The sequence below is a fragment of the Rosa chinensis genome, chromosome 3 (assembly GCF_002994745.2).
Source record: "Rosa chinensis cultivar Old Blush chromosome 3, RchiOBHm-V2, whole genome shotgun sequence".
NCBI classification, from domain to species: Eukaryota; Viridiplantae; Streptophyta; class Magnoliopsida; order Rosales; family Rosaceae; genus Rosa; species Rosa chinensis.
The window spans coordinates 24,958,004-25,099,563 of record NC_037090.1 but is presented as its reverse complement, the minus strand read 5'-3'; the positions used below and the strand labels follow the sequence as shown (position 1 = coordinate 25,099,563).

Below are 141,560 nucleotides of genomic sequence, written 5' to 3'. Positions count from 1 at the left end.
TGTGTTTTCCCAAAGCAGCTTCTCAAAGCTACAAATTGTAGCTTCCCAAATTCAGCTTTACAGAGAAGCCATTTCAACCAAAAGCAGCTTTCAGATATTTTACCAAATGCCATGCTCTTGGTCCAAAAGCAGAAGCAGCCCCAAAAGCACCCTAGAAAGCAATGCCAAACTAAGCCGTAGTCTTTTTGAAACTGAAATGGCCACCACATGCATGATCATAACAAAAGGATAGATTATATTGGTTTGGTCACTATCGGGAACACATCCAAATTATTTGATCGGGACAATATTTAAACAAGTAAGGATCATCCCAAGAGAAGTATATCACCAAGGCTAAGAACTTTGACTTATCATGTTTGCTCTAATGAGACGACAACTCACTAGTTACAAGATAATTCATGATATCGGCATACTATGGCAAATGAGAAACATGCATAAGTTGTTCATCAGGGAAAGCCTCAGAGATTGGGAAAGAATCCTCACTAGACTCAACAATTAATCTAGACACCGCTACAACATTCTCAGAACCTTTTTTATCTTTGATCTCAAAGTCAAACTCTTGTAGCAACAGAACCCAACGGATAAGACGAGGTTTAACATCTTTTTTAGACAAAAGATACTTCAATGCAGCATGATCCGAAAAAACAATGACCTTAGATCCTAAGAGATAAGACTTAAACTTGTCTAATGCAAAAACAACCGCCAATAACTTCTTTTCAGTGCTGGAGTAATTGAGTTGTGCATCAGTGAGAGTCTTGCAAGAGTAGTAAATGACATGGGGAAGTCTATCAATCCACTGTTCTAAGACAACACCTATGGCATAATCAGATGCATACACACATGATTTCAAAAGGGACACTCCAATCAAGAGGTTGAATGATGGGTGCTGAAGTCAAAAGCGACTTAAGATTTTCAAAAGCATGTAAGCATGCATCATTGAAACAAATGGAGCATCTTTGGCAAGTAAACTGCATAAAGGACGTGACATTTTACTGAAGTCTTTGATGAACCTATGGTAAAATCTAGCATGGCCTAGGAATGACCGAATCTCCTCAATTAACAGTTCTTGGGGGATGGAAGATTGGAAATCAAATCGACTTTGGCCTTATCAACCTCTATATTGTTGGAAGAAATCACATGCCCTAAGATGATTTCTTTTTTGACCATAAAATGACATTTCTCCCAATTCCGAATAAGATTCTTCTTCTTACAACGAACTAAGACAAGGGAAAGATGGTGTAAACACTCATCAAATGAAGATCCAGACACTGAGAAATCATCTATGAATATTTCAAGGAAGTGCTCTGTCACGCCCCGATTTTTAAACATAAATAAAAATCGATATATAATTCCATAATTATACATGTGTGATGGTCCAGCCATCAATACAAAATACCTGAAAATTTTTTTCCTTTTTAAACCAAGTACATATTGATGCCCTGAACCTACTATGTCAATACAGACTCGCTCCGCATAGTCAAATAGGGTAAATTCCTCCTATGGTACCTGAGGTATTGCTACTTGGACAGTTTAACACCCGATGTATTAAAGGGGACAGTTTGGTACCTGAAGTTAGACTCTGTTTGACACTTTGGTACTTCTGTTAATTTTTCTGTTAAATATAGGGATAATATTGACATTTAGAATATATATATATAAAAACATAATAAAAAAAACATGAGTTTGTGGGTTGATTGCCGTTCTTCATAATTTTATAGGTATGAATTAATGTTTATGAGTTATGTTGAAGGTGAAATATTCAAATTTTATGTTAAAGAAATATAATAATCAGATATTTTTTTTGTACTATTCTCTATGAATCCACTGATTTTTCCTCCAAAACTTGGATTTTTCCTCCTCTTCATAAACAAAATGCGATGATATTATTTGGTATTATTTTAGGTCTTCATCATTTTTTGGGTCATTTAGGAGAAAATGAAAATGAATTAATACTTTTGGGTTATGTTAAAGTTGACATAATTGAATTTTATGTTTAAAAAAAGGGTGAGGCTATTGCCACCCTACAATTTTCTTTGTTCACCCTACTTGCTCATTACACCCTACAATTTAATTACAATTATTAGATTTACTTATCCAACCCATTTCTCTTTCTAAGAATACCCTCCATCATATAAAAAAAATTTTGTTTAACGAAAATTTCTCATTTAATTTATATCAATTAAAAAGACGTCCTAAAATATATTAAAATTTCCTTATAAAATCATAATTTGATTTACTTCTATTTTTTTATTTTTTCCATTCAGTTTCAATGTTCGTTTATTTCAATCCATATTAAAAAATTAGTAAGTGCTACTATGAGCAATGAAAAAAATATTGATTTTTTTTCGTGTTTTAAATTTTTTACTTTCGGTGTTTCTAAAAGTATTATAAAGATTTTGATGAAGTTAATACTAATGGTTTTGTGAATTGAATAACAAATTAACGATGAGGACGCAACAAAAAGATAAAAAAGAAAATTGTAATAAATTGAAATTTGGATGGAGAAGGTGAAGATTAACGTTATCAGAATTTTGTATTTAATTAGTTATGTATTTAGTTTTCCTTAAAGATTTAAATTTTAGAAAATTAGTGTACTTATTAGTCATTTTGCATTTGGGTAATATAGTCTTTCAATAATTCAAATATTTGTAGGGTGAACAAAGAAAATGGTAGGGTGGCAATAGCCGCACCCTTAAAAAAATTTAGTTGTACGCGACTAGTTTCAATGGAGTACTCTCATGGGTGTTCACTATATGATTACTATATTTCTTAAACATAAAATTCGAATATTTCACGTTCAACATAACTCATAAGCATTAATTCATACCTATAAAATTATGAAGAAAATCAAGTTAATCAACCCACAAACTCATGTTTTTTTATTATATTTTTATACATATATTCTAAATGTCAATTTTATCCTTACATTTAACAGAAAAATTAACAGAAGTACCAAAGTGTCAAACGGAGTCTAACTTCAAGTACCAAACTGTCCCCTTTAATACATCAGGTATCAAACTGTCCAAGTAGCAATACCTCAGGTACCATAGAAGGAATTTACCCTAGTCAAATATTACACAAATTTACAAATTAAATTGTCACAATAAAATAATAAGTAAATGCTTATCAGATCTTACTACAAGCGGAAGTCTTAATAATGGTGAAGTCACACAAAACTAGCTTCCTACAGTAAAGATGCTAGCACGCTACCTCAGTTTTAGCCACGATTACCCTGACCTGCAGAATTAACCCCTACACCATTGAATAGTGCACCGGATTGCCACACAACAAACCCAGTAAGCTTATCAAAGCTTGTATAAGTAACTCAAACACACATGCACAACTCACCCAACGAGGAAAACCCATCAGCTCGTGAAAAATGAACTCATACCCTGTTTTCCCAAAACAACCCATTCTTTTCCCAAAAGAAAACAACACAAATCACCCCGTGATAAAAAAAATCATATTAATTGAAACTCTGACAATTCAAATATGCTTTTCCCCCAAAGAACACAACAAAAATCACACCGTGACAAAATCATATAAATTGAACTCTGACAATATAAATATGATACACAAGTCCACCCCGGACATTTAAGAGAAAGAATCCCCAAAATTCCCATTTTAAAACACGTTCTCAAATCAACAAAAGTCACCCCGTGACAAAATCATAATAATTAAAACTCTGATAATTAAATATGATACACAAGTCCTCCTTGAACATTTAAAAGAAAGAATCCCCTACACTCATTTTTAAAACACGTACTCATGAGCATCAAATAGCTCTCCACTACCCCCCATGATGTACAATGGCAACAGACTACAGCTCTAACTAATTGTATCCACTCACCCGGCCAAAGGCGTGAAGTCCCGACATATATGCCTGAGGTCACTCCCAGCAACCCCGAATCCTCAGACCTCCCCGGCCATCAGATTAAAACATTTCAAAGTGGTCACTCAAGACCAAAAGTTACTCGACTCTCAAAAGGAGATGTCACCCTTGTGACCTTCGATCGTCAGATCAAAACATTAAGCAAGTCGCTCTGGGCCCAAAATGTTAAACCAAATCAAAAGGAGAAATCACTACTTGTGACTCTCAGATCTTCCGACCCCCAGTCGTTAGATCAAAACATTCAAATCTCATTAAAGCAACTCACACCAAATCTTGACACTTTTCAACTAATAGAAATTCCCAATTCCTAAAACAATGTTTCCCGAAAAGTCAAGCCTCAAAACAATAGAATGAAACCCATTAATACCTATTGCTTAAATCACCCATCAACCCATAATAATATACATATTTCACGTAAATGTATATATATATATATAGACACACACACACACATGGTCATTCACTCAGGAATGCCACTAATACCAACTATAATTTGCAATTAACTAAATAACTCTCAAAACAATAAAGGTAACTCCATTCGTAAATGAACATTGTGAGATTACTCACCTCAGAATCTTGCTGCGTCTTTTATACAGAACCGAACTATACTCTCACCAACAACTCGTCCAAATCACCTTGAGAAACACTTAATCACCAAGCGATTAAAGTTCGAATCCTCTACTCGAACAACAATCCTGAAAGTAATGCCAATCGAGACGAAACCTCATCCGAGACCACCCAAAGTCTTCAGAATGCTACTACGATCGATATGCCAAAACCACAAGTCGATCGAACGCTCGAATCCTCACGGATCGAATAATCGAACGGTTCGAAAATGTAACAATCATAACATATTCATTCGATCACCAAAAATTATGTATTATATATCAAAATGCTCGTATCGACGAGTAGATGATATATAAAACCAGAAACTGTCCCTTACATGGCCAGAACGCCGCCACAAGCGGTGGTGCACCGCCGCCGAACCAAACTCAAAATCACAACAATCAAGCCATCCAAAAATGTTTATCATAAAGAGTAGAGAAACTTTCATACCTGGAGCTAAGCCTAGATCGTCCTAGATCACGCTTACAAGATCGATCAATCTTTGCCGTATGATCAAGCTCCAGATTCGTTGTGTACCGTTGATTTTCAAACCTTGATCTTTCACTCGCATGAAAAATCATCCTTCAAAGCGGGTATGAGGATGATCAAGAGGAGGAGGAGATTCCAAAACCGAGAAGGATCGGCCGAGACGTCGCCGGAAACTGGGAAAATCTGGCCTGATCCGATTTCTGTGATTGTAGCTGCTCTGATCTCCACTTTTCGGTGGTTGCCGTCGCCTTCGAGCACCAGAGGGAGGACGGCGAGGTGGCGGCTAAACGTTCTGCGTTGGTCTCGTCGCCAGCGGACGTCGGGAACGGCCGGAAAACTCAGGTTGGGTCACCGGGTTTGGGTATGGTCGCGCGGGGGCTAAGGAGATAGAACAGAGAGAAATCTGGGGAGGAAATTGAGAAAAAGGAAATTTTTGGGATTTTATGAAAAATCCAGAATTTTCTCATATTTATAGAAAATTTCCCAAATTTCAATCGCTCATAACTTTATCATACGAACTCCGATTTCCACGTTCCATATGTCCACGAACTCGTATCGATGCGCTCTACGACTTTTGTGAAGGAACTTTATGGAGAAACCCAACGTATAAAAAGTCAACATTTGTACCCCTCCTAAAACCATACTTTTCGAATAACAATTCGTTCGAAACACTTCCGCTTCTTCCACCAACCACGAAACTGTACGATAATACTACATTAAATTTTGGAAAATCCTCGGAAAATAAATTCAAATTTCCAGAGCATCACATGCTCTATCATATCAGAAAAGATAGAGACCATACACCTCTGAAAAGTAGCAGGTGCATTGCATAACCCAAAAGGCATGCGACGATAGACAAAGGTTCCAAATGGACAAGTAAAAGTGGTTTTCTCTTGATTCTCAGGTGTAATGGGGATTTGGTTATAACCATCTAAGAACAGTAGTACGCATGACCGGCTAACCTTTCCAACATTTGATCAATGAAAGGAAGAGGAAAATGATCTTTCCTCGTGACGACATTTAACTTACTGTAGTCACACGCCAACCAGATTGGATTCTTGTAGGAATTAACTGATTGTCATCGTTCTTAACTACTGTGATGCCAGACTTCATTGGGACAACCTAAAGAGGACTACCCATTGACTATCAGAAATTGGGTAAATGATACCAACATCCAAAAGCTTCAACACTTCAGCTCTAACTACTTTGTTCATGGCAGGATTCAGACGTCTTTGTGCTTCATGCAAAGTCTTAGCATTGTCTTCAAGGTGAATCATATGCATGACTACAGAAGGAGAAATATCTTTAATATGCATTGTCTTCAAGGTGAATCATATGCATGACTACAGAAGGAGAAATATCTTTAATATGTGCTATCGACCATCCTGTGGCTTCCTTATGCTCCCTAAGAATCTTCAACAATTTTTCTTCTTGAGTAATACTCAAATCAGAAGCAATGATGATAGGCAATGACTCAGATGGACCTAAAAAAACATACTTGAGAGTATCAGGTAGTTGTTTCAAGTCCAACTTTGGAGGCTGAATTGGAGGGGATGAAGACAAAGGAAGTGGTTCTACCTTCAATTTCCAAGTGGCAATATGTATAAGAGGGACATAATCTAACAAATCATTGACCTCTTGAATAGATTTTTCAAAATCAAAATCAATACCATAGTGAGCGAGACATACCTCTAAGGGGTCCTTAATTCTAGACTAGTGCAAAGTGTTTGTCACTAAGTTGTCAATCAAATTGACCTCACCAACTCTGTCATTCTCTAGTGGCTGCTTGCTTATACTGAAAATGTTGAGATCTAGAGTCATGTTTCCAAATGAAATTGTCATCATACCACCCCGACAACTAATGTTGGCGTCACAAGTAACTAATTTTTTGGATGACAAGTAAGTACTTTTTTACATGCTTGGTGTGATTGGAGCTGTTGATGGGTAAAGCAAGTTTTGGTGGAATTTCATAGTTAAGTTGATGACAAGCTTTGTACCAAGAGGTTAAGAAAATTAAAACTTGGTTGAAGTGAAAAGTAAAATGGAGTTGGGTGCCCTTAATTATTTTCGGGGTGCACCTAATGAGAAAGTGTAATTGTGTTGAATTTGGGAATCGTCTTGTTAGTCGAAAATGTTATATGTGATTGATAAATTTCGACCAATGAAATCGACCGTACCTAAAGTGTATTGTGTCGAAAGAAAAGGTTGTTAGTCATGGTTGGTCAAATCCTAGTCAAAGTAGGGAAACTGGTCAGACAACTATATCGACGAGATTTGCGTCTTTATTTTCTAAAGGAAAGTTATTAATATTACTTGTGTCGGAATCTAGGACTCCAGTTACCTGAGGAACGGAAGGTTCATGAATTCCGGACAACGTGAAGTGAACCACTTTGAAATCCAGGCAGGGGATTCGGGATTCTCCTCGATTAGTGGTTTTCTTATATTATGTTGTTATTCAAATGATGCATGTTAAGTTGTATGGCTTGGTTAATGTTAAAATGCAATTTGTACTAACCAAACTGTGGGAGATGTTGATGGCTTGAGAGCGAAGGGTGACACTAACTTCCTTGGGTTCGATCCCCTTAACCTCCGGAGGGTTAGCTACACTAGTCGGACGGTGCATGATCGGAATGACGACCCAATTCCGTGTGTGTAGCTAGGTAGTGGACGTTCTCACTACGCTGAAGTAAATCTCATTTATTTTGCAAAATAACAAAACCAAAGTCTTCCTCTGCTCCTCTCGTTTGCCTATCTTCAAAACCCCCTCATGCCTCAACAATTCAATCAGAATCAATTGAACCAATTAATTCCATCAAATCCACTCTGATGTTTTTCGTCTCAAGTAACCCTGAACGTCAAAATCAATCCTTTGTCACTTGCTTCGTCATTGATGGGCGAATTCAAGATCTATAATAAGAATTTAGAACCCATGGCGGCAATGTCGTTGTCACTGCCGAACATGTTCTCGTGGCTTTAAAACTTCTAACATCAAATTTGTTCTCATCTCCCATTCTAGGCACAAATCTGGTTCTCTCCCATTTTAGAAAACATGAAAGCACAGATCTGCTCTAGTTTCATGGCTAATGTTCCTGCGGCATTTACCCATTTAATTAGCAAAGATACGACTTCGAATTTGAGTTTGAATTCAAGTGGGTTGAAGTTGAAATTGGGTCTTGATGAGGATGATGATACTCGAGTTATACCCAAAAACTTAGAGAGGTGCTTGGAGAGTTATATGATGAAATTGGGAGAGGTGCTTGGAGAAGGAAGAAGAAGCGGCCATGGGAGATGGCTCCCAAGTCCCAACTAACACTTGAGGTCTCCAGGGTTAATTTGATAATTTCCTCGTCAAGTGGGGCCCACTAGAGCTGAGAAATTTCACAGACACATGACAATGACCAATTAGATGAGAAATTATAATTCAAGCGGTTTTTTTTTTATGAAATTGGAAGTCTAAAGACTGAATTGATTTTGAATCAAAACCACAGAATAGTAACCAGTATTTAGCCTTACTAAAAATATAAAAAAAATTATCCTTGCATATGAACGAGATTAGTTGATTGTAACCAAAAATAAGGAAAAATGAGAATCATAGTGGGCTGCAGTGGTGGAGTCAAAAAGCTCACCATGTAAGCCCAATAACCTCCCCAGAAGACTGAAAAATCACAGGGAGTGTGGCCGCCTATGTTTGTACTGTTCTCGTCCACTACAACACTTCGCTTGTGGATAAGCTTTCGAGACCATTGCTCCCCATTTGCAAGGATGAAGACAAAAAACCCTCGAGAAAGCAACTCCAACCCCAAAAGCTCAAGTAGCCAACCACATATACATACACCACCATTTTTGGGCACCAACAATGGTTCTTATACAAAACCCATCAGACCCATCATCCTAAAAATTTTAGTTCCTCTAAATTAAAGGCCATCGTAGCATTCTTATTCTTTCTTGCAGAGAGAGCAATAGGAGGATGTCTGTTCTGGCAGCAAATTCTCACATTTTGTGTAGAGAAGTTCATCGCAGGGAGCATCAACAACAGTTTTGGAGCGCTGCAGGGGGCAGTTGTGTTTTGCCGAAATCTTCTGGGTTTGGTTTCTTCCATCGAAACAGAGACAGCAAGAAGATATTGAGAAGAGACTTGAAAGTAGAGGCCTTTTGGCCAGAGTCCAGACCCACTTTTGTAGAGATGGAACCTATAAACGACTCTGATCACCTTGATCATATATTAAGCCATGCTCAACAGCTCTCCCAGCCCATCGTTATTGATTGGTCTCTTTCATACTCTCACACTCTCTCCTACTACTTTTTTTTTTTTGTTTATCTAAATTTTATGGGATTGTTTTCCTGTTTCGATTTTGTTAGGATGGCAGCTTGGTGCCGCAAATGCATCTATTTGAAGCCCAAATTGGAGAAATTGGCTGCTGAATATGAAACCAAGTAATCCTCCCTATTCAAATTGTCACATTGGTTATCCTTGTCATAAATCTAGGGATATTACATTTGCATATAAAAAACTCCTTTACATGTTGTGATCATTGACCAAAATGAAAATTACATGTACTGATCAACTAATTACTAATCACTGCAGTTAATTGTGCACAAAACAGGGCCAAATTCTATTATGTAGATGTCAACAAGGTGCCTCAAACTCTAGTGAAACGCGGAAATATCTCTGTATGCCTGGAATTTCACCCCTGCATTATTTACATTTTACTTGCTTAGTAAGTTTTGTTTGCTATCTACACACAGTTGTACTGATACATTCCTCTGTTTCTTTGTTGTCAGAAAATGCCAACCATTCAGGTGAGAATGGCAGGGTTCCTTTTGTGCAGCACAATTGAGTTTTGTTCATTATAGTAGATTAGTAGTCCCATGGAAAATTTTAATTTTCTGAATGGTTTCTTATTAAATAAAATGCAGTTGTGGAAAGATGGAGAGTTCAAGGAAGAAGTTGTTGGAGGTCATAAAGCATGGCTTGTGATTGATGAAGTGCGAGAAATGATCCAAAAATTTGTATGATTTTTGTTGTTCTGATCTCTCTCCCCCCTTCTGGTCTTGTTATCTGTTTTTCATTTTTCCTTTTTGGGCCACTCCTCTATTCTTGTACTCTTTTTCCAAGATAATATATAGTGAAAGAACAACATGTACAGCCAAATTTCTTCACATCCTTTTTTTTTTTCCTTCTTTTTTTGGGTACAGTACATCTTGTTTCGTATCTGTAAGGAGGAACTAAAGTTGCGTGCTCAAAAATTGGCCTGTTTCTGTTTCTTGGCAGATAAAGCAATATTGCCTGCTAAGCTTTTTTAACTCCAACATTCAATTTCTAATGAGCTTATTTTGTTGGCCAATTGTGCTATCTAAGTATAATGACTTTGTTTTGTGCTAGCCTTATCTTACTAATGGAATGTTGGGTTGGATCCCTCAGTTCATGTAGTAATAACAGTAGCAAAAGTTGAGGAGATTTTATTGAATTCGATAAACCAACTACACCTATAGGGATTGGCTACTGAAACTGGATCAGCGTTACCATATCTGCTTGGGAGTACTCGAGCATCATAACATCTTGTATTGCAGTTTTAGCAATAGAAAATGTAGTCTTCTTCCTATGAACTAAACCTCTTACCCAACTGTATCTCAATTTTACATATTAGATCAAGTCAAACTCAATGCTGAAGGGTTATTATCTTCACCAGTTTCCAACTATCCAGCTGAAACCCCTCTAACAAGGAATGAAACACCGAAATTTGAAAACCAAATGACGATGTGTTCAAGGAAAACAACTAGAAAATAGAGTAGGGATGACGAGCAATGAAAGCTAGTGTGCTTGAAAGCAGTACCATAAAGATTCATCCCAAGATTTTGTCAATACAACGGAATTAAAGCATCCAGATTTGTGTGGCAAGACTGTCATAGACACCAAATTCATTCCAGTAAAACAAAACAAGAACGGTTATTCTATATTCAGTCGTACTCAATTAATAGACATTTTAAAGAAATTGTGAGGGATAAGTAGATCTCAGTCTCATTATTAAATACAAAAACTAAAGTTGTAACTTCAAACTGAACATTTATTCGCAGTCATATTCTTCTGGTGAGGAGGATTCCTATGAAATCCCAGAGTAACAGTGTAACATCAACTCAAATGCCTTTTACTGGAAAAATAAGAAAAGGCCATTTTAACTTGTCAAGGGAATTCATGGCACCATTAGGAAATACCCCCACCTTCACTCATCTGTTTATAATGTATACCAAAACAAGTTCTGAAACACTGAAAATTTTGCCACAGAAAACCTCACATCACATGCCCCTAATAATAACCTGGTGCTCAAATCCCTGTCAATCATTTCTTTCACTACTAGTCACTAATTCACCTCAAATGATTTAACACTTCAACACTTAAATGTCCACTACTTGATTGCATTCTCCCCTTCACAACACCCACTCGTCTGACTCACAACCTTAGACACATATACAACCTGCTACTGAACACTTCTATATTCCTTCATTTGGAAAGTTCACTACAAAATATTGAAAATTGGCACCAAGCCATCAACCCTGCAACAACATTTACATTCGCATCAAATACTTGTCACCGAACACCTATCCTTGTAATCTCACCAATTACTTCAAAAGCCCTCTGACTTGGGCCATATGAACTTGTGTAACTCCTATATCTGAGTAAATCCCTTACTCTCAATTCCTAATCTACCAATCATCTCTTTAAATCATATAGCTGATTTCATCTGCCATGTCTGCGCCTATGTTCATGACACTCCATATCCTTTTTGCTGGCAGTGTTTACATGTGTAACTACCATTGTCATACAGCCCACCTAAAAGAAAATACAAACTCCATAGCCAAGAGGAGAATATGTGCAACATTCAGCTAGAGCCAAGCCTCCGTATGTTATACATTTCCAAAACCTATCAAGAGCCTAAAATTAACAGAACTTTGATACTACCATTTACATTACTGCCACTACAAGGTTCTTCAGGCTCTCAAGCAATTGTTCGAAACTGATGTTCACAAGTCTGAAAGTACTATTCTACTTGTAATTGGAAAAAATATTGTTCATACTCAACTGCCCACAATCGCCAAGCATTGTGTTCTAACATACTGTTTATGCATAATAAGCATACAGATAAGAGGTATTATCAATTCAAATAGTAGACTAGGGTTTATCATTGAGAGTTCTTTTTTATTCCTCTACCATAATAAGCATAATCGACAACTGATGAGCACACCCCAACTAAAAATTGCAAAATACCGCCGAAAAGGTGGGATCTATAGCTCCTACCCAAGCATGTAAAAACAAACTCAGGCATCTAGCTGTGCTGAAAGCAGTGTTGATAATTGTAAGGAAAAGAAGGGGAAATAAATGTACGAACAATGATAAAATGCCAAATATTTTTCATTTCTTATAAAAACCCAGGATGATTTGTAGTTCTTGAAAATTTGAGAGGAATGACAATTCATTTAAATGACAATCCAGCAACACTGACCCCAGCTTATCAATGACAGCACACACATTAGACCAGCATTAGGCACAGTGAATTCTAAACTCAACACTGAATTCATGCTTCCAAAAACAACCAAATTCTAGAATTGAAAAGAAGAGACTAGTCATAAATCTCAAATTCCAAAACCAAAAACTGCCCTTATCCTCTGAAAGATAAGATCCCGCCATCCTCTCTCAGTATTCTCTACCACAGTGGCATTCCCGTATCTGCATAAAAACACATTAACCGGTAAGCTTCTCAATCAAAAACCATCTCAATCATCATACAATTAAATTAAGCCAAGAATACCGAAAACCACTAATCAAAAGCTGAGAACTAACCTGTCTTCCTCAGGAACATCCACATGGGTTAGTTTGACAACTGTTAGACCAGGTTCAGGCTCATCAAATGTAAGTGTCACCTGCAAAACCAAACAAATCAAATTCAATCCACAGATTACAGCACCAACCAATATCATATCTAAAACAATTCAAGAACAATATAACTCTACCTTCGACTCAATCCCATCAGGCCAGCTCCCAAATCTCCAATTCTGCACAATCAACTTGCCATTCTGCAGCTCCAAATTCCTACCCGTCACCGACCCATCAAAAATACTAAACTCTCCTCCAACCTCTTTACTTATCTTAGCATTGCTCTGAGTAAACCCCTTCCATCTATTCTCATCCATCAAAATCTCATACAAATTACTCGCCCTGCAGCTAAACTTCTCAGTCATACTAATCGTCTTAAACCCTTTCTTGCTCTCCTTCTTCTTCACCTCCTTCTTCTCCACCACCACCTCCTTCTTCACCGCCGCCCCGGAACTCGTCGAATTATTATTAGTCTTCGGCGCAATCTTCTTGGCCTCGGCCTCATCCTTGGCCGGCCCACCCTGCGCCATACTCTGCACATAAACCCTAACCTTGTCCAAAATCACAGGCTTCCCCTTCGCCACCATAGCCTCCTTAATCCTCCTCCCAATGGGGCCCTCGTCCTTCACCGAGACCCTAACCTCGGGGTCCTCGTCGGCATTCTCGTCGGCGATGTAGGGAATCTCGACGGCGCCGTCGACCTTGAGCAGCGATTTGCCGTCGGAGTCTCTGGCCTCGCCCTCCCATGAGAGACTGAGGCTGATTTCGTAGCCGGGGATGATCTTGCCCTTGCGAATGTTGACGTAGGCGTCGCCTTCGACCTTGTCGACCTTGTTGGTCTTGATGAAGAGGTCGCCTTCGCCGTCGAGGATGGTGAGGTTGGAGAGGAGCTTGGTGAGGAGGTCACGTGACCAGCCCAGGCAATCGGTCTCCGCCCAGTGCCAGTTGTGGACGTTCGCTCCGTCGGGTCTGTCTTCCACGATCCACCGCTTGTCGCCCTCGCCGTACTTCGCCATTGATTTGAATTGAATTGAGAGAGAGAGAGATGTGGGGTTGAGGGTTTGGATTGGGAATGGGGATGTGAGAGGGAGTTGGGGGAAGAGAGAGAGAGAAAGAAATAGGAGTGAGAGAGGAAATCTGGAGAATTCTTGAGAGAGAGGAAGGGTCTGGAACTCTAGAATTAGGGGAGGGGGGGGGCTGAGGCCCAATAAAGCTGGGGGAAAATCTTTCTAGGTTTGGAGTAGAAGGATCTGGAAACACTGGCACTATAGCTAACTTGTTTAACTAATGGCGTTGACCTGACTGGGAAACCCTAGTCAATGTTAATTTCGTTTTATTTTTAAAATTTTTAGAGCAAGTTTACCCGTTAGGTTACCGGGTCACCTACTATTCACTGCTTTTTAGTATATATTTTCATTCTCTGGGTCACGAAATACACTGTGTTCATGACCCAGATGGTGAAATTAACATTAAAAAGTAGTGAATAGTGGGTGACATGATGATCCAACTGGTGAACTTGCTCTTATGTCAATTATTTTCTTTTATAAAAACTAAGAGAGAGGTCTCAGAATGAGACCAGCTCTAAAATCACTGTTTTCAAGAAACAGTATGATAGAATGGAGGGTGAATGCCTTCCTACGGCAAAATTGGGTAACATGAGTTGGATGTAAGATTATAATGTCATCTTCATTTCTAAATTTATACTTTTTCAATTATGACACGAGAAGTTACTTGTAAGTTGCAACAATATGAGAATATGAAAAAATATCACAAATACAGGACTTCCCTTCCATCACCAACACAAACATACAAACAAGCAGGGTATGTGGTGAGGTGGTGAGGAAGGTTGAGAATTCAGTTAGGATTATGTTAGGTTAGGGATTCGATTTCTCCTCAGATGTAACTATAAATTAATGGAGCTCTCCACAATAGCGTATATTCTGACCAAAGAAAAAAGAAAAAAGCATTAACTTGGGAGAGATTCCTACATATAGACAGCTGTATAGGGCTGACAACGTTTGCTTCAGACACTACACGACTCGACGCCCCAAGTTCAAAGTTCAATTCTGCATCTAACGGATTGCCTGAACTTACATAATATCTTTTAAGTTCAATCCCAAAGTGACTACAATAGGTTCCAAATAGCTATGTGCAAGATAATGTACACACAGAAACAAGAAAAAGGCTTGGAGCAGACATAATTACATGGAACCTTTTCTTTCCCTCCAAAAGTACCTTTACGGAATCCATGCTGCCCATAATTTAAGATGACGGTGGCCGGAGAGTGTTCTTCGGAGCACTTATCCAAGGGGTACCTGCAATTGCAAATCTCCACAACGCATTGACGTGCTCAGGCAAAGCATAGTTGATGCCTACACGCGGACCAATCAACATGTTTTCAGGTGGGGGACCATCTAAGATTTCCAGACCACCTGGCCAGACAGTCATCTATTTCAGATTTACATAGATTTGTTAAACTTATAGATGAACAGCCATGATTACTTAGCATACCAGGAGTGTAGAGGGGGTGGTTAGACCATTCTGTAGAAAGTCCCAGGGCTTGACCGATCTGAACATACATATCTTGACTTTAGCAATTCATAAACAGTTAACACAAAGAAAAAGCACATGGAAATGGACAAATAATCTATTCAAACACTCGATCTGTTTCTCCAAGAAGAGATCTATACATGTTTATAACTATTCTCAAGATTAAGTTTTGATACAATAATAGTGCAGATAAAACTTATTTTGAGGGAAAAGAAAAATAGTTAGAGATCTTATAAACATAGGTTTCTACTGTAATAGAATCAACATCCTTGCACTAAAACATCCAAATGGAAATAATTACCATCAAGGCACAAGCACTAAAAACAGAAGCTGTATTCTCAAAAAGAACAAAGACTGCACCAACAGAAGAATGCTATAGAAATGTAAATAAAAGGATGCTCACCTTTCCTGGTCCACTAAGGAGAACAGGCTTACTAGTCTTCTGCCCTCGACGTTGCTGTATGGTCTCCAATCCTACAGTGATGCATGTAATTAATAACACTAGAGAGAAAAGTTGAGAGCAGACAAGGAGAGGAAAACTTGTTTTAGGTAGTTAAATGTGTAGGGGGAAAAAATAATAAGAGAAGTCGAGAGACTTTAGAGCTTTGCTCTTTCTAGGCCTACTTTCTTTCTTTTTCTGTTTTTCTTTTTTGCTACAAATCAAGAATGGTCCCTGTGGTAGGCAGTTATTCTCAATCTCATCTTGTTAACTTTTCGGTAGATTCTGGCAACAAGTAATCAGCTAGGTTTCAGGACAAGATCTAAAGCTACACTAGCTTTGGATCCTAATTATAAATTTTGCCTTCCAACTTCCAAGTACAGTTCTTTCAACTAAGCATGAGTCAATCTATTTTTTACTTGGTAATGCTATCAGCAAAGAAGTCTAACAAATGAACTGCATTACAGGTGCTTCTATACTACTCTCAAATGCGAACCTCACTCACCAACTCCCTACCCCAGTTATTTATTCTTAACAATATGATATTGCTAAGAGCCTTAGATCACCCCCAATAATCCCAAGATTTTCCTGTACTTACACTCTAACTCTTAAAATGTATCTACATCTTGGATAAGGAAAATAAAAATTCAAAAGAATCTCGTAACAAGTGTCCATATGGTTGTAACGATGGTTGGTTAAGCTCTGTGTGTGTATAAAATATATAGATTTCTGATCCTTTCTTGGTGTGAGCATGATAAGACAAGGACCTTTGCTTTCCACTCACACAAAATTCTAGAAGCATAGAATTATTAGCAACTGGAAACAGAAAGGGGAACTCTAGTTATAGATAGTAAGGTAATATGACAATGTCTGCAGAAAATTACCACTAATTGGAGCGCAAGCACGTATTAGAACAGCCGCCCCGACTCCCTCCTTGTCAGCAACAACATTCAGCATCGAATGAAGACCATAGCAAAGATAAACATAAGCACGCCCTCCTGGTCCAAACTGTGTCCAAAAACCAATTCATGACTAATACATTTACCAATATATCAATACGAGTTCAGAAATTTTGACGAGTCTAAAATTTCAGATCATAAACTTAAATAGGAAAACAACTAAGGGCAGCATCTCACAACAGGGGCTGTTCTTGGTGTTATGCCAAATCGACCGTGACAAGCCGAATCATTTGGTCTGTAAGCTTCAACCTGAGAGAAAGCATAACAGAAACAAGTAAGCAATCCGTAAATGAAACATTTTGACTAGTTTGCATTTCGACATTATGGAAAACAAAAGGGCAACAATCTAGACTTTGACGCTTTTTGGCACAGAAATGCAGTCCAGATTATCTCAAAATTGTCAGAATTACCAACTGAAAATCAAGCGAATAAAATACCCAAGCACTTAGAAACTGCAAATTCTTCTAGTTTCCCTAAATTTCTCCTAGAACAAACAGAAGAGGGAAAATTTCGAAGAAAAAAAGAGGAGTGAAATTAGTACCTCGGTAATCTGAAGAACAACGTCGTCTCTCCTAAGGAACTTGCCGAGCAAACGCGGGGCGAGGTCTAGGGCGTCAATCTGGAAGAATGTGTAGGGCAAGATGGTCATTTTATCCGCAGGAATCTCTGGGATTGGAGTTGAGTCGGGTTCGGGTTGACTCGGCGGAGTTTGGTCGTCGTCGTCGTCGTCATCGCTGGGTCGGTTTGAGAGTGTTGGCCGCTTGGGGGTTTTAGCGGCGACTCGTTTGAATCGCGGAGCTCTCTTCATTTCGTCTCTCGCACTCCGTGATATGTACCTGCGTCGTGATTTGTCCCCTTGGGTTTTTTTTTTTTTTTTTTTTGGCGGTGTTGTCCCCTTGGGTTTTGGCGGGTATTTGTTTACGCCTTCCTTTTTTTTTAACAAAAATTGTGGCAAAATTTACTACCATTACGAGCCGGGACTTGATTTTTGGATAAATTTTTCTTTAGGAGATGGATTTCACAAGCAGATGATCGAACGCTGAACCTCTTTGAGTTTTCAGCTCACATTCACCTACCTTGCGGGCCTAGCCAGATTTCTGCTATTTGAAATCTTACTTAAACAAAATTTAATCTCATAGCATTTTATGCACAAGTACAAGAATATCACACTGCCGTAAAATACTAGTTGGATCTTATGAAAACGAGCAGGGCAAGAACCGAGGCCCAGACTTAATCTCCGGTGTAAACTTGAGAACACGGGACAACAAATTGAGCCACAGAACGGACAATCATGGACTCATAGGACCATACTTGAAATATATAGACTAGTAGCTCCACTGAAAGCAAAATAAAAAACAAAAAAACAGAAGTTCTTTCTTCAGGAAGCCGAAGCACACCCTCTCTGCTTCATGAAGGGGCAAATATGCACCAATATCTTCATAAAACCATTAGGAGAAGGAGTGTGAATAAACTCCAAATGCATATGCAGCATCAACATTAATCTTCATGAAACCATTAGAAGGGGGGAGAATGCTGAATAGCTTCAATACACTCAGCACACAGTTGGCCAGACCTCTCCAAAATAGTCACGGGAGGCCGAAAAGTTTATAGTGCACTAAATGATATGTTTCATGACAATTCCTTGATAAGATAACATAAAAGAAACTAAATTGGAATTCATCCAAATTCACTACTGCAGCACATCAGCAATAACCCATTGCTCCCGCATTTCCATAACAGCTCATGTAAGCGTGCTTTGTGGACCTCAGAACCCTGGTTTCAGCATTTCCATAACATGGACAGACATTATGAACTGGGATTTTGCAAGAACAGAGATAAGTCATGGATACAAAAATCTGATTGAAAAAAAAAAAAAAAAAAAAACTACTCAATCTCCTCTGGCACATTCAGTGACCAAATAGAATGCCAAAAGTAGCACTATCAGAACATCTGAACACGCACATCCATTTTGTTACCCATAAGTTGTCCACCACAATGCAAGGGGTAAAATCCTAATTCATTTCTTCACACACCCTCTCACTTGGGCTTAGAAGAAATTGTACTTGTATCAGATTTACAACTGCAAATTACCTTTAATGTCACATTAACAAGTCAAAGTGAAAGGTAACACTCTTAGTTCTGAGATTAATAGGATTTTGACTATAACCAAAAGAAGGCATATGCTCATAGCTAGCAAACCCAAAATAATGCCCAAAGATTAAAAAAGGAAAAGAAAACTAAGGGAAAGCCCACCTAACATCAAGAGGATTAAAAATGGAAACTCATTCTACATAAAAGACTTGGAGTATAACCTTAAGACCAACTTCCAGTGATCTTAACAAAGATAAGCACTACAGATAGCAAAGTAACTGTTCTGGATACATTTGAAAGTACAACATATGAAACAACAAACAAATACAAATTGTATCATCTTTGTAATGCAAGTACTCACCTTCGAAAAGTTTTGGATATCGACCATAATAACCTTCTGGTATCCACACAATAATATAATATGCACTTGTGCAGCTATCATAAAGTTCTCCAACAAAGAGAGAAGAGCAAGTACATATGTAACTCTACTAGGGTTTAGATTATCACAAGGAATCATAATGTCTAAACGGTGGAATCACAAGGAACAGCAAAAATAGTGGACAAAAACATGAAATGCTTGGAAGACTCAAATAGTTAAGTATCACGGTTACCAGAGAGAATAAAAAAGAGTTAAATAGCAATGCTATCACTCATTATCTATCATTCATCTAATTCAGAACTATGATACAGATATACAAACTATGAGTGAAGGACAGCTCACAAAGCTGAAAGAACTCACCAAAAAAATCCCTAAAATATCAGCTGATACGTGTACACTATCACATCTCACACCCTGATCTACTGATGAAATACATCTTCAAGTCAAACCATAAACTTCCACACATGCCCATAAGAATGAAGCAAACACCATCTGAAAACATTAAGAAAAAGATATTAGAAGTTAGTCCTGCAAACCACGTTGTATGAAATAAACAGTAAATATCAAGGAGATGAAGCTTTCCGACTACCTAACACTCAAGCAATATAAGGTAAATCGGTTGGTCCTGTCAGCCAGCTACAGCATGATTGTTCAACCATATGAGCCGGGAAAACTAATGAACTGAAAATGGTTTGATCGTGCCATGAATTGCAGAAACATTTGCCTCAACCTTTACATTTTCTACGTACTAGGACGCAACTGGCTGTAAAATTCGGTGAAGTCAAGCCGAAACAGGAGGAACTTTAAATCAACATGTTGCTGCATGGGCAACTTAGAAATAAAATCCTCAAGCAATGACGAATATTCTTTTGCTACTGCATCTAGATCCTGTCCCATATTCCGAAGAAATTCACCAGCACGTTGTGTGAGGGCCTTCCTGCCATCACTAATCCAGGACCCAGGCTCTGAGGATCTATCATTTAATCGCTTTTTCGTTTTACTCTTGACTCGAGAGGGTGCAGAGGATTCCATGGTTCTGCAGCAAAACCGACCGACAAATATGAATTTACAACTTTAAAAAGAAAAACAAAGGAAAGTAGGTACCAATATCATTTGGTCACAAAATCACTGATGAGAAAGGATAATATTACCTTGCTTGCAACTCATTGATCCCTTCAGACAATCTATCAGCATGGCTTCGAAATTTCAATATAAGATCAAACAAGGCAAAGAGTGAGCTGTAAAGGGTTTGGGAACGTTCTCCAAGGAGGGATTTCTCCACAATCGAATGGAGGTACTTTTCATGTGCAGCAAGTAGATCATCAAGGTCCTTGGCCACCTCCATTTCGTTCAAAAAGTCAGACCATGACACCTCCAAGACTTCAAACATAATATAATACTGCAAGTTTGAAACAAAATGATTCATCTCATCCCAAAGAACCTGGCATCGTCTCAGAGTTGAAAGCAACGGCAACTTAACTGCATTCTGCAGCTTCATGAAGGAACGGGCAGTGATACAATTTGGTTTCATAGTCTTCCAAGCACCAATAAGAGCATGCTCTACTCGTCGAAGCTTCCACAAGAAATTAAATATTCTTAAATACTTTGTCATCACGGATTCCGTAAAAACAGTATCTAAAGGAACCCTTGCATCATATTCCAATGAAAATACATCCCAACCTCTATCTCCAGTTTCATGTGGCATCATCTTTACCTTCAATCTATCCAATATGTCGCGATCATCATATTGTGCATTAGAAGATCGGATTGCAGTTTCCAGTAACCCAGCTAGCTGGAAAGAGCTTATAGTGTTAGCAGGCTCAGAAAGCTCTGGCCCAACAATATCCATTAGGTACTGAACAAAGTCACCCTGTCCAAGCAGTAAATACCGCTTTATTGCAAGACAGTGCTCCTTGAACTTATAGTGGTTGTATATAACATCCAACAAATGCTTATCAACTCTCTTTGCTGCTCCATCGACCAAAGACTCAAGAGCATCAGTTTCACCATATCCAAGACCCCATCTTCTTGTCGTGGTGCCAGCAGCAGCTGCAGCTTCTAGTGCAGCATCTGCCCAACCACGATCGTCACAACAGACGCGAAGGAAATTAATCGACTTTCCAGTCCTCAGAATGCGTTGAGCAAGAGATTGTGAAATAAAAGAAGGAAGCATCCCAGCATGGAGCATGTAACCTTCCCTCCAAAGAGATTCAGCTTTCACCGGCTGACCCACAATAAAGAATTCAGCAAAAACATCTTCTAACTCCCCTTCCAAAACCCAACTCCTGACCATCTCAAACAGTGGGGAGCACACCCGACGGAGTAACCGCCCCATGAACTCATGCACTAGTGGGTTCCCATGCTGAGCATGCATATGAATAGCCCCAGCCATTGCCCCACCCCTTAAAACCCTACATTTATCAACCAAAACAGCCATCAACCTCATTTTCACCATTGGCTCTGCAAACCAAACAGACAACCTCCTCATAGAAAGATAATTCCCCGAGCTCACCGTCTCTGAAACCAAGGGAATCGGATTCATCGCCTGTGCTTCAAGCACCGCCAATAACTTATAATAATCGGAGAGCTCATCTTGCAATGCAGCACAAAAAGCCTGCCCAATGGTTCCAACATCTTCAGATGGAAACCCATCCATACTCTCCGAGATATACCCCTTAACCTTCCTAAACAACCACCCCAATTCACAAAGCTTCCGAACCATAATCCTGGTAGCTCTCGGAACCTTGATCAAATCGGACAAGACATAGCCGTCCGCATTACTGTCGAACTTCACATACTTCCCATCAATTCCCTGACAAGCATACAACACATCTCTCACCAAAGCCTCTTCGGAGACTTCATTCTCTTCCTTAACCAAATTCACAAACTCCCTAAACGCAATTTCCCGGAGATTCTCCGGGTCCTTGGAAACTAACAAAACCCCATTGCTCCAACCCTTTTCCCCACTTCCCCTTCCCCCCAAAACCCTCGACTCGTCGCCCGATCCGGCGTCGTTTAAACCCAAATTGGGCAACAAAACCGAAGAATCCAACTGGGAATTCACACTCTTTCGATCCTCCGATATAATCTTAAGCAAATAGATAACCGCCCACTTGTTATTTACACTTCCGGGCCCGGTTTTGGATGCGAACTTGGTATAAAGGTCGGCGAAAGTTAGGGCTTGCGAGGACTTACCTTGAGTGGCGAGTCGGCGTTTGGTGGACTCGGCGATTGCGGCGGCGTCCGGGGCGACGGAGGGAGTCAATCGGCTGGAGAGTAAGCGAATCGCGTAGCGAAGTGAGGTTTGGAGATGAGGGGAGTTGGGATTTGGTGGGTGAGATTCGGATGTGGAGTTTTGGGCGACCAAGCGAATGACGAGCTCCTTGACCAGATCTGCGACTTTTTGCTGGTCTTCTTCTTCCATTTTTAGGGTTTTGAAGGATCTGAGAGTCTGGGCGAGAGTGTGGGAGTGTGACTGCAGCGAGCGAGGGTTTTTGATTTTTTTTTTCAAGGGCGCGGAAATGAGAGCTTCAATTCTCTTATTACATTTTCCAGTTTTTATTTATTTTTCACAAATTTAAAGAAAAAATTTCAAATCTTCCTATCCTTATTATTATTATTATTATTATTTTGTAATTAATTCCAACCTGGCCGCGGCCATATTATAATTTTTCTATCCATTTATTAGACAAATTTATTTTAGAGAAACTAGTCTGTAATCACATGCACAGCATGTGTAAGAAAAATTTAATTGTAAAAAAATAAAAAAAATAAAAAAAGTTATCTCTAGAAGAAATAGATTCAGTGGGTAGAGAGAAAATAGTGAGAGAGAAAAGTGGGGGTTGTGGAATAATTTCTTTTTAATTTTCTGAATAAAAATATATTTTATAATTGTCCTATTTACCCTTGTGATTTAATTTATTCTCAAAGTTTTTTAATATTTTATGGTTAAATCTGTCAAAAATTTCAGTTTTGGCTAACAAAACCTCTTCTCTTAATAATAGTATAGATTCTTACACAGAGCACTTGTTGCTGAAAACGAAACAGTCTTGGTTTTCGCCTCACACTGAAGTCGAAATCATTTATGACAACCATAGACGAGGCTTTACTTCCCCTGCTATGATAACCTAATCGACTCGCAAATGGAGAGGGTTGGTTGAATGAGTTGAATCTTTTAAATGGAGTATGGTTTACGTGCAATATAACTAAATAAATCATAGTTAATTACTAATATATTGAAGAACATTTTAGATATAGGACGTGCTATGTTTTCTAATTTGTTAGAATGACACATATTGAATTTCAATTTTTGATTGAATGGCATATTTCTCTCCATAGTAGATTAGTACAATCCAAACAACATCCATATTATACACAAACACTACTAAAAACCCAATCAGTTGGATACTGAGGGTACCCTGTCCCTTTTGGTGTGTATGGGCACAGAAATTAGAATGTGTTCTTGCTTAACAAGTAATGGGTTTTAATGTTATGTTCAAGAAGGAGACATTCTATTCACTTGCTTACTAGTAGTGATGTATGTGCTATGCTGAGGATATATTATTCATGCGGTTACAAACATATTAACTAAAGAGCATTCTTTTATACATTTATATGTGTATTTGCACTTTTCAAAATAAGAGATGCTAACCAACTACTTTAGTGAAAAATTGTTACATTTATGTAACCAAAAAAAAAACTGTTAGAGTTAGCCTTTGCATTTTGAAAATGGATTCAAACCCATAAGATTATATGTGTTTATGTGAAATGGGTTCGGCCAAACCAACTACTATACATTAATTCCCCAGATGCTTCCTTAGTTGATTCCATCATGTTAGTTGCATCCATGGCTGTGGGAAATAGCTCGTTTGAGGGGATGTTGCTAGATGTCAGAAATAATGATATCAGTATGGAAGTGGAGTAAATGTTCAAATGCATGTGGAAAGGGCTTAACTGAAATGCGAGGTTCACATATAAGCATGAGTGTAGTTTAAGGTTTTATGAGCTAAAAATGTATTATGGAAAACATTCTGTACATAAAATGTTTTAATTTGTAAAAGTAAAAATGGATTGGAATGGTCTACTCATTTCATTCATAACCCCTTTATATAGGGATAGGATTACAACGGAAATATCAATTACATTGATGATACTAAATGCTGATTGAGCTGTGATTTATAATTACTTGATTCCCTCTTCGTCTATTTCTTTGACGAAGGCACATAATGTGCTTTTCCTTTAACATAATTAGTTTTTTGCTTGGTCATACTGTCAATAACTCCACAATGAAGAATGTAACAAATATTATAGACAATAGATACATATTGATATTTATATTAATCTAGTTACATATTCAAACTAATGGAAAAGTTAACTGCAGTTTGATGAAGGTAATTTCATAATGTAAGTCAACTTTTTTGAGTTAGGCGTCGGGTTATCTAAGCTTGCTGCATTTCATGGTCTGGACAGATTAGGAGTTCACTTTGTGGCTTTGCCTCATTTGCTTCCAACATGAGGGACATGTCAGATAATACCACCCATCTTCAAAGACAAACCTAGTCAATGCAGCTCTGCAAATTACTAATGTGTCCTGAAATTTAAAGCAGGGTAAATTTAGTATTGAATTTATTTATTTTTTGAAACAAAAGTTTATTAAATTAGATGACCAGCTAAAAAGCCAGAGTTTAACATATACTTAAAGACAGAAAAATGGCGGGGTAATGACCACGCTCTTATTTAAGTAACATAAACTCATTACAAGTCAATTTTGAGCCCGCTTTGTAAGCGAACCCATAAACAAAGAACAACTCCGTGTCTTCTAGGGCAAAATCATTGACTAGCATCCCTATTAACTAGGAGCACAATTGCGATACTAATAGAGAGCCACTTCCTAGAAACAAATAGGAGCAATTCCTTATCCATAAGCTGCTTGAAAAAAATGCCAATCTTATTCCAGATAATTACCAACTCCCGTAGCAGCTGTGATCCGAAATGATTGGTCATGGACCATATGCTGGCCCAAATGCCCAAGAATATCCACCTCTTAGGCTAGGGCCACTCTGATCACTAAGTAATCAATGAGGGTAGCAAGACACCCTCCCTACTGGCCCAAAACCTAGAGCCCATCAACCTAAGATTGAGCCCAGGCCCAAAAGCTCAAGCTCAACCTTGAGCAAAGTGAGCAGAAACCTTTCCCTTCTGCCATCCCATCTTCCTCGCTGCCATGGAATCCTGTGGCCTTCTCTTCCACCCCATCAACTGTCGCTCTGCCAACGTTGATCAGCTAACGCTTGGCAAAAAACCGACGACCTTGATTTGCACCGGTAATCATAGTACCACCAACCGACTTGACCCCAATGTCGATCTGTTATGCCCTACGGCTCGACCTCAATCTCTGCCAAACCCTAACTCGCAATCCTGTAAGCCAAGATCCAAACCCAGGAAAACGTCAACCCAATGAGGCAACACGTCGTCGACACTCCATCTTAATTGGGCTTTGTGCACAAGTGGATACATATGATCACGAATTGTTTTGCTTCTGTTCAATATTCCATCTTAATTCAAGGGTACCTACTCACCAGATTATTCCTTCTAGAGGCATCAGACAAGGTGACCTTTTGTCACCTTACTTATTTATTTAATGTGCGGATGGCCTATCTGCTTTGATCTCTAAAGCAATTGACACCGGTGTAATTACTGGCCTTACTATGTGTCCAAAAGCACCTACTCTCCATCATTTGTTTCTTTACAAATGATAGTATCTTGTTTGGCACTGCCAATGAGGAGGAATGTTTACGATATAGAAGAGTCCTGAATGTTTATGAAAAACTTTGAGATAGAAAGTAAATTTTCAGAAGAGCAGTGTTGTTTTTAGTAACACTGTCCCCCATGATCAGCGACTAAGATTAGCCTCTATTTTGGAAGTAAAGTGTATGAAGGAACACAATAAATAACTTGGACTACCTGTATGAATGGGAAAGTCTAAGGAGGCAAATTTTGTGTAAATTATTGAAAGGTTAACAAAGAAGTTAATCAATTGGAAAGCTAAAATTCCCAACTCTGTAGGTAAAGAGACTCTCATCAAAGTAGTAGCACAGACTATGCCCTTATATGCCATGAACTGCTATCTTCTACCAAAAGACTTATGTGATGACATTCATCAATTATGTGCCTCTTTCTTTTGGGGTGATACTGAGGAAAAGAAGAAGATTCACTGGAGAAGCTTGGAAAGATTTTGCCTCACAAAGCAAGAAGGAGGTATGGGTTTCAAGAACATTTTTGCTTACAACTTAGCTAATGTTAGCAAAATAAGGATGGTGACTGCTTGCCAATCCCAACACTCTTATATAGCAAAATTGTATAAGGCTAAATACTATCCCAATTGTTCTTTTTGGGGTGCTGAATTGGGGGAGGTCCCTTATTTTTCTTGGAGAATAATTTGCAAGGAAGACCATTCTTGAAAGCAGGTATTCAATAGAGAATTGGTAATGGGAACCTTGTGAATATTTGGAATGACAAATGGATTCCCAATTGCCAACAATTCTTGATCCAAAAATCTTCTGACACGATTTTGAACAGGTTGCTGACCTTATCGATGCAAAGGAAAGGAGATGGATTCCTAAAGCAGTTCGATGCATTTTTTCACATGATATTGCTGATGCAATTCTATGTATTTTCTCAAGTAGAAGACTTATGGCAAATAAGTTCTTTTGGAGTCCCGAAAAGAAAGGATTCTATTCTATCAAGATACTAAAATAGCTTGATGGATTGCAAGAGAGCGTGTTCTTGAAAATGTTCTTACTTCTACCTCTACTGGTAACCCATTAAAAGAATTATGGAAGAGAATTTGGAAGGCCGGAGTACCTAGTAAGGTCCAAATCAGCATGTGGTGGGCTTGTAATGAGTTACTCCTTACAAAAGTCCAGCTTCTTACGAAGGGCTACACATGTGACACTAACTGTGTACTATATACTCACAAAGGTGAAAATGATGCTCACATGTTTTGTAAATGCCCCATAGCTCATACCATTCTATCTACACCGCCTTTTGATTTGCATAAAAGCCTACTGCCCAACATCTATTTCAAGGAATGGATACTTGAGCAAGCCATGCATCTCAAGGAAGATATCTTTGAAAAGTTACTCATGGTACTCTGGGCCTTATGGAAGAACAGAAACAATAAATTATGGAATGGTACCTCTCAAACTTCCAGTGATACTATTTTCAGTTCTCTATCTTGGCTTGATGAGTTCAGAAAGGCAAGGCAACCAAGTCACAAACTGAAGGCAAGTAGAAAACAAAGATGGCAGCCTGCTAGTGATGGAAAATGGAAGTTGAATGTGGATGGCAATTTTTTGTCAAATCAAACTCATGATGGCTTGGGAAGGGTGCTACGTGATGATAAAGGTTAGTTTAGAGCAGTGTTTGCTGCCTTGTTCAACATGTTGCATTAGCGAAGCAGGTCGAGTTTCTAGCCACGAAGGAGGGTTTGCAACTGCTTCAAACTTTGTGTCTTCAATAAGTAGTTATCGAAATTGACTACATTGAGGCTACTACTGACATTGCTAACCAAAACCATGACTTGTTGGTTAATGCTGGTCATTGATGATATCAAGGTTGCCATGAGTACTATTTCAGGATTGCAGGTTAATTTTGCTCCTAGAACTTGTAACACAGTAGTACATCGTCTAGCTAGTTTAGCTTTTGAGGATAGGCACATATAAGTTTGGTCTGACCAAGCTCCAGAATGCATTCTGGATGTCCTTCAATCAAATTGTAATCAACTGCATTAAGCTTATGCAATAAAGATAATTCTTTGATTAAAAAAAATTCTGTTGTTTCTGTTTAAGGAAAACTGAATTGGGAGATAATTGAGTCGTGCTTTCATTGATAATATGGGCCTCTTTATATAGAGAATTACAAGACATAGAATCAGAGTTGTACAAGGAAAGATAATCATACAATTAATCGGATATCTATGAATATCTCCGAGAATATCTCTAATTCAAAACCCCATTAGAACTAGGTCAAGTAACCTAGAGTTTGCGCCAGACACATATTCTAGATTTACTTGAACACTCCCCCTTGTGTCGCCCAAACGTGATGCTCCTCTCATTACCTCATTAAAAGCCTTGTCAAGTAACAAAAACCTAGTGGGACAAAAATAACCTCGATTGAAGGGGAAAAAGAACACAACACACCCTTCACGTTTCGAGACCATACATGTAGACACCTCCCCCTGATGTCTGCATCTCTCCCTGATGACAACGGTCATGGGAGTTCGGATAATTTCTACAAACGATGATACTAACACATTTCTCAAAAGTGGAATTTAGGTAATGACTTAGTAAGCAAGTCTGCTACACTGTCCTCAGATCAAACCTAGTTCACTTTGATCTTGAGGAGAGTTTGTTGTTCTGATTCTACTTGGTGTGGTCGCTTTTGATGTAGCCTTGCTTCATTTATTCAAAACAAGCAGCATTATCTTAAATTCTCGTAGGCTTATCTGTGGTAGACTTCAAACCACAATTATTCGAAGGTGCATAATTATGGATCTAATCTATATACATTGATGAACCACTTCGTGAAGACCAATAATCTCTGCATTGTTCAAAGATATAGTGATTATGATATATTCTATAGACCTCCAAGATATCATGGTCTTTACCCATGGTGAACACTTAACCAGTTTGGAAATGACCTTTGTGTGAGTCAGAGAGATACCCAATATCAGCAAAACCTTCCAAAACACATGTTGTTTTAGGATGAGGATAGTGGACGCAAGCCAGTATTGGCGGCATTCCAGGTGTGTGATGAGTCTGAATCCATCATCTCTCTGTAGGGATAGAATAAGCCCATATCAATCGTACATCTCAAGTATCGAAAGATATTTCTTACACCAATTCAATGGAGTCGTGTTGGCGCAAAGATATATCTAGCTAACAAGTTCATGGCAAATGAGGTGTCCTGTCTTGTGCATTGACTAAGTACAATAATGCTCCTATTGTACTTAAGTAAGACACTTCTGCCTCTAGCACATCTTCGTCATCATCCTTTAGACGAAGATGATCTTTTTCAAGATCAAGACTACGGACGATCATGGGGGTGCTTGAAGGTTTGACCTTGTCAAAATGCCTAAGCATCTATCAACATGATGCTCAAGTTCCAAACCGAGACATAATCGTGTTCTCCCAAAATCCTTCATCCCAAACTCGGATTTCAAGTGTTCAGCGGTTTCTCTTAACTCTTTAAGGACTTCCAATAAAGATCATGTCCAACATAAACAGCGATAGAATCCGAAACTTGTTATGGAAATGGGCGGGCATATCCCTTCCCAATCATATAGTCACTTTAGTGAGCATTTCAACCTTATTGTAAATGCGATCCGTGGTCTAGAGCCACTTGACTTGGGTAAATGAAGTTCACCATGAACCTTCATGTATATGCCATATCTAGATCCCTATATAGATACGTAGTGACCACATTTATAAGCTGCATGTTCAGTTATTTGGAAACTACCAAACTGATAGGGTAGTGGAGTGCAATGACATCCATTACGAGAGAATATGTCTCATCGTAGTTGATTCCAGGGCGTTTTGTGAGAAGCCTTGCGTCATAAGGCTAGATTACTATCTCTTTTTCTCATCACGCTTTCTAACGAAGACCCATTAGTCAATAGGTTTTATGTTAGGAGGTGTTGGCATCTGGCTCGAAAACCTTCCTCTTCGTTAGAGAATCCAACTTAATTAACTTGGATTGCATCTTCCCATTTAGGCCAAATTTCTCTATGTTGGCATTCATTCATTAACAGAGTGTGGTTCGATATATCAGACTTAACAAACTCATGCGCACCGATTACAGCATCAATTATGATAGAGTTTCTATCCCACATCTCATGTACACTAATGTAATTTTCAAAGAGCTCTATATTCTTAAGAATAGGTTCTGACGTTGAGGCGTCCCCTAACGATAACCATAATCCAGATTTGAGTGTCGATGATCAAAGGATCGGAATGTGTCAAAGTATCATTTGAACCCACGGGCCTCCCACTCATCCTAGCTGGGGTCATGGCCTATAACGCCAGAGTGCCACTCTCTTTAGCGTTGGTGTCATGCCTATCTCCGTGTAGGGTGGCGCTACGTCCTTTCGTAGGGACGTCCTTCCTTGCAGGCATATTTGTAGCAGATGTGTGATATCGTCACTTTAATAGGGATCGAGATGAGACATAGTGGGAACAGACCACGACAATTCCTGTCATTCTTGCTGAACATTCGTGTTCTTATCTCCCCCTAACGACGGGAAGACTGTCTCATCAAAGTGACAACCCGCAAATCTAGCTGTAAGGAGATCGCCTTGCAAGGGCATTAAGTGGAAGACTATTGTTGGAGTCTCAAATCCAACGTAGTTGCTCATTCATCTATAAGGACCTATCATAGTGCATTGTAGCGGCGCAATTGGTACATAAATGGCTCACTCAAATGTGCGTAAGTACGAAATACTTGTACCCAGTCACTAGCTGTAACGCAGAGATACATTGAGTGGCGGTATGTCGTAGACGAATTATCATAACTACATGCGATATTGCATCACTCCAAGCAGATATAAGGAGATTGGTGCGCATTACCAATGTCCTGACTACCATCGTAGTCGTTTTCGCGAGACCATTTGGGTGTGTACATAGGAATATGATGTCCTACATCAGTCCCATTGCAATAACCATCGAAAATCTTCTATGTAAACTCTCTAGCATTGTCAAATCTAATTGACTGAATAGGATGATCCGGGGAGTGAGCCCGTTGTTATATGATATATGCTAGGAGTATAGCATAAGCAGCATTACAACTGGACAATGGCACAACACCTGACCAGTATGTTTGCTTATCAACCAACATCATGAGATATTTAAACTTCCGCAAGGTGGTTGAACTAGTCCATAGAATCCCCACGGATTCTATGTAAGAACATAATGAGTATGTTCATTTCTTTTGCATAGGACGATCTCAGTCCTAATTTTCCTAAGGAATGGACTTTGTAAATTGAGCGATAGGCCTTAAAAGCAATCAATGAGGATTGTGGTTCAGCCTGAGCATTTGAAACGCTATTTGAAGCAAAGTTGGTGATTGCAGCATCACCTGGGGCACCATCACCATGATGGACGCCATCCATGGTGTCATGGATAAGGACTATGCTAGCACTAGGCTGGTAGTGGACGGTGGCGGCTCTGGAGGCTGCGGCGGCGGTCACACTTAGTCCAAGAATCAACTTTTAATTCATGCTTTGTTTCGCTCGAGAGAATGGATATCCATGTGAAGTCTTTAATAGATGGATCATCATATCATGACTAGGATGAACTATCCTGTTATGACAAAGCCAATATGTATCTAAATCCAATAGATCTTCTCTCATAACTTTATTGGATTTAATAGCTCAAATAGTGACATAGAGTCCACTAAAGAGACGCATAAACTTCTTTAAGATGCTCCTTTGTTCGCAATCATTAGAGGTATTGCAAAGGAACTCATTTCCATTCTCTACATGCGTTTTCGCATGGTATCTGTTGGCTATTCATAGGGTGTGATTTTCCCTAAGAGTGTAGAGAGTTTCTGTGACAGTAATCAATGTGCCATTTGACAAGGGAAACTTGGGGTATTCCATGTCCTTGAATCAATACTGATGGCCCAGCCATCGTAATCACAAAGTAATATGCTCAAAATCAAAATGGAGTCATAATGAAAAGAACTCGAAATTTTATTCATAAGCCAACAGAGTACATCATTGTCTCTTAACCATTAGGAGAATCTAATCCAAATGCTAGCTAATGCAAAACAAAGGTAGTTGTTAACGTTAGAGATCAGAGGGGTCTCTAGTTAGCTTTAGAGAGAGAGAGAGAACGACACAAGCAAAGTATAGTGGTTCGTCTCCGCCTTAGCGGGAGACTACGTCCACTTAAATATTGTACTATGTGTGTTTAGGCCTTGCGGCCCAAGGGGCTTACAAAGTGTGTAATGGGATGATTTGAGTTGTGGGAGGAGGGTTCCTTTTATAGGTGAAGGAAGCCATCTCCTTTACATTTTCTTAGATGTGGGATGTAGAAATCACTATTCTAGTCTAGAAAGCGTGTTTGTGAAGGCAACTTTGCAAGGCTGGAAAGGTGGCTTCCCGGCGACCTATTTACCACTTCCGGATACCGTAGCGTAGCTTGAACATAGGGTTACAGGATGCATGTCTTAGTTGGGCTTCACCATGGCTTGTGGGTGTCTCAAAGAGGGTGTTACTTATGCTTGGTGATGTAGCAAATCCTCCATGCATAGTGAGAGGTATCTACAAGTTCCCGAAGTCCCCAAGTAAGAGGAGCTTCTTGGTTAGGGAGTTATAATCATGAATTCAGCAAGCATAAGTAACCGGGTGGCATGGAGCCCCTATAAGTCCCTGAACTCTGTAAGCAAGAAGGGACTCGTTAACCTGCACAACAAAGACAAAAACACGCATATGGAGAATGCTTGTTATATTGAGAAATGTATGTGAGTTGCATTGATATGCATTGGCATATATGAATGTACGAGGTGCATGATACATAGTGATGTATGCACGTAAATGGCGCCGAGTATGATCAGTTACGACATAGAAAGTCGAGAACGCATATAGTTGTGTGAGAAAACAGATTGCATATGATAAATGCGTGATGCGCGTAAGAAAACGAACGAGGTGGAGTTTGACGAGGTTACGCTTGGTGTGAGTTGCATGAGTACCATGAAGGCAAGAGTTTGTAATTCGTGAATGATGAATACGCGAACGCTTGTGTTTATTTGGTTGTCGCTGGTATTAATGGAAAGCGAAAAGAATTCGATTTGTCGCTCGCGACAAATGGTAGAAAAATTCAATGTTCCATTAATGTGGATGATGTTGAGTGGATGTGAGTGTAAAGGTTGGGAATGCCGGAAGGCAAGAGCGTGAAAGCTCGAGGGTGCCGGGAAGACTTGAGCGGGAAGCTCAGGGGTTGTCGGGAAGGCATGAGCGGGAAGCTCAGGGGTTGCCGGGAAGGCGTGAGCGGAAGCTCGGGGGTGCCGCAAAGGCGAGAGCGAGAAGCTATGGGGTTGCCGGGAAGGAGTGAGCGAAAGCTTAGGGGTTGCCGGGAAGGCATGAGTGGAAGCTCGGGGGTTGCAGGGAAGGTGTGAGCGAAAGCTCATGAGCGGGAAGCTCTGGGGTGCCTCGAAGGTGAGCGCGGGAAGCTCTGGGGTTGCCTGGAAGGCTTGAGCGGAAGCTCTTGAGCGGGAAGCTCGGGGGTGCCGCGAAGGGGAGAGTGGGAAGCTCTGGGGTTGTAGGGAAGGCGTGAGTGGAAGCTCATGAGAGGAAAGCTCGGGCGTGCCGCGAAGGCGTGAGCGGAAGCTCGTGGTTGCCGCTAAGGCGTGAGCGGAAGCTCGGGGGTGCTATAAAGGCATGAGCGAAAGCTCGTGGTTGCAGCGAAGGCGTGAGAGGAAGCTCATGAGCGGAAAGCTCGGGGGTGCCACGAAGGCGTGAGCGGAAGCTCGGGGTTGCCGCAAAGGCATGAGAGGAAGCTCGTGAGCGGACAGCTCGATGATGCCGCTAAGGCGAGAGCGTTAAATCTCAGAGATGCCGTTGAGGCAGGAGCGTGAAAGCTCAAGGATGCCACTGAGGCATTAACTGGTAGCTCAAAGGTGATGTCATGTGGCATGAGCATAACCGTTGCTAATTATGCTTGGCTGTATGTACAAGTCCCCGAAGTCCCCAGTCAAGGAGGGTTTTCAGCGGGGTAGATACCAAAGCGTGGCTTTGTGCCGTATTGCGAGCATAATTAATGAAAGTGTGTCATCCCTCTAGAATTGGTCAGAGTGAACGCTTGTACCCTTTCAGGTGGGCCCTTGCTAGGCCCTCCAAGGAGTCCCCAACTCCTGGCTATAGACCTTCCTATGGACGGAAAATTGTTTGATGAGGGGAATTGCGTTTAAGCAGTGGGTGTTAGGTAGCGAACCTAATCTTTGATACCCAAGCATGAGGCGTTACCTTACCGCATGGCGGTTGGTCATAGACCATAGACTCGTGGAGTCTAGACTCGTTTAGGTCTCTTTCCCGTGGGGAAAGTTTGGCAAAATATGGTGGCCAAGAGGCTAGACAAAATCTTTTACATATAGTGTGCATGTAAATCTTACGAATTATATGAACAACAAATAAGCATGGCATAGCTTGTTTAAGTGAATATCACATGTTTATTTAATTGAGTTGCAGTTAAATAGAAGCATGACATATGTGTATAGCATGTACTTGTAGTAAAGTTGCTAATAACATTTTGTAGGCATGCTTAAGGGTCATGGAGACATGTATAGTCATGGCAAAGGCTCTAATTGTAAGAGTGTAAGAGATAAGATATAGTGACTTATCTTATGTCGATTTGGAGTGAGTTGGGGTAGGAATTGATATAAGTACCCAAACCATGTTGGAGTTGTCCAAGCATGACGCTCCATTGCTTCGGCGAAGCACTTTACTAAAATGATGATGATTTCTTTAATTGGGGAGGTGATCGGTGACTATGCCTCCTTAACATAAGATAAGATAAATGATTAGCATATAATTTTGTCAAATTATTAGATGCTTCGTAAGTGCATTGGTCGGAGGACAATGATACTGCATTAATTCCACAATGCAATTTATAATTCCATTTGTATAGCAAATTTAGATGAGCCTAGTAGCCGCTGGCTTTATGATATGCGTATACGTACCGATGAAGGAAGAGTATATGCAATTTAGATGACTAGGTGACTTTACAATGAATTTCCATTTAGTAATAAAACTGTACATAAGCATTGTTAATACCATCGTCATGTATCCAGGCACTTGGCATTGAAGCCTTTTGCATATGTAGAGCACGAAGCATGTATAACTAATCATATATTGACACAAATACTGGTCAGGAATGACCAGATTGGGTTTGGATAAAATATTGGTCAAGAATGACTAGTTCCAATACCACGAATCTTATATAAGGCTAGGAACTGGAGCATAATTTATGTCCAAGCAGGCTTTTGACAAAGACTATTTAATCAAGAATGATGAGCATGTTATATGTGCATGACACATCAACATAGAATTAGTGTGCATGTTACATGAAACGTAGCAGCTCATGTAAGACCTGTGCATTACTTGTTTAATATATATGCATGGTTATTGTAGATATATGTGTGTTTGTCGAAGAGCCAATGTAGATGGCACATCCGCGCATGCAACCAATGGAAATGTACCAGAGGTTCTTGATAAGTAGCATGCATATGACAGCACTAAGGTATGTCTCAACATGGTTTATGTGCAGTAGCCATGATAATCAATAACAGAGACGAGTGAGAAGTATGAAGGACTTATCTGGGGTTGGTGAGATGCTCTAGTTCGGGGGTAGATGACGAAGTTTGATGATCGCAAGCTTTGCTGAAGAATAGGCTAGATTGCAACCGTCTCCTCTTTATCTGGTGTCAGGAGTAATCAGCAGCTGACGCCATAAAGATGAACTGGATGTCGGTAGCAACAAGTTCACATGGATAGCTATTAGCGGAGTCTCTTGGCGGAGGCATTGCTTGGCGGAGGCCCTTTATACTTTGTCGATGCAAGCTTGACCGTTCGACAGTTTGCTGCAAATAGCAGAGCTTAGCTTTGTCGAAGGCCTTAGCCGCCACAGAAACTTGAAACCAAAATTTGAGGCTGTGCTTGGCGGGCATCTGATTTGTGCGCAAAGAGAGAAGAAAGCGAGCTGCTGCGATGCCTGACGGACTACGTCGAGATCGTTGACGGTGGTGTTTTGGAACTCAGCAGGGAGCTTGGCCAGCGGTTTGTGCTGGCGGAGGTTTTTCCGCTGGTGTATCCTAACGGTGTTGTAGCTAGCTGAGGATTTGGTGTGCAGCGGAGAGTGGCGGAGGACCGGACTGGACTTTTTCAGCTGCCAACACCGAGGAGCCTGGGGTCAGAGGTGTATAGTCCAGCGGTGTACAGTTCATGAAATTGAAACTCGGCTAAGCCAGGCTAGTGGAGGAAGCTTGGCGGCTCCGCCGATGAAGCTTAGTGGAAGAAGTGCCGCTGAGGGAGATTTGAGCGGGCAGCGGTGCCTAGCGGTTGCGGAGCGTTGTTGGCGGTTGTGGCTGTTGGCAACTGGTTCGAGCGGCAAGCCATATTCGAACCCGACCGCAGGGAGCAAGGAGAATGAACGCTGAACCCCTGGGTGCATTGGAAATTTTTCTGGGTGTCCAGAGAGAATCGCCAAAAAATAAAATAAAAATTTGAGTGGTTCAGCGTTGACCATTTGAGCTGGTGTTGACTTTTGTGCTGACCAACGTTGACTTGGGATGGAGTTGGGGTTTGCCAGTGTTGACTTTTGAGATGGGCGTTGACCAAGCGTTGACTTGGTAGATGACACAAGTTACCGTTAAGAATATCAATTATATAACTCAAAAGAAAAATTATTTTGAGTTCCGTCAAGATGAATTAACTCAATGGTAAGTGACAAAGCCATTGTATCAATTTACCCTGGTTCTAGCGCCAATGTTAACGTTAGAGATCCGAGGGGTCTCTAGTTAGCTTTAGAGAGAGAGCTAACAACACAAGCAAAGTATAGTGGTTCGTCTCCGCGTTAGCGGACTACATCCACTTAAATATTGTACTATGTGTGTTTGGGCCTTACGGCCCAAGGGGATTACAAAGTGTGTAATGGGATGATTTGAGTTGTGGGAGGAGGGTCCCTTTTATAGGTGAAGGAAGCCATCTCCTTTACATTTTCTTAGATGTGGGATGTAGAAATCACTATTCTAGTCTGGAAAGCATGTTTGTGAAGGCAACTTTGCAAGGCCGGAAAGGTGGCTTCCCAGCGACGTATTTACCACTTCCGGATACCGTAGCGTAGGTTGAACATAGGGTTACGGGATGCATGTCTCGGTTGGGCCTCACCATGGCTTGTGGGTGTCCCAAATAGGGTGTTACTTATGCTTGGTGATGTAGCAAATCCTCCATGCATAGTGAGAGGTATCTACAGTAGTCGTTTGACTTCTTTTGGTAACTTCAAAATAAATATGACCAGGTGAGTAGAGAGATGTCGGTGGAGCAAAACTCGCTTAAGTACCACTTATCTCAAAACCTTCCTAGACATCATACTCATTTTGGATGAGCTTATGTGAAGAAAAAAATAAGCCAATGGCATTTACTACAAAGTATATGACAATTGCCTATTACATCTCTTGGAAAAATAAAGAATTAAACAAAATTGGCGATTTATTGATCCCAGCCAGATTTGTAGTCTTCAACCCTTCACTCTAGATCATCTTCTTGATCTTCTTGTTCCATATAGTGAGCATCTCTTGCTTCACAATATGCTTTGTGGGAGGTGACAATTTCTTCACGAGCTCTACAAATGTGTGTCCAATGACTGGATACTCCATATCGAGAACATACATCTCTTTGCTCAGACTCCATTGATTGAGGTGCTTTGAAAGCGTCATTTAGATGACTCTTAGTGTTAGTGGCGCCACCAACATGGCTAGAGGCGTTGTCTCCCTCTCTTTTTCCACCTTGACCTCTTTGGTTCCGTGTTGGCCTATTTTGGCGGTTACCTTCCCAAGTAGAGCGATTATATGAACCAGAATGTCCAAAAGTATCCTTAAGATTAGAGTTTCGCTCTTGACGCCCTCTCTTAGGGGCGCGGCTATAATTGGATTCCGGAATATGCTCTGTTTCTATGGATCTCAAATTATAGTTCTTCACAAGGATGTTGTCATGCTTTTCAGCGACATTCATAGCTCCAATGAGCTCATGAAACCTTGTGATCCGTCCTGCAGTAACATCGATTCGATAGTTCTTGGCAACCATCAATGCAGAGACGGGAAAGGTAGAGAAAGTCTTCTCAATCAACATCACATCTGTGATAACTTTACCACATAATTTCATTAAGGATTTAATGCGAAGTGCTTCCGAGTAGTAGTTAAGAACTGACTTGAAATCACAGAAGCAGAGGCTATGTCATCCCACTTCTAGGTCAGGAAACAGGGAGTCACGGACGTTGTCAAATCTTTCTTCGAGTGAGACCCACAACCATCTGGGGTCTTCTTCATTCATACACTCGAACTGGAGCAAATCATCCATATGACGAGTCATTAGGATGATGGTTTTTGCCTTATTTTCCTTTAAGGCTGCTCTATTTGCTTCCAAAGCTTGACTTGCTCAACAGTTAGCACGTCCTGGCTAGGCTCGAGAATCATATCTAGGATTCCATTGGCCTTGAGATACTGGAAGACATCACGAACCCACCTGTGATATCCAGAGCCAGTTGTTCCCAATGGAGCAAAGTCAAATTTGTTTAGGTTACTCATCCTGAAAGAGAACAAGAAAAATAGTTAGTTTCGGAGCAGAAACAGCTACCACGAAAACAATAGAAATTTATGCGTAATCGCTTCCAAGAAATTAGGAATTTCTGAGCGTAATCGCTTCCAAGAAATTCAATTCCAAGAGGTACTAGATTAGATCGAAACAATGACGTAAGTAGTCGATCATAAATTCTCTACAAACTCTAAGTTTGGAGATCTCAACAAGCTCCAAGCTTGGAGTGAGCATGAACCCCCACAGTTCGGCTTAATTAGGTCTCCCCTATGATGAAGAAAGGGGGGTAGAAGAAGGGAGTTTGCAAGTCCCCGAGAAAAAAAAGAGAAATTAAATAAAAACAAGAACTTTTAGTAAAAAAATACCTTGAAATAGGTTGCCGGAAAATTTGACCGGAATAGTCACAGGTGCTGACGTGGCGCTGGTGCCGATGTGGCAGAGTCCTGTGTGCTGTCGTGGCCGTGCTGACGTGTCAGTGGATCAGCGCGTCAGTGGGCTTTCACTTCTTCTAGGCTTCTCCTTTTTTTTTTCTTCTTCTGCCGATTTTGCTGCAGGCCGGTTCAGCAACTTCTATACCGGTTTTTAGAGTTTTGCTTCCGATTCCTGAATCCAGGGATCGAGACGATGCTGGTGGCAAAATTTAGTAACAATCAGAGGTCCGGAATGTGGTGAACCAGTGCAGGGATCCCCTTTTTTCTTCTTGGAGGGCTAGTTCAATACTTCTGGTGGCCGGTTCGGTGGTTTTCCGACTGGTTCCAGTGGTTCTGCCGCCAGTTCTGGAATCCTGGGATTGAGGGCTTCAATATATGCGGCGGTGGTGGCTAGGGTTTGAAGGTTACGAATTTAGGGTTTCAAGGTTAGGATTTCGTGCTGATAACGTGTTTAAGGAAAACTGAATTTGGAGATAATTGAGTCGCGATTTCATTGATAATAGGGGCCTATTTATATAGAGGATTACAAGACATAGAATCAGAGTTGTACAAGGAAAGATAATCGTACAATTAATCGGATATCTATGAATATATATCTCCAAGAATATCTCTAATTCAAAATCCTATTACAACCAGGTCAAGTAACCTAGAGATTGAATCATACACATATTCTGGATTTACTTGAACAGTTTCAACCTTATTAATTTATCAAAATATATACATGCAATTTAAACATGAAATTTGATTAATTTATTATACACATCCCAACCTCAATATACGTAACATGAAATTACGTCAAGTCACTTAGATTTTCAAAGTCATCATGATGTAGCTCATGTTGAACTAGTTACTGCAGACTATAGCTTGGTCCGGCCCAAAACTTCGAGATAGATCATTCAGTAGTTTCAAGTGATATCTCTTTTATTTGAACAATTATCAAAAAGTGATAGTTTCCTTATCGTACATCCAGATATCTTCCTGTTTACCTACATCAACTATTCAACTCAATCAGCACACTGTAGGACCTTAGAAATATCTAGCTTTGATGTGAAGTTAAAAATCTCAATACAAGATATTGCTAATGCCTCAAGGTCGAACAAAACAATTATTTGCATACTACAACAAAAAATTTTAACATTTGACACGTGGTAAGAAACTCTTTAAGCCTATTTATCCCTCTGTTAGACTACTTTTGTTTGCATACGAGTATTTTCACCTTTAGATTCAGAGAAATTCTTGCATATAAAAAATCAGAAATTTTTTTCTCTTTTTCGAAACTGTTCTTACTTTTTAAATGTACAATACCCAAAAGACTCCTTGCTAAGTAGTAATTGGTCTGCCGCACCATGTGGTGGTGAGGGTGCCTCACGGAAGTCTTTCTCCTAAATTCATTTCTATGCAAGTACAACTTGCATTCAAATTGTGATAGCCATATGCTACCATATTAAACGAACTCACGTAGTTTGAAACATTGCCATGCTTACCTACTTATTCTTTTTGTTTTTTGTTGGAGGTCATCACCTACTTATATTCTTAACGCGAAGTTTTTAATTTGTTGACAGTATGACAATGAAGATACTAGAGCAAGACCAAAAGATATGCCAATTTTCTTAACTTTAATTGTAATATCTACTCGTAAACATTACCCTATACAATAATCACTTTTGGAACTTACCCAAATGAAAGATTTTGTTTACTTATGTTGTAATATTCAAGCATACCTCCAAATCATATATTTGGATGGTCCTAGCTAGAATAAATCAAGTGTGGTCCAAGTTTCTGGAGAAGGCTGAAGGAATTATTATCATGCGTTATGCTTTGTATGGTTAATTTTATGTAAGCATGGGTTGGTATATGTAGGTTGTACAAATTGAACAGTTTTACAGTACCAGTACCCTCCAATAAGGCTGATCGAGGTACGTCCTAACATAGTTGTACAACAGTTTTGGCATCGCAAGAAACACAGCTCCCAGATTCCTATTTTCGTACAAGTTTATGTTTGTGATATGATGTTGGCTCATTTCCTAGCTAAAGCTAGAAGGGCGAAAGTTCAGAGAATAACCAGACCAAAATTGCCTGGAAATAACTAGGTGTAGGCATTCAAGATTGAAAAAACGTTGAATGCAAAGACACTTCAGGCATTCTGTTGTTAAGGTATGTAGTAAAGGTTAACGCATCACCCAAGAGGCACTTGGGGCATTCCATGTATGTCAAGTTATCAACAGGGCTCTATGGTAACACTTAAGAGATGACATTTTTTCATTCTACTATGCCATTCTGCTGAAGGGAATATGGACATAAAGTTTGATGAAAAATGCCATGGTTCTGGAAGAAATCAGTGAGGTCTTGATAGGAATACCAAACTGGGTTTGAATTATACGGAGAAAATGTTTGAACAAAGATAAACACTAAATTGTTGCTCTTCAATCAATCCAATCATTAATAATAGTAATAAAGTAGTAATGACCATCACAAATGGTGTCTTAGAAAGTCCCCAAACATCATCATAATGAATTAATGTAAATAATTGATAAGCTCTAGCGAAATTGGTAAAATAAATAGTACGATGAGTCTTGGCCAAAACAACAGTCTCACATAAAAAGCTAATAAGTCTCACGAGTCTCCAGCCTGAGTGCGTTGTAAAGATTGTCTAGTAAGAAAGAATTAGATGATAAGAAGAATGTGCCTTATACAAGAACGGTGAGATGCCTTAAATCACGCCATAATCTGCACGCAAGACTAGATAACACTTGAGCTGTTGAGCATTATGTTAAAATACAAGAAATTTCAAGATGAACAATACTGACAGGGAATTAATGAAGTGGGATTTGCATTACTTCAGCACACTTAGAAAAGTTTTGGGGTATATTAAAAAGACAACATCATAATAATATTCTATTATCATGCGATTGAATGATTGATAATATCACGTAATTTTGTTCATCGTAAATATAATTAACGTCATTATGAACATGGTTGTGCATGATTACACCCAAAAAGGTAACGTATTTGAAGTTGTTCACGAAACTTCCTAAAGAACGTTTTGGAAATTCAAATTTCTCTTCTCCAAAAGTGAGAACCCTACTAGGGTCTGAGGCAGAGCGTCCCCCATTGAAGACATTAAAAGGCATCGACGCGTTTGAAAAGAAAGCCGAATATTCAAACGTCGCGTGCGCGTAGGGAGAGACAGAGGGAGAGAGAGCACCGGTCCACGCACGAGTAAAAAAAATTAACATAAAATAAAAATGGGGGAATTAAAAGCCGACAACAAAAGGCAAATATATTAAAATTTCGAAACAACAGAAAAAACAAAAACAAGGCTTCTCCCAATAGAATAAAAGAAAAGAGAAGAGAAGAGGGAGAGAAAAAACCAGAAACACATTTAGTGAATTTGAAGCATACATAAGAGACAACGAAGACCATCGATGGCAAGCACCACGGATATGAGCACGGCAATTTCCATGTCCGGGTAATACGCGTGTTGTTGTTGTTGTTGTTTCTGGGGCTCGTTGTTCGATTTCGTTTTTGTTTTTCTTCTTGTTTGGGTTTTGCAATCTGGGTTGTTTGTCTCTTTTGATGATTTTGGAGAGAGACCCGGGTTTTTTTTTTTTTTTTAATTTGATGTGGAGGCATTTTGGGGTAGAAATCTCAACTGGGTATCTGTGTTTTGGTTTGTTCTTTGTTCTACATGTTGTGCTTTTGTTTCTTTGGATTGGTTATGGTCGTGGAGGCTTGGCTTTTTATTTTTTATTTATTATTTATTTATTCTGTTGTTATATAAAGGGGGAGCTGGATTTTGGGGAAAGGCAGTTGGAGCTTTGTATTTTCTGAGTGGAAATTGTGGTCTGAAGGTCGAATTTCGGGTGCTTGGTTTATCGTTTTAGTGAGTGTTTTTTTTCGTTGAAATTTTCATCTGGGGTATGTTTTTTCTACTTGTTTTTTTTGTTTGATTGTTGAAAGAAATGATTCGTTTGTTTGTTAAAAGGAGGAATAATGTTTTCTTTGCAATGCTCTTTTTGATGTAAATTTTGGATTTTTTTTTTTTTTTTTTTAAATTTTCCAGTGCAAGTTTTAAAATTTCCTTGTTAGTGCAAGAGAGAATGAGGGTTTTGTCAAGTCCAATCTCTGAATTGATCTGGGTTTATCCTCGTCTTGCTGGATATCTTTATAAATCTGAAAATGTGGTGAGCCATGTGATGATGGGAAAAACTGGAAAGCTAGATTTCACTTCTGGGTTTGGTCTTTCATGGTTCCATTTAATTTTGTTCTTCCCTTGCACATCCCACTTTAAGATGAATCCATACTCCAATTTTCAGGCATGATTTGTTCTCCATATGTTATTTATACCTTTTTCTTTTGACCTGTGTTGTTGCCCTAGTTATGATTCAATAGTAAAATTTGATTATTGGATTGGATTCAAATTTAATAAGCATATCTGGATGTGATGATTTACGTCTAGCTTCTAAGCGGGTGTTAGCCGTGCCTTGGTTGTATCCACCAATGCTTGGAATACTTGCTCTCTCTCAGTATGATGGGGCTTATAAAAGCTCAAAGAGCACTTTCTAAGCCTTGTTAAAATATTAAGCCAGAAAATGCTAATGTAAATAGTGTAGATATTTGTTTGTGTAGGGTCAAGTCATAGATGATTGGGAATCTCCTTCCTGCAAGCAATACTATGTTCCAAAGTTTTTAGATGTCAGAAAACGACTGTAGTCTGCATCACCTTCCTGACTTGCCCATTCTTCATAATGTTTTCACCAGTGTATTGAGATGAACAATCAGTGGCATACTGTTTTCATTCCATAAAAAAAAAAAAAAAAAAATTCTAGCCTTGTTTCATTTGTTTTTTCTCTGGACTTTGGACTCCAGTTGAATTGCAGATTCTCTAGCAAGTATTCATAATAGCATGTGATGGTACCTAAGCCATTTTTATTCATCTATCAACAGGGATAGCAAGTCCATGGAGAACTGAGAGTGGAATAGAGGGCAAAGTAGAATATACTTTTGGATATTAGGAGCCTCAGCTTTGTTAAATTTGAATTATCCGTGGCTCCTGGGGTCAAGAGCAAGGGAGTTCTCGAATCCTGCCAAACAGTTTGAGATTATGACATGGCAATGGCAAAGTCAGAGACAGCTGGTGCACTTAATAAGCCTACCCCTGGTTTGGGTGGAAAACATGGTCTATATTCAACCAATGGTGTGCATGAGTTACTTGAGTGCCCTGTCTGCACAAGTTTAATGTACCCTCCTATTCATCAGGTACATTCGCAGTTCAAACTTTCTGTATTTCACCCAGATTCACTAATTAACCATTTGAGATCATACTATTCATCATCAAACCTTGCTGGCTATACTGTTTATCATAATAGCAGATCATTCATAGATACATTGGCAATTATAAATGGTAGTTTCTTGGTAATTGGAACTTCTGCTGTTAATCCTCTCTGAAGCAGGCTAGATTTCCTACTTCTCCTCTTACATATAGAGGGGAAAATGGGCTAGAGAATGATTGAAGGGAAGAAAAATGTTATGACACATATGTGGCAGTGATGAAAACACTGCTGTAGGTTAAATACTTTTGGTTTGGATTTCGCAGGGTATGAGGTTTAATGGGTTTGATTCAGGTCATTGGAAAGTAGCATTTAACTTTAGGTTGCTGGTGGTGGAGTGGTTGGTTTAAGGAGGGGATATGTTTATGCAGTTGGTTGCTCTAACATGAAGTGATCCTCATAATCTTTTGAGGTAGATGCTGTGTGTTGTTAGTAGAATATTGTTGGGCATTACAGTTGACATGGTTTCAATCAGGTCATTGTGAAAGTAGCATTTAGACGTAGATTTACAGCGGTGGAGTGGATGGTATAAGTTGGGAAGATTTTTATGAAGTTTGGTTGCTTGTAAGATAAAGTGATTCTCAGAAGAGTTTGAGGGAGATGCTGTGGTTATTAGTAGAATATTTTTTTTGGTCTTAGACTTGTAAACTTCTACTGTTCTTATTTTCTTTTAATTTTTTTCTTCTGTTTGCATTTTTGGAAATGATAGGTGACACTAATGACCAAAATCATTAACTTCGTATAGTATCTTATGAAATCATTTCATTCATTTGTGATGCTTCTTTACTTTAGCTTAATCTGATCTTTGTTTCAAACTTTAAATATGTCAAAAATCGTAGAGAACCATCATTCCGTTGCTTTATTTTCATATTTCAGTGCAAACAGTGATAATTTCCTTTGCCTTTGTAGCTGTTATGACCCTGTCATTTTTGTTTTAATTGCTCACCTAATTTGTTATTTTGGTTATCTACTTTTGTTGTTGTTCATATTATCCAGAGTCCATTACTTTGTATAGTCAACTTTTTAATTAAATCGCAGTTTTCTGAGCCTGTGATTGAAACAATTAAAATTATCTCTCACTTTCTCGTCTTCTTATACAACAGTAGGGATAGTGTTCTATCATCCTGAAATTCTTTCTGACTCTTCATTCGAAAATCTTACCGTGCAGTGTCCTAATGGCCACACATTATGTTCTGACTGCAAGGTAAGGGTGCAGAATTGTTGCCCAACTTGCCGCTATGAGCTTGGAAATATCAGGTGTTTGGCTTTGGAGAAGGTTGCTGAATCATTGGAACTCCCATGCATATACCAGAGTTTAGGCTGTCATGATATTTTCCCATACTATAGCAAGCTGAAGCATGAGCAACATTGTCGATTTCGTCTATACAATTGCCCTTATGCTGGATCTGAGTGCTCTGTTACAGGCGATATCCCAACTCTTGTTAATCATCTTAAGGATGATCACAAGGTCGACATGCATGATGGGTGTACCTTCAACCATAGATATGTTAAATCAAACCCACATGAAGTTGAAAATGCAACTTGGATGCTAACTGTAAGTTTTGTTTTTCTTCTTTGCTGGCTGAACAGTTTGTCTTATAGTTGTTTCTCCAATGCATATTCATTGATCAATGTACATGTAAGTTTGACCTACCTTTGATTTAAATCTGTTGTATATCCAGGTCTTTAATTGTTTTGGAAGACAGTTTTGTTTGCACTTTGAGGCTTTCCAGATGGGAATGGCTCCAGTCTACATGGCTTTTTTACGATTCATGGGCGATGATACTGAGGCGAAGAAATTCAGCTATAGTTTGGAGGTTGGTGGAAATGGTCGTAAGTTAATATGGCAAGGAATTCCCAGGAGTATCCGTGACAGTCATAGAAAAGTTCGTGACAGCCAGGATGGACTCATAATACAGAGAAATATGGCGCTCTACTTTTCTGGTGGGGATAGGCAAGAACTGAAGTTGAGGATTACTGGCCGGATATGGAAAGAAGAATGAGATCAGGATATTAATGTTTAGGTGTACAGTTAAAGTTCTGAGTCCGGCTTGGGTAGCTCTACATGGAAGCATTGAAGTATGTAATCCAATTTTCTGTTTACAGTGGGAGTTTATGTGATTGAGGTCAAGGCAACTCGGCAAACTGATAAATCTGCCTGACTGCTGCCATGGTTGGATCCTTGAATCATTCAATGGGGTTGATGTAGCAGAATGGCCATATTTTTCAAATCCATTTGTTCATTTGGTTATGTGGTCTTATGCTTTACCCTTAAAGACTACCATGAACTCCTTTGCTTCATATGTATTTAAGTGCACCTATTGCCATCTATTAGTTGTACCAAATGTGTTTCTGACATAGTGTGGTAAAGGTCATTAACACCATATGGCCTGAATTGATGAATACATTTGAGACATTATCTTCTTTTGCTTGACTCGTTTAGAATGAAGTTTATGCAAAACTGGTTTCTGTTGGCAAATTGATGGAGTATGATATCCCTTCAAATCAGCTTGCTCACTCTAAATTTTCTTAGAGAAACTCTTCGTTGTTTTCCTGAAGTGTTTGTGTACAATTTCAAAAACCTGCCCTCCATTTTTGAGTTCACTAAGCCAATGGAAGGCACATAGACATTTTCATTGACCATTATTTTGTGGGTGATAGGTTGGTCTGTGGCATATTTCCTGTTGACAAACCCAAAACTTGGGTCAATTACTTTGTACAATTGTGGTATATGCTACTTCTCACAAGATTCTATCAAGTTCACCATATTTTAGAGTGTTTATTGTCAACCACCACCTTAAATTGAATGTTACATACCACACTCCTATTAGTCCTGTGTGCACGTTGCTAACCTCGCCTTCAAAGCGCAATTCACAAGTTTTAGTGCTTGAGGTTAAGCATTTTCTGGGGAAAGGCCAGTGGAGATGGCCCACTTCCTTCTCCAATCTAGCCACTTCCATGCCCAACTAATATCTTAGACTTTGGACCATGATCTTTCATGTACCAAGAGGACGCCAATGACCCCTACTAACAGCGAGAACAACCTTGTAAACCCTACAAATCCAAAATTTGGACAAGGCTTAATAGGTTCAAAACCAAACTCCTTAAGGATTGGAGAGGGTGAGTCATCCTAAACGTAAGGAACAGTCAAATCTAGAGCTTGAAGATCCATATCCACATATGTCATTAGGAGTATTGCTGAGGAATCACTTTTTTGAGACTACATGCACAGTGGCGGATCTAGGATACAAAAGTCGTCTAGGCTAATTAGAAGTACACTATTGCAGACTTAAAAAATAAAAGTGCAGAGTAAAGGAAACTTGACATCAACAGCATGACTTGAAAGTTGGAACCATCCTAAGCTAAGCTAGACACGTACGTTAATAGTAGTACTCTACAGAATAATACTCTGCAAACTTGTTTTACTCTCATTTTAGCCACTAGAGGTTTATATTTCCTATATAGACGAGGGCAAAGTGTCATATTTGAACAAACAAACAGCGGGTATCGGAAAAGAGAAGGAGAAATCAATCATAGACAGATTGATAGGATATGGATCTTAACGGTGCTGTTAATCCTCATAATCAACCAGAGTAAGTAGCTCGGTGTTTTTGTCTTTGCCGTTTATCTTCTTTCTCGCTAGTTTCTGCTTGTTTAGCAGAAGGTCAAGGCAGTCATTGGGGAGTCCATCGATCAAAGATGACCAGATCATCGAGCTCGTCTCCAACTGGTGCCGCACTGCCTTCAAGGAGATGAGGACACGAGGGCTTGAGTTAGTTGAGTAGCTGCATATAATTTTTTTTTTTAGGGGCTAGTATGGATTGAAGGGAAGTATACATATACTTGAGAGTTTTTGGACCAAAATTCTGTCTAGGCTGCAGCCCAGACAACCTTCCATGTGGTTCCGCCACTGTACATGCATCTTATAATATGTAGCAGCTGATATTGCATAAAGTCCAACTAATCAAAGAGTTTTATTAAATGACGTGATTGTGTATGATCAACTGTCATATAAGATGAGATGTAAGTATCATCTGAAAAAATAATTCATCTAACATTATTCATAAAAAAAAATATAAAAAAATTTATCGAGCTTAAAAACATGGGCCACACTTCACTTTAGGTCTTTTCGGAACATGACCACAAATCATCCTCCTTTTCAAAAGCAAAATGCTATTAGCTACCAAATAATGGAACCACCACCTGTCTATGATACTCTGTTTTTGGTCAAGAACATAATTGAATCAATATTACTAGCCTCATAACACGTGTTAACGCGTGTGTCAATTTTTTTTTTTTTTAATCAAATCAAATCGATTTCTCATTCAGCTCAAGCCAGGGTGACTATTATATACCATTCCGATGCCAGTAGATAGACAGACAAGAAGTTGTGGTGGTAATACAGCTGTACATAAGGAGAAACCACTCATTAAACATTTAATGCTTACTTATTAAAAGCAAGCCTATAAACTATAATAACACTAGCACATAGTAAATAGGGGAGACTTATGTTACTAGACTAAATGGTGCTGGGCTGCTGTTGTGATATTTGTTTCTTTTTTCATTTTCTGTCTTTTTACATTTATCAAGTTAATATTATAACCTCCAAATATTAAATAACACATGTTTAGACTTCGATTAAGTAGGAGCAATTTCACATACTTTCAACCGTAAGCCTTATTGGCTTGATTAATACTAGGGACGGCAATGGGGCGGGTTGGGGATGGGGATCACAATACCATCTCCATCTCCGGAGTCATCTTCATCCACATCCCCGCCCCAATCCCCAAAAAAAATATATTGGGGATTCCCTGTCCCCATCCCCACTGGGGACTAGGTCTCCAAACCCGCCCCAAATCCCCAATAAGAATTTAATAAATAAAATAATTTTTCTCATATTGCCTTTTCTAAAATCAAAATCTACAACAGATAAAATTAAAATATGATTAAATTCATAAATCATAATTCAGTTAGGGTTAGAGAGAACAATAGGAACGGTTGGGTTGTTGTTTATGAAGTTACGGTTTATATAGTGCCTTTTATATTGTAAAATTGTAACCATTAAAGTAAAGTATAGTAAATGTATATATTTGTGATTTATATTTAAAAAAATAAATTAATATATAGCATTAAAAAATGTATAAATTAAATAAAATGTATATATTATTGGGGCGAGTTTGGGGATGGGGATCACAATACCATCCCTGCCTCATCCCCAATCTTAGAAATCTTAGATAGCAGGGATTGGGGATCCCCATCCTCATTCCCCATTGCCTCGAATCCTCCCCCATTAGGGGTTGATATCCAATGAAGCTCTGTCCCGCTAGAGATTTTTGTCATCCCTAATTAATACTAACCGGTCTGAAACTACATGCTTTGCATTTTCCCATTAGAAAAAATGGTAAAATTTATTTTAAAAAATAAAAGATAAAAGGTTATGTGAAGATAATGGGTAATTATTTGCATAGATATAGGGTAGTTTTCTTCTTTCACAAGATATAACAGAATATTATTTTGTTAATTACATTTGTATAAATACTAGAGCTCATCCACTATATGTGTAGGGAGAAGTTAAAAATAGTGGGGAAACTTTTCATACAACTACCACGTTTTCTACTATTTTATTATTTTATTTTGCAATTTACTATTCTATCAATTATGATTAATTATATTTTATAATTTTTTAATATATAAGGATTAAATTAGTGAAAGATTTCAGTTTTAGAGAACAAAGTCTCTACTCTTAGTATATAATCTATGGTGTGAGGGTATTTGAATATTTTGATACCATTTTAGCTACCAAAGTCTCTTTTCTTAAATACTAGCCTTCCTGCACGCGCGATGCGCGTGCGGAAGGGCCGCGCTCGCGCGTGCGTATTGTCCTTCCTCTTTTGTGATGTCTGGCCAGGGAGTAGCTCACTTTTAATTTCTTCCTAATTTGGGTTACACGTCATAGTGATAAACAAATCCAGTCTACCATATTTTTGAACCAAAACCATTGCATCTTGGTATATCACGTGGGCTTCCAACAAATGATGATGGCAGAATGGTCCTACGACCGACATTACCTAAGAAAATGTGAATTTACATTATATGTTTCTACAATTGTAAAACTAAAAATTAAATATGTGTAATGTAGGTGGAAGCAAAAGATTAACTCATACCAGCATTGTTTTCCCCTGCATTTAAAGTATATGAGTTAAATGCAGGGGAAAACAATGCTGGTATGAGTTAATCTTTTGCTTCCACCTACATTACACATATTTAATTTTTAGTTTTACAATTGTAGAAACATATAATGTAAATTCACATTTTCTTAGGTAATGTCGGTCGTAGGACCATTCTGCCATCATCATTTGTTGGAAGCCCACGTGATATACCAAGATGCAATGGTTTTGGTTCAAAAATATGGTAGACTGGATTTGTTTATCACTATGACGTGTAACCCAAATTAGGAAGAAATTAAAAGTGAGCTACTCCCTGGCCAGACATCACAAAAGAGGAAGGACAATACGCACGCGCGAGCGCGGCCCTTCCGCACGCGCATCGCGCGTGCAGGAAGGCTAGTATTTAAGAAAAGAGACTTTGGTAGCTAAAATGGTATCAAAATATTCAAATACCCTCACACCATAGATTATATACTAAGAGTAGAGACTTTGTTCTCTAAAACTGAAATCTTTCACTAATTTAATCCTTATATATTAAAAAATTATAAAATATAATTAATCATAATTGATAGAATAGTAAATTGCAAAATAAAATAATAAAATAGTAGAAAACGTGGTAGTTGTATGAAAAGTTTCCCCACTATTTTTAACTTCTCCCTACACATATAGTGGATGAGCTCTAGTATTTATACAAATGTAATTAACAAAATAATATTCTGTTATATCTTGTGAAAGAAGAAAACTACCCTATATCTATGCAAATAATTACCCATTATCTTCACATAACCTTTTATCTTTTATTTTTTAAAATAAATTTTACCATTTTTTTCTAATGGGAAAATGCAAAGCATGTAGTTTCAGACCGGTTAGTATTAATTAGGGATGACAAAAATCTCTAGCGGGACAGAGCTTCATTGGATATCAACCCCTAATGGGGGGAGGATTCGAGGCAATGGGGAATGAGGATGGGGATCCCCAATCCCTGCTATCTAAGATTTCTAAGATTGGGGATGAGGCAGGGATGGTATTGTGATCCCCATCCCCAAACTCGCCCCAATAATATATACATTTTATTTAATTTATACATTTTTTAATGCTATATATTAATTTATTTTTTTAAATATAAATCACAAATATATACATTTACTATACTTTACTTTAATGGTTACAATTTTACAATATAAAAGGCACTATATAAACCGTAACTTCATAAACAACAACCCAACCGTTCCTATTGTTCTCTCTAACCCTAACTGAATTATGATTTATGAATTTAATCATATTTTAATTTTATCTGTTGTAGATTTTGATTTTAGAAAAGGCAATATGAGAAAAATTATTTTATTTATTAAATTCTTATTGGGGATTTGGGGCGGGTTTGGAGACCTAGTCCCCAGTGGGGATGGGGACAGGGAATCCCCAATATATTTTTTTTGGGGATTGGGGCGGGGATGTGGATGAAGATGACTCCGGAGATGGAGATGGTATTGTGATCCCCATCCCCAACCCGCCCCATTGCCGTCCCTAGTATATACTGATATGGATGGCAAATGATTGAAGTAGAAAATATTTGGTAATCGGAATTTTTGTGATTACATCCGAAAAAAATAATACCCAAACGCGGGAATCAGAATATGAGCCGTCGGATTTTCATGGCAATAATAGAAGGTGGGGGAGACGTGCAAACGTGGGGCCACGTTCGTTTTAGCGGTTAAACTCCGCCAATGGCCGACTTTCCCGCTAAAGAAAGAGAGAGAACCCATCGCAGCATTTATCCACCATTTCCTTTTCCCCGGCCTTTCTCTCTCTTTGGCCTTGTTTCTTCTCCGCACCATTGTTTCTCTGCAGATCCGGGTGCATTTTCTTCTCCTTCTCCATCATCAATTCATGATTCTATTAAGCTCGAAATTTCTTCGTTCTGTGATTTGTTCTATGTGATCACATAATCATGATTTGGAAAACATGTAGATCTTCATTTTTTGTTTTGTTTTGTTTATGGTTCTGAGTTATATGGGAATTCTTTGATGTAGATTTGTGGCAAATAGCGATTAAAGAGGAGGAATAATAATTTGTTGGGTACATGCATGGGTTTTTAGATTGCTGTGCCTAGACAAATTGTTTGAAATATGTCGTGCTGCGGCGGTGCGGAGGAGGAAAACTACGGCCCACCTGCCAACCAATATAACACTGCCCCACCCAGAGGGGGCGGTGGGAGTACATATGGAGGCGGAGGTATCTATTCATTTTCCATGCATCAATTTGTTTCTTTGTTGGATTTTATTCCGAGCATCTGTGTTAGGGTGACGGAGTCAAAAAATTATCGCTATGGAAACTCTAATTTTGAGACATTTCATCAAATAATTTATCTTCTCCTAAAAACTAAGTTCAGGAATGTAACATTGAGATCGGACCTCATTCCTGTGATTTTGACGTTAGTTTATGGATCACTGATACATATATTGAAGCTGGAAACTAACAAAAGAAATTTATTTATTCACATGTTAGACATTTTCTTAACCTTCATGAACAATTGTTTCAGTGTACGTGCACCTTGTCCGGCACTATTAACCATTATATTGTGTGTTGTACAGGAAATGACAGAGGAGAGCCAAGGAGTTCCAATCCGGTAAAAAGTGGGGCTCCGGCAAAGGCCTTACCCATTGAAATTCCGGCTATTCCCTTGGATGAGTTAAATAGGCTAACGAGTAACTTCGGCCAAAAGGCTTTGATAGGAGAAGGTTCTTATGGCCGGGTTTTCTATGCAAAATTAAGTAATGGTAAGCCTGCTGCAATTAAAAAGTTGGATGCAGGTTCACAAGAGCCTGACTCAGATTTTGGATCTCAAGTAAGATCTCAAGGCATACTGTTTTTTTCTTTCTTTTTTTTCTTTTGTTCGACAAATACAATGCTGATTGATTTTACTCACAGTGATTTTTATGTTAATCTTGCGCAGTTATCAACAGTGTCAAGACTTAAGCATGATCATTTTGTGGAGTTGATGGGGTATTGCTTAGAGGGAAATAATCGAATTTTGGTTTTCGAGTTTGCACAAATGGGATCTTTACATGACATATTGCATGGTATGCTCAATTTAACTTTTTGTTTTTGCCTTTTGAGTCTGCAGTTTTGTGTTGAAAATTGATTCATATTGTTGTTTCGATCCATGCAGGAAGGAAAGGAGTACAAGGAGCTGAGCCAGGTCCAGCTCTAAGTTGGAATCAGAGAATTAAAATTGCCTATGGTGCAGCCAAAGGCCTCGAGTATCTGCACGAAAAGGTTCAACCTTCCATTGTTCACCGGGATGTAAGATCCAGCAATGTCCTACTCTTCGATGATCATGTTGCCAAAATTGCAGACTTCAACTTGACGAATCAGTCATCTGACACAGCCGCGCGACTTCATTCGACTAGAGTTTTGGGAACTTTTGGCTATCATGCTCCTGAGTAAGCTTCAATTCTTGTTCTTCGAATGTTGAATATGATCCTACTACCTGACCTCCTATAACCATGACATTAGTAATTTAGAGGTTGTACATTAGTTTCAAACTTTCAATTTGATACATTCTCCCCCCTCTAATGGTTAGAATGAAACGCATGGATCACTTTATAATTTTTTTAGCACATATAATAGTCTTTATTTTACCTAAAGCAGCTTTTGGTCTGCACAAAAAGCTATATTAGATGTGATTGAACTTGAATTTTTTCCTAGTTTGAAGTGGGGGAATACTTTATGTAATCTGCACTGACAGGATCGTTGTTTTCTATCATCTCCATTATGTCTTTTCTATGTCTATCTAATTTATTTCTCTTTATTTATAAAATCATTGCTTTTGATCAGGTATGCCATGACGGGGCAGATAACACAGAAGAGTGATGTTTACAGTTTTGGGGTTGTTCTATTAGAGCTCTTGACAGGGAGAAAACCTGTAGATCATACAATGCCAAAAGGGCAACAGAGTCTTGTTACCTGGGTACGTACTTACATATCTCACTACTTCGGATTGAGACTCATTCATTTTAGCAGAACTTAATTACAAAACTTCTGATCTGAATTCATTAAAACATTGCAGGCAACTCCAAGATTGAGTGAGGACAAAGTGAAGCAGTGTGTTGATCCTAAGCTAAACAACGACTACCCACCAAAGGCGATTGCTAAGGTTTGCTTTGGCACATCCTATCTCTCGAACATATCATTAGATATGCTATAAACTGTTTTCGAATGAACGTACAATAAGCCCCACATAATGAAATAGTTGGTTAAGCGTCTAGTGTAGGAAAAGATATATCCTTTTTTTTTTTTTGAAATTTTTTTTAAGACATTATATTTTCATGCAATGTCACTCAGTTGGCAGCAGTGGCAGCACTTTGTGTTCAGTATGAAGCTGACTTCAGGCCAAACATGACAATTGTTGTAAAGGCTCTACAGCCACTGCTCAATTCAAAACCTGCAGGACCAGACGCAAACGCATAAGAGTTACGAACTTAAAATGACGATATTCTACCACAGAATCTGCAGCAACTTGTCCTGTGTGCTTCAACGTATCTTTCTTCTTTGTAATCCCATTCCCATAATGCTCTAATGAATCAAGACACAGTCACAAGATTGTCAATTTTCCGGTTCCGGATATTAAGATTTGCAAGATGGGAGAAGTGAAACTTTTGAAACTTTTATGGAAGCAAGCAACCTAGTTACTCTAGTCTAATGTTCCATTTGTATTTGTTTTTGCTACTCACGGCATCTGTAAAGACGTAGAAGCTATTATTTGGAAAAACAAATAGATATTTTCATAGTGTTTCTGATGATAGATTTATGCAGATCCATTGACTTAAATTAAGAACAATCCCTCAAATTGCTCTCCAATGTGAGGGATTTAGGATTGGAGCATATATATATATACCCACCATGAACTCGTTTCAATAATCTGAATCGTGCATGTTTTAGGCCTCCACTGAAAAATCATCATATCTTCCAAATCATGCTCATATCACAAGCCAAAAAATATTAGAGTACATATATCTCATATTTCAATATGATTATGTTATGGTCTTGAGGAAAATAGAAGGTCTAAAACAGTGTACTGCAAACTGGTTTTGGCGGAACTCGAATGAATTTCATAAGTGTGTCTTGGTCCTTTAGCAGTTTGGGCTCAGTGACATGCTTCGATGATAGGATGACTCGTTCATAATCTTGGACGCATAATTTCACGGTCGATTTTCGGTCAAAGCTTTTGTGTCGGACTGTCATGAACAATAATAGAATTATGAAGTAGCACTTTCTACCAAAGCAGTACAATTCATTTAAATTTGAGATTTCCCATTTGGAATAATGAAACATCACACGAGGCAACACAATTTTGTTCAGTTCTTTTTTTAAATTTTATTTTAATTTACTTGACAAAAAAAAAAAAAATTTATTTTAATTTTAATTTTAGAGCTTGTATCTTTTTCTGAATTGAAAGGTAAAATATGTAAACTTACTTAGATCAATGGGAATTTATTTGTTTGAATTCATCCAAAAGAGAGGTCTAGGTTACTTCCAAATTAATTAGGTTCATAAATTGAAACGATGCACCAAAACGAAATAAGCCTCAAGGGGTCTCTAGAACATGCCAAAACTAAATTCCACAACGCTCCCACTGTGAACCACCGGGTTTGGACAGGATGACCACACCATGTCCCATTCTAATTAAACCATTAACCCATGGAGGGAATATCGAATATGTCGACACCATCCCCATATCGGACAACAGAACTGAATAAATTAATGATACAATTTGTACTTATCTCATACATTTTTCTTTTTCTTTTATTTTTCGAAATCCATTGTGGTTGGAAGGCTCTGTTCCACGTTCAGTTATTTTTATTGAACAGTAATTTTAGCGCGGAGGCACATATAAAGCTGGACCTAGGCTTCACTAAAACACGGAGTACCTGTAATACATACATGACTGCCTGCATTTTGTATCACCAGCTTCACCAAAGTTAAAATTACCTTTAGTAACGCTTATAGACACAAACTGATATCCCAAATTTATTTATTTTGTGAGGGTAAATTTGTAAAAGTGAACAAACAGAATACAACTGCCTTTACTTGCCAAATCAATTAACACGACATGTATTACGGCCCAGTTTGGGATAGGTTACCCTAAATTATAGGGAAAAATTCATGAATCGTACCCGAAGTAAGATCCACCACGAATTTCAGTACAACAAATTCTAAAACATAAACTTTGATACATCAAATATGAAAACTGACCAATATATGTACACGACGTCAATGACTCCGTTAATCCGCATGCCATTACGCACATAATGAAGGGCATAATTGGTTTTTCATTGGTCAACGGCTTTCCTCTCTCTCATACTCTCTGACTCCTTCTCTCTCTCTTTAGAAATGGCTCTGCAACTCTGGGAACACAACTGAAGGAGGTGATCGTGGTCTACACTAGCCTATCTCCGGCGACCTTCTTCACACTCCTGGCTCTGATCTTTGCCGCTTACCATGTCTTTTCTGGGATTTTTGGGCCTCCGAGACCCACCATGGCCCCAAGAACTTGGAGGAGATGCAGCCTCTGCTGCCGCTGGTCCAGCTAGGCGACATCACCGCCGAGGAGTTGAAGCAGTACGACGACTCTGATCCCAACAAGCCTCTGCTCATGGCCATCAAGTCTCAGATCTATTGGTGAATTTGCTATTTTCGATTTGGGATAGTGATTACTATCTATCTCTCTCTAAACCTCGCTCACCGACTCTGCTACCCCTAAGCCAAGCAATGGCCTCTGATTTCTCCACCGTGTTGGCCGCCTCTTACGACGAGAAGTACGGGTTCAAGAGGCCGGAGATACCCAATTTGGCTCCTCCGATCCCACTCCCTCCTTCAAAACCCCTTTCCAAAACCCAATTTTTCAATCCGAACCCACTTCACACCTCCAAGATGCTCGCTTTTCGGAGATGACCCAGTTGCAAAAACTGAGCACCAATCCGTTTCCGGCCGAGGTACTCTCATCCAACTCTTGTTGTAGTTAATTTGGGGTTTCAATACAATTAGGAATTAGGAGTGGATTGTAATTATAAAATAGAAATGGAATGCATCTTTATTAGATGATGGCGGTGGTGATGTTCATGTAATTTTGTAGATACAGTTAGGAAATAGGGATGAGGCTGATGAGGAAATAGGAATAAAAATGTGTTAGACGATGGTGGTGGTGATGAGGCTGATGTTCTATTGCATATACTGATGAGGACAACTAGAGGCCTTCGATCAAAGAGGGCGAGAGCTTAGTTCAGGCCAGAGATGTTCCAGAGCACACTCGCCAGCACTGTCACGGTGTCTGAAGAGAAGAGAGAGGGTTGGGTGCTCAGAGTAAAAAACTTGAAGAGACCAAATTACCCTTTAAATTATGACACCTGTCACTAAACTAACGGAGTCATTGACGTCGTGTATGTTTACTGGGTCGGACTTGAAATCTGATGTACCAAAGTTTATGTTTTGAAACTTGATGTACTGAAATTCGTAGTGGTCCATAGTTCAGGTCCCCCTACCAAATTTTTCCCTAAATTATAAGCAATTGTAGTTTTTTTTTTTTAAAAAAAATTTAAAAAAAGAGGATCAAAGGGTTTCACTTCTGCCCCCATGACTTTATACATATGTAGTGGGTGCTCTAATCACTGAGCTAACACCACTTCGTCAATTTTTATAAGCAGTAGTTTAATGGTGTAACATTTAAAACAAAAACCTTATCCACTGCTTCTCTCTCTAGAAAACTCTCCCTCTTCTCTCTAGAAAATCCACCAACACTGCTTTCCTCTTTCCCCCCTCCTCTTTGGCCAGACCTCGATCAATTTTTTGATCGGGATCTTCGGCTTGGAGTGGGTGAGTCCCAGATCACTATTTTTTTTTCTTCTGCTCGTGTTTTCTTTGTCTCTATTTCTGGTTTTTCTTTTCTTTGTTTTATCCGTGCCTGCTGTCTCGGGTGGTTTTGCTGGGAGGTTTTCTCCTATCTGACCCTGCTTGATCTTCGTTGGTTTCAATTTTCCTTTTTGCTGCTGGATTGGTCTTTATCCTCTTCACCTCAATGTCTTCTGCTATGGTCCTTGCTCTTCGGGGTTTACACAAAGTGGAGTTTACCCACTACTGCACTCGGTGATACTACAAGGGATTGTGTACTCTCAGGTTCCTATCTCTTTCATTTCACCTTCATCCGGTTTATCTGGACTCCTTTCATTTGGTTTATCCGATTGTTGTTTTTCTGGTTCTTGCAGCATAATTTGTTCTTGATGAAAGAGATGTCTACTGTGATATCTGGAAATTTGGAATTAGAATCATTGAAGTCGGCATGGGTTTTGCTATTTATATCGCTCTAGAAGAACATCGTCGCTGCTTGGTATCGGTGGAGCGGTGACCCTATTTTCCTCTCCGATATGTTGGTTGTGGTGTGGAGGCCCAATTTTGGGCCACTCTATGTTATGGCTTTATTGTTTCGGGCTTTCTTGGCCTTTGTTGTTGTTTGTTTGGGCCTCGGTGTAATGTTTATTTATGAATGAAAGTTCTTATTTGACAAAAATAAAATTAAAATAATAATAATAATAATAAGCTGCTTTATTTAATTTTACCAAACACCTCTTCCTACTTAACTCATAAGTTAAGCAGCTTTTTGCACAACATAAACTATGTCATATTGAGCCAACTTCACCTGCAATAAAGCTGTTTTAATGTCAATTTCTCTCATCTATGACCACTCTCATATTTCTTCCACACCAAATATTTTTACCATAATTACTGCATTTACCAACAATGAGCCATTTCAATATCTCTCCCTCTGCGATGTAGCTTTTGCTATGATTTACATCATTTAATCAAGACGGACAACATTCTTTGAAAAAAAAAATAGAGAGAGAAAAAACCAATGTCTCTCCTCCTAAATCCTAGCCGTCACGACTTTGGGTCCAAAATATGGTGTACGACGCTAGTCTTAGGCAGAGCCCTCCTCTTTGCATTGGGCTGTTTCATTGCAGCCTCAAACGTGGATATTGTTCGACGATTCTTCCAATGTCTCATACCAACAGGTTGGGCGTTAGTTGTGGATTCTCAAAAACGTCACCTTACCGGAAGTTGGTGAGATTGGGGATTTGGGTTAGAAGATTAGGTCGAGCAGAGGGGACCTTAAGGCTCTTAGAAATCGGAGCTTTTAGGAATTCAGCTTTTCTTTGGTGAGCAATGTGATCGCATGGATTAGGGCCTCTGCGCTTGTCGGTGAGGAGATGCAGAAGATTTCTTTCCCGGTGTTGAGGTTATTGTTGGGGCCTCTATGGTTTTGAAGTAGGCATAACGGTGATCTGAAGTTGGCTGTTGGGGATCTAATGAACAAGATGTGCCATCTACACCAAGTTTGTACTCTAGTTTTTGCAGGTGGGCTAAGATTTTGGAGAGCCTGCTCATATTTTGGTCTGGCAGAGGAGGAACATGGTGCAGCGGTCTTGACTAACACAGGGTGGCCTTGCAACTTGTGGTTGGGTGACCAAAGTTGGTTGGGTGCCCAAAGATATTTGGGTTCCTATTGTTGATTCGGGTGATTTTTGGGTTGGGGGCCAAATTTGGAATGTTTTGATAGGTCTCTACTTCCTAGGGTGCCGTATATGGGATCCGGGAAAAAGACATGTATCAATTTGTTTCTTTTTGGAGGGTTCTCTGCTAGCAAACTTCTAGCTAACTTAATAATCAATGACTGTTTTGTTGTTTGTTTTCAAAGATGGCTCTGGTCTTCTTTTGGAGAATATGTTCATTTTCCTTTTCTAAAAATTGGTAGAGTTTATTTTTTATTGTTTCAATGTGCTTCAAATGGAGTATGAACACCACAATTGAGTATATTGGCTAGCAGTGTAATCCGTTCTTCTATGACGAGAATAGTCTACATCAATTTATACTCATAATCACGACAACTAGTCTTCTGTGAGTCAAACTCATAACCTCCCACTTACGAAGGGGAGACTTATGCAACTAGACCAAATAGTAATAGGTTTTTCCTTTTTATTTTATGGTTTATTTATTTATTTAGTTTGGAGTTTTCGGCCCTTTTTTTTTAATATACTAGACTTATTTCAAGATGTTCTCTTGATGCTTATTGTAAATTGGGGTTCAGGCTCTATGTCCCACCCTTGTATTTTGCAGTTTCATTAATCAAAAGGGAAAAAAAAAAGTAAATGCGTAAATGGAATCGAAACTTGATAAAGTAAAGGAAAAAGCTTTAAATTAAGGGTTGAAGAAGCATTGAATATCCTATTAAGGAATGGGGCAAGCAATGAAAGTGACTAATTAGGCCAAATTTTTGTTTTATAAAATTATTTTCAAAAATGTTACTATACATGCCCTTTTCAAAGAATGAACCATAGAAAAATGAAATAATTTACAAGATTAACCAATTAATACAATATCACTTGAAGAATTCAATTATTATCACAATTTTTTTTTTTTGAAGAATATCATGTCGATATATTAATAAACTCAGGTCAGAAATGACCATTACATATCCTCTCTCTACCATCGCTGGGTAGATAAAGAGTTTGTGTTATACCACATAGATACTTAGATTAGATCCGATCATTTCACGGTACCCATGCTCACTTATTCAAGAAAGCCTATAAACTATGTTACCAAAGACAAGTAAATAGGCTAAGTACATAAAAACTTAAATGAGACCCGACTATAGAAGGCTGACCCACTCCTCATGAGGCCCAAGATAAGGCCCAAAGACCTCATCACAGCCCCAAAAGAAGTAAGCAAGCCCAAAAGGCCCAGCCAATCCTAGTGTCGTGCAGTCATGATCCAGCAGCCCTATGCCACGGACTGCACCGCCATCGGACGCTGCGAAGACCACCATATTGAAAAGCTTCAACTGCAACCACAGGGCCAGTTGCACCATTTGGACTCCCAACCCATGCCATGGAACGTTGAATCTGGTCGGAACTAGATGAACGAAAAAGGTTGGATGAGGAATCTGATCTGCCAAACCAACAACTCCGGCGCCGATAGCGTCACCGCCGTACTCGTCCAGCGATAATCACAGCCTCTAGTCACTAGAGCTACAGATCGCAGGCTTGCCTCTTCTTGCGTCACCGCCCAAGCGGAGCCACTCACCTGCACAGCCTCCATCGAGCCCAATTCTTTCCTTGACGTCTCGGTCCAACATGCCATAGATCGATCTGCATTCCCTAACGAAACACATAGGATCGGGACTCCACAAGCAAATTGGGACTGAGAGAATGAGGTCATGGTAAGTGGAAAGCCTAGCCTTGGCTTTGGCCTCTTGGAGGAGATAGTAGCAGGCATGCTCAATGAGTTCGATGAAAAGGATATCAGAATAGACGTCCATCTGTGATGGAGGAGAGGCCAAGGGCGGCTGGAGCACAACCCTAGCAAAGCCATTATTATCACTATTGAGTATGCTTAGGAATCAAAATAATGACCAAAATTAGTTGTTACCAAAAGGTCACAATTCAAAACTTTACACCTATCTTGATCCCAACTTCTTTTGAATTCTTGTGCACAATAGCTACAAATGTAACTGCGGTAAGGGTGAGCTTGATTCATCCTCATATGCACAACATGGAACAACAACCCTAATTAGGTTTGAAAATCATTTATATGATAAGCTATAGTTGAATAAAATTATATCCTGACTAAATAAGTAAAACATTCGCCAATGTAAATATTGGTAGATGTATGAGTAGTATATGGTTCAAATACCAAATTTGATAACTAGACATGAAGCCAACTACATTCTCACTAGAAAATAATATCACCAACAACTGGTAAGGATTAGTGATAGTTTTCATTTAATGTCATACTTCCTAGAGCCGGTGTCACGACACAAAAGATATTACACACTATCTCGTCCGTTTAGCCCTTCTGGAGGTTTATGGAATTGAAAATTGGTGTGTTGTACCACAAAGACTATTATACAGCAGCTCGGTCGTATTCAACTACTCTAAATGCATGTTTAGAGTGTTAAAACCCAAAAAAATCACTATGTCCTGCTCATTCTGAAGTCATCCTCACAACTCAAAAAATAAAATATATAAAATCACATTTATGTATGAAAATCAGTGATATTTGCTAATTATGTAAATATTAGTGATTGATTTTAATGGGGAAAAATATTCATTTGTTATTTTCATGGGGATAAGACATTATAATTCACACGGGGATAAGACATTATGATTCACACAGTGATAATCGCTAACAATGGGAAGCAATAAAATCTATTATATTACTTTGGGACAAGATTGATATTACAATTATTATATGTTGAAGAAATGAGAAGAGAAAAGAATTCCCAAGTAGGATCATTTCCCTCTTATTTTTGGGCTCTTGACCATTTACCCAATTTGGGTCCAATAAATGTCCACTTACTTCGCTAAAAGATTTGTGTGTCCACTTACCCAATTTAAATGTAAAAAGACAAGTTTGCCCTTTAAATAATTAAAAAAATCATTGAAGACCTCGCCTGACTGCTATCACCTGTTGCCAGAATCCGGTCACCGGTCGCCGGTCTCCAGACTCTGGTAATCGGCCGCCAGAATCCAGTCACCTGTAACCGGCCGCAGGAGGTTTCCAAACAGGTCACCAGAGACTTTTATTACCTCCCAATAAATTTTTATAAAGTTGATTGGGGGGCAATAAAATGTTTATTGGGTATTATTGGGGACAATAAAGTTTATTGGGGGGGCAATAAAATAGGACACCGGACTCCGGTCACCGGTTCGGAGGTTGCCGGAAGTTCTCAAAAAGGTCGCCAGAGACTTTTATTAACCCCAATAAATTTCTATTGGGGGGCAATAAAAAGTTTATTGGGAGGCAATAAAAAATTTATTGGGGTTAATAAACAGTTTATTGAGGTGCAATAAAACAGGACACTGGTCGCTGGATTTCAGCTGCCGGTGACCGGTCACCGGATTCCAGCGGTCGGTCATCGAATTTTAGCGGTCGGTCACTGGATTCCGGAGTCCGGTGAAGTCTCTCTCTCTCTAAGTGACAAAGGGAGAGAGGGCAAAATTATCCCAAAAAAAAAAAAATAATAATTTAAAAAATAACTTAATTGGGAATTAGGGCAAAAAATATGTAATTTGTTGGGCAAGTGGGCAATCTTATAAGATGTTTGGGTAAATGAGGTTAGTGTAACTCAAATTTGGGTAAATGGACATTTTCCCTTTATTTTTCCTTACATTAGGAATCTCTTTCCGTGTGTTGCACTTACCAAGTAAGGAAAAACATTTTTCGGTTTCAAGCCTCCAATCCATGAAACAAAAGAGGACTAAAAGTTAGTGGTGGTTTTTTTATTTTATTTATTTTTATCAACATGACTAGATCACATAGTTTCTCAAAAGCTTCCTAGGCCCAGAGACTAATTCATGTCGGGGGATCATGTTATAACTCTTCCTCCTCTCTGGCCACCAAGAATAGATTGAAATGTAACTCTAATCAGTATCAGCGAGATTCAAATCCGGGTGTGGAGGTTCCACACCTAGAGGCTCTTACCACCTGTGGTGGTTAGTCTGGTGGTTAGTCCTAGGTTTAAATTTTGCCCTTTATGAAAAGAAAGTAAAGAATTGCAATTCCGATCCTAAAAGCGTCTGATCATGTATCAATTATGTAAACACTTATCATTTAATAAGCATTTATGAAGCAATTATAATGTTATAAATTGTTCAATTAGCGTTTATGAGACGATTACTAAGTTAAAATTTTGATGTATAGTCACAACTTACAATATGATGAAATGAAAAAGAAAAAAAACTAATTAACTTGATGTTGACACACTAGGTACAATATCTTGGTGAGAATCAAAACTCTTAAAGCTAATCCCAACTCTAACCTATTTACCATCCCTAGTCTCCGTTGTTTTTAACCCTTTTACCACGTGCATTTCTGACTAACCACAAATTACATCAAAATGACAATTAATGACATCATTCTCTTTTCTCACAATCTTGAATTCATCAAAAGGGTCAAAACTATCAACTACACAATTTCATTCCTATATTTCAGACAAGAAATAAAGAAGTAAAATATATATATAATATTTAAGAAAAACATGATTAACAATGTTGAACCGTAACGTTAAGGTGATATGGTTTTTAACCGCGTTTCTCCCTTACAATGAGTCCATTCTCTCTCTCTACAAATACATACAAAGCAGCGCTGCAGCACCAAATCTCATCGTCCCCCCCCCCCCAAACCAAAACCCCCCTCACGTCCCTCCTTTTCCTCTATCTGAATCTCTCTTCCTCACTAATACCTCCCATTCCAATCCAATTCAATCCAACCCACCATTCCAATCCGATTCACCTCCAGCGCTGTTCGTTTCGATCCACGATTGTCCGACTCGTCGATCTATCGTTCCCAAATTGATCCTCCATTGATTCAATTCCGTTCTCCAGTCCCGGTTTTGATCGAATGCTTGGTTTTTGATCGGATTGGATCCGTGAACCCGAAATGGTGCGTGGATGAGAATTCTATGAGAGCTTGAACCCAAAATGCCTGGCTTAGCTCACAGGGACGACCAATTCAGTGATGGGGCTTCCCCCATTTACACACTCTCCTCCCCCAATGGGTTTTGGTCCAAGCATCGCGACGATGTCAGCTACAATCAGCTCCAGAAGGTACTCGAATTCATTGAATATATGCTTGCCCAATGGGTTTGAGATTGGTATGGATCACTTTTGTGCGCTGTGTTTCGTTTTGATGAGTTTTGTGGGTGATTAGAGTTTGAATTGGATCTTATAATTTGATGGAGGTGTTGTTGAGTTTCTCTCTGTGTGTTGGAAGGGTTAGTTTTCGATTGGAATATCAGTGTTTTGTTTAATTCTGGATCCGCCGAACATGTGTATGTGTGGTTATTGAGTAATGTCAAGTGTATCAAGAGTTTGTGAATCAGGATTCTGTGCCCGAATAGCTCAGGTCATGACGGATAAACACATAAAACAAATGAAAGAAACGCTGCACTTTTCGTTATTCCTGGGGTGCTAATTAAAGCGGAGCATCTGGTTATACCAAGTGTAATGCACCCTCGCTTAGTTTAGTGTATCGTTTACATAGTCACATGCTAAAGGAACCAAAACAGACGCTTGCTAAAGGAACTTTGATAGGTAGAAAAAATGTGCTTGTTAAATCTTGATATTATTTCCCTAGTTTTGCTGATTCAAAACTCTGGTTCCTTCAATTGGCTTGAAGGAGAAAGTGCCTTGGTAGTAATCTGAGATAAATTATAATTTTTTTCTTTCATTTTTGACTCATTGAATGACGGCACTAGTCCCTGACAAAGTGATTTTTACTATGGACATAGTTTTGGAGTGAGCTGTCACCACAAGCTCGGCAGAAACTTCTCAGGATTGACAAGCACACCCTTTTTGAACAAGCTCGTAAGAACATGTACTGCTCTAGATGCAATGGGTTACTGCTTGAAGGCTTTTTGCAGATTGTCATGTATGGAAAGTCTTTGAAGCAGGAGGGTGCAGGTGGGCAACTTTCCTGCAACAGATCAAAGGTCTCAAAAAGTCAAAAGGACGGTACAAGCATTACTAATGGGTGCCATGATGAAATCCCTGATCCATCTGTCCATCCTTGGGGTGGTCTAACCATTACACGTGAGGGGTCTTTAACACTCATGGATTGCTACTTGTATTGTAAGTCCCTCAAGGGGCTTCAAAATGTAAGTTCTCTTAATTTTTTTATTCATGAGATCAAAGTATTATCCATTTTCATCCAAGTAGCTGATGTGCTGTTTGAATCAGGTGTTTGACAGTGCACGTGCAAGGGAGCGAGAACGTGAATTACTTTATCCTGATGCCTGTGGTGGGGGAGGTCGAGGTTGGATAAGCCAAGGAATGGCGAGTTATGGCAGAGGACATGGAACACGGGAAACATGTGCGTTGCACACTGCCAGGCTTTCTTGTGATACATTAGTGGATTTCTGGTCCGCACTTGGAGAAGAAACTCGGCAGTCTCTTCTTAGGATGAAGGAAGAGGATTTCATTGAGAGGCTCATGTACAGGTGTTTGGCTACTTCTTTTATCTTCTCTGCATGAAAGTTCAATATAAAACAGTGTGAGCATTATATATTTAGTAATGGGTATTGGAGCAAGTTTCTGTTATTGGAACTGCATAGTTAGTGCCGACTGATATTGAGTACGTTCAGACTGCTAAAACAGACTGGGAAGAGGAATGTCTTTTACCTATAACATATGTCCAATATTAGCTAGTGCACTGTTGACATATGGCTCACGCAGATATTTGCTTTCCCGTTCAAGGAACTAGGTACCAGTTAGAGTTTCTGTCTCCTAAAGATTGCAGGGCTACATAGGAGACCCATTCTCGAATTTGGGTCAGCAAAGCAGTTTTGAAGGGTTTCTGGGCATCAAAGAAAAAGATAGGGCTGACACATACTCGTTTCTTAGATTACTCTGTACTTGGGTTCAATCTCCAATTAAGTTAATGATAGGTGTTTCAAATTCCGAAGCAGATATATGCAGTTGAGTTAAAAGAAAGTAATCTTTTTAGGGGCAAGCATGCTCTTATATAAAGATTACTTTTGCTCTATATATGTATCTTCCTGATCTCAGTGTTTGGTCCAAGGGATTGAGAGATGGACTTGTCATAGTGGACCACTTGATGATGGAGCCTGTATAGCATCTGTAGTATCTATGAAATGCTTGGACCACAACTTTGGATAATTTAAATACTAGAAAGGAGGTATGGAGGACTTTTGAGTAGCCTCCCAACACATTTCATTTCTCTTATGAAATTACCAAAATAGGCGGTTAGGAGGATTGAGAACTGAAGGAGGGAAGTGATGAGGGAAGGTTTAGCTATTGGTAACTTATAAAAAGAAAGCAAGTGTTGTTTGGTAAGTGGTTGTTGTGGTGCGTGATAAACAATATCCCTTGATGTCTATTGCATTCTAAAAGGTAGGATTCTCCAATCTTGGAAGGAGGATTAAAAAGTGAATGAGGAGAGAAAGGATTATTAATAATTAGCCCCTTTTTCTCATGATGTTAGAGATCTGATTTCTGGTCATAATGACATAGTTGGGAAGACTCGAAGAGCTACTAGATTTTAATCTTTTTATTTTCTGTGTTTCTCTGTAAAATTAGTACTTGTGATATGCTTAACAAGAGAATCCATCTGTTTTGTTCTCATTGGTGATCATTGAGTAAACCAATCAGGCGAGCATATCCTTTAAACTTGCTCATTAGTCAATAGAGATCTGAAGCTTGGATTGGGTCTTTCCACGAAAGATAGAGGTATTTTTGGGATGCTTTTTTGTACTGGCCTCTGTCTAGGTTGTCTAGATAGAAAGGAATAGAAGGTAGGAAGAAAGAGTTGGATTTTATTTGGGACTAAATGAGATTGATTACCTCCTTGTGGGCACCTTAGCTATGTTCCCTTTACTGTGGCCGGCTTGTTTCATTTTGTTTGGTTGCTTGCTTGTCTATGTTGATGGACCTTTAGACTTGAGGCCTCCTTGTGGGCACCTTAGCTATGTTCCCTTTACTGTGGCCGGCTTGTTTCATTTCATTTGGTTGCTTGCTTGTCTATGTTGATGGACCTTTAGTCTTGTGGATGTTCTCTTTTCTAGTTGAAAGAAAACAATTTGAAATCACATGTTGTAATTTATGGCATGACACTTGATGGCCTAAAATTTTTGAAACGGATGCCCTATTCCCAATGACTGGCATAATGTTGTTTTATTCTCACAACTCTATGCTCTAGTTGTTCTTTCCTGGATTTATTTCATTGTGTGCAAAAAATTAAACAACCAGTGTGTTGTCACTCACAAATGTTCACATTTTGTATCTTGCCTGAAGTTGTAGATTTTTTTGGTCCCAATTAGAACTGATCAACGAGGAGTTATGTTGTAGATCAGTTAGTTCCTTAAGTTGTGATATCTCCAAAGTCCTCATCAATTCCTCTTAATGCATGTTGACTATTCTAATAAGACCATCTGAGATTCTTTGAGTTTGTCTATTAATCATATTTTTGTTACAGGTTTGATAGCAAGAGATTTTGCAGAGATTGCAGAAGAAATGTTATCCGTGAGTTCAAGGAGCTAAAGGAGCTGAAGCGCTTGCGGAAGGAACCTCGCTGCACTAATTGGTTTTGTGTTGCTGATACTACCTTCCAATATGAGGTGTGGCATCATATATTTTGTTAATGCTCGAGTTTTCTCTGTTTTCTGTTGTGGCTGTTGTTTTCTCCAAGTCAGTCATCCAAGAGAAACTTGATCAGATAATTAATCTTGATAGCTGGACCATATATTTCTGCAGCCTCATCTAATTATTATTTCAATATTTTATATGAAGTGTAGTTAATGTGACCCTTTTTTGTTTTTTGTTTTTGTTTTTTGAGAAATATAGATAGATAAAGTGTTTGGTCTCATGTATTTTATTGCAGGTATCTGATGGCATGGTACAAGCTGATTGGCGCCATACTTTTGCAGACACTGTTGGGACGTATCATCACTTTGAGTGGGCAGTTGGAACAGGCGAGGGAAAATCAGACATTTTGGAATTTGAAAATGTTGGCATGAACGGGAGTGTTAAGGTCAATGGCCTTGATCTTGGTGGTTTAAGTGCCTGCTTTATCACCCTGAGGGCTTGGAAACTAGATGGTCGTTGCACTGAGCTTTCTGTAAAAGCCCATGCTTTGAAGGGTCAACAATGTGTTCACTGCAGGCTTATAGTGGGGGATGGCTATGTAACAATTACAAGAGGAGAAAGTATCAGAAGGTTTTTTGAGCATGCTGAAGAAGCAGAGGAAGAAGAGGTAGTTTAGATTCCGAAAGCTTCTTATCTACCTTCTCTCCGGCAAACCAGACTTCTGTCTAGTGAGGATTAAACTGATCGATCATTTTATCTGATGGATTCTTTCAGGATGATGATTCCATGGACAAGGATGGAAATGATTTGGATGGAGAATGCTCCCGTCCACAAAAACATGCGAAGAGTCCTGAACTTGCTCGAGAATTTCTTCTAGATGCTGCAACTGTTATTTTCAAGGAACAGGCACGTTCAGTTTGCTGATCTTGTTTTCATAAACTAGTTAAATTTTTGGGTGATCATACGTTAACCTTTTGCTTCTATTAGCTGTTTTTTAAGTTGCATTTCCTTGGAGGAACTAGGTTCGACTTTCAGGTTTCAATCTTACAAAAAAAAAAAAATGAAAAAATAAAAAATAAAAAAGGAAGGAGGAAATATGAAAGTTGAATGGCTACAAAAATGTTTATAATTTGTCCTTGTACCAGAGATTCTGAAGTTTGATTTCTGGGCACCAATAAAGATGTCTTCGCACCATACTGTTATATTTCTAAAAGAAGAAAAAAGATGTGTTGGCAACATCGTGAAACTATTCATTATTTGCTTGTATGATACTGGCATATGTCTCAGTATGCACATTGTATGTGATTAAAAGAATACATATTCCATGTTTGATTGTGAATGCTGTCTTTTCAGGTGGAGAAAGCATTTAGAGAAGGAACAGCACGCCAAAATGCACATAGCATCTTTGTTTGTCTTGCACTAAAGCTTCTGGAAGAACGAGTCCATGTTGCTTGCAAAGATATAATTACTCTAGAAAAGCAGGTCTTATATTTTGTTATATTTACAGATAAGATATTAGGGAGGAAAACTAGGAGAGCCCATTTTCAGGAGAAATACTGACATCTGTAATTTTTCCCTACAGATGAAACTTCTAGAAGAGGAGGAAAAAGAAAAGCGTGAAGAAGAAGAACGCAAGGAGAGGAGAAGGACAAAAGAAAGAGAGAAAAAACTGCGAAGAAAGGAGAGAATGAAAGGGAAAGAAAAGGACAAAGATCAGAAAGGTTCCGAAGAATATGAAATGCCTGTTTACCCTGTTTCCTCAAAGGAAGAATCATCTCTGATTGTTGATGAGGACCCCAATAGTACCATTAGCTGCATGGATTCAGTTAGTGAAGCTGGTGAGAGTGTTCTATCTAGGCCTGGTTCTCCTGAAATTCCAGATGTACAATTCCAAAATGGTTTCATTATTTCAAAATTCGACGACCCCTGCTTTGAAAGTCCTGATGGGGAAATTACCAATGGGAAAGGTGGTACAGATTCTTTTACAGTTGAGCAATCAAAGTTTTCCCGACGGAGATTAAAATTTAGGAGAGAAGTTCAACAGGATACATCATTGAAGTGGTCTGACAGACGCCGGTATGCTGCTGTTTCTGATGCTGCTCCTGTGGTTAATAGATCTGAGTCGAGATGTAGTGGTGATAGTTTTGAGACTCCAGCAAGGGGCATTAATGGATCAAACAGGCAATTAAGAGTAAATGGCCCAAAGTTGAATGGTCGACATTGTGGTCCTAAGTTTACCGACAAGTTTCCCTGTTCTAGCAACAGGCTGAGTGACAGATATGACTTCAATTCTTGCAGCTGCAACAAGAGCACCGAATATAGGGCGAAGGTTGAGCCACATGTTTTTCCTGCCAGAGTGTGCTGGGAGACCAAAACTGCAAGCAAGTCAGAATCTGCATTAGATATGTCCAAGCAATTCTATCGTGGTAATAGGTATAACCAAATGGACATGCGTGATAGTTGTGCAAGGCCCAAAAGCAAAGTCAATTCTGGGGACAATCCTTCTAGAGATTTGCTTCATCCCAAGAAAATTTGGGAGCCCATGGAGGCACAGAAAAAGTATCCTCGGAGTAACTCAGATTCTGATGTTACCTTAAGTTCATCTGCTTTCAAGGCCGAAGAACCTACAAGTAAAATCGTCAAGTCATCTGGTGACTTATGTAGGGGTGAAGTTGGCGCAGATACAGGTGAAATTTATGAGGATAATAATTCAAAGGAATCTAGCATGTGCAGTGTCGAAATGGATGTCAGTTGCCAGAATGGACTTTGTACAAGAGCACCGGATTCTTGCAACTCGATGCAAGGTTCTTATGAGGAGAATGGAATATCTGATCCCATTGTGAACAGCACTTCTAATTCTGATAATTGCTCATCATGCCTAAGTGAGGGGGACAGCAACACGACCTCATCTAATCATGGAAATCAGGAATCTTCATCCACCTCAGATTCAGAAGATGCGAGCCAGCAATCAGGAGGAAAAGAAACTTCTGTATGCATTCCAAATGGTTTTACAGAGTGCAATGAAGTTGGTATTGAGAATAATCCGAATGTGAAGAGAAGGGAGCTTACAGAAAGCAGGGAATTGACAGGTCTTCCACCGAATGGGGGGACTAATCCATTGACAAATGTTCAGAGTTTTGATAATGGAATATCTGCTGCTAGCTTGGGTTCCCAGCAGCAAAGCATGCTTCCTACGATGCAAAACCAAAATGTACACTTTCCTGTGTTTCAAGCTCCTTCGACCATGGGTTACTATCACCAAAGTCCAGTTTCATGGCCGCCTGCTCCAACCAATGGATTATTGCCGTTTACTCATCCCAACCACTATTTATATGCTAGCCCCCTTGGGTATGGTATTAATGGAAACTCAGGTTTCTGCATGCAGTATAGTCCTATGCAGCAGCTACCTACTCCCTTGTTTACGCCTACCGCGGTTCCAATGTATCAACCACTCATCAATACGGAGGAGCAGTCCCAAATTTCCAAGTCAGGTGTGCAAGAATCTCCTAATGAAGCTAATACAGAGAGTTTGGATGGAACTGGACATCATTCTATGCAAGCAGCGTCAAGTGGAGAAGGAGCACATGATGATAATTCTGGCAAATTACATATGGACAACGGTGGCTTTTCTTTATTCCATTTTGGTGGTCCCGTTGCTCTTTCAAGTGGATGTAATTCAAATTCTATGCCTTCGCAAGAAGAGATTGTTCGGGATTTTCCTATAAAATGTTCAGATCATATTGAGAATGATCATGCATGCAATAAGGAGGCTACTATGGAAGAATACAACCTGTTTGCAGCAAGCAATGGCATGAGGTTTACATTCTTCTAATGTAGTACTAAGAAGGTATGAGGTGGCTGTTCAGGAATTCAGTCCCTGTCTTCTTATCTGGTAATGAAGGTTTGAGGTGCTTGGTTTTTGGTACACAATAATCTTCCTCTGAAAAGTTCCAATTTTAGCTTATAGTTTCTTTACAGTTATTCAATTTGTCCCATTTGTTTTTCCTATAGTAAGAGAGCAAAAAGGTTGAAGAGTGTTACAATGTTTGAAGGTTCTGTAGAGGTCAGGTTTTTATTATTAATGAAGATGAATTTATTGGTATGAAAATTTCTTGATATTTTGCAGCCATACAATCATAGCTTTTGAATTCTGTTTTGGGATTTTGTGCCTCCTAAAAACAGTCAGTTAATTAGTGGAATTCTGTTGCTGATGAGTGATGACAATTATTGGACTTATGATGAGGAAGTGATTTATTATTTTCCTTGGTGCAAACTTTTTGAGAATCAATTTCATTTTGGTATTCTACTATGCAATTTGTTATTATTATGCATACTGTAATTCTTTCTCCTGTTGCATAAAATCTTCGAATTAGTTTACAGCAAGTCTCTTATCACCCCCAGGGCCCTGGACAATCTGGTTTACATTTCATTGACATCCATTTCTTTTGAAATTGAAACGGAAGTGCAGGCATGGTTATATGCATCTGGTGGTTTTGGAACTTGGAGATGGATGTTTCAGATTTCGGTGTACCTGTCATTAATCAAGATGGACATAGTGTTCAACCTTAAATATCAAGATGAGACTATTCGTCTCCTCTTGGCTCCTAAGATCCCTTATAACCAAATCGATTAGTCTACATTGAATTTCACTTGTTTTCTAAGAGCATCCGATAACATTTATTCCAAAATGAGTTCATTTTTGACTTTCAATTGTTTTTATGAAAAGCATATGAAGATCTCAAATTTCTTTTTCACGGCCTTTGTGACAATTTGACATTTTGCAAATGATTCACCTGACACGTTAAGAGATATAGAGCATCAAAGTGCACTTGTACCAGTATGAATGAATGACTGGATAATATCAAGTACACTTTTTGGTTATTAAAAAAAGAGTTGACTACATATATCAAGGGCTAAGATCACCTAATAGGTGTTATGAGTTGCTTGCACTGCTGGGTGCAGAGAAGAGATTCCGTAGTTTCAAACCATTTAACATATCATTGTGTTATGTTCTTTTACTTTTTTAATGTATCAATATATTAAATTTTGGTAGTAAAAATATGACTCTTTATGGTGATAGTAAACTACATACAACAGTGCAACTCCATACGTTAATTTGTGCAGTGACAAACTATCGCAATAGTACATACTGTACATTGATGCATTGCAGATTCCAATAGTACATTGATAAACTTTCAATTTTATCTTTTTAACTCTCAAGTTCGTTGTCTTTTTGTTGTCGGCCAGAGATGATCTTAACGTGCTGGCTAGTTGTATGCAGAAAGGGCCAATGTTTTCATGTTATAGTTGCAATGGCCTGCAAAATAGTTGAAGTGGGACTTCAGTTTTTGATGAAATGGTAGGTGGTCTCACACTTAATCCAATCCTCCAGACCAGAAGATAGACATGTGAAATCTACTTTCAACTTGGCAACAATTAAATTCCAATCTGGTTGATCAGAAATCTTTTTGGACCTCCAACCCAGTACTCATCCCACTCCCAACTCACTTGAGCCAAAATCAAAATGGCAAAATAACAAGAGGGGAACTTATTCAAAAACCCGAAACTGGGATGCAGGCTGTAGTGCTGAAAAGAATTAAATCATCAAAACTTTGCATAGTCAATAAATGGACTAAAAGCCGGTTGAAACATATAAATTTGAATCCATAGAGTTGAATCCACTGTTCCTTGCTAATGAAATTGTGATGTTTACATCCATCATCAACTTGCCCCCACAAACTTCAATACAGCAAGATAAAGGCCCTGCTCATCGACATAGTCAGTTAATTCAAAAAAATGTTCTGCTGCAACTTCCTTTAGAGTTCTCTTCTCAGGCAAGTCAGAAGTTATAACATCTGGATATTGTTGCCGTTGTTTCTCTAAAACATCTCTTCCTTGGGGATGGCTGATAACCAGTCTTGCACCTAAACAAGAAACAGAAAAACTCAGAACTATGAGCTGTCAAAGAATGCAGCAGCCAATGCTAGAATTCCGTCTCCAAACTTTTCTTTTCTTCACTTTTGTATTTCTAATATGAAACTCACAATGTTTGGTTTTAGATAGGAAAGTACACATATTAAGAGAATATAGGACCCTCACTAAGTCATCTAACAAAAGATAGTACTCCAAGGCAATAAATAACACTTCATTAAGAATCAGTAAAATAGCACATGACATCTATGCAAAGAAATATTGATCCAATTATGAAAATTACCTGGAGAAAAACAGTTTGCAACTGCCCCAAACACCTGTCCAAGGTTAAAGGGCACGGCTGGAAGGAAATAGAGAAACACAACATCTAAAGGAGCCCACTTATCAGGTACATATATCAATTCTCCTTGCCAACACTTAACCTTGTCATATTTTTCTTTAATGCCGGCCAACACAAAAAGTGAATCATGGACAACAAGCAACAGACTGCATGGTGATGATTCCACCAATTGATCCACAAATGCTTCAGAACCAACTGAAACCATAACCCTAGATGTTTCTTGAATCTCTCCTGCGGATATAATGCGATCAACCTTTAGCCTATCTTCTTCAGAACTGAAATTATCTGAATCAAGAAATGACCAATCTTTCTCAGCAAAATCTTCAAAGTTGATTACAGACACCACTCCTTCAGTAACTACTCCTTCATCTGATGGAACTGTAGCACCAACAGGTGATAAGCGAGCACGCAAAGAATGATGTGAAAGAAAGGGAAATGAAAGAGAAAGAGGAGAGACGTAGGTGTTCCGATGACAGACACGGTTGGTTAGAATGCATTGGGGTTGTTTTTGACGACAAGGTAAGAGAAACTGGCAGCTAGGTAAAGGAAAGAAAACAGAATTCATTGCAAAGAACTACTGAAATCCCTTTTCGGATTTTTATGGTATGAAATGAGCAAGTTCGGCAGCTTAATTCTTGATAACGAAAAAAGAATTGGAAATATTTCTAGCAATATTTCCAAAGCAATTTCACTCAACTTGCTATCACAACCTCCTGCACATATCTTTCATATTAGAGCCCCTGTATACAAGGAAAGCAAAAGAAAAATGCATTGTCAATACTTCAAGTGATAGCCAAAGATTCAATTATTCAAGTTCAAAACTACCCATCAACTTAGTTTCAAACAGTCTCAAACTAAAGACCCATGTGCTGAGTATCATCTCAATGAATTGGAATCCTATTGCAGCAATTACCAGGTTTTCATTTGATTAAAGTTTCAAAATTTAAGTAAAAAGGAGAACATAGGACCCAAAGCTAACATCTTTCTCCAACTTTTCCCTCCATTCTCCAACAATTAATATAAACAATGAATGAGCAAGAGCAAGAGTTTCAAAACATGTAAAGGAACAGAAGGGAGTAGAAAATTGAAAGTTGGAATCTTTAAGCTGAAGAAACCTACTTGAAGCTCGACGCCGCGAAAGCCCTGACTTTATGAGTTCGATTCCTGTCGGCTGTCGCTGTAATTCCCAATTCCAAACTTTGGGGTTGCTCCTCTCTGCTTTTACTACCAGAAACCGGCTACTGTAAACTTGGGAAATTGAGTAGAAATGAGATAATGGTTTAAACATATATTATATTTCTCCGACTTCCTACGTGAAAGTCCAATCATATGCGGATAAAATATTCAAGGCAAATTACTTCAGTAAATTCACATGTTTTTGGGTAACTAAACACCGTAAAATTTTGTTCAAAATTATTTAGTTTAATGACATAAATTTACTCATAATTTTTTTTGGGGTCAAAGTAAGCTATATTAGATGATTAAAATGGTGATACACAAGGCCTCAGCAATAAAAGACACATAGGCTCAACATGTTAATATTGGGCTTGGCCGAATTACAAGACAGAAACTTACAAATAATAAATGAAAATCCCAAAAATCCTAGCAGCCTTCATATCAACTTCACCGGCCCAAAAAACTTATTCTGGAGTAGAGGTGGCAAACGGGCCACTAAGCACGAGCACGGCACGGGCCCGGCACGCTTAAAAGCGGCTCGGCACTGCCCAAGCCAGTTAGTGGCCCGGCACGACCCGAGCACGTTAGAATAACGGGTCGGGCTAGGCCGTGCTCGGGTAGTGCCGGGCCTAAAAATATTGGCCCACTGGCCCGGCCCGGTCCAAGCCCGTAATAGGCCCGGCACGGCCTGAGCACGACATATTGTGGGCCGGCCCGTTACAAACACAAAATTTCATTTAAAAAAAAAAAATTTAAAAAACTACAATGATGAGATTTGAATATGAGACATTTTTATTTAAAATCTCATGACAATTCCACCAATGCTTTTTTTTATATTGTCAAAATAATGAAACAAAACATTATATCCTTGTTTTGACATAAGTATTTTGTCTAAATATTAAATATATGTTTATTAATAAAGACTAATCTCATAATAATACAACTATAGATTGAAGGAAATAATCATAGATACTAAATCTTCATTATATTAATAAAGATTAATCTCACAATAATATACTAAAAACAATATATTTTGAGTTTTTTTTTTCTTTCTTTCTTATAGTGGAATATAAAAAATTATTAGAAATCTAATCTTAAAAAGCTAAGATTAAGAAAAACGTTGTATAACTTAATTTATTTTAATTTTCTAAATAGTTAAATAAAATTAATTTTTATTTGTTCAAATTAAGATTTTAAAATCGTGCTTTATAATAGGTAGGCACGAGCATGGCCCGTTATTGACCCGGCACGAGCATGACCTGCCACAATATGGGCTCGGGCCATGGGCCGGGCCGGGCTTAATGTTTAAGTAAATGGGCCGGCACGAGCCCAGCATTATAATAAATGGGCCGGCCCAAGCCCGGCATGAAGCATGACTAGGCCCGTTTGCCACCTCTATTCTGGAGTATTCATGTCGTCGCTTGACGTGAATTTGCCACCGAAGCACCAAATCGTACCACCTTCTCCAAAGGAGAAGGTCTTTGGTAGGGCTGCCACGTGGTGGGGCAGTGCGGCCCTCAAATCACTGCCTAGCAGGAGGGGTATTTTAGATATTTTACCTTGTAAATTGAGGACAGTTTTGGAACAAGATTTTTTTTTTTTTTGAGTTTTGATTGGTGGGCCGCACTGCCCTACCACGTGGCAGTCTCTATCCAAGAATTTCTCTCTCCAAAGACGCTCAAAAGTAACCGAGTAACCGAAGAGGGAGTGATTACCGAGGTAATTTGGACACCTTCTATAAATTTAACAAAAATCTGCAAAGCTGTAAGCAGGGGCGGAACTAGTAAAGGGTTTGCAGGGGTTCAGACCCCCCCCCAATCAATTGAACATAACAACTAATTAATACATTAATTATGTATAATTATATATAAGTTTATATGTTTTTGCAAATCGGACCCCCCCCCCTATTTGTACTGATACTATTTATCTCTCATTATTATTATTTTGGTCAAAAAGAGAGATGAGAGCATTTACCTCTCATTAATTATTTACTAAAATTCATAAGAATTCATTTATTAGGATTCAATCAAATATAAGGAATTCTTTTCTTTTAATTTTCTATTGTTCAACACTTAAACTTATTGCGGTTTACGGTTAATTTTTTAGTTTTGAAGTTTCATTAGATCATAGTAAGGATTGAACAATAACGTTTGTAAAGAGATTGCTTGCTATAGTTGAAGTCTAAAGAAAAATGTTGTGAAGTTTTTTTGTTTCATTTTTAGTTATATGTTTAACTATGTCCCGACCCCCCCAAGTTACAAATCCTGGTTCCGCCCCTGGCTGTAAGCTAAAGAGGTCAAACAGAGAGAAATAAAACAGTAGAGAAGGAAATTCTGTGCCAAGTGGTAGATGATATGTTGATATGCGATATGATTTGGATTAATTGTGGTGAAGAAATGAAGAGGTGGAGAGATGATGAGGGTGGTGAGAACTAGAGCTCTTCCAGTTATGGGAAAGCTCCTGATGGCAGCTAGGGGAGGGTAGATGGAGAAATCGGGAGACGTAGAAGGAAAAGAGAGAGGAAGAAACTGAAAGAGGGAATGGGTAGATCTGGTCTGGATAAAGGCTGGGTGGACATGGTGGATGTGGAGGTAAAAGTGGTGGTGGTGGTGGTGGAGAGGATTGTGGTGGTGAGACTCAAAATGATGTCTTGGTTTGAGAACATTTTTAGAGAGAAGGAGGATCAACTCTCTCTAGAAGCCTTCATGTGACTCTAAAACTTTCATTTTATGAGTAATGCTAGGCCACCTGCATATCACCTTATGTAGCAACTGAGGTAACACAATGCCTAACCTATTATAAAAGAAAGGTTTTGAGCTCAATCTCCATAATCCTTTACCATAGTACCATGTTCACCCATCGGGATGAGATCAAGCCCACTGAACTAGTCACTAGTCAGATTTGGAGTTTTATCGTAACTTCATAAAAAGCCACAAAACTTCCTCCATTTGCATCCTGGCTTGTCTAGAGCTAAGCAAATCCAACGGTTACTGGCTTGTTCACACATGATTTTGTTTTAAACTACAGAACCTTCTTGGTGCAACTTTGCACTTCAATTAAAACTAAGGTTCTCAATTCCTGATACTTCCTCATGGTACAAATCAAGTTAACAGAAAAACAATTAGTATTATTTCATGGCAAACTCTGAATCAACTATCAAGGATGGCTGTTGGGGAGCCTACTTAGAACAGAGTGCTCTGGCTTGTGATCACATTCATAATCCAGATGAACAAATGCCCGCTCGACTTCAGGGAGCTCTTCGATCTTTATTTGCAATGATTCTCCAATTGCATGTGCTTCTTTCAATGGCAAATCTTCGGGCAGTTCAATGTCAACCTGCTTTTGTAAATGATAGTTCTGTTAGCAGTTATGCAGGGACATAACGCAGTCCAGAAATGATTGAATTATTCCTATCTTGGTATCTTTTAAGTTTTAACTGTGACATGTGTTCGTGTAACACAAACCAAACTGGTAAAACACTAAAATCAAGTTGGTCTGAGAGTTTTTCTTTAAGCCTAGTCCAAACGAAAACGGAAGGATATATCTGATATTGAAGTAGTGGACTTTTAACTAAATACTTGAGTATTCTACCTCAACAAAATAGAGAACCCCAAAGGTGTAGGCCCTGACTGTGTCGACACGTCTGATTAAACTGTGGTGCCTTAGGATGAGATATGTGAGTTTCTGCAAGACTTCAGGAGGAGCTGATTGTCCAACCAAAGAGACTATAGTGGGAAAAATAATCAATAGTACGAGTACATTAGTGTTCCAACTGCAAAATCGTTGCAGCCTATGCTGCCAAATAGGAGAGGGAGGGAGGGAGAGAGAGAGAGAGAGAGAGAGAGAGAGAGAGAGAGAGAGAGACCTGCATTTTCTAGGACAGTTCCGGACCAATTAGAAATTGTATACAATGCGAGGACGATAGCACCAACTGGATCTATCCACCAATAGAATTCATCTCCAAGAACAGCAGCAACCAAGCCAACCACATTTGTGACCACATCAAAGTAATGATCCTGGTAATCATCATCAGCAAGAGTAGTGAATTAAGTTAGCATGTGTTACAAATTTCATATGGCATATGAAGCATAAAAGATGATAGATGGCATATGAAGTTAGCATGTGCTATAAATTGCATGTAGCAATGATAAACCTTGGCATAGGCACGGACGATTGTGTTTCCCGAGCTTCTACAGTACCACCAAAGAACAAGTTTGACGCCAGTAGCTATCAGCATGATTGCATACAACCAGATCAACTTTTCTGAAGTCATCTTTTCGGAGGGTGTGTCTTCGATAAGTTGTTTTAAGGCCTGGACAAGAACTTGAAAGCCTGCAATGGCATGAATTAGATTTACAGAAAGTATTTTGATCCTATATATGATCGAAAACATTTCCATTATCTATTTCTGTTACAAGTACATAAGCGGTCTACTTCCTAAAATTAATATAGATAAAGGTATTCGATCACACACTTACATACCAAGAGTAGCCATGACAGCTGCAAATATGACAATGCCTACTGGTTGCACTCTCAACTTTCCAATAGGATACTCGTAGATATTTATGTTTTTCATAGACAAGTGTGTGAACCAAAGTATACCACCAGCCATAATATCTAGCAAAGAATCTAGAGTTGAAGCTGCAATAGCTAAGGATCCACTCTTCACTGTAGCATATATCTGCATTATCACTACAAACAATTACAAGGGCTTCACGCTGCAGTCACACACTGCAAAGAAAGGTTTACAGTGACTAATATATGATTCTGATGAAATTGATAAAACATGGACGTATTTTGTGTGACAGTTTCCATCACCAGATATGGTGTGATCACAGAAAACTGAGAAAAGTAAACTTAATATACTTGATCATGAAAGTATGTAACCTTTAAAGCAAGCAGAAGGGTGTTTGCCAAATTAGAAATTTTCATTGCTCTCTCATGTTGGGCTTGTTCTGTTCGATCTTGCTCAGCATCAATCACATTGGGTGACTCTAGAGAGTCAACTTCCTCAAAAGACCTTAAGGTGGCAAATTGTTTCTCATAGTATTCCTTCTCCCCTGATACAAAAAGGAACTAAGAAAAATATAGAAATTGTGTGTGTGTGTATATATCTAATAAACCTAATAACCAATGAAGAACAAAATTTCCAGATCGATCTCTATACTTTTGAACCAATCAGTACTAATACTTACCATGTTTAGTGAAAATATGCCTTGCCCAATTGAAGGTTACTTCATCTATATCATCTTAATAAAAAAAAAATAATCTATTTTATCATCATATATACAATTCCTGAAACTGAGCAGACTAAATAACAGTATAATTTGAAAAGGTTCTGATAAAAATATTGACAAACGAAGAGACAGGCCAACCACCAAGATTAATAAAATGAACGGATGAAATCAAGAAAGAAATAGTTAGTTTCTGAGTTACCTTCTATCAAGCCAGTAGTTTTAGAGAGGTTTAGATGAAAAGGGGCCTCAGGATCAAAGCCAGACCGGACTTTGTCAGGTAAGTTGGAGAAGAAATCACATCTGAGAGCAGTAACTGAGTTCCGGTCTCGCAGTAACTCATTTTGGTTGGGCTTTTCACCTTCACTTTGCAACAGTTTTGTTTTCAAACCTCCCTCCATTTACTCAAAAGTCAAGAACTACCAATATTTGATCCTACAAGCCTAGAACCACAAGAAACCAATAAATAGAAATTTGAAGAAGAATATGAGCCAAACAACAACTGAGCTTTTTCCCGCTATATGAATCTCAAACACAATATCAATTTTGAACTTTTGAGAATATATAGCAACACATGGCATGAACTCAATTCATGAGAAACACTAGTTGAGTGAAGGTGAAAAGGCCCACCAAAAAGAGTGTAGTAAAAATTGTAGCACTTTTGCCATTGAAGCAACTCTGAGAAACTTAGCCCCATCGGGCAACTATAGAGTTGGCTCTCCTAGTCGTACTTCACCATTGGAGATGCTACACTTTAAAAAATACTTGTTTTCCAAATATAGAATAGTGTTATAATAATCGAGTGGAAAGTTTAAGGTGTAACCGAACTCACCGGCCACAGATTAAGGTCGATCGACACCGCCACAAACTAGAAGTCATGATTCGACCCATGGGTTTAGGTGCTGAAACTAAGAAGGCATTACCAGAAACATATAGTGTCTAAATTATAAGCGCTGTGGTTTGACAATTTCAGCGAAACTTTTTCTCATGCATAAAGAAGATGAGAGAGACATAGTACGTAGATCTTGAAGAGCAGCACGCAAACTAGGTTGGTGAACAAGGAATTACGTAAGCTAATAAAAAGCTCCTTTAGGATCCATGTAAGTTAAGTAAAATGATCCATGTAAGTTAAGTAAAATGAAGTAACTAACATACGTTCGGATCGTTCCTCTGACCTTGCTTCTTATCTATGCTATCGATCGCCTTTCGGATGCTTTCCACTTCTATTAGCTAGCCACTTAGTTCAGGTATAGATCTTCCTACAATTAATTACAAGATGGCCATATATATAATAATACGCTAGCTACAAAGAACAAGTTGGTTACTGTAGAGTCTGGATAGATATGAAGATCTGGAGAAAGGGACGGTGGCCAAGTTCCGATAGCCCATGGGATTGGTCTTTATCGAACTATGTGCTAGCTGGTGACTGCAAGAAGCATGGGCATGCATTACACTCGTGGCAATTGCTTGATAAAATACAGGGATCGCTTTTCTGTCCTACGATATTCACGCATAGGCTATGTTTTGTCGTTTGGTGGTGGTCTAATATAGTAAAAGTCACGCTATTCATTTTATAATCTACATTCTATATTTTATTTTGAGAAAAATTCAGTTATCGTCATGCTGACAAGACCAATTTGATATCCGAACTCTTAAAAGTATCAATGTGATACCCAAACACGTATTTTGACATCAACGTGATACTTCCGTCAAAAATCTCTAACGGCTCCGTTTATTTGCTGATGTGGAAAGCACATGGGTCCCAAAAAAGGTTAAATGACCAATTTACCATTTTCTTTTGTTAATTTTTTTTCTTTTCAATATTGCTTTTATTATTACCGCCGGAGTCGATCCAGTTTTCTATTTTCCAGACTTTCAATCTTTCTCCCCATCCCAAGCGAAAGTAGACTGTGATCATATAAAATCATCATACATTCATGTCCATAACATTTGCTCGGCTTCATTCATATAGGTACCATGCTCCTCCTCTTCTTGTCCACGAATCCTACCAACTCTAGCTCTGCAGTGGAACATCTCACGAGTCATTGTCTCCATCCATGACCCAAAAATCAACAGAACCAGAGGCAGCAAGACTTCCATAATGCCATAGACACAAACACCTTTCACTGCAAAAAACCGCAACACTGAAATTCACACTGTCATCTCCTTCAACCTTAGGAAACAGAAGCCGCAGTCTCCGAAACTCCTCCATCTCCACATCAAAGACAACAATAGGATCCTCCTCGTCATCAAACTCGAGATTGTAGTCCTCAATTAACCAATGCAGCTTCTCGTTTACAATAACACCTTGATACCTCAATCACCCAATCCGGACATCAACGCACTCCAATTCGGCGAGCACCAATCTCAGATTGCAAAAAAAAAGAAAAAGGAAACAATAACAACAATGACAACACCAACTCCTCAAATCCCCCAGCGTAGCATCAGTGCAGAACAACACCTCTTGCCCACCGTTCGTTAGCATCATTGTCGACGGGGATGCTCGGACTTTATCCAGATTCACTTCTTTCCGGCGACCCAGCATTCTGTTTCTCCCCTTGCTTAATTACCTTTCACATTAAACAATATATAATTGTGGCTATCTCGGCAAATCTATGCTCGAACTTTAACCCACCACGGCCACCGCCGCTTGACCGCCAGGTGTTCTGCCCAACCGGTATCTGCAGACCGTCGCCAGACCACCATCGCCGAGCCATGGGTGAGGGTTACATCTACCAAACAGCACCCTCCCCAGATCGAATTCAAGAAACCCCAGATCAGTTTCGATGGAGATTGAAAGGAGGAGTGAGCAGGTTAGGGTTTGGTTCATATAGGCCGATTCAAAGTGGGATTGAACGAATTTGGAGGATCATCTCATCAGGGGATGAGGTCTGACATTGAATTGACTATCTCTCTCTCTCTCTCAGGTGATTTGGGGAAAATGAGAGTCGAGAGAGTGTGTAGTTGCACCGATCCAATTTTTTTTTTTTTTTAATTAGTTCTAGTGAAAGACCATTCTGCCTTTGATAAAAATATCACAGGGGACCCACGTGCTTACCACGTCAGCAAACAAACGGAGTCGTTAGAGATTTTTGACGGAAGTATCATGTTGATGTCAAAATATGTGTTTCGGTATCACATTGATACTTTTGAGAGTTCGGGTATCAAATTGGCCTTGGCAGCATAGTTTGGGGAAGGTTACTAAATTTTTTTCTTTTATTTTTCAGTAACTTAAATTTTATCTTTAGACTTTAGTAACTCAATTTTGTCTTTTTATAAGAATTTCAATCTAAAAATAAAAGAAGGAATGTGAATTTCACTCCTCTAATTATAAGATGGTAATAATGGTTGTAGAAGGAAAAATAAAATAAAATAAAAAAATTCGAAAGCTTACATGTGTAATTTTCAAAATAGGCTTGTTTCTAGAAGAATTTTCAAAATAATGTCACTTCTCAGATATCTGATCAAATTCTGATTTGCAAAATAATATAGAGTAAAAGTTAGAAATGGTCCCTGTGATTTAGAGTGATATACACCTTGTGGTTTCAAAATGTTTACTTTTACCCTCATGATTTGCGAAATTGATCAAAGTTGGTCCAAAAGCTAATTTTGACAAAAACTTTGCCATGTGTAAGTCATTTATAAGGATAAGTTTGTCATCTCAATAAAAAAATAAAACGAAAACGAAATAAATTAAAAATTTTATAGGCAATGAAATTAAAAATAAATAAAAATCAGAATTCCATAAACTCCTATTTTTTAATTTAATTTTTCAAATACTATTTAGTTTAATTTCTTTTACTATTTTATATTGAATTGACAAATTTATCCTTGCCCATGAGGGGTTTTCGTCAAAAATAGCATTTGGACCAATATTAATTAGTTTCGCAAACTACAGGAGTAAAATTAAATATTTTTAAACCACAAGGTTAGAAAAGACATCATTCCAAACCACAAGAACTATTTATAATTTTTACCCTTTACCAAATGATAAAGAATTACAACTTATGTCTTCGGCCTAATTTGGATCCATACCAAGGTTCATATCAAAAGACTTTTTTTCCCCCTAAGCAGAAAATGAACACAATTACAACTAAAACCTTTAACAACACCAACACCAACACCAAACTGATCTAAATTGAAAGCGGAGAGAGCATGAAGGGGTAGCATACTCCTCCAAATGCTGGGATTCTGGTTCGCATGGCTAAGGGTGCGTTTGGGGGGGGCTTTTTTGCTCCCCTGCTTATAAGCACCACACATGTGTGCGTTTGGTAAATCTACTTTGGCCCAGCTTTTGGCAGAAGCCACGGCTTCTTTGGGTCGAAAAGCTGAAGCCAGCAACCCCATGCTTTTAGAAGCAGGCACTGGCTTTTCCACTGTAGCGGGAGTTACTATAGTTTAATGAACATTTCGAAATACCGGGTTGTGTCCTCTCTTCCCTTCAGCAATTACACCACACTGCCATCAAACCTTCTCTTCCATGTTGAAAACTGAAACCTCCAGCGCCGCGCAGTGAACACTGCTCTTGCATCTCGCTGATTGCCTCCTCTCATTCGTGTTCGAAGCCTCAATCCAATCCCCAGATCTTCGTACCAGGCTCTGAAAATCGAAAGCTCTGCAGGCATTAATAACCCCTCCCGGTTCCATTTCAGTTCCTATTTCATCTTTCATTTCTCAATCTATGATTCCCTATCTGGGTTCTTCTTTGATCTGCTCCTTCTTGATCTGCTCTTTCTCTCCATCATTCTGGTTTGTGAGTTTTGTGGCAAGTTAATTTTATCGTTTCATATGTTTGGATTTAGTTTATTTTTTGTGGGAAACTCCAATCTAGGAGCTCTTGTGTTTGTTCATGATAGTTAATTTTTAATTGCCTTGCTTGGTTTTCTGATTGGGAATGGGATGGCTTGAAAAGCATATGTAATTTGATGGGTTTTGTCTTTGTTGGTTGAGTATTTGTGTGGATTGCAGGTTGCAAATTGTCTGGGATTTGCTGACAATTAAAAATCTGGGTTATGGTCGATTTTAATTTATTATTTCTTTCAAAATCTGGGTTTTTCTTCTTCTTCTTCTTCTTCGAACTTATCTGCTCAATGGCACCACTAAGTTATCGTGTTTGTCTGCTCAATGTTGTGTTCGATCTTCTCCGTTCAGGGAGGAAAATATAATCAAGCCAATGCTTGTTGGGTCATATATAGAAGAACTAGATTGGATATATTTGATTGGCTTTGTCGAGTGCGTCAGGAATGCACGGTTCTGATACCATGGTATAGACTCTTTCTAACACTGATATGAACAAAAGCATTTAACACAAGCCCATTTCCTAGTTTTATCAATTCTGCCATCATTGGAGAACTCAGTTCTTTTTTATTGTTTTTGTTTTGAACAATTGAGTAGTGTATGTTTGGCAGAGAACTAGAAGGTATAGACACTAGAAGAAGGAGAATTGAACATGGGGAGGTAGGAAAAGAGGATTGATCTGGTAGGAGTTGGGTTGGAAGTACAGAGTTCCGAGGGGAGAAAGACAGGAAAATATGGTTATATTTCAGATTAGTTATTGGCAAGGTCTAAACTTGACCTATGCAGATTTTTTCATCTACTTGTCTCCAGATGTATATTATTCACAGATAGAGAATAATCGATGCTGAGATGAAAGAGGATTCAGAGTGTTCAAATGATTGTGGAAGCTAGTGGTGTTAGCACTGCACTCTACCTTTTTATTTGCAGTTCAGAGGTGTGTGATTGCACGCTTGCACTGTGCATACATGGACTTAACTAGACATGTCAAACTATGAAGATATATAAATTACATAAGAAAAGATTGGTGGATACACCACGTACCAATCATTGAATCTAATGGTGGGAGGTATAGCCACTAGAAGTATCTGATATGCGCACACACAAATAGCTAGAGAAATGTTTAATTTGTTGAGTAGAAATTAGATTCCAGATGAAGGGGTTGTTATTCCTGTTAGAGACTCGATCAAGTTTTATCCATAATGCTCTCTACTAATATCTTGTGTAGTAGTGAAATTGTTTTAAGAGCTTTGTGCAAATCTGAAAGCGTGTTTTTTATTTTTTTTAATAGTCATTGCATATTTGTAGAATTGTTTGTACTTCCATTACTGAGAATTATTTGTACTTCTAGTTTTCTGATCCTATTTTCAAATGGTTTTAGATAGATTACAAGTTGCAAGCACATTTGGACAGTTGATGTTTGCAATTAATTTTAATCATAGCTTTTGGTTATGTGGTGATGTGGTGATGTGTTGGTTTGCAGTTTCATGATATTTTCATTGCTTGTGTATTGAAATTCATTTGCAACTTTGTTTATGTTGGATTCTCTAGTGGTGAGAATGATTGATCTAGCTGAGCCATTAGTGAAATTCTGAAACATTCATGCATAACTCGGGCACTCATTAATTTTAATCATAACTTCTGGGAAAGTGGTGATGTGTTCGTTTGCAGCTTCTGCTAGAGTTTTGTGTCTCTATATATTTAATTATAGTTTTTTTTTTTTTTTTTTTTGTAAATCTTTAATGTTATGAATGAAGTTTTGTCAAATTTTTAATATGTATTTATTTGACAGGAAAATATTATGTGGTAGATTCGGGATACCCTCAAATGAGTGGGTTTTTGGGACCTTACAAAGGTCCAAGACAGCATTTTCAAGAATATCGTAGGCAAGAACCAAGAAATGAAAAAGAGATATTTAACCAAGCACACTCTTCTCTTAGAAGCGTTATGGAACGCACATTTGGAGTTTGGAAAAAAAAGTGGAAGATTTTAAAGGACATGCAAAGTTTTTTATTTGAGAAATAAGTGAAGATTGTCATTGCCACAAGGACACTTCATAATTATATACGGAGACATGCACATCGTGATAGGCATTTTGTTCACGGTGAAGAAAGAGAAGGTGATGGGTCAAGTCATGGGATAGAGATGGATGATGATGTAGAAGAAGAATATCATGGTCATGGTGCACAAGAAATGACAATAATAAGAAATAGCAGTATTGATGAGTGCGTGTAATAACTTGAACATTTGAATGTGTTATGAAATTTTTTGTGGTTACTTGATGCGAACCAGAAACTAATTGTTATTAATGTTACTAATATATTTGTATAAGTTATTTTTAAAATTGTTCAATATTAATCATATGCTCACCATAATTTATAAAAATTGAAAGTTGAAACAATGAATAAGGACATAATAAAGACTAAAAATAATAACAAAAGCATTTGATCAACATTGTATTACCAAATAATCAAAGTAAAATAATATCTCATGTCTAATTTGGTCATTCCACAAACAAAAAGCACAAGCCAGTTTGAGTTTACCAAACACTTTACCACTGCTTTTTGCCATTGACAGCACTTAAAAAAAGTCAGTTTACCAAACACTCAGCTGCTTTGCTTTTCAGCTACTTTTTCTCATAAATAAGCAGAAACCAGCTTTTCTGAAAAGCACAGCCATACTAAACACACCCTAAGGGAGGTCACATCATCAGCCAAAAAATTTGCTTCACTGTGAAGATGCTTGAAAGAGATACTCTCGAAGTTTCTTGCAATAGCTTGAATGTCTTTGACCAAAGCACGGATGTGCCAAGGGAGATCACAAGACTTGTTGATGGAGTCAATAATAAGTTTGGAGTCTCCCTCAACAAGAGATTTAAACAGTTATTTTCCAAAGCTTAAATTAAATCGTCTCTCACAGCACTACACTCTGCAATAACAACATTAGAGTGACCAATCTTCCGGGAACAAGCAATTTTAGGGGAGCCATTAAGATCTCTGATGATAAAGCTAGCAACAGAGGCTCTTTCTTATTGATTACTGAACCATCAAAATTCAATTTTGGGAAGTGCTCTGGGGCAGCTGGGGACAAGCAGATTAGAGAATGACAATTGAATGATTCTTTCGAGCTCTGTAGTTGCTACCACAAGCAGCAGCAGAGTGGACAACAAAAGCTGGAGAAGGAGGAATATGATTGAAGATGAGATTATTCCTCGCTTCCAAGATCTTCCAACAAAGCAGCAAACAATTTTCAGTCTCAAGCTTAAGAAAGCCTTTTTTAAACCGATAAAGAAGCTAGTCATCTAAGGCAAATGGAAATTTGCAGTATTCACACCAGCCAAATTCCAAAAGTTTGAGGCAAAGGAGTAGGAAAGAAAAAAAATGGTTTAAGTCTTCTACCCTAGAGCCACAGAGAGCGCAAGAAGTATCAAAATTATTAGTATAACGAGCAATTGTTGTCCTAGTTTTCAAATTCCCCCTAGTGAGAAGCCAATCAAAGACCTTAGTTTTTTTTTTTTTTTGGGGGGGGGGGGGGGGGGGGGGGGGGGGGTGGGGGTGGATATTAAGCCGCCAAATTGCATTCATGATGTTGACACTCAAGAAAGAGGAAGAAGGATCACATTATAACCAAGTTGCTGATTTAAGCTTTCCATTAGCAGCGAGGTGGTAGAGAGAATGTGAATACTTATAATACAGTTACCAGAATTACGGTCCAAAAATTCAGAGAAGTTATTGATATTCCAATAGTCATTGGCTAAGTAGTCATAAAAATTATCATCAAAATTGAATAAATGTCCAGAACTTAAAGTTGTATTCTCATCAAGATTGATTGTATTTCTTTGGCTCATATCAAAAGTTGTACTCTCGAGAAGCTTAAAAATTTTGGCTGAGCTACCAATAATCTTGTAAGCATTACATAAAGTGCAAGGCCGAGTCAGGCTGTCGTGGCTTGGCCTACATCAGGAGAACCAGCATAGAGAGCAAAGACAACGACAATCCAAAGTCATAAAAAATCCAAACCTAGTACGATCTAACAATCTAATGTTGGGGCCAAGCCCCAAATGGTTGTAGCAGCCCAAAACATTAGTTAGCAAAACCCGATAGCGTGTCAACCCAAGAACCTCCGAGCGGACCAAATACTAGAGACACCTATAAGACCTTCGTGTTTCCACACAGCCCTTCAAACCCGGAGTAGAAATTAAACGAAGAAAATTGCAGGCAAGACGTCGCTGGTTACTTGGGGAAAGAGAAGGGCTAGAGAGCACTCTAGGATTCTAGATTAGAATGTGTACGAAAGTTGATTTTGTAAGGGGAAAAAAAAATAGAGAATTAAATATCAATAGCTGAGATATGCTGAAATGATAGTTTACTTGCACTTTTGGTGCATAAAAGAATTGTTTAATTAATAAAAGTAGTTATGATTATGATTAATTACGTGAAAGGGTACTCACATGCAGAAACATGAAGTTTGAAATCTTTCTAGGTTTCACATCGAATTAATGAAAGGATGAACTAAAATTAAGAATAGTGAATTATGTACTATTCTCATTAATATCATTTAACCAACTAGGTAACCATATGCTTAGACCCTAAAGAGTTAAAGAATGAATTTTCTAGAAATTCCATTGATCTCTTTTTACAAATTAAACCAGGCAAAGAAAAATATTGGAATTGAATTACAACAGTACTTACTATTATTGAAATATGGAAAATAATATGAACGAAGAAAAGGTTTAAATTCTAATTAATACTCCTTATCGATATCCATCGCGATATTATAGAGTAATTGATCAAAGGTCTCTGTAGGACAATATTCAAGCACAATCGGCTCATCACATCTTGGATCGAATACGAGTTCTCGGTACTCCTTGAGGAGTTCTTGGAGCTTTGGGTGTAAAAAGTACTCGAGAGAAATAGAGTATTTCTTCTCCTCTTTGCCCACAAACAAATCTATAGAAACTTTAGGAGTTGATCCATGCTTCTTCTTGGAGCTCTTGACCTGGTCATCTGCATGCACCAACCGATCATATGTCTTCTTGATAAGACATATCATGAACATCATGTAGTCTGGTAGTCTTAGCTTGGAATGATGATGTATGGAATTCAAGAGAGAAACCATAGTGATCTAGGGTTTCTAAAGAAGAATATGATGAAAGCCAAAGAGTGCGCATGAGAGATTAAGAGATGATCATGACTGCGTAGTATTATATATATTTAGTGTTGGTTCCAAATCCTAGCATGATTCGTAACAGTGTAGTACGTGTATAGTTTGAGTTTCTAATTTCTTTTAGGTGCTTATAATCTATTTTGATATATCGATCTATCAGTGCCCTTCATTTGATCGAGCATGGCCTTCTTAGTCCTATTCCGAAGTAGATTCGACTATTAAGCCAAATAACTTAAAACTTTGTCTTCAAGTTTTTTCCGGTCTGTATGAGATCACTTATCTACGTACTATTACTGATACTTGCACACATTTAGTTTTGTCCTTGAGGCAACTCTTCTATATTCTTGGAAACCATAAGTTAATAAGCACATTTGAATGATATTATTATATATGTAGTGTATTTTCCCCTACTATTACGTACAAGGGTTTTCTACGTTTCTATGAACAAATTCAACAAAGTTACTAATAAATTAATTACTGACCGAGAAGTTCAATTGATACAGGATTACTTAATACATGCAACTTATCAAATCCTTTAAGAGTGACCTTGACGTGAATTTTTTGGTTTTGGCTTGGGGTCGGGTCCTTAAGAGTCACATCATCACAATCTGGTTGGAAATACATGTCACAAATAAAATAGTATTCATGGGATTTCCTAAGAGTAATAGCATTGGCCATAATAGTATAGATTTTGATAGGAGATGCAGTGTTACACGACTAGTAATCTAATTCAGTGACTTCCATCAAATCATGTAATTCCTTATTGCAAGGAAAAACCGCAAATTCATCAAAACATGCAAGAATACCATTAGTAGAGTAATTCGAAGAAAATCTCACTTTAATTAAGTTTTTTTTTTTTTTTTTGAAAGAAGGCAGTAGCCAATATATTGATCAAAAACCAGAATGACCCTTACATACCCTTCCGCTGCCATCTATAGACAGACAAGAAGATGTGTTAGTACCCACAGTGGTACATAGAACTAGGTCACTCATTTGACATTAAATACAACGAAATAGCATGAATCTTCCATCGGTACTACTCCGAAAGATTTGTTAGGGGCACAAAAGTGCGTAGCTTCCCAAAAATTAGGAACTTATTGAAAGTAATAAAATTACTATCCTAGAGCTGGGCTTAGGGCTAAAAAAACCCCAACCTAAATAGAAGGCCCAATAGGGCAGCCTCAGAGAGAAAAGGCCCAAACCATGGCCCAGCAGTACTGGAATGATCCAAGCCCAAAACGTCATCACGCCCTCACATCAGGAGATGACACCGCCGCTCGACCTCGCCGCCACCCATACCGCCACATCCCATGCTGCCTCAGCCTCCGCGACTCGTACCGCCATGCTGCCATGGTACCACGCCACCTTGACCTAAGCAAACCCGCACACACCACTACAAACCAACAAATGATGCAGTGCACCAAATCATAGCCTCCACGAGCCAAACGTCTGAAGCCAGTCTTGGAAACCCACGACGAAGCACTAAAACCCACTGTGACTCAGAGACAAATGCCCAGAGACTCCACCAAAACCAGCATACCGCAATCACAAGCAGAAACCTCTCTCCCATGAAAGCTCCTGGGCAAATAGCATCAATATCCCTTCCGGCAGCAGATCGCGACACGTCGGCGAGGCCAGAGGCCAGCGAAGACATCCGGGTGCCACCGGACAGGGTTGATCTCACTTTAATTAAGTTGGTCTAAAGGGATAACGAAATAAATTATAAAGTAGACACAGTTTACTAATTACTATAAATAGAAATTTAAGAATCTCCAAAAGAGTCTTTTATGGACGTTCAATTATTGTAATCGCCAAAAAAACTTATATACTCCACCCAGTAGATTCATCAACTCGGTAAACACGTAAAGAATCCCAGCTCTTGAAACAAACAGCCCTCACATGTAGAAGCACTAAACAAATGCCCAAGAAATCTATTGTGACAAACAAATCAATATTGTATTTCTCAATGACATAACAAAACAATGAGAGAAGAGATCGAGAATGAGAAAAGGAGAGCATAATGAATCATAAGTCGACTAGTTTGAAAGATGAAGAGACAGATATAGATGCAACTAAAAATTTGGCTAAGTAAGCCATGTCAAACCTGATAAGCAATCTAGCTAGGCCGAGAATCTTGAATTTGGCTAACCAATACAACCTTGGTAATCCATACATAAAGTGCAAGGGCGGGCCAAACTATATTCATCATGGTAGAGACTCGGTTTAAGTCATAACTAGCTACACATCCCTGCGATGCATGTGTTATTCTAGAAAGAATGAGAAAATAATACTTTTTTCTCACTCATTTTCTCAGTTTATATTTATTTTTGTATTTTCTAGTTTACCATAATAATCCTTTTAAATAATTTCATTACGTACTTCTATTTTTATTCTGAAGAGTAAATTGGGTATTTAAAATTTATTGAAACCTTTGACACACTTTGACTCTTCTTTATGTGCTAATTACTGTTTAGTACCCTGTGGTATGGGCAAAACATCGATTCAGTCCCTCGACTTTCAATTTCATCAAAAACACCCATACAATATCATATTCTGGTCCAACTAAGTCCCTCAGACTCAATTCTATTCATTTCAGACGTTCAGTGCTGACATGACATTTCCAACTCAACAAAAGTGGGGCCCATACAAAAGTGAAATTCCCAAACTCCCCAACCTCAAAGTCTGGAATTTATTTTGGATTTTCCATATTCGGTTGGACATGGTTAGTTTGGGAATTTCACTTCCATGTGGGCCCCGCTTTTGATGAGTTGGAAATGTCATGTCAGCACTTAACTTCTAAAATTGATGGAATTGAGTCGGAGGGACCTATTGGACTAGAAGATGATATTGTATGGTGTTTTTGATGAAATTGAAAGTCGAGGGTTTGAATCGATGTTTGGCCCATACTATAGGATATTAAATAGTATTTAGCCCCTTCCTTATAATAGTAAAGATAAGAATCAACACTGTGAGCAAAGGTAGATGGCCCTAGTATGCAATCCATACCCTTACCACCCAAAAGTAAAAGCTAAATGCTAGGGCCAAACCGTAAATGGTTGTAACAGTCAAATTCAATCAGTTGCCCGCCACAAACCCGATGCACGTACAACAACCCAAAAAAGTGTTGAGCGAACAACGCCAGAAAAATGTTAATGCCACAAATAAGACCTTCGTGTTTCCACCCCGTCTCCTACACCTAATCTCAAAACTTGAATTAATTTATTAATTGTTTCCATTAGCTTCGAACTCGATATTACTGATTTCGGAAGATGGTGTGGCAAGGGAATATATCTGCTGAACAGCTGAGGGGTAATGTCGTTATCTTAGAAGGCTAGCTAGATGTCTGGGTTAATTATCAAGAAAGTAAAAGATCGTTTTGGTAAAGTCCACTAAATTAAGGATAGAGAAATTTCTCCAATTGATATTGTGAAGTGAGAGGTACTACATGAAGTGCATAATTTTTTTCGATGCCTGAGATCGCAGTAAAGAACAACCTGACTGACATTAAAGAAGAAAATTAAGTGAAGAATAAATTTCAAATAATCCAATTGATCCTTGTTTACAGAACCATGGCTGAAAACATTTCTGAATCTAATTTACAACAGTACTTGATGTTCTTGAATCCGTACAGACTATTAAAGACTGAAGAAAACATTAAATTCTAATTAATACTCCTTATCCAGTCTTGACGATATAATGGATCGGCAACTGCTCAAAGGTATCCATAGAACATTCAAGCACCATCGGCTCATCAAATCTTGGAATGAACACCGGTTCGTGGAGCTTTGGGTGTAAAAAGTACTCTAGAGAAACAGAGTATCTTATCCTCTCTGGCCACAAAACAAATCTATAGAAACTTTAGGAGTTGATCCATGCTTCTTCTTGGAGATCTTGACCTGGTCAGCTTCATGTACCAACCGATCATATGCCTTCTTGATAGTTGATAAGACATCCAGGCCAGATTCATGAACCGGTAGTTTTAGCTTGGAATGATGATCAATGTATGGAATACAAGAGAGAAACCATAGAGCTAGGGTTTCCAAAGAAGAATGTGATGAAAGCCAAAGAACCATGGCGGAAAAAAATTCTGAATCTAATTTACAACAGTACTTGTTGTTCTTGAATACGTACAGACTATTAAAGACTGAAGAAAACATTAAATTCTAATTAATACTCCTTATTGAGTCTTGACGATATAGTGGAGCAACTGCTCAAAGGTCTCCGTAGAACATTCAAGCACAATCGGCTCATCAAATCTTGGATCGAACACGGGTTCTTGGTACTCCTTGAGGAGTTCTTGGAGCTTTGGGTGTGTAAAGTACTTGAGGGGAACTGGGTATTTCTTCTCCTCTGTGCCCACAAACAAATCTATAGAACCTTTCGGAGCGGAACCATGCTTCTTCTTGGACCTCTCGACCTGGTCATCTGCATGTACTAACCGTGCGTATGACTTCTTGGAGTGGCTTCTTCCTAGCTTGTTGATAAGAGATGTAGGATTCATGAACCTCATGGTGTCTGGTAATCTTAAGCTGGGAAAGATTGATTATGGAATTTGTAAGAGAAACGATTGGCGATCGATGGAGCTAGGGTTTCCAAAGAACAATGTGATGAAAGCCAATGATCGAGAACTGGTGAGAGAATGAGAGTTGATCATGACTACATAATTTATATATTATATAGCGTCGTTTCCAAGTCCAAATAGTGGTTACAGTGGAGTACGTGTAGCTTAAGTTTCTAATTTCTAAGTTTCTATATTTAATATCGATCCGTGCCCTTCATTTGTCTGAGTTGGAACCTTCGCAGTCCTATTCCATTAGATTTGACTATAAGCCAGATAACTTGGATTTTTTTTTTTTGGCGAGATAAAATCAACTTGGAAATTTCCCTTAAAGGTCCGCATATTTTGTTTTGTCCTAGGCCTAGAGATTTTTCTTGAAAAATAAGCATTTTTGAATGAAACTATTGTAAGTGTAGTGTATTTTCCGGTTATGTTCCAAACAAGGATTTTCTATGAACAAATTAAAGAAGATCAAATTATTAATAGATTAAATTACCAAGAAACTCAATTGATTTACAAGATTACTTATTCCTAAATATGAAATACTAATCCAATCCTTAAGAAGACCTTGACGTGAAGTTTTTTTTGCTGGCTTGGTGTCAGGTTCCTTAAAAAGAGTCCCACTCCTACCATACCACTCTGGTTCGATATACTTGTCAAAAATAAAATAGTACATGTTGGGTTTCTTAAGAGTAATAGGATCGTTTTTGGCTCATGGAAGTTACTCATGTTGACGGTCCCATAACTATGGATTTATTGCTATGTAATCTGTTTGGTTATTAATGCAATTTTATCTTCTAAAAAAAAAGAGTAATAGGATCGGACACAGTAGTATAGACTTAGATAGGAGACGCAATGTTACATGACTTGCATCAAATTCTGGAATTCCTTATTGCCAAAACTTCAAGTTCATCAAAACAATATTACCATTAATAGAGTAATTTGTAGAAAATCTCAGTTTTAGGTTTATAAAAAGACAGAATTACATAAATAGTCACTGAATTTTAAATAATTCGACACGTTGGTCACTCACTTTTCAAATATATATATATATATATATATATATATATATATATCACTTTAGTTACTCAATTTTGATACTGTCTTTTACTTTAGTCATTGAGTCAATTTTATCTGTTAAAGACTCATAAATATCCACTATTTCATAAGGGCAAGGCTATTAATTATTGCCATCTATTAATTATTTTGTTCACCCTACATATATTTTTCTAATTTCAAGTTTACTTTGTTCAGACATTTACAGTACCCAAAGTACCATTTTTCAATGTAGGGTTTAATTCAAATTCTTTTTCTGTTTGGCTTCCTTCGCGTCTCTCTCAATTCTTTTTGGCTTCCTTCTCATCTCTCTCAATCAATCATTCTCATGTAGTCTCAGTCAATTAGTCTAATTCGTAGTTGACTGCAACCCCGAAGTTACCACCGTGCCCCACCATATCCTAGGCGAAATCTCTTTTATTTCAAGTTAGAATCTTATGAAATTGTTCGTGAATTCTCTTCTATGCTAGAACACTGTTTCGCCAAATGCTCCCAATTTGGCTCTCAACTTAATTAGCTACAATAATTCAATGAATAAGACATCAATTGTGTTTTTGAAACATGAAACCAAAACCGCAATAATTACCTATTTTTAGGCTCCAAGTAGGTTTTTAAACTCCATTATCGTTAGTATGATATATTGGTAGCTGACCGCGACCCTAAAGTTACCACCATGCCCTACCACATCCTAGGCAAAATCTCTTTTATTTCAGGTTAGAATCTTATGAAATTGTTCGTGAATTCTCTTCTATGCTAGAACACTCTTTCGCCAAATGCTCCCAATTTGACTCTCAGCTTAATTAGTTACAATAATTCATTGAATAAGACATCAATTGCGTTTTTGAAACATGAAACCAAAACCGCAATAATTACCTATTTTTAGGCTCCAAGTAGGTGTTTTCAAACTCCATTATCGTTAGTATGATATATTTTGAAGCATAAAAGTTGTTAGCACAACATGAGAACAATTGAAAATGTTGATCGCTAAGAATATAAGTATTAGGGTCTAACAATAAATGAAGAAATTAATAACTAAGTTTAAGTACATATTCCGTAGGGTGTAATAAAAAAAAATTGTAATTTTTAATAAGATATTGTCATTTATTCTAAATTTATATTAGGATATTTTAGTCTTTCAATAAATCAAAAATGGTAAGCCGAACAAAGTAGTTAGTAGGGTGACAATAGCCACACCAAAAAATTATGGTCTTTATATTTTTATCTCTCTCGACCACACTCATATCCTTCTTTTTCAAGATACTCACAATCTTGGTCAAGCTACAGACCCAACCATGCTCGATTTAAAATAGAAATAAATAAAGAAATAATTAGTAAATGAAAAATTTTGTTGTTTGGTTTATTGGACTAATTAAAATACCCTAAAGTTTAACAATGTTTAACCACAAATTTGACGGCAATAACTAAAGTGACTTGCAAAGTTAAAATTTGAGTGACTAAAGTGATACTTTTAAAAAATCAATGACCAGAATATCGAATGTGGTATAATTCAGCGACATTTGTGTAATTCTCCCTTATAAGAATAAGAAAAGAAGTTATGATGTAGACACGAAATTAAGGAATCTACAACATAATCATGGCAAATGGTTTAGTGGATGCACTAGGTCCTCCCGCAGGAACATTCAAGATGTGGAAACCCTACGTCCTTATGTTCAAATGATGGGTTAGTTTAGTATTATTTACAAAACAATAAACGTGACCATTGGTGAACACTAAGTTGGTTTACTGTTATTCATCTTCTTCGGTGACTTCCTCGCATCTAATCATGAATTTCTTTTTGAAAAGATCATGAAATTTCATATTGTAAGCAAAACCTGCAAATTCATAAAACCAAGATTACTATTAGTACGTAGAGTAACTCCTAGAAAATAATGCTAGACAGAAACCATAAATGGTCATACCAGCCAAAAACAATCAATCGCACACCACCAACCCGATACACGTACCACAAGCCAAAAAGTGTTAGGGGAACCAAATGACACAAAATGTTACAGCCACCGACAAGACCTTCGTGTCTCCACTGCGTTGCTTCCAGCTAAACCCAACATCGTCAGCCCCCAATATAACAGAAACACCAAACCACGCTAGGGAGGGACGAAACAACCTCCATAAACCACCTCTACCGCCTCGAAACCCCAGAATGCAGAGAGTTGCATACTATTTGTGCAGAAGAGAGTTACTTTGGTACAATAGTTGATTTTCTATAATAAGTAAATAAATAAATAAAGGAAAAAAAAAAGTGAAGTTTCTTTGTATCCGTTTTTATAAAAATAATTTCCAGCCACTTCATCTCTAGCCCTCTAGTTAGTTTCAATCACGTGAATTTATTTAATTGTTTCTTCCAGCTTAAAACTCGCTTTTATTATATTATGGCAAGGAATATATATGCTGAGCAGCTGAGGGTGAATGTCTAGAAGCCTATTAGCTATCTGGAATATCAAGAAAGTAAAAGCCAAAATGCATGAAGTTGATAGATCGTTTAGGGAAAGTCCACTAAATTATGGAAAGGGAATACTGTGAGAGGTACTAAAACATGAAGTGTATAATTTCCTCCTTTACTTGATATGGCATTAAATAACACACTGAAATTAAAGAAGAAAATCAAGTGAAGAATAAATTTCATATAATTAATTCAATTGACTTGTTTACAGAACCATGGCGGAAAAAATTCGGATCTAATTTACAATAGTAGTTTATGTTCTTGAATACAGACTATGAAAGACTGAAGAAAACATTAAATTCTAATGAATACTGCTGACTTCTGAGCCTTGACGATATAATGGAGCAACTGCTCAAAGGTCTCCGTAGAACATTCAAGCACAATCGGCTCATCAAATCTTGGATCAAACACGGGTTCTTGGTACTCTTTGAGAAGTTCTTGGAGCTTTGGGTGTGTAAAGTACTTGAGGGGAACTGGGTATTTCTTCTCCTCTTTCCCCACGAACAAATCTATAGAACCTTTTGGAGCTGAACCGTGCTTCTTCTTGGACCTCTGGACCTGGTCATCTGCATGTACCAACCGTTCGTATGACTTCTTGGTGTGGCTTCTTCCTAGCTTGTTGAAAAGACATGCAGGATTCATGAACCTCATGGTGTCTGGTAGTCTTAGCTTGGAAAGATTAGAGATGGAAAGTTGTGAGAGAAACGATTGGGATCGAGTTAGGGTTTCCAAAAGAGAATGTACGTGATGGAGGACAATGAGGTGAGATATATGATCACGACTACGTATGTAGTTTATATATAGTTAGAGTCGGTTCCCAGTGCAACGGGATTGATTACACTGGAGTGTTGGCCAAGTTTCTAATTTCTTTTGTGGGAAATCTATTAAGATTTCGATCAGTGCCCTTCAATCGTATCAGCTGGTCCTTCTTGGTCCAATGCCAACGTAGATTTAAATATTAAGCCAAACAACTTGGAAGCCTGTCATATTTCACTTCTTGTCTTATGTGTATACTTGATCGATTTTAATCATTTTATTGACTACTATTATGCTAATTAACTAGGGCAAATTTAGTTTGTCTTTAACGTGTTTCTGGTCAATATAGCTTAGAAAACCTGCAAGTTAATTAGCATTCTTTAACAAGGGTTTTGCATGGAAAAAATTAAACAAGCAGATCAAATTAGTAATAAATTGACCAATATATTCTATTGATGGATGGTGTTTACTCACTTGATCTGCCAGAATGGTACGTACGTGCTTGCAAACAAATGACGATTATTCGGTGGTATTGGTACTTTGGTAGGGTGACCTTGACGTTGAGTTTTTGTACAGCTTTGTTCAAAATTCTTACCACACAAAATAATAGTCGCTGGGTTTCTTATGAGAGATAACATCAAACCGTATCATTTGCTCTACTTTCCGTAAAATTTTTGTGACTTTATGAGGGATAAAAAGATTAGGGTTATTGATCCAAAGCATCAAAATCAACTAAAATTGTTCAACTTACCTCAGCAACAAATTTTTGTTTCCACTAACCCAATTTAAAGCAAATTAAATAACAATTTTACCCCTTAACCTAATTAATAAATTACATGTTATGCCTCTCTCTCTCTCTCTCTCTCTCTCTCTCTCTCTCTCTCTCTCTCTCTCTCTCTCTCTCTCTCTCCCTGTCCCTCATCAAAATCCATGTTGACTAGCCAGCGTCCTCCCATCATTCCGAGACTGGCTTCAGACTCACCTCAAACCAGCACCGCCTATTGCAGCCTGTGTCTCTGTACCGCACATTGACAAGCCAGACTGAATTTCGGCTTCCTAGATCTCCTGCTCATCACCACAACGGCCTCAGGCTGCTCCGAATCGAATTCTGGCAACCTCCTTTCGTTTCCAGACACTCTAACGTCACCAGCTCCATGCCGGCTTATTCCCTGCAACCATCAACTCGAATCGACCTTCTTCCCCAGAACCGGTGCCGCTCGCCCGCTCCCTTGCTTAGTGTCACTGGCCTCCGGAGAGGTTTATTAAACTTTTATTGCCCCCTAGTAACGGTCTGTTGGGGGCAATAAATGTCTATTGAGGGAGGGGGCAATAAACCTCTCTGGTGACCTATGAGATCTCCGACAACCTATTTGGAGGCCTCCAGAGAGGTTTATTAAACTTTTATTCCCCCCCCCTCCAGTAACAGTCTATTGAGTAGGGCTGGGAATCGGAGACCGAGAAACCGATACCGATACCGACCGAACTGTACCGATACCGATCGGCTCGGTTTCGTTTATGGTTTCTGTAGTACCGAACCGAAACCGTACCGAGTGCATTGGGCTCGGGTCGGGATCGGATTGGGCCTTTTTAATACCGGGATGTTACCGACCCGGCCCATTAACTTGGTCCAAATCGATGTAGGGATGCAGCTCGGGTAGGTGACCTAAACTCCTAAAGTCCTAAAGAAGCCGCATTCACTTTCAGTCCTTCACTCTCAAAGACTCAAACAGCCAAACCTCCTTTGTTCGATTCAGCACCACGATTCCATTGATTGATTTGATTTCATACAAATCGAAGACAAAAACTCAAGAAGTTAAAGCTCCGATTCCAATACCGGCAATACTTCTGCAGCTTTCACGAACTGAAGAAGGCTCTGATTTGAATCATTTGATTATCAATGGGAAAGCTAGGAGTAAGTTTAAGTATTGGGTTTGATTCTTTTGAATTTCAAATGATTATCAGATTATGAGATGCTTGTTAGTATGTGATTATCATGGATGATGGTTGACTGGTTGAGTCGTTGAGAACCATCCACAGATTAACTAAATGCCATTTATCATGTACCTTTAATGAATTTATCATGCATGGCTAATGGGTTACTTGCAAACTTGAGCTTGTTTGAGATCTGTTGGTATCGTTAAAAAGTTGAAGAGGCTTTTGAACATTGAAATTTTTTTAAGGCTAATAGCCTAATACTCTAAATCTCTAATAGCTGGAGACCTGGAGTTTTAGAGGACATGCCGGGAGGAATTAGTTTAATTATGAATCTATGATTGTCAGATTATAATCAATTTGGGATTAGTTTACAGTTTACTTGTTTATCAGTTTATGACTTTATGATATTAGTTTACTACTTTACTTGTTTTCAGATTATAATCTATGATTGTCAGCTTATCAGATTATAATGTATAAGATGTAATGTATGATGTACTGAATTGTTGTTTTACACTTTTACTTGTTTATCAGTTTATCAATTTATGACTTTATGTGCTCACTGCTCACTAATTATCTTTAATTATTTTTATTCCAGTTTAGAAGAAGTAAGAAGAGAGGTGAAGTAGGCAAAGAAGGAGTAGACCGAGCAGTGTTACCCCTCCCTCAGTCCAGCTTGGCTGTTTCGAGCAGTGGGACCTCTCCCTCAATCGAAGATGCCACTCAATCAGCAGCAGGGGCAGCAACTCCAGATTCGTGTGAAAAGGTACATGACAATCCTCGAGCTGATAGGAAACGTAGTTGGGTTTGGGAGCACTTTGAGGAATACACTGATACGAAAGTGATTAAAGTTAAGGGTAAAGAAGATATTATACAAGAGTTTAGGAGGGCTAAGTGTATATATTGTCCTAAGGGTGCTGTAGGAGACTATGCTTGTGATTCTTACAAAAATGGGACTCAGGGTATGATTAGGCACATAAACAACTCATGCAAGTATTATCCAGGAAGGAGGGTTGTCGATAAGAATCAGAAACTGCTTGTTGGTGATAAAAGTAAGGGTAATTCATTGAAGGCTGTAGCTTATAATCCTGACGAAGTGATGCAAGCTTGTGTTGAAATGGTTGTAGTTGATGAGCTTCCTTTTAGCTTTGTTGAGAAGCAAGGGTTTAGGAAGTTTTGTTATGTTATGCAGCCTTTGTTTAGGGTCCCCTGTAGGAAAACTTTGGTGAAAGACTTTCTGAAGTTGTATGATAGGACAAAGAAGAAATTGAAATCTGATTTGGCACATTATAGAGTTTGCCTAACTACTGACACTTGGACAAGTGTTCAGAATTTCAATTACATGGTGCTAACAGCACACTTTATAGATGATGAGTGGGTTATGCATAAGAGGATTATCAATTTCTGCACTATCCATAACCATAGTGGAAATTCGATAGGGATGTTGATTGAGTCTTGTTTGATTCAGTGGGGAATAACCAAGGTTTTAACCATTACAGTAGATAATGCGGCTGCTAATAAGTGTGCTCTTGAGTTTGTTAGGTCCAAACTTAACAAAAGGGAAAACTCGGAATCAATCTTAGGGGGAAAGTTCATGCATGTTAGGTGTACTGCTCATATTTGTAACTTGATTGTTGGAAGTGGGTTGAAAAGGTTGAATAGGGCAGTGCTAGCCATTAGAAATGCTGTAAAGTTTGTTAGGTCTTCGGCATCTAGGCTGGATAGTTTTAAGGCATGTGTAGCAAAGGAACAAGTCCCTTGCAAAGGCTTGGTGGTTATGGATGTTCCCACAAGGTGGAATTCAACATTCTTAATGTTGGAAGCTGCCTTGAAGTTCAAAAAAGCCTTTGGAAGGATGCTAGAGGATGCTGACAGTGGCTTTGCTGCATATTTCAAGGAGCCTGAGGAAGAGTATGATGAGGAAGGGAATGTGGTTCCAGTCAAAGGCAATAGAAATAGAGTTGGGCCACCGACAGATGAAGAATGGGATAAGGCAGAGGTGTTTGTTCAGTTTCTGCGGGTTTTTTATGAAGTTACTTTGAGGGTCAGTGCAAGTAATCATCCTACAATTCATACTACTTTCCATGATGTGTTGTCCATGGAAACTGAGATCAACAAGCTGTTTATTGCTCGTGAATTGCAAACAGGGAGTGAAACTGAGAAAGTGTTGATTGATATGGCAGGACACATGAGTTCTAAATTTCTCAAGTATTATGGCTGCTTCAAGGATCTAAATCCTTTGGTGTTTATGGGGCTTGTTCTTGATCCCAGATTCAAGCTACTTAATATCACCCATTTGTTGAAAAAAGAAGGGTATGATAATGACATTGTGGAAGCAAAAGCCAAGGAGTTAAGGGATGTGTTGATGTCATTGTATGAAGCTTATGCACCAAAGGATGCCCCTGTAAAGAAAAAGGAGGTTTTAACCTCAAGTTCACAAAGTACAGTAACAAGCAGTGACAGCAGAGGAAGAGCATCAATCTTGAGTGATTGGAGAAAAGTTGTTTCAGAACTTGATGAGCAAGTGGTTGCACATGAAGTGGACAAGTATCTGTTGGACCCTCTTGAGTACACAAATTTAGGAGAATCAGATTTCCCTATTTTGTTATGGTGGAAGTTGAATGGAGCTAAGTACCCTGTTCTTGCAGCAATAGCCAAAGATGTAATGGCTGTTCAAGTGTCCACAGTTGCATCTGAGGCTGCTTTTAGCACTGGAGGGAGAGTAATCGACAACTTTAGGAGTTCATTAACTCCTAAATCTGTGGAAGCTTTGATATGTTTGCAAAGTTGGTTGAGAGGGAATGATATTAGCTGCATAGAGGATGCTCCAGGCATCAAGGAAACAGAATTCTATGAGAAATGTGAGAAAGGTAAAGTTTTCTGATTTCTACTCAACTGCTCAGTTTTTTTTTATCATTACATTTTTATGTTTTTCAATTTCTGATATTGTGCAAATCATTGTGTTTGGTGTAGATCATATAAACTCAGCATCTTCAAGTGTTAACTCATGTCCTCCTCCAAAACCAAAGGGAAAGGATACAAGTGATGAAGTTGTGGAGGTGATTGAAGATGAATCTGAAAATTCTGGTTCTGAAGACTCAGAAACAAGTTGACTGTCCTCATTGAGTCATTTCTATAATTTCATGAACTATCCTCATTTCTCAATCTCAGTTTCAGTTTTAAACTTTTTAATTTTTATGGTTTCAGCCTTTGTGCAATACTTCTATGAGTTTATTTGGGTTGTAAACTTGTAATAGTATTAGTAAGCCTTTACTGTAATGCTTAGTTGCTTACTGAATTACTTAGTCATGCCTTGATCAGTTGATTGCTTTCAGTTTACCAGTTTGTTTATGAGTTCATTGCTTACTGTCCTACAGTCTTAAGGGATCACTGGATCAGTTTGTCATGCCTAATGCGTTGATTCACTTGATTGCTTACTGTCTTACTTAGTCATGCCTCCAATGCTTATTTGCTTACTGTCTTTACTTTCTAGTTTCTATCATGATGAAGGACTGCATTGCTTTGAAAGTTGTAAGTTGAAACTTCACAGGATTTTTGAAAGCAGAACTGGTGTACCGAATGGTGCCGAACTAGTTCCGAACCGATCGGTTTCGGGTCGGTTCGGTTTGATAGGCATTTTGATGAGTACCGAGCCGTACCGAACCGAGTCAAATAATCGGTCTCGGTTTCGGTATACCTTATTTACCGAACCGTACCGAGCCGATCCCAGCCCTACTATTGAGGGACAATAAATGTTTATTTAGGGGGGCAATAAATCTCTCTCTCTCTCTCTCTCTCTCTCTCTCTCCATATGTAACAAAGGAGTGAGGGTAAAATAGTCTAAAAAAAAATATAAGTAAAATAGTCTAAAAAAAAAATATAAACTTAATTGGGTTTTAAGGAAGACCTTATTAGAGTTTTTATGGGTAAAGGATAATTAAAAAAACTTAATGAGGTAAGTGAGATAAATGACCCTAGAATTAGGGTAAATGGACACAAACCCAAAAGATTATGTGGTAGTGAGAATAGTAAATTAGTAGAAGTGGCATTATATGTTATTGGCCCTTAAACTTATTAAAGACGGCAAAAGTAGAAATGCAACATGAAAATTAAATATTTGAAATAATAATATTTTTGCAATTAAAGGTGCCTAGCTACTTAAGATCAAATTAAATATTTGGGCATTCTTCAGTGACTTCCGAGCATCAAATCATGAAATTTCTTATTGTAAACAAAATTTGTGAGTTCATAAAATCAAGATTACCATCAGTACGTAGAGTAATTCGTAGAAGACTGTCTACAAAATAACAAAAATTATAAAGTAGACACATAGTTTTCTATAAATTGATTCAACAGCTGCTCAGATCGATAGCAAGGCTATAATTATTGAAAACTATAGTTTTCAGATAGTAGGCACATAGTTTTCAATAATTGGACACATGTAGAAGCACTAGAAAGGAAACTTTATCAAACAATATAGTATTTCTCCGTATCTGCGTATCATAACTAAACAATAAGAGTAGAGTTGTTTCCTAGTTCTATACCTTTTCTTGAATGTGTTCCATTCTTGGATGGTATAGGGTAGGGAGGTTTATTTTTTCTTGCAGTTCTTTTAGGTTTATAGTCTTTTGGTTAGAAGGTTTTGGCTGCTTTGGGCAGTCTGTATTGTCACTATTGTGCTTCATCTTGTACTATGAGTGGTTTCTTGAAATCCTCTAGCTTGACGCAATGACATCGTTTACTAATAGAACATGATTATGTTCACCTCAAAAAATAAGAGTAGAGTTGTACTCGGAAAAGAGAGAGATGCGAATCAAAAACTTTGAGCGACAAAAACGAAAATGGCAGTCACCCTCACGCGCGTATATAACAGGTTCTGATTCTAACAATTAGTTAGAGATATAAAACTGTTCCTAGAAGGATGTTTAAATTAAGGACTACAGACAATATTAATGCCGATACCAATTTTCATTGACAAAACCAAACAAATCCCGCATCAACAATTATAATCAGACTGTACGTCAAGAAGGTTGAATTTGGCAAAATAAAACAGACTTGGTAATCCATAAATAAAATGATTTTATTAATCCTGATACTGATTATAGTAACTCAAATTAAGTTTGAAGAACCAATTAACCGTGGGCAAAGATAACATCTGATCCCCAATTAAAACTAACCTTAACATCCAGCTTCGCCAAAAAGCATGAATTTGGCTAAGCAATACAACTATACAAGAATGGTAATCCATACATAAGGTTGTATTAATTGGTAATCATGCTTAAAGTAGAAGACCTAATTACACAATAAGCAAAGATAACACAAATAAACCCCAGCCAGATCAACCCTGATAAGCAATCCATACCCCTACGACCCTAAGTTAAAAGTGAAATGCTAGACACAAACCATAAATGGTCGTACCAGCCAAAAACAATCAGTCGCACACCATGCACCAACCCGATACACCACAAGCCAAAAAGTTTTGGGCGAAACAAATGACACAAAATGTTAGCGCCACCGACGAGACCTTCGTGTCTCCACCGCGTCGCTTCCACCTAAGCCCAACATCGTCAGCCCCCCAATTAATAGAACAGAAACAGCAAACCACGCTAGGGAGTGACAAAACAACCTCTACTGCCTCGAAACCCCAGAATGCAGAGAGTTGCATACTATTTGTGCAGAGGAGAGTTACTTTGGTACAATAGTTGATTTTCTATAATAAAATAAATAAATAAAGGAAAAAAAAATTTAGAGAGTTACATAACATGTTTTGAAATTTCTTTGCTTCCGTTTTCATAAAAATATTTTCTAACCAAACTCACTCTTAATGCATTTTGAGAGATATTATGGCAAGGGATATATATGCTGAGCAGCCTATTAGCCTAGCTATCTGGAATATCAAGAAAGTAAAAGCCAAAATGAAGTTGATAGATCGTTTAGAAAAAGTCCACTAAATTAAGGAAAGTAAATACTATGAGAGGTCCTAAAATATGAAGTGTATAATTTTCTCCTCTCCTTGATATGGCACTAAATAACAACCAGACTGAAATTAAAGAAGAAAATCAAGTGAAGAATAAATTTCATATAAATAATTCAATTGACTTGTTTACAGAACCATGGCCGAAAAATTTCGGATCTAATTCACAATAGTGTTCTTGAATACAAACTATGAAAGATTGAAGAAAACATTAAATTCTAATGAATACTTCTTATCGAGTCTTGACGATATAACGGAGCAACTGCTCAAAGATTTCCGTAGAACATTCAAGCACAATCGGCTCATCAAATCTTGGATCAAACACGGGTTCTTGGTACTCTTTGAGGAGTTCTTGGAGCTTTGGGTGTGTAAAGTACTTGAGGGGAACTGGGTATTTCTTCTCCTCTTTCCCCACGAACAAATCTATAGAACCTTTTGGAGCTGAACCGTGCTTCTTCTTGGACCTCTCGACCTGGTCATCTTCACGCACCAACCGTTCGTATGACTTCTTGGAGTGGCTTCTTCCTAGCTTATTGATAAGACATGCAGGATTCATGAACTTCATGGTGTCTGGTAGTCTTAGCTTGGAAATATTAGAGATGGAAATTTGGGAGAGAAACGATTGGGATCGAGTTAGGGTTTCCAAAGAAGAATGTGAGGGAAACAAATGCAGTGAGAGATATGATCACGACTACGTACTTCATATATAATGAGTCGCCCAGTGTAACGGGATTGGTTACAGTGGAGTGTTGGCCACTTTTCTAATTTGTTTTGTGGGAAATCTATTATGATTTCGATCAGTGCCCTTCATTCGTATCAGCTGGTCCTTCTTATTCAGTTATTCCTATGCCAACGTACGTAGATTTGAATATTAAGCCAAACAACTTGGAAGTTTGGCTTGTCATATTTCACATAAGACAAGTGTACGTGTACCCTACTCGATCGATTTGATTGACTAATATTATGCTAATTAAGTAGGCAAATTTAGTTTGTCTTCAACCTGTTTCCGGTCAATATATATAGCTTAGAAAACCTGTAAGCAAATTAGCATTGAATAGAAATATTATGTGTAGTGTATTTAAGTACCCTTCTATAACAAGGGTTTTGTATGGAAAAAATTAAACAAGCAGATCAAATTAGTAATAAATTGACCAATATATTCTATTGATGGATGGTGTTTACTTACTTGATCGGCCAGAATGATACATACGTACTTGTAAACAAATGACGATTTGGTGGTAGTGGTAGGGTGACCTTGATGTTGATTTTTGTACAGCTTTGTTCAAAATTCTTACCACACAAAATACTAGTCGCTGGGTTTCTTATGAGAGATGACATCAAGGAGACAACAGAGTTGCACGATTGGTACTCTCTTCCGATCCCTGTGAGTTGCATCAAATTATCAAAGTCGTTATTGTTAGTAAAAACTATAATTTTGTCGATATTAGTAAAACAATTCATAGGAAATATCAATTCTAGAAAGATAACAAAAAATCATTAACTTGGTAAACCACCCAAGCTCAACAAATTAACGACCTCAGATGTTGACTGTAGAGGCGTCAACAGAACAACCGCCTAAGAAAGCGAATGCTAGTTTGCAACGAAGATAACTAGTATAATGTTTCTCAAAGTCATGACCAAACAATGAAATTAGTAGGGAGAACTATAAAACAAAAAGGCACAAAGAATCACAAAATGGAGCCTAAATGATGAAAAAGATGTTCTGCAATCAAAGATTTGAGTAGGGGTGGCTTGAAATGCCGAACCTGCCGAAACCAACCGAAAACCGGCCGAACCGGTGGAGTCGGCGCCGACCAAAACGGCAGCCGGAGGTGCGGTGTGGTAATGCCGTACCGAATGTTGATAATCGGCTCGGTAGCGGTTTAGCAAATAGAGGAGGTTCGGTATTGCCGAACCGACCGAATAGGATAGATTTTAACTATTTTTTATTATTTTAATTAGTAGGTGTGTTATTAACCGTTGATGTATATCAACAATCAGTTTAAGCCATTGGATCTGAGTCGAAAGTGGGAAAACCCTAAGGGGGTCAGTTAGGGATCTCATTTAGTCATTCCCGAAAGCAGCCTCTCGACCCTCTCTCTCTCCCTCTCTCGCGACATCATTCTCAGCCTCTCTTTCTCTCAGAACCCAGCCCTAATTTGTTGATTCCACCCCTAATTCCAGTCCCAAAAACATAATCTAAGCAAGATGCAAAACTCACTAACATAAATTTCAACCAGTATCGTTTGATTTTTGAAATCCCCAAATTTTTCTATCCGATTAGGTCATTTGCGACTTCTGCCTGCAGCGCCTCTCTCTCTCGAGTCTCGTCCCTCTCTTGTACGCCGTTCCTCAGTTCCTCTCAGCCTCAGTTCCTCAGTTCCTCGTTCGATCAGTTGCTTGGTTCACGTGGTTGCTCGGAGGCTTATACGGTGTTCAAGTGGTGTTTTCAAGCTCAAATAATTAGGTAAAATCATTTTCTTTTTAGTTTTGTTCTCTTGTTACTCCTTTTGCCCTAATCTGTATGAAAAAAATGGATTCTGTTGTTGATTATGTTAATTTCATGGTTGAAATTGATCGTGGTTATCTAACATATATGTTAATATGTGTTTTGGTAGGAAATTCCTTTGAAGCTTGAAGGTATCGAGTCTATTGACCATGGATTTGAGTTAAGGGTTTATCAGTTTATCCTGAGGCAGACAGGTGATCGAGGTCATTGATTAGGTAACTAAACGTCTAAACTTGTGTGTGCTTGGTTGGGTTTTGATTCTTTGAACTTGAAGTATTTGCTTCTGACTGTGTATGGGTGTTTATGATTATGACTTTACCAGTTCTTGTGTATAATTATGTTGTATGGATGCTAAAATTCTTTGAACTTGAAGTATCTATTCTACTTGTACTCTTATTAATTAGTATGTGACTTTAAGACTTTATGTGTGAATAAGTTTATGCTAGAATGTGACTTTGTGACTTTCTGTCTGTATGAGTTTCTGCTTGAAAATGACTTATAGTTAAGTGTAAACTATACACTGAACATGATTGGAAAGTATGAAGTTGTTGGTTTTAAGTATAAATTGAACACGTTTGCAAACGTTTAAAAGTATGAAACACATCTATCTTTTCTTTAAAACTGATCAAAACTGAATCTATCTTTTCAATTTGTAGACCATGGCTTCTACAAGTAGGTCAGGAAGTCATTGTTGTTCATCCCCTTCCATAACTTCAAACATGGTTACTGCAAGTTCTCAATCTGTTAGTGTTTCCCCAAATGATAACCAAAACCCTGTACCACCAGTAGATAATAGTACCCCTAACTTAGATCCCACTCCAACCCCAACTGAAACACCAAATCCAAATCCTGAATCAGTGGAAGCTAGTGCAGGGCTGGGGAAAAGAAAACCAGTAGATAAGACCACAAAGGGTAGGAAACAGAGTCGAGTATGGGAGTGTTTTACAAGGCCTTTGCTCCCTGATGGCAAGCCTGACCCACAGAATGCACAATGCAACTACTGTAAAGCATTAGTTCCTGCTTTAAGTTCAAAGAATGGAACCAGTTCTTGCTGGTCACATGGAAGAAACTGCAAGGTTAACCCTCTATTTGAGAAACAAATCGAGAAAGGGCAGACTATATTAGCTAGGGATAATGTTTCTGGGGCTCCACAATATCACAGATTTAATCAGGGTAGGATAGATGAGAAGTTGTACAAGATGATCATAAGGGATGAACTTCCATTTAGGCATGTGGAGGGTTTTGGGTTTAAAGAATTTATGCTAGAAGCTCAGCCACAGTGGATTCAACCAAGTAGAAAATTAGTAGCGAAAGGGGTGTGGGAGTTGTACCAATCTGAGAAGGGAAAGATGATGTCGATCTTTGCACAGCATGCAAAGAGAGTTAGTGTAACCACTGACACTTGGACATCAATTCAGAACATTAACTACATGGTAGTCACTGCCCATTTCCTGGACAGCGACTGGAAATTGCACAAAAGGATTATTAACTTTTGTTCAATTACCAGTCACAAAGGGGAAGATATAGGGAGGGTCTTGGAGCAGTGTTTGAGGGAATGGGATATCAGTAGGGTGTTCACTATCACAGTGGACAATGCTAGTGCAAATGACCTAGCAGTTGTCTACATGAAAAGAAGGCTGAGGAACATGAACACTTTAAGCTTTGATGGGGACTTCTTGCACCTTCGGTGTGCATGTCACATCATCAATTTGATTGTCAAGGATGGAATCAAAGAATTAGAGGATGGGATTGATGCAATTTGGCATTGTGTCAAGTTTATTAGGTCAAGTTCAAGTCGATTAGACAAGTTTAGGGAGTTTTCTGTTCTTGAGCACTTGAATAAGAATGCGAATGTTCCCCTAGATGTGATCACTAGGTGGAATAGCACTTATTTAATGCTTGCTGCGGCATTAAAATATGAGAAAGTGTTTGATAGGATGGGTGATGAAGATGTGCAGTTTAGGCAATATTTTGAGGAGAAAGATAGCAAAGGTAGGAAGAGGCATGGCCCTCCCATAGAGGAAGATTGGAGAAATGCTCAAGCTTTAGTGCACTTCCTCAAAAAGTTTTACGAGACAACACTCAAATTGAGTGCTTGGAAATCAGTTACTGCAAACTTGCAGTTCAAAGAGATGATCGGCCTTCAAACAGAGATTGATAAGAAGGCAAATGATGATTCTGATGAGGTTTTGCAGAGGGTGGCAGTGGGGATGAAAGCAAAATTCAACAAATATTGGGGCAGCTTTGAAACCATGAATCAAATCATGGTGATTGCAAATGTCCTAGACCCTCGCTGGAAACTGCAATATCAGAAAGCAGCATTTTTAAGGGTGGGAGTCAATGCTCCCACCATTGAAAAGATAACTAGGGACTTGAAGAACATTCTGTTGAGAATGTATGATGAGTATAGGAGCAGTGAGGGGGGTATAAATCAACCAAACAATCCAGATGGTGTTGCAGCAATGGAGGGGGTTGAGTTTGATGATCTAGAAGACGGACAAGCTGAGATACTTGCTGATCTCATGCAACAAAGACTCGAAAATGAACATGACATGATATCCAATGAGGTTGACAAGTACCTTGCAGATAGATATGTCAATCCTTTAGTCAAAGGGTTTGATGTTTCACAATGGTGGAGGGTTAACGCAACTGCATATCCTATTCTTTCCAAGCTTGCTAAAGACATTTTTGCAATTCCTTGCTCTACTGTGGCAAGTGAGAATGCATTTAGCTTGGGAAAAAGGGTAGTTGATCCCTTTAGGAGTTCACTCACTCCTCAAATGGTTGAGGCACTAGTCTGCACTAGTGATTGGTTGAGAGCTGAGCAGCCTAATTTCTATTCAGAACCAACAACGGATGAGATGTCCTTGTATAACGATCTAGAAGAACTGCAGAAAGGTATAATCTAGAAATATTTGCTTACTTGAATTATTTTTTTATATTAATGCATCAACTTATTTCTATATTGACTTGGCTATTTCAATTTGTGTTTTTTTTTGTGGTTTTAACATTGAAGAAACTGCTGCGCTGCATTTGGGAGGTGCGAACTCGTCTACGACAACTACTGCTTGAAGATTTGGATGGTGTACAAGTTCAGATCGAAGATATAGCTGCTGTGCATTTTTTGGTCAAGTCTACTTGAAGATTTGGATACAGCTGCTGTGTTTTTTGTTTTGTTTGTTTAGCCTTTGGAACACTCAAATCACTTGCAGCTTTTTGTTTATTTCAATTTGAGGTTATGTAATATTCATTGTTTATTTCAATTTGAGGTTCTGTAATATTCAATAACTTTTAGACAACGTGACATACACTTGATGAAGATGTATTATTCAGGAAATTGTAGAGTTAAGTATGTATGTAATAGTTTTTATGTATTTAGTAAAAACTGAACAGGAAAAATGGTCTAAAAACAGCCCAGAATGGGTGATTGGCCTATATAAATGTTTATGAATATTAGGCCCAATCATCCTCTTCGGTTGGGCCCTAACCGAGACAAAACCAACCGTATTATTGGTAACCGAAAGTTACGGTTACCGACTTTTCCGGTACGGTAGTGGTATCGGTTTTCAATATACCGATGTGTTTCGGTTGGTATTCGGCTCAGCTGAAAAAAACCGGTAACCGTACCATGGCCAGCCCTAGATTTGAGTGAAAAAATGTGGCGGCCGCGTACTCTTACATTTATATAATGTCAGATTTTTAGTCTTAAAATTGTTTCCATTTCCCATTAGTAGTAGAGAAATAGATTTTTTATTTTCAATAAAGCCCCGAGGTCATACAACACCAAATTTATCAAAATTGAACGTTGCCATTATATTAAGCGAAAGATTACCTTCCCAACATCTAAAATCAAACAACTGAATGTCTAAGATTCATTTGCGATGAAGTTTTCTTCCTAGTGAAAGAGATTCCTTCAAATTATGATCTCAAATAGAGAATATCACAAAAGAGTATCTGCGATCTCAAGTCGAGAATATCATAAAGCTCCAAACGGTGCTGTCCTTGTTTATTAACACAATCTTTGAATCTCCTACAAGTTACAACATAATGAAGATAGGAGGTTTAATAGAAACAGGCCTTGGGCCAAGTTTGGGTCCAGATTAAGGCCCGCACCAAAATTCCACGTACAAAACCAAACGAATCTCGCACCAACAAATCAGATCATTTTCCTTTCACCTTCTTCCGATGGCGACCCCCTCTTTCCTCTCAAGCTTGAAATACTCCGACAGTCTCACAGTCGTCGGAATCTCAATCTGCACCGCCATAATCTGCGAAGCGATCTCATGGGTCCTCATCTACCGAACCAACTCCTACAAGTCCCTCCGATCCTCCATAGACAAGGCCGCCAAGAAGCTCGAGACCATGAAGACCGAATCCACCGCCAAAATCACCAAAAAGTCCAAGACCAAGAAGATCGATCGCGTCGAGACCAGCCTCAAGGAGTCCAGCCGCGACCTCTCGCTCTTCAAGTTCAAGTCCGGCGCCGTCGTCGCCCTCGTTCTCTTCGTCGTCTTCGGCCTCCTCAACTCCCTCTTCGAAGGGAAGGCGGTGGCGAAATTACCGTTCAAGCCCTTCGGGTTGGTGATGAAGATGAGCCACAGAGGTTTGCAGGGGGACGATCCGACGGATTGTTCGATGGCATTTTTGTACTTTCTCTGCTCCATCAGTATTCGGACCAATTTGCAGAAGTTCTTGGGCTTCTCGCCGCCCCGGGGTGCCAGTTCCGGGTTGTTCCCCATGCCCGACCCGAAAACCAATTGATGGATCCCACTGCAGGCTGGTTTGTTCTGCATCTTAGCTTTGATCAGTGTTAGGCTATTATTGGTGTTGTTATTGTTCTAATATTCTTGCGACAATTTCGATCTAATTGGGTATCTACAAAAGAGACTTGAGTTTTACTTCTTTGTTATGTGAACTTCAGTTTCTGAATTTTACTAGTTTAATTACGCTGTGAACGTGACTCAAAGATGCATAATATACTGCTACAGTGATTCAACTTCATCCATCTTCATTTTGTGGCAATGATTTGGCTAAAGCTACAAATATTATTGGTAAACTTCTCTGGAGTGAAAGCGAATTCTGTGAAGAACAAGTTCTTGTGTTTAATGTGTTTTCAGATTACATAGCAGGGTAGCTTCTGAAAATTTCTGCTTTTAAAATGTGTCTTAAGAACATCTTCCTTGGATCAGATTATATTTATATTAGTAAGTTTCCTTCGATGGACTCTTCTGAGCTCTTTCTGTTTTGGATCCTTACGGTGGTGAGCTGTATTTAAATGTTGGTATTGTTGTTGGCTAGTAGTATCTTGTGTACTACATAAGTTGTTCTTTTGAACTTAATCAACCTGTTGGGCTCTAAAGTTTTATCAACCACTCTTTCGTTATATTCTGGCATCAAAATGTATACACCAAAATGAAAGTTTGAAACCAGTGACTATTGTGAACTCTTGCACCATTTGTTGTACTGCAGTTCAGTTTTTCTGAATATGGTAGACTTTTTCCAATATCTCACAGTTTCACTGTTTGAATTGATTCTTGAAAAATCAAGTAATACGCAGGGAAACAGATAGATGTTTACATCTGTGTTTTATGCAATGAAAATTTTATAACTATGCATTCACGCCTATCTTTTGGATAATTTTTCTTCGTATTGTTAGGAAGTCAATAGTAATTGATCTGCCTCTTGGTGGAGATGTGCCTTGTGAGCTCTATTTGTAATTAGAGTTACGAATTAGTATCATCATCTTTATGCTTTAAATACTGGTCAAGTATGCTTTAAATACTGGTCAAGTGATCGTACTGAGAGTACTAGGAGTATCAGCCTTGGCTATTTGTTCCTTTTCCAGTTTATCAGTGTTATGAATATCTGATGATTAAGGACCGGGTTGGTTAATCCGTACTTAAAAGCTTACAGTACAAGGTTGATGGTCTGTAGACTTAGACATCTGATTGTGATTTTTCTCTTTGGTTGTTCCATTAGTGTCTGTCAAATTGGTCATTGCTATATTGATGAAAGCATAAGCTAGATGAAATTGTTTTGGTGCTATAGCATTGATGTTTGATCTCAAACTATAGTTGACCCTTGGGAAAACGAGAAATGGAAATCCATTCACTGTTCTTTATAATTATATTGGTAGAAAAATTTACGTCATATGTATATCTTTTTAGTCTGTTGTTAGAATCCAGCTTTTTCTGTGTTTATGTGGGATGAGTCTTGTATGAGCCCCCATCTCATGTGAGATAGTTGATAAAAGTTTATTTTTATTTATTTAATTAATTTTTTTTTTTGGGTTAATGTAGTTGATAAAAGTTGAAAGAGGAATTAGGTTCGTGAGCATTTTGCAAGTACTTTAAATGACATCAGGAAGGCTTAAGATGTCAAATTGTACATACATTATTACAGCCTTCTTGATTCAAGCGAGTCTGATAATCCATATATCATACAATCAGTAACGTAGGTTTCAAGTGTTCAACCAACATAAAATCATCGTATTTGGCGATGTAATAAAAAATGGGGATCATTTTGCGTTAAACTCGAAGACCTCATGATTTGTCTGGTAATGTTTTTCTGTAGAAAAATTATAAATTTGTGGCTACAATCTGAAGTTTTGAACAATAGCGAGATTATTGATGCTAGAATAATTAAAACTGGATTTATTTTTTATTATTATTATTTTTTGAATGAGCAGATTTTCACCAGATAATATCTGCTAACCACAGCTTCGTTTCCTCGAAACAAACCTCGCATACACTAAACAACTACTCTATATGTCTACGTGTTATGAACGATCAGGATTGAGCTCCTCTGCAGTAAATGTATGTAAATTTCATAAAATCATGATCCTCCAAGTAATCTTATGGTCAGATAGTTGCCACATCATCAAATGTCACATTTAGATGCTTTCTCTCTCAATAATGTTAAAGTCCCCGTTATTCCCGTTATCCTATCAGCAGAGGAGATCTGGTTTTTGACCCTTTTCCGGTTGCGGAGAGAGCTAAGGTCGGTGAAGAGAGGGAGGAGAGGCATCATCATCTGCTGTGGCTGGCGGGCCTCATCGGTGGAGGTGGCGTTGTCCGGCTAGACCAAAACGCCGCCATCGAAGTGGATGGGCTTGAGGTCTCTGATCTCAGTGACGACAGTGACGAATCCCGAGGAGGAGGAAGAGGAAGAGGAGGGGAGGCGCCTGAGGGAGACAGAGTAGTAGGAGATGAAGTGGGTCTTGCAAGGCCTCACGGTGGCCGAGATTGCTAAGATCGAGACGATCAACAGAGTTATCAGGAGGGGTCTTATAACCATAGGCAAGTTTCCATGGAAGCTGCAAAGCAACAAGTCAATTTGGGGTTAAGACTGCATAGGAGATACAGTACGTGAAGGGGTTCAACACCGTTTGCTCAAGTTAACGGTAGAGTTAACCTTGTTTAGATGAAACTGATGTGTCAATTTTCGAACCCTTAGATTAGACAGAGAGTCTGGATTTTATGAAATTAAAGTAAATTCACAAGTTCTTCACTTTAGAGGACCCGGATCCGAAGGATCATTCGTAGCCCTCTTACGACGATCACAACAGCTATAATCATCTTGAGAAGGAAGACTGCCAATCCTTGATTCTACTGAGCTGCAGCCATCTTAATTAGGAAAGAGTGGCAATCCATGGTTCTACCAACCTGCAGCCATCATGGGAAGGAGGGCAGGCAATCTTTGATTCTTTTGACCTGGAGACATTGATGGTGAACGGCTAGGGATGTAGTGACCAGGAGCAAGCGTCATAGTAGCTGACGGTAAAACCACAAGCACCTTTGCTATACTCGTGGAGACGACGACGTATGTCCAACAATTTTTCGTAGTGCTTGGTGCTAGGAACAAAAGCGTCATTGCCGATAAGGTGCGGGTAAATAGAGTCTCAGCACCAAGTGCAGGTGACTTATTTGGTCGATGATGATCCTTTCTTCTTTTTCAATCCAGATGTTGATCCTCGCGCCGTGCTCTTGATTGCGCAAATTGAGGATCCCTAGTTTTGGGGATTCTATTCTCTTTTGCTAACCCAGCTTGGACATCATCAAAGGAGCATTCTTTTGCTTTTCATGCTTAAATATGTCCGCTTAATGGGCTAGATTGCTTTAGTTTGGGCCTTGAGCCACTAATTGGAAAACGGAAACAAAAAAAAGGAGAGTAGGAGTAATTTTCCTTTGTTGAAACCAATAATGTAAAATGTTATTTGATGTAGAGAAAGCATTTACCAAGATCCAAAAAAATAGATGTGCTTAAAAATAGAAGTATTTTATGCTAAAAAAGCTTCGTCTTTTCTCGTTTGTTGTTTTGAGAGTCGGTGTGTTCTCCACTCTTTGTAGTGCGTTTTTACCTTTTTGTGGTGAGTTTTCCTGAGCCTAGTCTCAGTTTTGAATAGGACTGGGCATGGGTCAGGTCCAACTAATATTTTGCTAGGCCCTGGGACCGGCCCATTTCTTACGGTTTGGGCCCAAAGCCCGTTTTGCTACCAATAGGAACAGGCTGGGCTTTCGGGCCCAAATACCTGTTTTCTGCAATTCAAATACAAGGTCGAAATTCTTCAATCAAGAACACCAAGAACATGAATTTACAGTACTGCAATATGAATCAAAACATTAACAAAATCAGAATTCTTCACAATACACCAAGAACATAAATTTATTTCAATCTGATCACTTCACAAAGTAACATAATCAAAACGAAATTTTCAAGGACTTCACAGCAACAGTTCAATGTGAAGACTAATCTTTATTCCTTTGCGAGTAATCTTGATCATGATCGGTAGATTAATCCTCTTGAACCCGGTCATATACTCTTGAGAGATTCAAAACTCATGAATACAAGTTAAATCTATGGGGTAGTGATACTTACAGGTCATGATAGCAAAGTCATGCAGAATTCGGCAAAGCTAACCCCTCCCCCCCTCCTTCTTTTTTTTTTTTTTCCCCTCAAACTACACCAAGATTTCAAATCAAAAACCCAATATCCACCAAAATTACAGCACCAAATTGAAGAGTTGTGAGCTTCTAGCTTGGACTCATATTCTTTGAGCTTCATATCTCAACAATGGGTGCGAAATCGATGGATAGTTGAAGCCCTTAACAATTAGCACAAATCAATGGATAATGAAGGCACCACCTAGCCTTTTCCATGCTGAGCCTATACCACGATCATGTTGTTATCTTGGAGTTGAGAATCAAAGCGAATGGCCGGAAATCTGATTTGGTGGAGGTGAAGGAAAAGATGGAGGCAGCTTGATTGCACACATTTTTATGCATGTAATTGTATCTAAAACACTTGAATTAAGTTAATCCCCAAGTCAATTAATATGTAATTAATTCATTTTTATTTTATTTGTAGAAAATAAGCAGGTTTGCGAAAACGAGACATCACACAACGCTGTCGCACTTCCCAATTTCCATAGGGGGAGAGCTGCTGCCATATATTTTTCTTATTTCTTTACATTTCTTTTGGGCATTTGGAGGATTTACTCACCCAAAACTTCAAGGATTCATCAAAAGCTTCTCCTCTATAAGACTCAAGACTTGGGTAATTGTGGGAGTTATAATTCAAGGATAGTCATGTTAGTTTTTTAGCTAATTGTGGCTACCCTTGTTTTCTTCTACACTTCTCTTCTCTTTTGTATTTGAATTTTGTAATTTTGATGTCTATGATTATGGGTTGTGAGTAATTTTCTTGTTGGGGGTTAGGGTTGTGTGCCCTAACCCAAATTTTGTGTAAAAGATGTTTAATTTAATGTAATGATGCAATTTTCATATGATGGATGCTTATGTCAATTATTGTTGGGGGTTAGGGTTGTGTGCCCTAATCCAAATTTTGTGTAAAAGATGTTTAATTTAATGTAATGATGCAATTTTCATATGATGGATGCTTATGTCAATTATTGTTGGGTCGAAATGCATGTCTAGGAGCCTAGTCAACTCTAGGGTGTGTATTTTGACTCCCTCTAATTACTAAGCTAGAAACCTTCAATTTCGTATTCGAGGGGTTATAAGCATGGTGATTTACACCCATTGTGTGATTGCGCTTGTGGATCGCTTGGTAGTGTAATTCCTCGATCTCTAGGCCTCTTGACATGAATTAGGGACCCTTGAACCGGCTCTAATTCATGTCAAGTGAGTTCCTACGACCCTAGAATCGGAGTAGGAATACTATGAAAAGGAATTTAGGTCCTTGAGCCTTGAACCGCATTGGATACGACTACCGCCAAAGTAGGAAATTTGCATCTACATTAGATTAGCTTCCGATACATAAGATTTGGGTGAAGGAGTCTCCCTAGCACCTGACATTCCCATCCATTTTGTTACAATTTCGTTAATTTCTTTGCATTTTATTAATTGCTTTACATTTTCTTACATTTTTGTTAATCTAAAATCAATTCTCAAATTGAACTCTTCGACTCATCTATGCATATATATTCACCACTAGGCTCTTACTTTTGATTAGGCTTTTGGTGAAAATCAAATAAGGCTTAGTGCCTTAGAGTAGAATTTTTGTTTATTTTCTTCATCTTTTGCATGCTAAATGACTTTAGTTCCGGCTATCCAAGGATTGTGGATTAGCCACTAATCCCCGTGGTACGATAATTTTGGGCTTAATACTTCCCTATCTTAACACGATTCTTACTCTTGCGAGAGTATGTGTATCAAGTCAATGGCATCGTTGAATCATATTCCCTCGCAAGAGTAAGAATCGTGTCAAGATAGGGAAGTATTAAGCCCAAAATTATCGTACCACGGGGATTAGTGGCTAATCCACAATTCTTGGATAGCCGGAACTAAAGTCATTTAGCATGCAAAAGATGAAGAAAATAAACAAAAATTCTACTCTAAGGCACCAAGCCTTATTTGATTTTTACCAAAGCCTAATCAAAACTAAGAGCCTAGTGGTGGATATGCACAAATGAGTGGAAGAGTTTAATGTTTGGGGGGTTGATTCAAACGTAACAAAAAGTAATGAAATGTAAAGCAATAAAAATAAAAATGAAATGTAAACAATAAAAAATGAGAATGTCGGGTGTTAGGGAGGTTCCTTCACCAAATCTCATGTGTCAGAAGCTAATCTAATGTAGATGCAAATCTCCTACTTTGGCGGTAGTTGTATCCAAGGTAGTTCAAGGCTCAAGGACTGAAATTCCCTTTCATGTGTTCCTACTCCGATTCAAGGGTTGTAGGCACCAACTTGACATGAATTAGAGCCGGTTCAAGGGTCCCTAATTCACATCAAGAGGCCTAGAGATCGAGGAATTAGACTACTAGGCGACCCGCCTGAGCAATCACGTAACCGGTGTAAATCACCATGCTTATAACTCCTCGAATACGAAATTGAAGGTTTCTAACTTAGGAATTAGAGGGAGTCAAGCCTCTAACTCCGTTCTAGACATGCTCAAAATACACACCCTAGAGTTGACTAGGCTCCTAGACATTCATTTCAACACAACAATAATTGATATAAGCATCCATCATATGAAAATTGCATCATTACATTAAATTAAACATCTTTTACACAAAATTTGGGTTAGGGCACACAACCCTAACCCCTAACAAGAAAATTACTTACAACCCATAATCATAAACATCAAAATTACAAGATTCAAATACAAAAGAGACGAGAAGTGTAGGAGAAAACAAGGGTAGCCACAATTAGCTAGAAAACTAATATGACTATCCTTGAATTATAATTCCCACAATTACCCAAGTCTTGAATCTTATAGAGGAGAAGCTTTTGATGAATCCTTGAAGTTTTGGGTGAGTAAATCCTCCAAATGCCCAAAAGAAATGTAAAGAAATAAGAAAAATGGAATGGTGGAGAGGAGAGGGCAACAACCCTCCCCTTATGGAAATTGGGAAGTGCGGCGGCGTTGTGTGATGTCTCGTTTTCGTAAACCCGCTTATTTTCTACAAATAAAATAAAAATGAATTAATTACATATTAATTAACTTGGGGATTAACTTAATTCAAATGTTTTAGATACAATTACATGCATAAAAATATGTGTATTCACGGCTGAAATTTAGGGTTGATCGTGATGAAAGATAATCGAAGTGGGTTTGGCAATTTGGAGTTGAAGAAAAGGATTCAGTGTGGTCGACCCTAGGATAAGGGTTTTTAGCCTTATCATATGACCAATAAGATAGGAACACCTATCTATTTTAAGTAATACGGGCCTGGTGGGCTTTTTTGTTTCTGAAATGCAAAGCCCAGGCCCAAACCATTTTTTATATACCAAGGCCCTGCCTGAATTGTTTTGACAAAAAAAAAAAAAAGGGGCCGGACCGTACGGGTTTCTGGGCTAAAATGCCCAACCATAGTTTTGAAGCTTTTCATGTCTCTTTTACATTCTATCTATTCTTGTTTCAGCCCAATTTCTCACCAGATTTCCAGATCTACTACACACCTCACATCTTCCTCCATCTCAGACACCTCACCCTCTCATCTTCCATCCGAATGTTCTCTTTTTGCATAACCTCATCTTCGCTTTCAACCATTGGAGTCTCAACAAAGATATTTTCATTTAATTCCACACTGAAAATTGCTATCGTACAGGTAAATTACCGAAACTAGTGGATGTTGCAGAACTAGTGGTGTTGTGTTGGTAGGTGGCTTCCACCTCCACAACTACCTTTACTAAGTTCTTTAGTATATTTGTTGTTCTTCCTATACATGCAATTTGGGTATGGAGAATGTTGGTGGAGAGGAGTTTGGCATCTGGAAAGTCAAGCTTCTATTGGGGTTCACTTTGTCGTGATCAGGGCGGCTTGCCTTTGTGTTAAGTACAGTGAGCTTTTGGTCTTTGGCTTGTAGTTTATTTTTGTTTTTGTCTATTGGGTCTTTGGGCCTTGAACTCCTATCTTCTTTGTATTACCTTTGTAATATGTGTTCCATCTAATGGATAAATTACTTGACAAAAAAAAAAAAAAACTCTAAGTTTAGCAGGTTGTTTATCACACTGGTTAGTTTGTATTGGATTATTTGAAACAATTAAGGAAATTTAGAGAAACACGTCTGAATTTGGTGTACTTAATTGTTTCTAGTTGAATTTGGTGGTGCAGTTTATGTCGAAGTAAAGCCTGAACTTCATTTGTTAGTAGGGAGTATTTGAGTTGTTTTTGGTAGGCGGTTAACTGTCCCTTTTGGCAGCGTTGATGTACATGAGTTGCGGGCGTGCAAGAACCTGTTGGTGTAGTTTCACAGGGTCTTGATGTTTCTGGTGCTTCCTGACTTCTTCTCCTTGTGACTGACAACTTGGAGTGGGATTAACTCTAAGTGAAGTTTGTGAGTTTCTTTGAGAAAGGACATGATGCTCTCGATGACAGGGGTGGGGAGCGACTGACTTGTTTCTCCTTCAAGTCAACACGAGATAGTTGACAAGTCGATACTACATCCGGGAGATATTCCAAAACTTTCAACGTAGGGCAATGTGACTCGTTGAACTGAATGTCCAAGATTTGGTGACAGCTTCTTGCTCTGAGTGTCCAAGAGGTGCAACTCCTTGATCTGAGTGGCAAGGATGTTTCTCTTTGATTCAAGTGACGAGGATTGACGACTCATTACTCTAAGTGTCTAGGAGTGAACTACTTTGTCATGAGTTCGGGGGAGAGGTTTAGACTCCACAAAGTACTTTGGATGGGATTTGAGTTTAGCAGTGTGCTAAGATTTTCTTGCTCAGGTTGTTGATTGACAGTGTGTGTTTGTGAATTCACCCTAGCCCTCTTCATATAGAGATTTTATAGAGATTGATTTCGTAGTCTCCAAGCAAATAATCCTTATTCTGCCCGAATTCTGCCACTAAGAGTTCGCCCTAATCATGTATCTTAGTAGGAAATCCATTGTAATTAATGTTCTGCTTGGATATCTTCAATATTTCCAATCAGCCTTGGATTCTTTCCTTTATGAGGAATCCTAAATTAGCAAAATTCTAGACTTTCCCCTGCTGGGCTTTGATTTATAGAAGCAATTAAAAATGGGCCAAAGGTCTTGGCCTATTATCTCCTAAGAACACCATCAGATAGGCCTGTTATTTTGGGCTTAAACACGGATTACAATGAAATTTGTGCTAGATATGTCGCTATGGGTTTTGCCTCACCTTTGGTTTGGAATATGGTGTTCTCTAGCATGGTGTATACACCATATCATGGATTTAGGGATTGAAGGTGACACCTAGTTGCTCATCAAGATGATTTGGAGGGTGGACTTCAGATTTCTTGGAGATTTTGAAGTTTTATTTAAGACATTCAAAACTTCACCGTACCACAGTTCTTTCAATTAAGTGTTTAGAAAAGCCAAATATGATAGCTGATCGTCAACCTAGATTCGGACTTTCTTTCAGGTCATATCCTTGTTATTGTCTACTAATTCTCCTTTTCAAGATTATAAATAATGTTAATTTCAGTAAATAAATAAAAAGGATGTTTTAGTTATATAATTCACAGATTCACTAGTAAAGATTAATAAATTGAAGCATAAAATTTGAACTTAGTCATATGCACTGTTGAATACAAGGGAACATAAATTATTAAAGGATTTTTTACTTCAATAGTGTCTGAACTCTTCGAGAACTTTTAAAATGATACTTAAACTTTCAAAGCTATCAATGCGATACCTGGACTCATTTTTTCGTATCAACGTCGTACCTAAGGTTAATTTCCGTCACAGAACCATTAATTATGATCACGTGTCCTGCACATGAGGCACAAAATAAGGGTAAAAATGACTTTTCCATTTCCTTTAGTTCTTCACGTGTCCCATTGTACCTTCAGTTCTTCTTCTCCATTTATATTTCCTTTTTCGTCTACAAATTGCAATCAGATGGGATGATGACATTTCCTAGCAAAGACAATCAACCAGACGAGAACTTATTTCAATAAATGCAAAACCCTAAGCCAATTCTCTGATGGATGGACACCGTCGGAGACTTCATCTCGTCGGAGTTCTCCAAGCACAGCTCGCTCGACGGCTTTGTTTCTCTGAATTAATTGCTGGCCGGAGCAGTGTAGAAGGTTTCACAACTCTTGGCCTCCAGATTCAGAAGCAGTGAGCTCACGAACATGACATCCTTGAGCTTTGGAATGAAGCTTGTTAACATCTTCTTGGCTAATCCACCAAACACAAGTGTTCTAAGATATAGGCAATAAAGCATGAAAATTGAAAAATACCCACAATCCAAAACTAGCAAGACTAGCCAAAGCAACAAAGCATGAAAATTGAAAAATACACTTGTATTCTGAGAAGCTCGTTGCTTCTTCCCAGGTCATGTTTCAACACCTCAATCTCACTATTGTTTTACTCTTCCTCCCCATCCAAAATCTCAGAAACCCATCTCGAGGGAGTGATTCAAACATACCCAAAATTTTATGTGTCAATCTCGACGATTCCATCAAATCCAAAATCAAAGATTTTGAAGATTCGGGCTTTTCGACTTTTGACATTGCCGAGATGGGTGAAATGAATAGTGATCCAAAACCTCTACCATCATCGGGCTCACGGCCTCTGTCGAGTTGAGTTCGGCGACGCCTGAAAGCTAATTCACGCGCCGGCATACCAATATCCAGAAGTGATTTGGACACCCAGATTCTCTGGGCACCTGACCTCATCCTCTCTTTGTAACCCCGACCATACTATCAACAACTCCTCTTCTCTGAAGATGAGAGGTGGAGAAACACGAAGAAGAAGAAAGGCCCTAAAAAATTGATTATAAAAATAGATAAATAGGTTAATTAATTAAAAATACGTAAAATGTCAGCTATAGCCTTATAATTAGGGTAAATTAGTCTTTTTGTCATCACTTAGTGCGTCACATGCGTCACACGTGCTCATTTTAATGGTACCGTAACGGAAAATGGACGCAGGTACGACATTGATACGAAAAAATGAGTCCATGTATCATATTGATAACATTGTAAGTTCATGTATCATTTTAAAAGTTTTTAAAGAGTTCAGACACTGTTGAAGTAAAAAACCCATTATTAAAAGACTATGCTATTCAGTATGTAACCGTTTTATATATATACACACACACACACACACACACACACACACACATATATATATATACATATTCTATTATATAAGACAAACATCAATAGTAGTCTGGCATAAATAAACTGACGATACAACTACAAATTAAATTATGAATGACTCAAGAATAATTTATTGTGAAACAAGTAAATGGTAACTATATCCATAAATTAGTCTTACACTCATTAAGTGAGTTTTTGAAAAATTATGGCATAAAAACAAAAGCTTTTTTTTTTTTTTTTAACAAACCCAAATAGGGCGACTATCATTCATCTAAAGCCAGAAAGGGCCATTACATATCCTTCCTCTATCATCATGGGGTTGATAAAGAGTTTGTGGTAGTAGCACAGTGATACATAGATTAGGTCCAATCATTTGACGGTTCCATGCTCAGAAAGGGGGAGCCTATAGACTATTGACTACTACATAGTAAATAGGCAGAGTAAACTAGACTCGATGACGCTACTAAAACCTAGAAACATAGCTTCCTAACAAAGTAGGGAATTATTTTAATCAAAAGACTAAACTAAAAGCTAAAGGCCGAAACCCCTAGCTCAAATGAAAGGCCCACTGAGGTAGCTCAAAGAAGAAAGTCCAAACCTTAAGGCCCAAACAGGATTTGGAGTAGTCCCAAACTTCATCTCCTCGTGCAGCGCCGTTCGCTCCCATCACTTGTCCGCCGTATCTTGCCGCGCCGATCATGCTTAACCAAGCTGCTCCGGCCTGACCCAGCGTACAACGCCCACCGCTTGGCCTCGCCGTACACCCCTTCAGAATCCCAAGCCACCTAGATGCCCGGAATCTCCAGATGCTCACCGTCGCACAGTTCCACAGAACTTCGCCTCCGCTTAAAGCCATCAGACCGACGCCGCTACCCGACTCTACAGAACCCACGTCGGACTTCCCAGCCCTGCACAACGAGAACACACCCAGAGATGTCATTTGGAACCTCACCCAGTCCGGTCCACCACCTTGAGCCAGAAGCCTCTCCCTCTGACCTCCTGAGAAAATAGTGTTCAACACCCATCCGGCAGCGGCCCAATAGCGGCGGGGCGAACCTTCACCTGCCCCGAGCGCCTCCGGACGAGCAGAAGTTCTCAAAACCTCGACCTAGGGATTCTAGGTATGTTGGAGCAAGGGCTAAGGCCAAATTGACTATTCGACAACACATGAAATTCCTTCTCATAAAAACAAAAGCTATTAAGAGTATCTTTAGCAATGCTAGTCATTGTTTAGTCAAATTTTAGCCAAAATAGCTAAAAAGTCATTTTGGGTATCCATTTTAGAAATACGTCTACATCAGTGCTCTCTATTTTAGCTATTTTTGAATTTATATTATTTTTTAGATGAAGATAAAATAGTTTAAATGTATTTATAAATTACATAATAATTCAAAATGAAGATTTTAAATTATAGAGAGCCTCATTTTGCTCTCTATATTAGGAGCGAGATAGCTAAAAGTTATAATAGAGAGTCACTTAGGAGTCTAGTGCGTTTGCTAAAATAGATAAAAAAAACTAAACATGCTCTCCAAAATAGCTAAGGAGTCAAAATAAAGAGTCTGCTAAAGATGTTCTAAAATGGTTACAAGTAGTTTTTATCTTTATCAATTTTGAAGCTAAAAGCAAAGTGCTGTATTGTTAAAAGGCATAGAGCTATGCATTGGTGAAATTACCATTATCCAAAGGCAGTAATGGTCACTGAGTTATGACCAGTTCGACACTTAACTCACTGACTTCTCAAAAATATGATTAACTCACTCAAATTTGTCAGTATCTTACACTTAACTCACTGTCGTTAAATCTTCTGTTAGAAGCCATTAAAGTTGAGGGTGTTTTTGTCTAAACACTAAAGTATATGTTTCTAATTTGAAAAATAATTTCTTTCTAAATAAAATAATGAAAGATTTTTTTTTTTCAAATAAAAATTTAATTTTTTTATTAAAAATTATTAGAAAACTATAAAATTTTTGAAAAAGAAATATATGTTTAAGAAAAACTGAATTGGGAGAGAATTGAGTCATACTTTCTTTGATAATAGGGGCCTCTTTATATAGAGGATTACAAGACATAGAATCAGAGTTGTACAAGGAAAGATAATCGTACAATTAATCGAAGATCTATAAATATCTCTGAGAATATCTCTAATTCAAAACCCTATTACAACTAGGTCAAGTAACCTAGAGTTTGGGCCAGACACATATTCTGGATTTACTTGAACACTCCCCCTTGTGTTGCTCAAACGTGGTGCTCCTCTTGTTGCCTCATTAAAAACCTTGCCGAGTAACAAAAACTATGTGGGACAAAAATAACCTCGGTCGAAGGGAAAAAAGAGCACAACACACCCTTCATGTTTTGAGACCATACATGTAGACATCTCCCCCTGATGTCTACATCTCCCTCTAATGACTACGGTCATCGGAGTTCGGATAACTTCCACAAACGATGCTACCAATATATTTCTCGAAAGTGGAATTTAGGCAATGACTTAGTGAGCAAGTCTGGCACACTGTCCTCAGACCGAACCTAGTTCATTTTGATCTTGAGGAGAGTTTGTTGTTGCTGATTATGCTTAGTGTGGTCGCTTTTGATGTAGCCTTGCTTTATTTGTTCAAAACAAGCAGCATTATCCTAAATGCTCGTAGGCTCATATGTGGTAGACTTCAAACCACAAGTGTTCGAACATTCGTAATTAAGGATCCAATCCATATACATTCACAGACCATATCGTGAAGAGCAATAATCTCTGTATTGTTTGAAGATATAGTGAATAGGGTCTATTCTGTAGACCTCTAAGATATCATGGTTTTTACCCATGGTGAACACTTAACCAGTTTGGGAAGATTTTTGTGTGGGTCAGAGAGATACCCAACATCAGCAAAACCTTCGAAAACACATGTTCTTTTAGGATGGAGATAAAGGACGCAGACTAGTGTTGGCGGCGTTCCTGGTATATGATGGGTCCGAATCCATCGTCTCTCTGTAGGGATAGAACAAGCCCATATCAATCGTACATCTCAAGTACCGAAAAATATCTTTTACACCAATCCAATGGCGTCGCGTTGGCGTAAATCTATATCTAGCTAACAAGTTCACAGCATATGAGATGTCCAGTCTTATGCATTGAGCTAAATACAATAATGTGCCTACTGTACTTATGTAGAGCACTTTCGCCTCTAGCACATCTTCGCTATCATCTTTCGGACAAAGAGGATCATTTTCAGGATCAAGACTACAAACGATCATGGGGGTGCTTGAAGGCTTGACCTTATCAAAATGCCTAAGCATCTATGACCACTATGCTCAAGTTTCAAACTAAGACATAATCGTATTCTCCTGAAATCTTTCATCTCAAAATCAGATTTCAAGTGTTCAGCGGTTTCTCTTAACTCTTTAAGGGCTTCCAATGAAGAACATGTTCAACATGAACCGCGATAGAATCTGAAACTTGTTATGAAAACACGCGGGCATATCCCTTCCTAATCAAGTAGTCATTTTAGTGAGAGTTTCAACCTCATTGTAAAACGCTCTCTGTGGTCTAGAGCCACTTAACTTGGGTAAATGAAGTTCACCATAAACCTTCATGTATATTCGGTATCTAGAACCCCATAAAGATACATAGTGACCACATTTGTAAGCTGCATGTTCAGTTATTCGGAAACTACCAAACTGACAGGGTAGTGGAGTACAATAACATCCATTACGAGAGAAAATGTATCATCGTAGTCGATTCCAAGGCGTTTTGTGAGAAGCCTTGCGCCATAAGGTGAGATTACCATATCTTTTTCTCAACAAGCTTTCTAACGAAGACCCATTAGTCAATAGGTTTTATGTTAGGAGGTGTTGGCATCACTGGCTCAAAAACATTTTTCTTCATTAGAGAATCCAACTTAACCTTGATCGCATCTTCCCATTTGGGCCAAATTTCTCTACGTTGGTATTCATTCATCAACGGAGTGTGGTTCGATATTATTAGGCTCAACAAACTCATGCGCGATCACATCTTCAATTATGATGGAGTTTCTATCCCACGTCTCATGTACACTAGTGTAATTTTCATAGAGCTCTATATTCTCAGGAGTAAGTTTTGACGTTGAGGAGTCCCCCAACAATAACCATAATCCGGAAGATTCTCACGAGACAAATTTTGTTCATGGTAGCCTTTTAAGCTCCGAAACTAACCCTAATTTCTTGTTCACTTTTAGGATGAGTAACCTGAAAAGACTGGACTTCGCTCCATTGGAAACAAATGGCTTTGGATATCACAAGTGGGTTAGTGATGTCCGCCAACATTTGAAGGCCAATGGAATCCTGGGTACGATTCTCGAGCCTAGCCAGGACTCGCTAACTGTTGAGCAAGCTCAAATTTTGGAAGAAAATAGAGCAGCCTTAGAGGCAAATAAGGCGAAAGCCATTATTCTAATGACTCGTCATATGGATAAGTCTCTCCAGTACGAGTATATGATTGAAGAAGACCCTAGAAGGTTGTGGGTCTTACTCGAAGAAAGATTTGGTAATGTCCGTGACTCCCTACTTCCTGAACTAGAAGTGAGATGGCATAGCCTCCGCTTCTTTGATTTCAAGTCAGTTATTGACTACAACTCGGAAGCACTTCGCATTAAATCCTTAATGGAATTCTGTGGAACAGATATCACAGATGCGATGTTGATTGAGAGGACTCTCTCTACTTTCCCCGTCTTTGCTTTGATGGTTGCAAAAAACTATCGAATCGATGTTACTGCAGGACGGATCACAAGGTTTCATGAGCTTATTGGAGCTATGAATATCACTGAAAATCATGACAACATCCTTGTGAATAACTATAATTCGAGACTAGTGGGAACATAGCATATTTCGGAGTCCAATTATAGTCGTGCCCCTGAGGGAGGGCGTCAAGAGCAAAACTCTAAATCTAGGGACAATTCTGGACATTCTGGTCCATATTCTCGCTTTAATGAGGAAGGTAACCGCCAAAATAGGCGAACATGGAACCGAAGAGGTCAACGTGGAAAGAGAGAAGGAGACAATGCCTTTGGCCATGTTGGTGGCGCCACCAACACTCAGAGCCATCCAAATGACGCTTTCAAAGCGTCTAAATCAATGGAGTTTGAGCACATAGATGTATGTTCTTGATGTGGATTATCCGGTCATTGGGCAAACATTTGTAGAGCTTGTGGAAATATTGTCACCACTTACAAAGCATATTGTGAAGCAAGTGAAGCTCACTATGTGGAACAAGAAGATCAAGAAGATGATATAGAGTGAAGGGTTGAAAACTACAAATCTGGTTGGGATCAATAGATCGCCAATTCTGTTTAAGTCTTTATTTTTCCAAGAGATGTAATAGGCAATTGCCATATACTTTGTAGTAAATGTCATTGGTTAAGTTTTTCTTCACGTAAGCTCATCCAAAATGAGTGTGATGTCTAGGAAAGTTTTGAGATAAGTGGTACTTAAGCGAGTTTTGCTCCACCGACATCTCTCTACTCACCTGGTCATATGTGTTTTGGAGTTACGGAAAGAAGTTAAACGACTACTATTGTTTTGCATTAGCTAGTACTTGGATTAGATTCTCTTAATGGTTAAGAGACAATGATGTACTCCGTTGGCTTATGAATAAAATTTCGAGTTCTTTTTATTATGACTCCATTTTGATTATGAGCATATTACTTTGTGACTACGATGGCTGGGCCATCAGTATTAATTCAAGGACATGGAATAGCCCAAGTTCCCCTTGCCAAATGGCACCTTGATTACTATCACAGAAACTCTATACGTTCCTAGGGAAAATCATACCCTATGAATAGCCAACGGATTCCACGGGAAAACGCATGTAGAGAACTAAAATGAGTTCCTTTGCACTACCTCTAATGATTACGAACAAAGGGGCATCTTGAAAAAGTTTATGTGTTTCTCTAGTGGACTCAATGTCACTATTCGAGCTATTAAATCCAATAAAGTTATGAGAGAAGATCTTTTGGATTTAGACATACATTGGCTTTGTCACGACAAGATAGGTCATCCTGGTCATGATATGATGATCTGTCTACTAAAGACTTCACACGGATATCCATTCTCTCCGAAATGAAGCATGATTCAAAAGTTGATTCCTGGACTAAGTGTGACCGCCATCGATGCCTTTGGTGTCGCCCCTGTCCACCAGCTGTCTAGGGTGGCACAATCCCTATCCATGACTCCATGGATGGCGTCCATCATGGTGATGGCGCCTTAGGTGATGTTGCAATCATCGACTTTGCTTCAAATAGAATTTCAGACGCTCAAGCCCAACCAAAATCCTCATTGGTTGCTTCTAAAGGCTCCCGCTCGTTTTACAAAGCCTGTTCCTTAGGGAAATTAGGACTGAGACCGTCTTTTGCAAAGGATTTGAAAATACTCATTCTGTTCTTACATAGAATCCATGGGGATTCTGTGGACTGATTCAACCAACTTGCAGACGCTTAAATATTTCATGATGCATGTTGGTTGACATGCAAACACGCTGGTCACGTGTTGTGCCAATTCCACCAGTTACTACTACTTATACTACACTCCTAGCAAATATCATAAGACAACGGGCTCACTCTCCAGATTATCCTATTCAGTTAATTGGATTTGACATTGCTAGAGAGTTTACATCGAAGACTTTCAATGATTATTGCATATCACTAGGACTGACATTGGACATCATATTCCCATGTACACATCCAAATGGTCTAGCGGAAATGACTACGATGGTAGCCCGGAATTTGGTAATGCGCACCAATATCCTTATATCCACTTGGGGTGAAGCAATATCGCATGTAGCTATGCTAATTCCTCTACGACCCACCGCCACTCAATCTACCTTTGCGTTATAGCTAGCGACTGGGTACAAGTATTTTGTACTTACGCACATTTGCGTGAGCCATTTATATGCCAATTGCACCACCACAGCGTACTATGATAGGTCGTTACAGACGAATGGGCAACTCAGTTAGATTTGAGACTCCAACAATCGTCCGCCACTTAATGCCCTTGCAATGCAATCTCCTTATCGCTAGATTTGCAGGTTGTCACTTTGCTGAGACAGTCTTCCAGTCATTAGCGGAAGATAAGAACCCGAATGTTTAGCAGGAACGACAGGAATTGTCGTGGTCTGTCCCCACTATGTCTCATCTTGATCTCTGTTAAAGTGATGAGATCACACATCTACTGCAAATATATCTGCAAGGAAGGACGTCCCTATGAGAGGACGTAGCGCCACCCTACACGGAGGTAGGCATGGCGCTAACGCCAAAGAGAGTGGTACTCTGGCGTTATAGGCCATGAACCCAGATAGGATGCATGGGAGGCCCATGGGTTCGAAGGATACTTGGGCACAAACCAATCCTTGGATCATCAACACTCAATTCCTCTTCAGAGTTCTAAGTTTTCTTGTCTCAGGCTTAATCCAAAATGGTCGGTATGCTAGGAGTGTGATGTGTGTAGCATGCTCGTGGGGGGAGTATGTTAGGGTAGTATGCTCTAAGTAATGACATTTTCTGACGACCCCGTAGGGGTAGGTCATTATTGTACTGCTTGTTGAATTGCATGTAATGGATGACCCCTTCAACCAAAAAAGAATTAGAACCATGTCAGCACAACACAGTGTCACATCATAATGGATATGTAGACTGTCAATGCCATGTCAGCACCATATCATGAAAAAGTGAGGTCCATAGATGTCATGTTAGCATTTAACACCTAATTTGACAAATCGAATGATGACTGTGTAGGACCGATAAAATTTGGAAATTGTAGAGCATGTATATGACATTATGGTGAAACTAAAAGTCAAGGCTAGGACTAAATGAGTTTTATTTTTATTTTTTATTTTTTTAGAAAGAACGTCAGTTCACTGATAGTTTTGTTGTTGTTTGACAGTGGTATGATATCTCAATGGCTTCCTAGGCTCAATGACTAATCCTTAAGCTCATGTGAAATATTCCAACTGTGTATTGCAGCACAGTTCCTAACCACTTTGACAGCTTCAAGAGCCCAAAGCAGATAGGGGTTTTCCAATGTTGATGCTCAACCACTAGGCCACTTGCAATGGTTAGTTCGCTAATATTTTGGAAAATGATTAAACATCACAACCAGACTCAATGAGCTGTCAAAGAGAGTAATTGTCAAAGTTAGAATTGCATCACTCGCATGGCGGAAGAGCTCGCAAACCTCTCATCTGTTTTGACTAAATAAAATTACATTGTAAAAATTATTGATGCAGTCCAAGAATTAAAGCCCATCTCTTTTCCAATTAAACCTTGGCCCATACAAAGGTGGAAAAACCCTTAAGAAATTTTGCATTCTCTATCCTGATAGCATTCTCTAATAGCATCACTAATAGCTTCCCTATAACTAAGTTTTTCTCTATTTTAGGGAAAAATATGCATGTTTATGCTCCAACAGCTTCTCTATACATATCTATACTTTAGAGAAAGTGAACATAGAGAATAAAAATCCCTATATATACAACAAACACTAAAATTATGTCAATCATCTTTTAGGAAGTTTTTACACTCTTCTATCTTCTCTCTTCAAATAATATTTATTCCTATCATTAATTATTCGATTAAATTTTCCTTTTTTTTTTTTTTGAATTAGCCCAAGGGGCGATAATATCGTTCATCTCAAGCCAGAATGACCATTACATACTCTTCTGCTGCCATCTATAGATAGTCGATAAGAAGATGTATTAGTACCCACAGTGGTACGTAGGACTAGATCCACTCATTATACATCAAATACATTAAAAAGCAGGTCTCTTCTTTCGGTACTACTCCAGAAGATTCGCTAAGACACATAAAGTGCATAGCTCTCTAAACTAGAGAATTATTTAAAATAGACTAAGCTACTAACATAGAATTCTCTAAAAAAAAAGGGAAATAAAAGAACAAAAAACCCTAACTAATTAGAAGCCTAACAAACCGAGGGATAGCAAGAACCCAAGGTCCAAACCATTAGCCCAGTCCAGCTCACTGCATCACCTCCCAGCCTAACACAGTCACAAGCACAGACAACTGCCGTTGCCAACACGCGATCAAAAAACTCTGATGCCCTTCAAAGAACACCACCATCCCAGTGCCGCCATCGCACTAAGGATATCTGTGAAATTGAAGAGAGCCCTTCAAATCCGATCCAGAATGGAAGCGGATCCTCATGAGCCCGCACTCCAATAACACCAATAGAACCCTAAACAATGATGACATCTCTGCTACCGCCTCCTAGAACCAGACCTCAACCCGCAGAGAGGCAGCAAAGCAAAAACCGATCTCCTAGCTAGTCGAACCTCGAGCCCTGCAAAACCCAAAAGCCGGAGAACCTTAGAACAACATCACCCTTTTGGTAGCACCATAACGATGACGAGGCTAGGCCTATGCTACCGTAGAGCACCGACGAGGAGGAATTCGCAAACCCTAGACCATAAGAGCAGGGTTTATGGGAGAGAGGCGGAAGAGTACTAATCCAATATTATTATATTTTCCAAATAAATAAAAAAAGTTACAATATTTTAATTGTGAATAATAAATTATAGAGTATGTGATAGAGAAACTGTTGAAATTATGGAACAAAATAGAGATTTTAACTTTTTAGTCCATATAATAGAAGTTGAAGATGCTTTAATTACACTATCTCTATGCATATGTCTTGCCTGCAGCAATTGCCACCATATCTCAGCACCACCACTGCATGAAAATTTTGGAGTCATCATTTTTAGTCAAATAGCTACCCTCAAGTATAAGGGTTAAATTATAATATAATGATTTAGAGTTAGAGGTTGTCGTACCCAAAGAATTGTAGTTGGTGGTGGATCTGTTGCTCTGAATTTCACCTTATCTTTGGTTTGAAATTTGGTTCTCTAGCCTCACATATATCACATCCTGGGTTTGGAGCTCGAAGGTGATGATAGTTATTCATCAAGATGATTTGTAGGGTACACTCAAGATTTCTTAAAGAGTTTGAAGCTTTATTTAAGATCTTCATAAGCTTCAACACAATTTCTCAAAGGTGATCCAAGATCTGCATGTTCCATATGTTCGTGGCTTGCAGGCTTTCTTCATCTGCTCGTTAAAAAGCATGATGCTTTGGGTTTGATTTCTGGCCGAACATGGATGATTCTTGGAATTGGCAGTCTCAGACCCAAAAGGAACTGCTTAACACGCTGCTTGGCTGAGTCGCGGCCCTTGAAATGGTATAGGACTTCATTCGTGCCCGGTACAGGTAGTGTTGGCAGCGACGACGCTCGATTGATGATGATGATTGAAGAAAGGTTATTTTAATTTGCAAAGTATTGTTATTTGCGTTACTAATCTTACCATTAATATACGTGCACTATAAAGCACTAATGTCGAGTGATTTATTACCGAAGTTATGCAACTAAACATTTGACAAGATAATTTGAGATTCTAATACGAATATATCTGGCGTAAAAGTAGAAACATTACATAAATTAAAGTAATGATTAATTTGTGCTCTTTCGATCGCTATATAACAAAAGATACTGACAAAATGTTGAATGAATTTTAATTAACTGTGATTGCTAAAAACATGGGTGTAGACTTTGAACTAAGAGAAATTCTTACGTAGGGTAGTCGTGCTACGTGTTTAATTAATACGACTTCCTAATCAAAACTTAGAAACTATGTGGGCTATAGCTTCTAAAATTTCAAAAATATCCTTCATTTATTAAATGAAATATATCTCGTGTAGAAATTAGTAATTGATTTGAGTTCTTTCAGCAGCTATACGACAAACCATTCTCACAAAATGATAAGTAAATTTTAATAAACTCTATGTCGGTTAGAAACGTTTACATTCAGTTTAGACTAATGATTGATTCATGCTTTCTGGCAATCCATATATATACACATATATTTTTGTTATTTGTTAATAATGTCACACAAGGATGTATTTTTTTTTCTTTCTAATTTTAGAATAGTTGTGCATGAACCAGAGATGTATGGAATCCAAAATCTAGCATATATAAACCATGAATTTGAGAAAAAAAATTGTAACAATTTATGATATTAAAGATAATGTTCTCTTATAAATTAAAAAATCTGTAACCAAAAGAAAAAAAAGTAAAAAAAAAAAAATCTGGACTTACCAAGTTAAAAACAGCATCTGACCCTACCATTTCGGTTTTATACATTTTGTCAATAGAATAGTTGTGGCCCACCTAGCTAGGCACAGTGCCAACGAGACAAAGTACCTTTTGTTAGAACAAGTTCTCGTCAGTCTCATTTGTACAAGTCTCCGCACTCTCTCCTCTCACATTGCTCCAAACCCTAAATCTCCTCATCCTCGTCTTCATCTTTAACTCCTTTAGATTCCTTTCCATCTTTTCCACACACCCGGCCCTGCCCTTCATTCAAAACTCACCGTAGCTTTCCCTAACTCTTATCCCACAGACCCAGATCTCACCAATCAAACCTCCGAGTGCACCTATACCAACGTCCTATATATACATACCCCTTACCTTTGCTTCCCCGAAGCTCATCCACTTCCATTTTTTGAGAATTCTCTCCTTGTTTTCCCTTGCCGATCTTCTTAATCTCCAAAAATGTTTAGAAAACCAAATTTGGGGTCTGCAGAAAGTTCAAAGAAAAACCCAAATGAGCGACGCTCTTACATCTGCACAATGTGTTCTCTAAGCTTCACAACCTCTCAGGCCTTCGCCGGTCACCACAACGCTCACAGGCTTCGCCATGATCGTTGGCGTCTCTCTCAAGAAGAAAACAACGCCAACAATCCAGCTTTAGCTGAGCCTAACGACAGTAAAAGGCCTCTGTTACCAGACCCCATCTCTTCTGGGCGTCCGGACGATGACGAGCATAATTCTAGGCCTTTCTACACTTTCATGACGACAGAGCCCAATGGTAGGACTCCTGTGGATCCAGCCCCTTCTCCAGCTCTGACAAGTAGATCCTGGTCTGGGCCGGGACAAGACCTGGCCAGTGGATCAAGAACCGGCGAGAATTCTTCTTACGGTGAAAACCCTAAGAAGCGGAAGTTTTCGGAACTTACGAGACTAAAAACTGGATCGGCTGATGAGTCGTGGCTAAAACTCTAATAGTTATCTAAAAAGTCCGGCCTCTAATAATGATAGTCATGTAGTTTATTATCACTAAATAATCTGATCTACCGGCTCGAATTCTTTGAGAAAAAGTGTTCCCGTTTAGATCTCTATTCCATTTGTAATCCTTACATACATCATACTCAAGTAAATCGATGCTACAGTTCTTTATCAGATACATGGTTGTGGTTTAGGACTGGTTGTTATGATAATTCATGATTGTTCTGGTAATTCGGATTACTTTTATAGTGATTCAAATAATTAGATTTTATGGTGACTCATAATGTCTATACGTGATACACAAATTAATGTAGACTAAAATTCAGTTTCCCTAAACTTTTTTTCCTTAACTCTTGTCTCTAAATGATCGAACTCATCGAAGTATCTCATTGACATGGTTGTAATAGAAAAAAAAAAAAAGGAAATTAATGTTGTTCGGGCCTCTAAGGCTCTACCCAGCATCAGCATGTCATTATTATTAATATTTTTTTTTTTTTTTTTTTTGGGTCTGAACCCAATGTCTTCTTGCACGTACTGCTTATATATCTACGATTTTCACCAAACAAAAAATTAATAAAATTTAAATACAGTTGATGAGAGATTGAGAGCAAGAATATATGTGCAGTCCAATTAATAGTTAAGATTGGAAGGCTGCTAATCTGATTACTCAAGTCCGGTACTCGGCACAATCCCTGCACATCAGCTGTTTATCACCTTTGCTGCGCTTGCTGCTAGAGGGAAGTGCCCTTCAAACTGGGTTTTGCATCCACTTCCTCAGTTCCTCTCATACAAAAATTATGATGTTTGATGGCTGTCCTAGTTCCCCTTGTCCTTTTTGAGTTTTTTAAGAGCTCTACTCCTCACTGTTTGCTTATTAATTTGTTCTTTGTTCTTAATGAATATATGTCTGGATTCCAAGAATAAAAAAAAGAAAAAAAGAAGGGTTGCATTAAAGAAAGGTCAAGGCAAATTACAAACTGTCTAGTCTGTCTTGTGGAAACTGACTGTCTTGTTGCAGTCCAGGGACTTCAAGCGGTAGACTATCAAAATTTGGAACATGGGAACATATAGAGACATTTGAGTATGGCTTCAAAGCAGATATGAGGTCACCATTGCTCAGACTCCTAGAACTGCAAATTCGCTCACCGACTTGCAAGTGAGGCTTATGAGTTTGTGAATAGGTTAGATTGGAATGGTAATGTTCCTGAGCTGCTTAGAGATGTTCTAATTTTTTTTTTGATTAATTTTCGATAAAATATTTTCTCTTTGACTCAATAATGAATGTCTACCTTCCAAAAAAAAAAAAAATTAAGAGAAGTAAATAAGCGATTCATGCAGGTTTATTGTTTGCAATATTCCATCATTGAAAACTTCCATGTTGCTGCAAAAAGTTCCCTTTATTTATTTAGTCTTATGTTCTTTTTTTTAGCATGCGTGGAAATTATTCTATGCACCGACGGTGCAAATAACCAAACACTTATAAGATGATTTCAACCATTGATATTTATAATTAATATTTTTATTAATAACCTAAGAGTGTATTTAATATAATCTAACCATCTATTTATGTCGGTGCAAGTGGACGTCGGTGCACTGAATCGTCCCCCGATGATGAGACAATTATAAATTTTTACGAAATTTTGAAATGATGGAATCTACAACTCTATCAATTGCAATTTTCATTGTTTGGTTGTGTGTATTTAGAATTTAGAATGTGTAATAAATTAAGAAAATTTAAAACAAATTAAAATTTTAAAAACAAAAAAGACATTGTTTTGGAAACTAATAAAGTAATACAAATAAACTTTTGCAAGAGAATTTAAAATGACAGCTATTTGATGAAAATTAAAGTGAGGAATTTGAACAATTAATCCCATCGTTTCTTTCCACAGAGAAATTCATAATTTCCTAATTTAATTTAGAATGCCTAACGAGGTAATTCATATTTAGTAATTATGAATTCCTCATTTTATTTAAATTTCATATTTTTGTTCCTTTGTCCAAACTTAGTGTAGTAGACAAACATTGTAATGTGTGCATGCAAACATGATTGATGATACGAAGCTAGTAAAGAGGTTAGAAATTTAATGGAAGTGTGGTCTTTGAATGGTACCAAATTATTGGAAACTTGTAGTCTTCCTAATTTCAAAATGAGAAAAATGTACCAACAGTCCTTCAACTCTTGTGCACTCTCCCAATGCTATCAATGTGATACCTGAACACTTATTTTGCTATTGATGACATACATCCGTTAGATTTCCCTGACGGAGACGTTAGAACAATGACGGTGCACAAGAGTTGAGGGATTGTCTGTGCATTTTTCTCTTTCAAAATTTATCATTTCAATTGTATTCAAATGATTAAAATTTACTAATATTAATAGGTCTTGTAACAGTCGACAAAACCTCTTCCCTTAACCATCATAGTTATGTAACAAGTGACAAAAACCAAAAAATAAGAAAATTAAAAACAGTCATTGAAGAGAGGAGATACGAGTAGAATGTGAACTTACCACTATGCTGAGATTATATAGGGTGTATTTGGTATGACTGTGCTTTTAAAGGAAGTTGGCTTTTGCTTATTTTTGAAAATAAGTGGCTAAAAAGCAAAGTAGCTGAGTGTTTGGTAAACTGGCTTTTTATAAGTGCTGTCAGTGGCAAAATGTTAGGTAAACTCAAAACTGGCTTGTGTTTTTTGTTTGTGGAATGACCAATTTAGACATGAAAGAATTTTCTCCTTAATTATGTGGTCATATAATGTAGTTGCATTGCTCTTGTGTTTTTTTTTCCTTTCCTGTGAAGAACTTGAACGATTAGTAACCT

At 38.5% G+C, this 141,560-nt stretch overlaps 14 protein-coding genes and 2 long non-coding RNA genes across 23 annotated transcripts in view; 7 read left to right on the top strand and 9 right to left on the bottom strand.

The window, feature by feature from the left end:
* LOC121052372 overlaps positions 1-32 on the bottom strand; it is a 3,501-nt gene extending 3,469 nt beyond the window's left edge. For both annotated transcript variants that reach the window (XR_005808844.1, XR_005808845.1), the window contains exon 1: positions 1-32. This exon is cut by the window's left edge and continues 360 nt beyond it. This is a non-coding gene — a long non-coding RNA (uncharacterized LOC121052372).
* An 8,700-nt stretch (positions 33-8,732) lies between these two features.
* LOC112194799 (thioredoxin-like 3-1, chloroplastic) lies at positions 8,733-10,264 on the top strand. Its single transcript, XM_024335030.2, has 5 exons — positions 8,733-9,253; positions 9,347-9,421; positions 9,592-9,658; positions 9,770-9,787; positions 9,905-10,264. The coding sequence occupies exons 1-5, from the start codon at positions 8,955-8,957 to the stop codon at positions 10,001-10,003; spliced, it is 558 nt and encodes a 185-aa protein (XP_024190798.1). The 5' UTR covers positions 8,733-8,954; the 3' UTR covers positions 10,004-10,264.
* A 2,101-nt stretch (positions 10,265-12,365) lies between these two features.
* Positions 12,366-13,954, bottom strand: LOC112194797 (activator of 90 kDa heat shock protein ATPase homolog). The gene is made up of 3 exons (XM_024335027.2): positions 12,995-13,954; positions 12,825-12,904; positions 12,366-12,710 (listed from the first exon to the last, which is right to left on the bottom strand). The coding sequence occupies exons 1-3, from the start codon at positions 13,871-13,873 to the stop codon at positions 12,617-12,619; spliced, it is 1,053 nt and encodes a 350-aa protein (XP_024190795.1). The 5' UTR covers positions 13,874-13,954; the 3' UTR covers positions 12,366-12,616.
* Positions 13,955-14,773: 819 nt separating this feature from the next.
* Positions 14,774-17,688, bottom strand: LOC112194798 (DNA-3-methyladenine glycosylase). The gene is made up of 6 exons (XM_024335029.2): positions 17,347-17,688; positions 16,983-17,054; positions 16,731-16,854; positions 15,811-15,881; positions 15,369-15,426; positions 14,774-15,289 (listed from the first exon to the last, which is right to left on the bottom strand). Exons 1-6 carry the CDS (start codon positions 17,611-17,613, stop codon positions 15,120-15,122), a joined length of 762 nt encoding a protein of 253 aa, XP_024190797.1. The 5' UTR covers positions 17,614-17,688; the 3' UTR covers positions 14,774-15,119.
* Positions 17,689-18,090: 402 nt separating this feature from the next.
* LOC112194796 (gamma-tubulin complex component 3) lies at positions 18,091-22,828 on the bottom strand. 3 transcript variants are annotated; one of them, XM_024335026.2, is made up of 4 exons: positions 20,427-22,828; positions 19,865-20,311; positions 19,636-19,767; positions 18,091-18,618 (listed from the first exon to the last, which is right to left on the bottom strand). In XM_024335026.2, the coding sequence occupies exons 1-2, from the start codon at positions 22,697-22,699 to the stop codon at positions 20,017-20,019; spliced, it is 2,568 nt and encodes an 855-aa protein (XP_024190794.1). In that variant the 5' UTR covers positions 22,700-22,828; the 3' UTR covers positions 18,091-18,618; positions 19,636-19,767; positions 19,865-20,016. The 3 variants fall into 3 exon arrangements, with proteins under 3 accessions (XP_024190794.1, XP_024190793.1, XP_024190792.1); XM_024335025.2 differs by having other exon boundaries at positions 18,093-18,578; XM_024335024.2 differs by lacking the exon at positions 18,091-18,618 and having other exon boundaries at positions 19,471-19,767.
* A 19,521-nt stretch (positions 22,829-42,349) lies between these two features.
* On the top strand, positions 42,350-46,878 carry LOC112192528 (E3 ubiquitin-protein ligase SINAT2). Its single transcript, XM_024332295.2, has 4 exons — positions 42,350-42,538; positions 44,017-44,328; positions 45,568-45,954; positions 46,082-46,878. Exons 2-4 carry the CDS (start codon positions 44,179-44,181, stop codon positions 46,400-46,402), a joined length of 858 nt encoding a protein of 285 aa, XP_024188063.1. The 5' UTR covers positions 42,350-42,538; positions 44,017-44,178; the 3' UTR covers positions 46,403-46,878.
* Positions 46,879-52,282: 5,404 nt separating this feature from the next.
* LOC112194934 (probable protein kinase At2g41970) lies at positions 52,283-55,360 on the top strand. Of its 2 annotated transcripts, XM_024335198.2 has the most exons (8): positions 52,283-52,420; positions 52,597-52,798; positions 53,158-53,411; positions 53,520-53,646; positions 53,736-54,009; positions 54,404-54,536; positions 54,636-54,722; positions 54,911-55,360. In XM_024335198.2, exons 2-8 carry the CDS (start codon positions 52,693-52,695, stop codon positions 55,034-55,036), a joined length of 1,107 nt encoding a protein of 368 aa, XP_024190966.1. In that variant the 5' UTR covers positions 52,283-52,420; positions 52,597-52,692; the 3' UTR covers positions 55,037-55,360. The 2 variants fall into 2 exon arrangements, with proteins under 2 accessions (XP_024190966.1, XP_024190967.1); XM_024335199.2 differs by lacking the exons at positions 52,283-52,420; positions 52,597-52,798 and having other exon boundaries at positions 53,341-53,411; positions 53,537-53,646.
* A 9,411-nt stretch (positions 55,361-64,771) lies between these two features.
* On the top strand, positions 64,772-72,975 carry LOC112193900. 3 transcript variants are annotated; one of them, XM_024334161.2, is made up of 8 exons: positions 64,772-65,223; positions 65,907-66,272; positions 66,355-66,614; positions 68,609-68,750; positions 69,014-69,385; positions 69,493-69,624; positions 70,072-70,200; positions 70,301-72,975. In XM_024334161.2, exons 1-8 carry the CDS (start codon positions 65,098-65,100, stop codon positions 72,548-72,550), a joined length of 3,777 nt encoding a protein of 1,258 aa, XP_024189929.1. In that variant the 5' UTR covers positions 64,772-65,097; the 3' UTR covers positions 72,551-72,975. The 3 variants fall into 3 exon arrangements, with proteins under 3 accessions (XP_024189929.1, XP_040373122.1, XP_040373121.1); XM_040517187.1 differs by lacking the exon at positions 64,772-65,223 and adding an exon at positions 65,250-65,709; XM_040517188.1 differs by lacking the exons at positions 65,907-66,272; positions 66,355-66,614.
* A 1,291-nt stretch (positions 72,976-74,266) lies between these two features.
* Positions 74,267-76,243, bottom strand: LOC112193901. The gene is made up of 3 exons (XM_024334162.2): positions 76,109-76,243; positions 74,933-75,729; positions 74,267-74,642 (listed from the first exon to the last, which is right to left on the bottom strand). The coding sequence occupies exons 2-3, from the start codon at positions 75,552-75,554 to the stop codon at positions 74,440-74,442; spliced, it is 825 nt and encodes a 274-aa protein (XP_024189930.1). The 5' UTR covers positions 75,555-75,729; positions 76,109-76,243; the 3' UTR covers positions 74,267-74,439.
* Positions 76,244-79,305: 3,062 nt separating this feature from the next.
* On the bottom strand, positions 79,306-82,620 carry LOC112193580 (metal tolerance protein 4). Its single transcript, XM_040515824.1, has 9 exons — positions 82,555-82,620; positions 82,232-82,267; positions 81,602-81,842; positions 81,053-81,225; positions 80,648-80,846; positions 80,319-80,497; positions 80,031-80,181; positions 79,757-79,890; positions 79,306-79,501 (listed from the first exon to the last, which is right to left on the bottom strand). The coding sequence occupies exons 3-9, from the start codon at positions 81,798-81,800 to the stop codon at positions 79,322-79,324; spliced, it is 1,215 nt and encodes a 404-aa protein (XP_040371758.1). The 5' UTR covers positions 81,801-81,842; positions 82,232-82,267; positions 82,555-82,620; the 3' UTR covers positions 79,306-79,321.
* A 2,914-nt stretch (positions 82,621-85,534) lies between these two features.
* LOC112195437 lies at positions 85,535-88,524 on the top strand. Of its 2 annotated transcripts, none has more exons than XR_002934515.2 (2): positions 85,535-86,148; positions 87,986-88,524. It is a non-coding gene; the product is annotated as an uncharacterized LOC112195437 (long non-coding RNA). The 2 variants fall into 2 exon arrangements; XR_002934513.2 differs by having other exon boundaries at positions 85,535-86,152.
* Positions 88,525-95,536: 7,012 nt separating this feature from the next.
* On the bottom strand, positions 95,537-95,869 carry LOC112194348 (auxin-responsive protein SAUR21-like). The gene has a single exon (XM_024334598.1). The coding sequence runs from the start codon at positions 95,867-95,869 to the stop codon at positions 95,537-95,539; it is 333 nt and encodes a 110-aa protein (XP_024190366.1).
* A 3,856-nt stretch (positions 95,870-99,725) lies between these two features.
* Positions 99,726-100,082, bottom strand: LOC112194347 (auxin-responsive protein SAUR50-like). The gene has a single exon (XM_024334597.1). It carries the CDS (start codon positions 100,080-100,082, stop codon positions 99,726-99,728), a length of 357 nt encoding a protein of 118 aa, XP_024190365.1.
* A 96-nt stretch (positions 100,083-100,178) lies between these two features.
* On the top strand, positions 100,179-105,569 carry LOC112194346 (zinc finger BED domain-containing protein RICESLEEPER 2-like). The gene is made up of 5 exons (XM_024334595.1): positions 100,179-100,193; positions 102,718-104,989; positions 105,093-105,227; positions 105,327-105,369; positions 105,497-105,569. Exons 1-5 carry the CDS (start codon positions 100,179-100,181, stop codon positions 105,567-105,569), a joined length of 2,538 nt encoding a protein of 845 aa, XP_024190363.1.
* A 2,756-nt stretch (positions 105,570-108,325) lies between these two features.
* On the bottom strand, positions 108,326-108,658 carry LOC112194345 (auxin-responsive protein SAUR50-like). The gene has a single exon (XM_024334594.1). It carries the CDS (start codon positions 108,656-108,658, stop codon positions 108,326-108,328), a length of 333 nt encoding a protein of 110 aa, XP_024190362.1.
* A 6,091-nt stretch (positions 108,659-114,749) lies between these two features.
* On the top strand, positions 114,750-115,603 carry LOC112194916 (calcium load-activated calcium channel). Its single transcript, XM_024335168.2, has one exon. It carries the CDS (start codon positions 114,788-114,790, stop codon positions 115,361-115,363), a length of 576 nt encoding a protein of 191 aa, XP_024190936.1. The 5' UTR covers positions 114,750-114,787; the 3' UTR covers positions 115,364-115,603.
* The last annotated feature ends 25,957 nt before the right edge of the window (positions 115,604-141,560 follow it).

Excerpts from the sequence above, each read along its gene's own strand:
- LOC112193901 (XM_024334162.2), bottom strand. The coding sequence starts at position 75,554 with ATGAATTCTGTTTTCTTTCCTTTACCTAGCTGCCAGTTTCTCTTACCT. Across the intron at positions 74,643-74,932 it reads TGCAAACTGTTTTTCTCCAG|GTGCAAGACTGGTTATCAGC; the intron begins GTAATTTTCATA and ends TTTCTTGTTTAG.
- LOC112194346 (XM_024334595.1), top strand. Across the intron at positions 105,228-105,326 it reads TTCTGAAGACTCAGAAACAA|CCTTTGTGCAATACTTCTAT; the intron begins GTTGACTGTCCT and ends TTATGGTTTCAG. Across the intron at positions 105,370-105,496 it reads TTTATTTGGGTTGTAAACTT|TCTTAAGGGATCACTGGATC; the intron begins GTAATAGTATTA and ends ACTGTCCTACAG.
- LOC112194796 (XM_024335026.2), bottom strand. The coding sequence starts at position 22,699 with ATGGAAGAAGAAGACCAGCAAAAAGTCGCAGATCTGGTCAAGGAGCTC. Across the intron at positions 20,312-20,426 it reads ATCAATGAGTTGCAAGCAAG|AACCATGGAATCCTCTGCAC; the intron begins GTAATATTATCC and ends GTTTTGCTGCAG.
- LOC112192528 (XM_024332295.2), top strand. The coding sequence starts at position 44,179 with ATGGCAATGGCAAAGTCAGAGACAGCTGGTGCACTTAATAAGCCTACC. Across the intron at positions 44,329-45,567 it reads TGTACCCTCCTATTCATCAG|TGTCCTAATGGCCACACATT; the intron begins GTACATTCGCAG and ends CTTACCGTGCAG. Across the intron at positions 45,955-46,081 it reads ATGCAACTTGGATGCTAACT|GTCTTTAATTGTTTTGGAAG; the intron begins GTAAGTTTTGTT and ends TTGTATATCCAG.
- LOC112194799 (XM_024335030.2), top strand. The coding sequence starts at position 8,955 with ATGTCTGTTCTGGCAGCAAATTCTCACATTTTGTGTAGAGAAGTTCAT. Across the intron at positions 9,254-9,346 it reads CAGCCCATCGTTATTGATTG|GATGGCAGCTTGGTGCCGCA; the intron begins GTCTCTTTCATA and ends CGATTTTGTTAG. Across the intron at positions 9,422-9,591 it reads GCTGCTGAATATGAAACCAA|GGCCAAATTCTATTATGTAG; the intron begins GTAATCCTCCCT and ends TGCACAAAACAG.
- LOC112194934 (XM_024335198.2), top strand. The coding sequence starts at position 52,693 with ATGTCGTGCTGCGGCGGTGCGGAGGAGGAAAACTACGGCCCACCTGCC. Across the intron at positions 53,412-53,519 it reads ACTCAGATTTTGGATCTCAA|TTATCAACAGTGTCAAGACT; the intron begins GTAAGATCTCAA and ends AATCTTGCGCAG. Across the intron at positions 53,647-53,735 it reads TTTACATGACATATTGCATG|GAAGGAAAGGAGTACAAGGA; the intron begins GTATGCTCAATT and ends CGATCCATGCAG.
- LOC112194916 (XM_024335168.2), top strand. The coding sequence starts at position 114,788 with ATGGCGACCCCCTCTTTCCTCTCAAGCTTGAAATACTCCGACAGTCTC.
- LOC112194798 (XM_024335029.2), bottom strand. The coding sequence starts at position 17,613 with ATGAAGAGAGCTCCGCGATTCAAACGAGTCGCCGCTAAAACCCCCAAG. Across the intron at positions 15,427-15,810 it reads TCCTTAGTGGACCAGGAAAG|ATCGGTCAAGCCCTGGGACT; the intron begins GTGAGCATCCTT and ends ATGTATGTTCAG. Across the intron at positions 15,290-15,368 it reads CCACCCCCTCTACACTCCTG|GTGGTCTGGAAATCTTAGAT; the intron begins GTATGCTAAGTA and ends CTGTCTGGCCAG.
- LOC112194345 (XM_024334594.1), bottom strand. The coding sequence starts at position 108,658 with ATGAAGTTCATGAATCCTGCATGTCTTATCAATAAGCTAGGAAGAAGC.
- LOC112193900 (XM_024334161.2), top strand. The coding sequence starts at position 65,098 with ATGCCTGGCTTAGCTCACAGGGACGACCAATTCAGTGATGGGGCTTCC. Across the intron at positions 68,751-69,013 it reads ATACTACCTTCCAATATGAG|GTATCTGATGGCATGGTACA; the intron begins GTGTGGCATCAT and ends ATTTTATTGCAG. Across the intron at positions 70,201-70,300 it reads TAATTACTCTAGAAAAGCAG|ATGAAACTTCTAGAAGAGGA; the intron begins GTCTTATATTTT and ends TTTTCCCTACAG.
- LOC112193580 (XM_040515824.1), bottom strand. The coding sequence starts at position 81,800 with ATGGAGGGAGGTTTGAAAACAAAACTGTTGCAAAGTGAAGGTGAAAAG. Across the intron at positions 80,498-80,647 it reads AGCTGTCATGGCTACTCTTG|GCTTTCAAGTTCTTGTCCAG; the intron begins GTATGTAAGTGT and ends ATGCCATTGCAG. Across the intron at positions 79,891-80,030 it reads AACTGTCCTAGAAAATGCAG|TCTCTTTGGTTGGACAATCA; the intron begins GTCTCTCTCTCT and ends TTCCCACTATAG.
- LOC112194347 (XM_024334597.1), bottom strand. The coding sequence starts at position 100,082 with ATGAGGTTCATGAATCCTGCATGTCTTTTCAACAAGCTAGGAAGAAGC.
- LOC112194797 (XM_024335027.2), bottom strand. The coding sequence starts at position 13,873 with ATGGCGAAGTACGGCGAGGGCGACAAGCGGTGGATCGTGGAAGACAGA. Across the intron at positions 12,905-12,994 it reads CTGATGGGATTGAGTCGAAG|GTGACACTTACATTTGATGA; the intron begins GTAGAGTTATAT and ends TTGGTTTTGCAG. Across the intron at positions 12,711-12,824 it reads GATGTTCCTGAGGAAGACAG|ATACGGGAATGCCACTGTGG; the intron begins GTTAGTTCTCAG and ends GTTTTTATGCAG.
- LOC112194348 (XM_024334598.1), bottom strand. The coding sequence starts at position 95,869 with ATGAGGTTCATGAATCCTACATCTCTTATCAACAAGCTAGGAAGAAGC.